Here is a 144,179-nt window from a genome sequence, read left to right on the forward strand (position 1 = left end):
GGAGGCTTTCTGGTCAGTTTTCAGGTTTGGTGCACAGTGGAGTGTTAAACTTTGCAAGTTTCTTGTGAACTGTTTGAAAGGCATGATGAATGACAACTGTCAGCCAGGCCTCTTTTCTGAGAGGATTGGAGGGAGAAGGCAAGTAAAAACTAACAGAAGAGGGATTGGGAGAATGTAGAATGTGTAGCCTTGATTGACTCTGTGTGTGTGTGTGTGTGTGTGTGTGTGTGTGTGTGTGTGTGTGTGTGTGTGTGTGCGCGCGCACTCGTGCATGCATACGAGAGAGACAAACATGACCTAAGGGTCAAATCCGCCTGCTACTGTTTATTTATTTATTTATATTTTAGCACCTTTCTTCTTTTTTATTGATATTTATTTATTTGGTGAACTAATTAGTTTAATTAGGGTTGCTTACAGGAGCACTGGCACCTCACCAGTGGTTATACCATTGAAGAAAGTGTCTGTCCTTTACCTAGCAACCAGTAACTGCGTATAAAGCCCAAGGGAGCTGTTTGGGTTGGAATACTGCTGGGGGGCCATTCTTACGCCAGTCTTGTGTAGGTAATCAGCAAGGAAAGTTCAAGAACCTCATCACACCATGACTGTTTTTTAGCAATAGCATTTTATTGGCATACGGCCACCCTCATCCTTTTAAACACTTGTCCATGGCTGCTTCCGTGCCGAGAGGAGGGTCGAGTAGTTATGTAGAGCTTGCAAAGGACTAAGTGTGCACCATCTGTCTCTTTATATATAAAAAAGCACAAGCCCCTAGTGAACAGAATGGCTCAGTACCCATGTGAATGAATCTCAGTGGCAAATGACCTATAACCCACTGATCGATTGTAGCACCCCCCCTCCCAAGTCTTAGTGACTTGAAACATCAAAACTCCTTTTCTGTTTTGCATGAAGCTGCCATGTGAGCAGAGCTCACTGGGGAAGTCTTGCTGTGTGGTGTCAGCTGAGGCTGCTCAACTTGAGGCTGGGACAGCCCACTTTTGAGATGGCTCACTCAAATGGCTGATGAGTTGGTACTGGCTGCCAGCTGGGAGCTCAGCCATGTCCCGGACCAGGACCTCTGGTTCCTCTTTGTGTGGACTGTTCAATTCTTCATGATCTTGAGTTCTAAGGAGACAGAAAGGAGAAGATGGTCTGTTTCTAAGGGCTTGGAATCCAAAACAGAAACGGAGTTCCAATATATACCACGGATTAAATAGGAGAGAAAAGATTAGAGCTACCCTCTTGGTGGAATGAGGTTAAAAAAATTGGCAGGCACCATGCCTTTATAAAAGATTGTTGTTGTTGTTGTTTTGAGGGTGGTGGTGGTTCATGTAGCTTAGGCTGGCCTTGATCACACTATGTAGACAAAAATGACATTGAATTTATGATCCTCTTGCCTCTACTTCCCAAGTGCTGGCTTATAGGCACGTGCCACTTCATCTGGTTTATTCAGTACTAGAGATGGAACCCAGGCCTTTGTGCATGCTACGCAGGCATTCTACCAGTTAAGCTACATCCCCAACCCTTAATATTATTTTTGAATGATGACCCTAATTGCATAAGTTATACACACACACACACACACACACACACACACACACACACACACACACACACACACACAGACACTATGAAATGATTAAATTGAGCTCACACATCTATAATTTTGCTTATATTTATTTTTTCAAATGTTTTGGTGGGGAGACATTTGAAATATATTTTCAGGTACTTTGAAACATACAATATGTCCCCTTCTGGCTAATGTCTTAAAACATCTTCTACCTATTCATCAAAGCTTTATACTCTATGATCAATGACTCCTCCTTTTCTCTTCCCTCTCCCCCTCCCTCCTCCCTTCCCTTCCCAGTCTCTGGTAGCTATCATTATACTCTCTACTTCTGAGGTCAACCTTATTAGATTCCATGAATAAGTGAGATCATGCAGTATTTATCTTTCTGTGCCTGGCTTGTGTCATTTACTGTAATGTCCTCCAGATTCACCCATCCATCCATTTGTCATCACAAATGACACATTTACCTCCTTTTAAAGGCTGAATAGTATTTCACTCTTTATAAACATTTGTATATATAACATGTAAACACACACACACATCCACCATTCTTTATCCATCCACTCCTAATGGTGGTGGGAGGCCGTTTTGGGATTCCTCCCCCAGACAATCTGAATCCTCATAGCTCAGCTTTAGTTGCATGTCTCATTACCCAGGGCAAGAACCACACAACTGTTGCCAGAGCACAAAGGCACACTAACACACAGCACACAGGAAAGAACAACTCTATTGGATTTCCTCTATGGATGCTCCCCTCCCCCATTCCCCAGCTTCTCAGCCTTAGTTGTATGTCTTGTTACTCGTAGCCAGGATCATGAACTCACTCCTCCACTATTCATCTTTGGTTCTGTAGTGCTTTTTGGCAGGCACCAAGAATATTGTGACAGAACTTTTCATGGGGAGATATAACACAAATGTCTACTACCCCAGATAGGGAGCCCACAACAGGTCAAAGTACAGATATCACCAAAGTCCAACTACATGAACCAGTGAGTTTATTGGGATTACTTACAGGAATATGGGTGAAATGTTATTTATAGGGGCAGAAATTACTCAAAGACAGATGCTATCACCACAGCCCACCTTATGTAATGGTGACCACTCATGAAAGCTGGGAACCTGGAGCACACTGCACAGCCTGCAGGCAGCTCAACTGCTTGAAGAGTGTCCTTTCCATGTGCTTCAGTTGGTCTAAACATCTTCTAGGCAGCTCAGCTGGTTTGTTTTTTCAAGCCACTGGTCTGGTCTCAGAGTCTCCTTTGCAGCTTGGCTTGTCTGAGACCGATTCTCAACAGACTTTATTGCTTACTTTGGCAGGAAGGGGGGCTAGTGAATCTGGTCAGTTTCAGGAACTTCCTGAAGCTATTTTGAGTTGTTTACCTTCCTGTTTAAGAAACTTCCCTGCAGGATGGAATGTTTCAGTCTTGGAGGAAACTGTTAGACAACCGGAAGTTATGTTTTAAAACTGACCTCTAGAATAACTGTCGAGGAGCTTGAATAATCCACACTCTTAATCTTTATGCCAAGAAGTCTGAAGCTAGGTATTTACATGGTTGATCAAGCTGCCTACTAATTTCCATAAAAGGCTAATTTTCATCTGGCTGCTATCTCTACCATATTCTGTCAACACTCAAACATGTCACCTTATGCTAATAAGATGGCAGTTAGGGCATCAATCTTTATGACCTAAGAGGGCAAGAAAAGAATGTGCAGAAAAGAAACCTTAAAATGCCTTTTTTCCTCTTCCACGAGGAGACGCTTCTTTTATAGCCGAAGGAAAAGCTGCAAATAGCCAGCAGACTTCCAGTTATGACTCCGTATTCAGAATTGGGTCACGGGAGCATTCATTTCCTAGTCCCTGGCAAAAAGGATTGAAACTGGAAGTTCCCTGGCTACATTAGAGCAACAGCCCTCTGAGGCTGGGAGAAAAAAAAACCTCTCGTTTTTCTGCCCAGAAGATACCTTCCAGCAAAAGCAGTCTCCTGCTAGCACAGAAGGGGAGGGAGAGGCTGCTATGCAGTCAATCAATCAGCAGTGCCTGCCAGGTTGGACGTCTTCTAAGTCCATCTCACATCACGGAAAGGACTGGGGAGATTAGAAGTCAATAGGTCTCAGAGCTGGGGGCATCCGGGTTGAGGCCAGGGCTTAGGAAATATGGCATGCCTGGTGCTGCATACATAGGATTTTGTTGCCACCATGCACCTTCAGTTCTGGAACTACCTCAAGCTAATGACTAACGAGGTTGGGGTTGGGGAGGTAATTTAGTCTTTACCAACTTGAATCTTTACCTGAGACGGATCGCTAGCACCTACGTTAAAAAGCTGAGTGTACTGGCCAGGCCTTATAATGCAGGTTCTGAAAGACAGAGACAGGGCCTTGTTGGCAAAGCAGCCTAACCCAATCTGAGAGCCTCGGGTTGCAATGAAAAACATCCATCTCAAATTCCACTGTCCAGGGGAAGGGCACTCAATTTTTCAAATTTACGTTGGCAAGACTGCTTCATTAACTGCTCCTCTGAAGGTTTGGAGATCCAGCCACCTCAGCTGGTTGACTAATCCCATGAGCCTTGCAACTGAGAAGTTTGCATAACCAGGTATCAGAACCTCCTGGAGATGCTATTCCCAGGTACCACCCTCAGCTACTGGAGGGAAGAGGTCAGCGGTGGAACACCTCAGTGCAGAGACCATATGACTGCCTTGAGCTTCTTTTGCAAGTGGCCCCAGGTAATTCTGAGGCCCAAGCAGGTTTGGGAAACACTGGGTTGTGATTTTAGATGCACTTAAAGCCATTTGAAGAGGATGAGAAATAGCTGCATTGAACTTCGGGGTAAGGCAGTAACTTCCCGGGAGGGGAGCTGCTCTCCAATGAATTCCAGTGGTGATGCCCTCCTAGGTGGATATAGGGACTAGGAAACTGTCCAGGTTCTAATATTTCCTGGGTACCACTGTTGTCTTTCTCCCACCAAATGGAGGTTCTTTGTAATTTTCTAGGTCTCTCAACCATATCATTTAGACTCTAAATTAACCTCTGAATTTTGGAGGTTATCCTATGGGCAGGAGTACTGGCACATGCCTTTAATCCTAGCACTCAGGGGTTAGAAACAGGTGGATCTCTATGAGTTCCAGGCCAGCCTGATCTGCATAGACAGCCCAAGGCCATAGAACTACATAGTGAGCGCTCGCGCATGCGCGCGCAACCTCCCCACACACCAAGGGGGGGGGCTACCCCTTGTTCATAGCATTCCTATAGACTTTTGCAACCTGTGGGGAGGACAGCATTGTGTCAAAGACTCATTTCGCTGTGGTAACACATCACCACAAATTTAGGGGCTAAAAGCAATGAAACTTACTGCTTTACAATTTTGGAGGATGGAAATCCAAAAGGAAAGGCAGCTATCTCAACTGGTTCAAGCATCCAATGAGCTTTAAAACTGTATCCTTTGCACAGTGGTGTCTAAGTCCTACTCTCCCTAGGTTAAAAATCAGTGAGCCAGAGGACCCATATCTCTTTCTGGGAACTCTATAGAAGATTTGTTTCCACGCCCTTTGCTCTTCAGAAGCTCCCATTCCTTGGTTTGTGGCGCCCCTTTCCCACGTTCAAAATGAGCCATGGCAAGTAGAATTCTTTATCTCACAGCTTCATCCTGACCTCCTCTCTTGCTTGTATACTTCCTTATATGGATCCTTGTGATGCCACTGAGGCTGTCTTGATAATGCAGGGAGGCTATAACCTGCTCCCATCTACAAAGTCCCTTGACCAGGGAAGATAATGTGTTCCAGGCTCCAGGATTAGGACACGGGCATCTCTGGGCACTGTCGTTCTTTCCCACGTTTGGCAATGCAACAGTGCTAGCACTTGTGAAGGAAGTGACTGAAATGTTTATGCTTTGGGAATTATCCCCTAGTTGAATTGGCTTTTCTTCTGTGGGATATATATGTTTCTGGAGAATGTCCTACCAAGGGCTCTGCTGCTTTGCATATCAGACTCAGAGCACATTTGTCCAGGCTTTTTGTTCAAGGCCACTCCTATTTCTTATGGGTTTGTGACCACTGTACATGGCCTGAGAGCAGGGGATCCTCTCGTGGAAAGTCATTTGATTACATGTCACATGCTCTTCTCCTCCTCAAAGGTGGAGATGGTGTTTAAAGCACAGAACTTTTTGTTGCTGTTTTGTTTGTGTACTCAAGAGAATTTGAAAGCATTTTCTACCCTCATGGTCTGAAACATCATTTGTCAGTCTACATTGTTGCTTCTGTCTTGTAGGGACTATCCCTAAATGATCCAAGAACCCCTCAACAATGGAATCCTAGGGTTGGGGTCCTCTTGTTTTAGTTCAATGTAAGAAGTCGTTTATTTGTTTTTATACAGAGTCTCACTACGTAGCCCTGGCTGGGATGTAACTGTCTATGTAGACCAAGCTGGTCTGGAACTCATAGAGCTCAGCCTGCCTCGGCCTCCCAAGTGCTGGGAGCAAAGGTGTGCACCACCTTGCTTAGCAGAGAGGTCCTTTAAGGGAGGAATGGTGCTGAGTCTTTATTGTCCTGAGATTTCTAGCCATTTTCGTGTCTATCTACAGACAGTTAGACTTCTCCTATGTATCACACAGCTCCTATTTCCTTGTCCGTACCATGAGAATAATAATATATGACAGGCATAGTTGGTACCTTGTCCATCTTTCCTACTGCCTTATCCTTTGGTGTCTTTCAACTGCCATCATGTGCAGTTGGCTTCTCTTGGCCTTTCCTGGCACACTTTGCCTGTATGCAACTAGCTAGGGGTCTAGTCCTTAACTAACAGCCTACACAAGTAGTGGATTTATGCCCAGGCCTCCTTGCCCTTTGAACAAGGTGGCAAAAGTGCACACTAGTATCTCCTCAAGGTCTCCAGAGGGATCAGGCTCTAGTTGTCCACCATGAAACTTTCTTGATCAAACTTTCTTTAGTGGCTGTCTTTTCTTTCCTGCCTGGTGTCCCAATCCACTACTGATATCTTCTGGAAGCTTCTCCCAAATAAAATATTTGTGTTCACCTAGGACTTCTGTGTTTTCCTTTTACGGAAACCCAGATAAAGACAGATGCTACTGAATAGAACACAACAAATAGAAGACTGAGTGAGAAGAGGATTTGAAGTTTCCATGGCAACCCATTACCAAACAGCATCATCTTTGTAATGTTGACCCTATTGAGGGTCATGGTTCAGGAGGTAGGCTTGTAGTGTATACTCTGTATCGCCATTTCCTAAGGAGATAGCCAAGGGTTTCTTCTGCAGTCTCTCTGAACTTTTCACAACTGTTAGATGTAGATCACAATGCTTTATAGATGATGTGATGGTTAAAGTGTTTGTGTGTGTGTGTGTGTGTGTGTGTGTGTGTGTGTGTGTGTGTGTGTTAGTCCCCCATGAAGACAGAGAAGCAGCCACCATCCTGGCCTCAGTTTCTTTTTACTGTCTCACCAGTATTCCAGGAGCCATCTTAGATCTAATGCCATGTACAACAGTTTAGGACTCTTCTGAGAGTCACAGGAGCCTGTGTGGTGCCTCGATCCCCATCCTAATTCTTCCTTCACAAGGTTGACCTCCACATCCCTCACATGTACATGTGTACATGCATGTATGTATTTGGAACTCTTCACACATTATAAAGTTCAATAAAAGTTATTTGTGTTGGTTTCTTTATTCCAACTTTTGGCTAACTGAGTTTTCCAGGTTCTTTTGCCAACAAAAAGGACAAAAATAAACCAAAACCAAAATAAACAGGCAGACAAACAAACCAAACAATTTCAAACAACAGCAAAAACTACAAACACCTTCTGCATCCAGCACCACTTAGTCCTGGAGACATAACTAGGAGCAGAGAAGGGATGAAGAAAGGACAGACACATAGACAAAGTGTGCTTGCTTAAAATGGTTTCTCCAGAAGCTGCTTTCAGGGCAAACATCTGAATGTAAGTACCCTCATACATCATGTACTGACCCAAGGCATGGTGAATATAGGGAGGGTGGTGGTCCCTGAAGATTGATCACCTAGTGATCTCTTAGCCATCTGAGTTTGGGTTAGTATGCTTTAAGACAGTCACATGACAATGAAAGCAGCTAATGATGCATTTTCTAGAATATGTCCTTCTCCAGAAGTGGCATGTGACTGTTGTATTTGACCCAGGGAGCTTCAGTAGAGGAAAGTGTGTAGGTGAGACATGGACAGACAGAAGGACAGGCGAACTAAGAGTTTGTTGAGCTCAATACCACTGTGGAATTTTGAAGGAAGTATGAAACATAAGTTTGTATTTCCCAGTCCCCAGAAGGGGCAAGACTATGCCCACTCCGTTGTGGCATCATTAGACACCTTCAAAGAAGGGACTTTAACCCTCTAGTGCTTTCAGCCCAACTAGGGAACAGCAAAGCAGGCTCTGGAAGTCAGGAAATGGTCAGGAGCGCAAGTATATAGAGCAGCAAGGCATGTAAGGTTAAAATGAGATGTAACCAGCCTCTAGACAGAAGCTGTGGGGACAGGCTGTGACAGGTGAGAGTCCAGAGGAAGGCGAATAAACAAGCTTCCTTGAAGAGCAGAGCCCATCTGAGCCCTACAGGTGGAGGGGCAGGAGGGGCCTAGGAAAGCAGGGAAAATTCTCCAGGTAGGAGTGCTTGCATGTGCAAATGTATTAAGGTACAATTGGGCGTTTTGACAAATGTTCTTTTATGTCTTGTTTTTCATAGCCTGCATTCTCTTTTAGCGGGAGAAGCCGTCTTTAGTTCTCGGTGCTGTCCGCTGTGCCCATTACTGGATGTCTAATGCACTCAACAAATCCTATTATTTTATGCTGGATGTATGGGGCTATCTGTTAATACCTGACAGTTATTACCCAGAAAGTAAATGAACCTTGGAGTGAATATTTTCTTTTCCTCAAAAAGAGGTGGTGGTGGTGGGGGGGGTGAAGTGTCAGAGAGAAGAAAAAATATTTTAAGCTAGGAATCTTCACAGATGCATGCATGCTTTAAAAACAAAACAAACCATGAAAAGATGTGAACTTGAGATGGGGCTAGGATGCGTTCTCAAACCAGCGTGGATGTCTCCCAGACGCCTGCAAATGGCTTTATCAAAGGCTCCAGCTTCAGGCTGGACTCATTTGTCAAAGGCCCGACATCTGATGATGTCATAACACCAGAGAGCTTGTGGGCCTGACTTACACAAGGTGTGTCTCTGGAGCTGGATGAGGCTGGGCCCCAGCCCACCCACCAGATTGATTTTTTTTTTTTAAATATCAGCTTCTTTTCTGTGCATGCATGTTTACTGCTGGTTGTCTTTCTGGACTCATTCACTAGATTTTAAAGGGTGCTCACAGCTCACAATCTCAGCTTTCCTTTTCCTTTTTTTTTTTTTTTTTTTTTTTTGCTGCCTAACAAGGTTCACTGTTTGACCAGATAAATTTTTTCCTCCGTGAGACTGGGGAATTACTATTACTGCAACCCAGACAGATTTGCAGAATGTATAAGAAAACCATGGGTGGGGTGCAGTGCTTAATACAAAGTTAGGTAGACCTCTAATAGTGGAAGTTTAGGCCCCACTGGGAGCTGGCTTTTCAGACCGAGTCAGATAGATGACTATCTTGTTCGCCATTTTCCAGGGGTGTTGGCTGCTATAAATTAATCTACAGTGTTAGAAGTCCCCAGTGCTCTAGGGATTTAGGAAGAGATTATACAAGGTGGTAATGAGGGGCACTGGCAACATTCTGACTCTCTGCTTGGCTGCTGGCAATGCAGTTTGCTTTGTGAAAATTCATTGTGATGGTTTGCATATGCTTGGCCCAGGGAGTGGCACTATTAGAAGGTGTGGCCTTGTTGGAGGAAGTGTATCACTGTGGGGGTGGACTTGCAGACCCTCATCCTAGCTGCCTGGGGATGCTCGGTCTGTTCCTGGCTTCCTTCGGGTGAAGATGTAGAACTCAGCTCTTCCTGCACCATGCCTGCCTGGATGCTGCCATGGTCCTGCCTTGATGGTAATGGACTAAAACCTCTGAACCTGTAAGCCAGCCCCAAATTAAGTGTTGTCCGTTATAAAACTTACATTGGTCATGGTGTCTGTTCACAGCAATAAGACCCTAACTAAGACATTCATCGAGATAAAAATTGATGGAGCAGAAAAGGTTTACTTTTGAAAAGCAGTTTGGGGGCTGCAGAGACAGCTCAGCAGTCCAGATCACTTACTGCTCTGGCAGAGAGGACCAGGATCTAATTCCCAGCACCCACAGGGGTGCTCAAAACTGCCTGCAATTACCATTCTAGGGAATGCAGTACCCTCTTCTGACCTCCACAGGTATCAGGCACACACATGAGCACACATTCAGGCAAAACACATACATTGAATAAATCTATTTTTTAAAAAAAGTACATTTGGCATCTGGAACAAGAAGACATGGTTCTTAGAGTATTCGTTCCTTGCCGTGTACTCTAACAGATGTTTGGAGTAGTTACCCCATGAGCTGGATTCAATAGTTATGTCTGTTCTGCTGATGTGGAAATGAGGTCACAGAGGCTTTGGATCTCTTACCCACGATTACATAGCCAGTTACTAGCAGAGTAGGGTTTTTTTTTTCAAGTATTTCAAGAGTGGAGGCTAAACCTTCTTCCACAATACCTTACATGGCTGTAGAGAAATCCTAGTTTGCATGGCAGTCTGAAAAGGTTCCATGTTGGCCAATTGTCAGGGGGGGAAAGTTTATCAGATGGCAGCTGGCATTAGGAGGTCAGGATGTCAATGTTCAGATTGGGTGTCCCGGAGTGGTGAGGATATGCTGACTTGGGATGGACCCAGAGAACAATGAGAAGTTGGCTCAGTATGGCACGGTGGGCAACCATGGGGGCATATCAAGTGGCAGTTTTGACCAGAAAAAGGAAAGAGTCTTGGGGGCTTTGGGCCTTTAAGAACCAAAGAGTTAAGCTGGGTGTGATGGCACATGCCTTCAGTGGCCTTGGGAGACAGAGGCAGGATCTATATGAATTCAAGGCCAGCCTAGTCTACAAATCGAGTCCCAGGACATTTAGGACTACACAGAGAAACCTTGTCTCGAAAAACATCATCATCAACAACAACATCAACAAGAACCAAAGAGTTATAGGATATTGATTGATTGATCAATCGATTGATTGATTGATTGACATTCCTGGGCCTGCAGCTAGAGGCAGGGAAGGTATACTAGAAAGGTATTCATTTTACGAAGATGACCACAGTTATTAAAATCATCCACAGGACTTCTGCAGGAGGACCTGTCACTCATCCACCCAGCCTGTGTCCTCAACCCTTTGAATCTGGCAAGTTGCCTCCCTTGAATGTGATGGACATGAATTTATCCTTGAGCCTGGTGTTGCCCTTAATTAACCTGATGGCTTCCTCTTCCGACTCTTGTTCTTGGTGTCAAAAAGGGACAGGGTTGTCCCTTTTATGGGACCTTAGTGTTGGAGAGAAAAGAATTTCAAAGACTTACAAGTTGAAGACTGTTTTGTTGCAGTTTGAGAGAAGTAAACAAGAGAACAGGCAAGCAGGAGATCTCAGCAGCTGCCCTGAGGAGGGAGATGGGTTTATAAAAATTTGCACTTTTTAAGTTACAGGTCAAGGTGGCAGACAGAAGTCTTTGAAAAGTTACAGAGGAAAGACAGCAAGCTACACTTCTCAGAGTTAGGACCCAGGAGCTAGTGGGTTCAAAGAGCCGGCCTTGAGGGAGGGGCTACTGGGCTGTACTATCTATCTCTTTAGGTGGCTAGTTATGACTTCCTGCTTCTTCTCAGTCTTCAGGTGTAGCAGCTTTCTTTGCACCTTTTGGCTCAAGGCTGTAAAATAAATTGTCTCCTTACCTCAGGAGGTCTTTGTCTTTGTTTAGGCAAGGAAGCTCCCCGATGTCTTCATCAAAGGGTGTTGTCAACCACAGACCTAATCAAATCAAAGTCCTTATTCAAATCTCTCCCCTTCCTCCCACTCCTCTCCCCCACTCTTCCTCCCCTCTTTCTGCCCAGCTCCTCATTCTCCTGCTCCTCCTCTTCTTCTGGTCTCACTTTGTACCCCTGGCTGGCATAGTACTCAGAGATTCCCTGCCTCTGCCTCCCCACTGCTAGCATTAGTAAAGGAAGAGGTTAGCACTTCTGATTGGATAGTCCTGTTTTATAGGAGTCTCCAGACATGGGGTGGGGGCATCCACTCTCTGCATCAGAAAGGATCTTATGGGCCACTTCTACCTGAGGAAACTGGTGTAGATAAACATTTTGTCTCCAACAGTGCTTGGGAAGCAACTGGCTGCAGGTAGTCCTGTTACTATCCTCTCGCTGCCTAGCATCCCCTGTCATTGGGATAGGGACACGCCATCTCAGAATCCAGCTTTAGGCTGTGAAAAGTTCAAGCCACACAGAAGAGCTTCCCTTGAGTCCTAGCTGAGCTTCCTGTCAACAGCCAGCATCAACGACAAGACTCAGATGTGAGTCATCTTGGCTGCCTGGCTCTGTGCAGCCTGCAGATGACTGTTGCTCTCACTCTTCGGAAGAGTACAAGCGAGAACTATCTAGCGGAGGTCGTTCAATTCATTGAACCTAAAAGACAGTAATAATTTCTTAAGTCACTAAGTCCTTTGATGGCTTATTACACAAGATACTGGAAAAACAAGACAAAGACCATCAAAGATTAGAGAATTGGACTACTGGAAGACACCCAGTAGGGTATAGGAGTAAGGAAATTTAGGGGAGCTTCAAGTAGATTCTGGCTTCCCTTCATAAGAATGCCTGCAACATGGGCCATGAAGATGGCTTACTACTATTGCCAAGTCTGATGGTCTGAGTTTGATGCCCGGAATCCACAACATGGAAGGAGAGAACTGATTTCCAAATGTCTTCTGACGTACAGCACAAGCACACACACATTCATGTGCACATGTTCACGTGTACACACACACACACACACACACACACACACACACACACACACTCCATGGGGTATATACTGAGCCCATAAGTTAATAATGTAATTAGAAAGCAAGCAAGCAAGCAAGCAAGCCAGCAAAGAAACATCTGGCCCACAGATCTGAGTTGCAGACTCCTCCATGGTTCATTCTGTAGCCATGGAAGCACCGCCTATCTCATTAAAGGGCTAGTTACTCACATCGTACCTTTGAAATGGGGAGGATGCAGGATGCATTCCAGAAACCCAGAGTAGTGTGTCATCAGGATCCCAACTGGGATAGACATTTCATACTCATTTCAAGATGAAACTAGGCAATGTGAATGTTCTCATGCAAATGCATGTAAGTATATATAAGTTCCACACAAATCCCTTGAACTGTATCTCACATATTCTAAGTGCTCAATATACATCTGCTGTCATTTATATGCAGTGCCTCCGAGTAACATTGGTATCCTGACTGCAGCTTTTCAAAGGCTAACCAGATACAACTATTTGGAAAGCCATTTGGCAACAAGGTTAAATATACCTAACTCGTGGTTCAGCAGTTCTCTTCCTAGGAACATACCCAACAAAAAAATGGGTCCTTGTCATCCACCAAAAGGCAAATCAGACAATGGTCACAGTGATTTATTTAAACTGGTCCCACACTGGAAACCATCCAAATGCCCACCAAGGGTCAAGTAGGTAAGTAAATTATGATATATTTGCACAGTGGAATATCACTCAGTAATTAACAAAGATGAACTCAATTTTATGCAATAGGATGGATAGAAAGAAAGAAGAAAAGCCATGCACCAAAGAAGATGTGCTGCAAGTCCATTTATAAAAGGAGGTAAAACTGATCTGTGGTGATGGAGGTTAGAATTACTGGGGGTGCTGATTAAGAAAGACCAAGAAGGAACCTTCTGGGCTTTTGGCAATGTTCTATTTCTTGATCCGGGTGTTAATGATACAGATGTATTTACATATAAAGAATTGATCAAGAAGTGTGCTTAAGGTGAGCTCATCTCACTGTGTGTAAGCTGTTGGAACTCACTAAAGAGTACCCCGAAGTACTGCACTTTGACAAGCAGAACACTTGAAACTAAAGTGAGAGAGGTAAGGCGAGTGCCTCAGAGAGCTGAGGAGGCATTGTGTACCACAGATGAACATGCTTTTGAGAGTCAAAACACTGTACAAAGCAATGATCACCAGAGCCATCCCAGACCAATGGCTTTGGGGTCATTTGTCTCACAAATTCAAGAAAAGAAATTAATATCACAGACAATAGGGAGGTGAGTTTAGGAAGGTGTTTTATTGTAGGATAGGTTGAAGAGCAGGACAGTCAGTCCTAGAGATGAATGAAGGTCCCCCTCTCTGGGTGAGTAAGGCATTTATGTCTTATTAATTAGGCACTGGAGAAAGGCGGCCTACTTAGCCCAGTTGTCCTACCTATGAGGTGTGAAGGTAGCTTTCTGTTTGGGTCACATCCCTTGTGGAAAGGCAATGGGGGGGGCGTGTCACTTAGGTTGTGTAAAAGGAGAGGAAAGATTATAAGAAGCCAGAGCTCCTTTCTGGCATTTTTGGCCTCTTGCCAGGGCAGAATGTAACCTAGAAGAGAGGGGAGTGCCTCAAGTTCCTGGGCAGTGTTCTTTCATGAAAAAGCTATTGGAAGGGCTTAGAAGCCACTGGAGCAACATCTCTCTGACCTCTAGTCTTCTAATCTCCTGTCCATTTTGTCTCCTGAAGAAGGTTCCAAAACCCAGAATTCTTTTGTAAGGAAGGCCACAGAAACTAGAACCCTTCTCTGCCAATGCAAACTGTTATGCCTGGGAAGGGAACTTTCCCCTTCTTCCCTAAAGCTTCTCATCCCAGAAAAATCCCATCGAACCTGGAGGCAGAGAACGTGAGAAAGGCCGGAAGAATCCCGCCTGGCAGGCAGCCTTGGCTGGCTTCTATCTTAACCAATTATTACAGCCACAGCTTTTGTCCAGTCACATTTCCACAAGACTGTCCATTCTTCATTGAACCCAAATACAAACATTTCTCTGGGAATTTAGGCCTTCAGTCTGAAGGCTCTTGTGCCATGTAAAACGTCAATTAAGTAAATTTGTTATGCCTTTTCTCTTCTCCCTACCCTGTTGTTTGTTCTAGGGATACCACTGTGACCCTCAAGAAGGCTGAAAAGAGTCACCACCACTCACTCCTTTCTGTCCCTACAAAGTGGTAGCTTAATAAAAAAGTCAATAGAAGGTGGACTTCTTCCAACTGGTCACTTTGGAGAGAGTTGCCTTGAAAACCCAAGGGAAGGATTTTAGATAGAGAGTCTTCAGAAGAAACTGCCCACTTCCTTCAGACAAATGACGCTGGAATGCACCAGGGACTGCCCTCAGCTGCTGATAGTTCCCTGAGGTCATGCTGGGGCCAGTATGGGGCTTTCCCGGTAGACCCACAAGTCCCTAAGGCCTTTCTTTTTCCTGCATTCCAAGTCTGAGAAGCCAAGTCTGAAAGCTGGCTTCAAGCCCGCCTGTTCACAGGAAGCTTCCATGACTTGGGAATCTCACATAGGCAAGAGTGGATTGGAACTGGGCTTACTGGAGGCGGTAGAACTGGATGGAGCAGAGTCCACAGGGCCAGTTTGCTGGCATTCCTGACAGTTTGGGGCCTGGGCCACAGGAGGAGTCACTATTCTGGGGCAGTGGGGCCTATGGTCAGTTGTAGCTGCTGGGCAGGCTTCTTGAAATCCGATAACCTAGCTGGAGACCAGCTTCCCTGTGTCCCTCCATCTCCCCCAAACCTTTCCTGAAAGCTCCTCGAACATCTTCCCGGCCTTGGTGAAGGGGTTAACACCAGGAATCCCGTTTTCCACACCTCCCCAGCAAGAAGTCCCCCACCGGAACTCTTCGATACAGACAAGTGTGCCCCACCGGCTGTCGCCCGGGCCCGCCTTGCAAAGAGGATTCTGATACAATGTCATTAATTTCGAAACCCGCGTGGGTTTCATCAGCATTGACGAGGAGCTGGGTTCGCTGCTATCCCTGTCATCTTCCCTCCCCATCAGTGACCATTTTCTAAGGGAAGAGGGGGACAGTTGGGCGACCCGAGTTCCGCAAGCATCGCCATGAAGCCCCCCAAGAGACCCCCTCCCCTCCGCCTGGAGCACTGAGTCCTTGGCATTTCTCCGGGGACAACAGGGCGGCCCGGAGGGCAGCCGGAGGCCCTGGCACGGCCACAGGGTAATTGGAGAACCTCGGAGGCCTGATGGGGGTGGGGATGTACCCCGGGGCTGCGAGTCCTGGCCGTGATCTTGGAGGGGGCTGGCCGGGCACTGCGAGGCCATTCGGGGCTCGGCCGCTCCGCACCCTCCCTGCGGCTCCGCCTGCTCATTAGAGGAGGCCTGGCCGGCCGGTTCGCCTCCTCCGGCCGCCAATTACCCGCCCTGCTGGCTCCGAGCGCGCCGCGGGGCCAGACAAAGGCGCGGGCCGCGGGCGGGCGGGGGAGGAGGGCGGGGGAGGAGCGGGGAGGGGAGGGAGGAGAGGGAGCCCCGGGCGCCCGCGCCTGCAGAGCCACGGCGGCGGCGGCGAGATAAGGGCTGCTGGGGCGTCGCGCTCCAAATGGAAATGAATCCAGCGAGCGAGCGAGGCGGGCGAGCCCGGCGGCCCGGCCCCCTTCGCCCCCGCGGTCTTAGCTCCGTGACCCCAACAAGTCTAGAGACCCATCCACCCTTGGCACCCGGAACGCCAGCCACCCCCCTCCTCCCTGAGCTCTGCTGCTCGTTGGGAAAGTGCTGGAGCTAGGGCACGCCACGTGCCTCCCTCTCCATCGCTCCAGAAACCTCGCTGGGAGGGTTGTGCTTAGCTTGGTGAAGCTAACCAAAAGCCTTCTAGGCTTGCTTACCACACCCCTCCTCCCCAGGGCCAGTCCGGGCTCTGAGCCCTTCCCAGGCACAGCCAAGTTGGGAATTTGTGGAGAGGGGGTATAAGCATCGCAGCGCCTAGCCTTGCTGATGGTCACTTCTCTCCGTTGGATGACCAGAAATCGAGCCCCCCCCCCGTTTTCTTTCCTTTTAATATTTGCAAAATGAGGCTCTGAGAGGCGAAATTATCTCTTCACGATTCCACGCGTTAGTGGCAGCATCTAGGCCGTGTTCGCAGCCTTCTAACATTTTCAATATCCTGCCTTTTCCGGGGGTGGAGGATATAAAACACAACCTATGTAAATCTTCACTATGATATTTTCAGCTGTCCTTTGCAGAACCTTTCTCACTGGAGTGGCTTTTCTTTCGTGTGAAGGAAAACAGGCTAGGACCTCCCAGCTAGCCACAATGACTTCCGCAGAGGACATTTAGTTCCTCGGGTTGCCTTCTGAAAACCATGGATACTTGTTTATTATCTGAATGCAAGGTTATTAGGCTGGATGTGAGCTGTGGTTTGCAGAATCGCTAACCCAGGGGGGCCCAGGTTTGGAGCCTAGGTCTGTACTGTGCCCTGACCTAGTTCTCCTGTCTAGGGGGGTGGAGTGGGATGGGCTGGGGAGGGGTGAAGCTAGGAGCCTCCTGGGGTGCCACAGGGAATTACCCATTGTTCTTTGGTGACATCTGTCTCCCTGGCTGCCAAAGGCTTTAAGAGGCAGCTTCCTTTTCAGTCCAGCGCAGGGACAGTACAATGCTGGAACAGTCCTGGTGAGGGTCAGGGAGACTCGCGCCTCAGGGCACGCCTGTGGGATGAAATGTAGACCGACCGAAATGAAGACAAATGTCCCTCAATAAAGTGCTGTTCCCAAGGGTCCTCCTTGCTGTCTGCTGTCAGCAAGGTTTAGGGCTCCTGAGGTCAAGGTCTTCCTCCTAGCCCCCCCCTCCAGGCTACTTAGCTTCGCACAGAGAATAGCCAGTAGGGGCTCTGGCCGCCTCCCCCTCCTCCTCCTCCCCCTCCTCCCCCTCCCCCTCCTCCCCCTCCCCCTCCTCCTCCTCCCCCTCCTCCTCCTCCCCCTCCTCCTCCTCCCCCTCCCCCCTCCTCCCCCTCCCCCCTCCTCCTCCTCCCCCTCCTCCTCCTCCCCTCCCCCCTCCTCCCCCTCCTCCTCCTCCCCTCCCCCCCTCCTCCTCCTCCCCCCTCCTCCTCCTCCCCCTCCCCCCTCCTCCCCCTCCCCCCCTCCTCCTCCCGCCTCAGAGACCAGGCACTAAGCCAGAGGCAGAGGGAGCAAGCCAGAGAAGCTTGATGCAAATCATTCTGTCCTCCCTTTCTGGGGAAGCACCACCAGGAGCCAGGCCATGCATCTGCTGGAAGAGAGACACCCCCCTTCACATGGTGAAGTTATCGGTTCCTAGCAGTTGTTGCCCTCCCCAAACCGTGAGTCATCTTACCTACCAATAAGGCTCAGCCAACAGCCTCAGTTCAACTCCCCAAGTGCCCCTTAATCAAAAAATTAAGAGCAGGTACAGTCAGAGGGGATTCAGGACCCTAGCTGTGTCTGCTCCCTTCTCATTGGTCAGTGGGGATGACAGCTATCCAAAGGACTAGTTTTGACAAAATAAATTAGGCGGCTGGTTGGTGACCTACTAGTGAATTGGAGACATTTCACCCTTAAATAGCCTTTCCGTGGAGGCTCCAAATATCTCTTCCATGATTTCATTGTTTTGTACTAAGCTCTGGCCTCCCCTGTGGTCCTGTTTTCAAATGCTTCTTGCATCTTAAGTTTTGTAACTCATGGATCCCGGGTTTGGGGGCAGCCAGGGAGGGGTGGCTGCCAATGAGAAAGAGATACGATTCTCCCCTCCTCTCCCCAGCCCACTCAGCTGGGAGACAGATCTGGCATTTGCCTGGAAGAGTCTTTGAGGGAAGCGGCCAGGAGCCTGTTGTTAAATCTCGCAGAAGGGTAGAATGGGCCAACCTGGTCCTCAGCATTCCAGATGAGGTACCTCAGGACATTAGAAGCAGCTTCCACACTTGTCCTTGATGATGAGCAGCTGTGTGTGACAATATTGGGAACAGCAGCTGATGCAGACCCCTTCCTCCACACACACACTGAAACAGGTAAGCAGATACCCCCAAGCAGCACACATCATTGTTTACATTAAGGGTTCCTGAGCCGGAGAACGCAAAGCTGCCCTCTTGCTCTATCTACCTCCAATTTCCCTTGGGAACTAGGGGAAGACATGGAGTCATTTCAGTCTAGGGATGTATCCTTTTCAGAAGTCTGTTGGGATGCCCCTGGCCACCCCAGAGTGTTTCCCTAGAGTCTTCCTGGCTGGATACCCTTGGACAGTTACTCCACTGAAAGCCTCTGTTTTCCCATGTCCACAATGAATCTAAAAATCCCAGCATCCCAGTGCTGTTGTGTGATGAAACAAGGCAATGCAACTCTCTCAACCCCCCTCTTAAGATAAGGTTTTTACTAGGTATCCCTGGTGGGCCTGTAGTTTGCTCTGTAGACCAGGTCTGCCTTGAGTTCCCTGTGGTCCACCTGCCTCTACCTCCTTATTGCTGGGATCAAAGGCATGCATCACCATAACCTTTGTCTGTCTTTTTAATAAAATTCTCATTGTTCTTCTGAACTCAGTGCAGTATATTTGGTTGTAGAGGGGAAGCAGATAGTTTGAGTTCAGCCGTGCAAGGGATGATGGCTATTACAGAAACCACACTAGGTCTTTTAGCTAAGGTGACTCGCTTAATTAGGAAAGTGGCCACAGAAGTCAAGAAAGCTCCAAGAAGCCACACAAGTGTGGCCATCTAGAATTCCCTACTGTCAGAAAGCTGCTACCACTCTACTAGGCTTGGAGAATCCAGAGAAGAGACAATGTTTCTGGAACCCCCAAACCAGCTCTGTCTAGTGTGTAGTACCCTGAAAGAAAAGGCTGTCTTTAGAAGAGAGCTAAAACCACAAAATAGTCAAAATAGCTTTGGAGAAAACAGTGAGGAAGGAAGATGTACCCTGTCGTTTCCTGCCTCCTGCTTTCATCTGCCAGGACCTCCCAATATCCAAACCCCCAAGGGACTGGAGCCATCCTGATGCCCTGCAGTCTGGAGCATGGCAGTGGAGGAAGCTATGATGTGACCTATTGAAGGACCAGGTCTTCATGCAGGACTGCCCAAACTAGGCAACTTAAGGCCTTTGTGAATGATGTCAAACAGAGTTCAGCCTAACAGTAAGGTGACAGGATTTCTGTATTTATCTGAATCCCAAGGAGACTGAAGGAGCGCCCTTGAGCCTGTAGAATGCTGCATTTACATCTCTACTCTCTTTTTTTTAGCTATTCCTGACCAGGAAGTGAAAAAGGCCTACTTTGTTACCAATGTGGCTACAGTTGGGCTGTGTGTCCCAGGTCATGATGCACAGTGTTTTCACTATCATGCTACAGCTTCCAGGGAACCTGGGGAAAAATCAGGAGAGGGCCAGTGGCTTGGCTCAGTTGGTGAGAGAACTTGCAACCAAGCCGGAAAAGCGAAGTTCAATCCCCAGAACCCATATGGTAGAAGGAAAGAACAAAGTGTTGCAAGTCATCTTCTGACCTCTGCCTGTACTCTGTGGCAGATGTGCACACATAGTGAATAAAGAAAAGCAAAAACCATTTTAAACACTCAGTGGAGTAAGCACACATTCATAGGGTGCAGTGTGGAGAAGAAAGACTTAAGGTAACGTCTGAGGACCACCCTGAGACATTCTGGAGAGGGGTACTGAATTCCAAACATACCTCACACAGGGCTCTCCAAACTGTCTTCAGACGTGTTATTTTTACTCACTGGGTTTTGTTTTACCTATACTTTTGGTTTGTGTTATATGAGATCTCACTATGCCTCTCAGGCTGACCTTAAACCCATGGACCCCTTGTCTCAGCCTCTGGGTGCTGGGATTACAGCTATGTATGCTCAAGGCCGTACTTATTGGAAACCTCACTTATCAAAGGTCTCTGAGAATCAGGCTAATTTCTTCAGAGTCTGTTCCAGTTTCATCTGGGTTGCTGTGACAAAACATCCTGACCAAAAGCTGATTAGGGTAGGGTCTGCTTGGCTCACGATTCCAGGCTTACAGGGTCTATCATTTTGGGGAAATCAAGGTAGGAATTCAAGCAGCTAATCAGAGGATACCCACAGCCAACAACACAGAGAGAAGAAAGGCATCCCTACTTGTTCATGCTCGCTGCTCACTCTCAACGAGCTTTTGCTACTCTGACATCAGTTAGGGACCTAGGAAATGGCGTTGGCCACAGTGTACAATCAAGACAGTGGCTGACAGACATGCCTACAGGCCGACCTGAATGAGGTGATTCCTTCACGGAGATTCTCTTCCCGGATGATTCTAGGTCATGGCAAGTTGACATTTAAAATTAACGATCACAGAGCCCAAATAAAAATGAAACCAAAAGATGCCTTTCTCTATGTCTTAAATTCATGCATTTTCTTATTGAACGTCTTTTAGTGCACTACAATTCCTGGCTTATTGCTTTAGCTTGATGTGACCGTACAGAGTGATTGGTGACATTTGAATGTTGATGGTTGTCTTGGGAACGTATGGGATGCCTGGCTTTAAGAAGCTTCTCTTTCTACACCAGGTTGGAAACATGGCAGGGCCAAGTGAGCAGTTATTAGTGGCTTGATTATTTTTGTTTGGTCCCCATTTGAACCATATTTGGAATCTGTGCAGGAGAGAAGGGACAAGAAGACAGAGGAAAAAGAACAAGTGACCAGATTTAGAGCTGCTGGGACAGATCCCAGCCCCCGCACCCAAGACATTTGCTCCTGGGTCCTAGAAAGGAAGAAAAGGCCAGCTAGATTTCGTCCTGTTCCTCAGGGTTGAAGGAACTGGCTGGGGGAGAGAAGTTTGCCACACAAATGACTACATAAACAACTTTCCAGGGGGCCTATTTAAAATGCTCTGGGGAATAGATTGTTTTAAAGCTTTTAAAAAACACCATTTACATACAATTAATATGTTGATTGCACAGCATTCTTATTAATTCATTATAGCAAGGACTTTGAAATACAAAACAGCCTTTCAATACTTAGTTTGTGATATAACATGAGGCAATTACATACATAATCATTGTATATGTTGGTGTGTGTGTGTGTGTGTGTGTGTGTGTGTGTGTGTAATTTAGAGTCTCATCATTCCTGAGGATTCATACTATGCTTCTACTAGTACACTCTTTGCCACACAGGGTAGCACAAAGGACATTGTATCTTATATCCTTTTAACCCTTGACTCCTGGTTCGTTAACACAATAAAGGTTCTTGACTGAGTGGAGTGAGGTGTCTGATAATCCTGATTCATTGCCTGAGACTCTACTGTTTAGCAGACACCTTGCTTTAGCTGAGGAGGGGAGGGGAGAAGCACAGTAGTTAGTAGGGACCTACAGAAGATCAGATCTTCAGACCTTTCATGGGGGACACCAGGAAGGTGTCTTGACCTTTGGTTAAAGCAAACATGACTGTTATTCTTCATGATTCTGTGGCTTGATTGGAGAATGAGCTGGGTTATTTGCTGATCTTACTTCAGGCATCTGCTGTGGCTGAGGTAGATGGAACTCTCTGGTGGGGATGGCTGGGAGGCCTTCTGAATGGAGCAGAGTTAGGGTGTTTGGGGGTGTTTCTTCCTGGGGCTAGCTTGGGCTACTTTGTGCGGTAGTTGGAGTCCAGGAGAGAGTGTTCTAAGAGATCATTGTACACATGCTTATCTAGGCTCTGCCGGTGTTACTCTTGCTAAGGCTCCACTGGGCAAAGGAAGTCTCCAGGCTAGCACCAGCACCAGGCTGACGCTGAACTTGCAATGATTCTCTTGTTTCAGCTTTCAAAGTGAGGCGCTTACAGAAGTGAGCCAGTATGTCCTGCCGTCTGGAAGTTCTAAGTCTCATCCGTATTGTTTTCCTAGTTTCTCAACCTTTCTTTCTCCTCCTCCCCCATGTTCCCATCAGAGGCGGATGTTGGGGCATGAAGATAACCCAGTGTCCAGTGTTCAGTGGTGTTCAGTGGCAATGCTACCTCCCCTGTCTGCATGTGGGACAGGCTGGCCTTACTTCTCACTTCATGAAATGTGAGTTACACAGCAGAGGCGGGATGGGTTTTTTTTTTTTCCTTTTAAGATTCAAAGTCAGATATTTTAATATTTCACTGAACTGTTGCAGAAAGCCCTTCATTATGGGATGGAAATGCCTGGAAAATGGCCTTCTAATTAATGTGAAATGAGAGAGTGCCCCTCAGAGCAAGGGGGACTTGGCAGCTGTGAGGGTGATGTCACTATGCTAGCACTTCCTGGGTGGGGTGATTGGATGGGGCCCGATCCTAGGATATATTTGCCACGTGGAGCCCATTCAGCATAAATCCTGCCACGGAGCTGGGCTGGAGACAGCAAATTGAGAACCTTCCACAGCTCGCTGAGTTACTGCTTCCCAGAAATTGCTGAAGCCATTGATCTTGATCTTTGTAAATCATTAAATGATTCTGGCATTCAGGCACACGGGAGCTCTGTGTATGGTGACCTGCAGGGAGTCAGACCTGTGTCAGTGGCAGATCCTGGGCATGGAGTCTCACTGGGGTTTGACTCAGCCACGTGGGCAACATCACAGTGACCTTTACCCTGGTGTGCAAGACTGCTCCTCAATAAGACGCGGAGTGGCTTGCTTGGCAGCTGCCCCATGTCCTCTAATACTCTCAGTGGAGCAATGTGTTTCCCAGAGACCGTGAAAGCAACTCAGATCCTGCCAGGAGAGCCTGGGAGAGTCACTGGATTGTTTAGATCTGTCTTCTTGGTTGTTTCTCATACTGAGCAAAGTGGTTGGCGGTTGTCTTTGGGTAAAGGGAATTAAAATGCTTGCTTCAGGCTTGGCTCATTGGATATGAGTAACAGTGACACTCCATAGTATTTATTGAGTACGTACTGTTTATCAGCCATGTACGCAACATTAGAATTTTTTGCATATGTATTTGACAGCAAACCTATAAAGTAGATACTATTATCCCCCATTTGCAGACTGCAGACGATAAGTACTAGGTCTTACAACTAGCTGTTTTCAAAAGATTTGCTGTCCTCTTGCCTGTATGGCTCAGTTCAGTGCATCTTATGAGACTTGGTTTAATCAATATTGGTCACGTGCCCAGATAAGTCTAGCATCAGAGGAAGACAGGGCTACAGGACAAAGAAAATGGGGACTTTTGAATTCAGTATTGCTGTGCAGCTTGGGGAAATCCTTTCTCAAGCCTCAGTTTCCTATTCTGTAAAATGTGAGCGACAATGCCTGTTTACTAAGTAGTGCCATGGATTAAGAACTTGTCATAAGGTTGGTTGTGAGTAACATTATTTTCAAGCGTGATGGTTCAGAATGGTGAGAGCTAGCGGGAGTGAGAGAGTCAGAAAGGGATTTGGCAACAGTCATGGGGCAGGGGTGGGGGTGGGGGTGGGGAATGACACTCACTGGATTGGAGACCTGGCAGAGACTGCAGAAGTTGGGGAGGAAGAACCAGGGGAGACAGGGAAATGAGCTGCATGCCTTTTCTGCTGAAGCATAGGAACCTGTGTCTGAAGACAGTGCTCCCGAGGTGCTCCTGAAGGTCCCTGGACAGTCCTGTACTTGTGTCTTCTCCATAGGCAACAAAGCATGTGCCTTTGAATAGCTTTTGAGGAAGTTTGGTAGGAACTTCATTCTCAGACCTGGCAGTTGGCTCGCTGCCATCAATGCAACACCTTGTCCCAGCCGGCCACTCGATGAAGTATAAAATCTATGGGTCCCTCCCAGGGTGTCTTTGGGCCATAGGTACTTAAAGATCCAGGAGTCAGGTTTCCTCTCAGAGCTGCTTGGCTGGGGACATGCCTGCTCTAGAACGGGTAGCAGGGGGTTGGCTCTCTGGAGCATAAACTTGGGGTGGCTATGCTATGACTTCTTCACAGACCCTCAAATGCCTCCTGAAGGACTTTGAAGGAGAGCTATGAGAATCTCTTATGGATAGAAATGATAGAAACACCACTCAGATCAGCTGGAACACAAAGTAGAATTGGTGTCAGGACCTCAAATATCTAGCCAATAGCTTCTGTCATAGGTGGACCCAGGTCCACCAGGGTCTAAAATTAAATAGTAACTTTATAGCCTGTCACTCTTTTTAATCAAGCTTCAGGATAACCATTGGCTGTGAAAAGTCTCAGACTATCGTGGTGGGAACAGAGATCTTACCTCTGGGAAAGAAGTCCCAAGGAGGGCTTTGATTGGCCAAGCTAGAGGTAAAATACCCAATGACTATGCTTGAGTATTGGAGAAAACTGATTGGCCAGCAAGGGCTGGGTCATAATTTTATGGATGGGGATGCTTGTTCTCGAAGGCTCAGATGTTTTAATATGGCTAGCTATAGGAAAAAGATGCTTTCACTAGAAGATGGGGCACTTTAAAGACAAAGGGAACTCTTAGTTGCTACCAGTTATGAGTTAAACTATTAGCCAAAGGGCAGTCCTAAGGCAGCTCTAGAAGCTTCTCTAGCAAGCAGACTTGCTTTCTAGGCTGTCATATAGAGATGCTTAAGGCAGCCAGCCAAGAGGGCCTGGTTCCTCCTCACCCCTATCACCCCCTCTGTGCCCAGCTGCAGCCATTTAGTTGGGCCTTTGGCTCTGGGAACAAGGGCCTTCCTTTCACTGTCTCCAGTGTTCAGGGCAGCCTTGTGCTCAGCCAGAGGGCTATGCCTTGTCCAGATGTCCAGAGTGGCTGGTTTCATGTGTCTGACAAGGCCTTCTTTCTCAGCAGGAGGATCTGAAGGAGGGCGATGTCTGCATCCTGGGCACGGGGTGATAAATGCCCCCTGTGGAATGCAGAGATGAATTCTCAAAAAGGGGGAAAGGCTTTCATCATCATTGCAAAAGCCCCAGACAAGGGAGTTTTCTCATCTCAAATTCAGGGTGGGGGTGGAAGAGGGATGTTGGGAGAACAGTGAGGAGGGGGAGGCTACTGGCAATACAGACACTTGACTGTGAAACCTCTGTGCAAGGCCCAACAGAGCAGAGACCTCTTTTCCTCTTGAGTAGCCCAGGACCCAAGGCCATGGCAGCCTGAACTCAGCCTCCTGCTGTGTGGCTGGGACTGTCTGTTACCAGCTCCGGAGAATGGGGGCTGTGTTGGCCTCATTCTGCTCCCTCCCCCAGCACCACCCCAGAGCTGCCCCCACACAAATGGCATTGTACAGTCAGAGACAAAAACGTCTGTTCATTCCCCATCCGTGCATGGGGACAAAAAGCTGAGTGTGGCTCACTCTGCTCTGCTTTAGGAAGGATGGGGCTGTGGGGACAAAGAAGGCTGAGAACTCAGGGGCAAGGCAGGGATGGCTGGAGGACATAAATTGACTCTGGCCACATGATGAGAATTTGTGACCCAGTTATACCCAGTAAGGAGGGCAGTCCCTTTGGTGGCCCTTGACCTCCTTTCACAAGACAGGTCGCCTGTGGTGAAGACTGATAACTATGCCCTTGCCAGTTTCTCTGATATATCCATCCCCCTGGGCAGGGTCTCATGGCCTTAAGACATCTCCAGACATCTTCGTTTCCTCAAGTGGAGTTTGTGGGGTCATTCCATTATGGTTAGTTAAGTGTGGGCTTGGGAAATCAGACAGACCTGGTTTCAAAAATTGGCCATGGTGCCAGCTATATGGCCATTGGTTTGCCCATTGTCTTTCCTCATTTATGAAGTGCAAGTAACCATACGATCTATAAGGCTGGGAGGAGCAAAGGATACAATCCTTTGTCATGAACAGTGCAGAGCAGTGTATACAGTAAGTATTCTGTCCACATTGTTGATTAGCTGGTACATAGTATTGGTAGCTGTGTTCACCATGTCTGCAGTTTGGAAGAGATGATGAGAATTCAGAGAGTTGTACCTTGTGAATGAGTTGCATTTCATAGTTAACTGGGAAGCCTGTTTTCTGGACCCAAACATATAGTTTCCATAGAAACACTGCTAAGAAAAGTCTTGAGGTTTCCAGTTAACCCACAAAAGCCTATTCAACTGTCAGTTACCAGAAATAACTGAGTGGTGGCTTTAAAACGTAGCAGAAAATTCTTTAATGTCTCTTCCAATGAGAGATGGACTCTGGGTCCCCTCCTTTCGAGTTCATTGGGCTTGTGTTTGCTTCAGTCCGTTTCAGTCCATGGAATATGTCAAAGGGGGCATGATGTAACTTCAGAGAATGGCCACATTCTCTGAATGGTGAGGGTTCTACTTTGCTTGTTGGATACTAATTCTTGAAGTTCAGAAAAGCTATGTAAGATGTGAGGATCCTTGTAGGCCTTCCAGCTGAAGAGGCCATGGGGTTATATACCAGAGACATATAGAGGGGGGGCTTTAAATATCCGTAGTCATTCAAGTCAGTCCTTGCTTTTGGAGTCTTCCCACCCAAGGCCCAGTCCCTGTGAAGCAGGAACAAGGCAGCCACTGTATCCCAAGGGAATTCCCAATCTACAGACCCTATAGGCTTAATACAATGGTTACTGCTATGGTTTGGGTTTATTTGTTACACAGCAGTAACTACATCTAGCACTTGGCCTTTACAACAAGGACTTTGAGCATATCTGATAGTAACTAATGGCAGTGAGCTCTTGCTATGTGCCTGCTGTTGTGAGAAATATATGCTTGTGTTTTTTAAAATCAAACTTATTATCCCTACAAGGGCTCATTTCCTGAACGGTCTCCCTTTGTGCTGGTTAGCCAGTTACTTCAGATGTGAGACTGAACTCGCACTAATCGAATGATTCTCAGTTACCACCTACTTCAGGTGTGGAAGACAGGACTCACATTGCCCCTGGCATGGTGCTATCCCAGTCTGGGTTCTGGTTCATCCTTCTTACAGAAAGAATCACCTTGTTGAGTTCCTTTTACATTCTTTCTGTGTTCCTTTGTGCACCATTGAGATCATTCATTGTTTCCCACAAACCTGTGCTACATGACTTCTGTAGATTGACTCAGTCCATCCTCAAAAGTACCCTAAGAGAGAAACTAATAGAAAGGAGAGTCCTTAGGAACCAGAGACACATGCAATGACTTTGAAGGAAGAAAGTTTCTTATGGTTGAGTCACAGGGCTTGAAGGAATACAGGTTCCATGACTGTATCCAAGGAAGCACTTGGCAACTTGGCTATGACTGTGGATACTACTTCTAGACAAGTTGAAGGGTTGTTACAGATTGATGCCATTGACTATTTTAACCTATTTTCACTTCCAGATCAATAGTCTTTCTTTGATTCACTTGTTTCTGTTACAGAGTTTGGGGCAGCATCAATCCAAATTTTACCTCATTTGTAGAATAATGGAAACAGAGGGTCTCTTCCACTTTGTGATCACCAGGCATGATTTGGTACATTCCCACCCCTTGACTTTGGCCTTGACCACGTGCCTTGCTTGGCCAATGGGATGGGGCAGGAAGAAAAGAGTTCTGGTGTAGAGCTGAGGCTTTAAGAGACTTCATGCGATTCTGCTTGGTATCTTGTGTTTCTGCCTCCCCAAGAGAAGATGCTGTCCAGTTTGCATGGTCCCAGAAGGTAGACTGTAGATGTGTGGATTCAATCTCAGTTGATCCTGAGCCTAATGAGTGGGACATAAATGCTCATTGGTGGATGCTATAGTATGATTTTTATATTGTTCCACAATGATTGTCACCTAATATACTACTAATACAGCTGATTTACTGTCTGGAACAAATGGTGTGATTGGGAAGGGTGAGGTTCCCAATGTGTCACCACAGGCTTTGTTTGTTTGTTTATGTTGTGTTTTTTTTATTACCATGTCTCCAAGTCTGTCTTTGCCTCATGATTGCTGGCCATACTGCTTGGAGAACCCATTCCAGGCCAGGAGAGAGGGCCTTCCCTTGAATACCAAAGTGCCTTTGGTACATGAGCTGGTCTCTAGAATTTCTCCTTTACATCACACAGACTGGTTCAGACCACTGTCCTGTTGATGCTACCAGTTAGGCAGCTGAACACAGAAATATTTGCAGATCTGGTGTTCCCAATCACAAGGGAGCCACATTCCAAAATCAGCTCTTCTTCAGGTAGGCAGAGACTGTTGAGACTCACCTTGGTGCTATATTCTTCTGCTGTTGTTGTTGTTGCTGCTGCTGCTGCTGCTGCTGCTGCTGCTGCTGCTGCTGCTGCTGCTGCTGCTGCTGTTGTCGTCGTCGTCATTGTTTTAGTTGAGTTGAGGTGAGTTGAGTTGAGTTGAGTTTTGCAAGAGAGAGGTTCTCCATGTAGCTCTGGCTGTTGTGGAACTCACTCTGTAGAGAAATCAGACTGGTTTCAAACTCAGAGATCCCCCTGCCTCTGTCTCCTGAGTGCTGGGACTAAAGGTGTGGGCTACCATGGTCCAGCTTGATGCTATATTCAATAGTCCTCAAATGGTACACCCTAGCCTTCATCCTAAAGACTACTCTACAAAGGACAAAGAGGGTGGAACACAGTCACTGCCTGGGAGAAATCTGAGTTGAGCTTAATACCTAACGGCCTTCACAGGTTCCTTTGGACTTCTAGGCAGGGCAGTTAGTTCCAAATTAAAGAGAAGGCCCTGGAGAAGGCCAGAAGAGGAGAGAATTGCTACCACTCACGTGCATGTCGAGCATCCTGTTTTCTTTCCTATGTCATTCTGCCCGTGGACCTCTGTCCAAGGCCCCTGCCTCCCAGCTCAGTTGTGAACCAGACAGTTGTAATCTGCACTGACCTCAGCCCTCCTTGGAGGAGTGGATGTGCGTCTCATGCCTATTTTTGGCAGTGTCAGTGTTCCTGCTGCCTGCCTTTTAAATAGATGCATGTTCAGCGACAGCTAATTTGGAATTTGTTTCTCCAAAAGCATTTAGAATTGTTTTTGCCTAATGCATCAGATTTAAATTCTGGGGCTAATTAATATAGAGGCATGAGGAAGACAAGAGAAAGTTGCTCACCAGGCCTAGTGGAGATGAACTGAGATAACCCTCTGTCTAGCACGGTGGTACTTAAAGCAGTTCTGACTCCTGCCGAGGCTACAGATGGAGAACTGTCTTCTTCAGACATTCCTTGCCAAGGTGGCCAAGGAACTTGGGAACTAAAGGATAAGTGTGTGTGTGTGTGTGTGTGTGTGTGTGTGTGTGCATGCGTGCATGTGTGTTTGATATTTATGGATTGCATGTGTCTTGTGTATAGTATTTGTGGGTTATATTTGCCATATTTGTGGGTCATGTTTGTGCTATCTGCATGGTATTGTCTTGTGTATTGTGCTTTGTTTATTGTATATATGTTTTTATTGCATGTTATCTTTCTCTGATGTGTATACTGTGTGCTTTTTGTGTTTCTATTTTGTTATGTGCATGTTGTGTGCTATATGTATGTAGATCATAGACTTAAAAGGAGCTTTTAAATATGAGACTCACTGGAGTTGGCCGGAAGTTTGATATCTTTGGTAAAACACAAGGATGTTCCCCCTTATGTCAGGTTGAAATAAAAAAAGAAGAAGATAAGGTGAAGATAATGGTAGAGTTCAAAGGTCAGATATTTTGGGACTCTGTAAATGCTATGGTATGAGTATTTGTGTTTGTTTCTATTTGTATTTGTATTTGTAGACATCTAACCCTCAAAGTGATGATATTAGCAGATAGTGCCTTTGGGTGGAGCCATTCTTTGGATGTGGCTTATTCAACAAGGGTTCATATATTGGTCACATGGTCCCCAGTATAAAAATGTAAGAGATGGTGGGCCCTTTAAGAGATGGGGTAAGTGAGAAATAATCAGATTATTCAGGAGCATCATCTTCAGAAGAGATTAATGTGATTCTTGTGATGGTCATATTAGTTTTCATGATAAGGACTTGTTTACAAACAAGACCACTTCACATCCGAATCTCTTCAGCATGTGGTCTTTCTGCTTTTGCTCTGTCACACTGTGGTGCAGTCAGAGAGCCCTCTCCAGAGAGCCAACAGATAGGGACACTAGATATTGGACTTTTATCAGTGGTCTCATATTTGTAGAAACAAATATATTTATTCATAAATTCTCAGCTTCTGGTATTTTGTTATGGCCACACCCAATGGACCAATATGTGTGATACACAGAAGCAGCTACATGAGGCTTCAAGAGGGAAGGATTTATTAAGGATGGTCTCCTGGGGAAGATAGTGAGGGAGGAGAGAAAACCAGGCATAGTGCCATCTCAGCCCAATTTTCAGCCTCATCTGATCCTGCAGAGGAGTGTTATAGTGTGAGTTATACCTCTGACCTTGTCCCAAGTTGAGGCAGGGAAGCTTGGTTTTATACTTTCTTACCAATTCTATGGAAGGTCTCCTTGGGGAACATAAACTCATAGGCAGCTCCTCCCCTACCCAAGCCAGATAGAGTAGCTTCAGTAGGTCCAGGCCAGCTGGCTGAGGAGAATTGCAGGTGCAGGCCGCTTGAACTGAAAGTACATAGCAGATGGGAAGGACACACAGAAGCCATTAAAAGGGAACTGAGTTGGGGGGGATATCTGAGCCAAGCATGGAGCATCTTTGCTACTCTGACAGACTCAGAACACCCCAAGTATAGTTTCTTTTATTGCTGAATAAAAATTGCTACAAATACAAAAGCTTACAATGCTTAAAATTTATTCTACTTGATGGTATTTTGGTCAATGACAGCCTATTTGACAGTAGTCCCATAAGCCTGTATCATCTCATAGTGACACATGCCCATAATGCTTGCACCTTGGAATCTCAGTATGACTGAACGAGAACAACCCCCATATGCTCGTGTGTTTGAATGCATGGTCCCCAGTTAGTGGAATTGGATGGGGACACAGAAGGTGGAATAAGAGGTGTGGTCTTGTTGGAGGAGGTGCTGGGGATGGGCTTTGAGGTTTCAAAGGAATCTAGCTGTTCCCAGTATGCTGTGTGTTTCCTGCTTGCTGTTTGAGATGTGAGATCTTAGCCATTCCTGCTGCCATACCTTTGCTCCACCATCATGGACTCTAACTCTCAGGAACTGTAAACCCAATTAAATGATTTACGTTATAAGTTGCCTTGGTCACGGTGTTTTATCACAGCGATAGACAAATGACTAAGACATGGAGGTAAGAGAATTGTGAATTAGAAACCAGCCCTTGCTCTACGTGGGACCCTACCACACATAAAGAAAGTAAAAGCTTATACAGATGTCACAGCCATCTCAGTGCAATTATAGTATGTGATGTTGGCACAAGGGACACAATCATCAAAGGATATCATTCTCACCATACACATCTGTTGGTTGGGGACACATAACTTTGCTTCACAGTTCTTTTTGAAGTACTAGCATAGCACACCTGGGTTTTCCAATCATGGCATTGCCAGGAGTTGCCTAGAGCGGAGGCTCTCTCACTTGAAGCTTCGGATCCTCTTTCTTGTTACTTGTAGTTAGAAGGGTTTGGGTCATGGGGAGAGTGGCATGGCAAAGTTCTGTTTTTCTACAAACAACTGGCTAGGGATTTCTCTTAGCTTCCAGAAGCTACCAGCAGCCCTTTGTTGTATGACAGTTCACATGGATGTTTGTTTTCTAGACAAGGTGGAACATTTCAATGTGTATTTCTCTCTTATTACTAGTCAGAGAAAGCCTTTAGCATCTTAAGGACCCATTGACATTGGTCAAGTACACCTAGAGGGATTTTTCTTTTGCTGTATCTTCATGGTACTTTGGATGAGCTGTCCCTCATAGTCTGGGCATATGAATACTTGGACCCCAATTGATGGACCAGGGAGTAAAGTATTGATGTGAAATACCTAACATGCTGGGTGTTGAAGAATGTGGAAGGCTTTGGATCTTACAGTTGTATACTTAATGATGCTTAATAGATGGGCCTAGTAGGAGGTTAGAAAATGATATTGAGAGTGAAATGAACTTTGGAGGCCAAGTTCAAGAGGTTTCACATGGGAACAATATTAGCAACTGGGCTAGAGACTGTTCTTGTGACATTTTGGCAAAACTGTGGCTGCTTTCTACCCTTGTCCCAAGAACTTGCCTGAGGCTAAATTGAAAAGTAATGGGTTAATTTCCTTAGCAGGGGAGATTTCAAGACAGCCTAATAATGCAGTTATTAGTAATCATTCTTATGCAAGTTTACAATGAATAAGTTTACAAGGAGGCAGAAATAATTACAAAATGTACAGTTTGGAGTGGAAAAGGGCCCTGGCAAGGTTAATATTACGGCCAAGGCTTGTGCTGGAAGAGAAACTGAAACTACTAAGGGGATTAGAGCCCTTAAGGAGAGGCCAAATCTGCATTGGAATAAAGGGAAGGGTGACCTCTGGGTAAGACCCTACCTAGCCAAGCTTCCAAGGTGTGAAAGGAAAAAGCTTGAGGAATTTTCTGCTCTCAAAAAGCCACAACCAACAAAAGCTGCTGCAAATATGATTCTAAAGGACAGGGTCTACTCCAAACTGGCAACCAAACTTGGCAATGTCCTCTGAGTGGTACTGGCTTTAGGATTATGATGGATACACAATTAAAGGGGGTAGCTGAATCTTTCTCCAAGATTTCACAGAGACACTGAGACCAGGCAATATCTGTCAGAGGTGTTTCTGCATGGGGACCATTTCGTCAAGCTGTGGAATTGAAACCTGGATTGTATCAGAGCCCCCTCCCCACAAATGTTAAAGACACCCAAGCCATGGGATATCTACTAAGGAGAGCTGCATGCCGGGAGTAGAACCAGCCCAAAAGAGAGAGAGGCGGCAAAGCGGAAGGGCAGAGCCAAGCAAGCCATTTGACATCAGATATGGAGGTACAGGATTTGGACTTAGCCCTGCTGGGTTTTGCTCTTGCTTTGGCCAGTATTTCCTCAACATGTCCCCTCTCTTCCCTTCTGGAGTGGTAATGTATATTCTCTGCCATTGTATATTGGAAGTATGTAATTTGGTTTTTGCTTTTATAGGGATTACAATTAAGAGATTGCCTAGCATCTCGGAAGAGACTTTGTTTGAACTTTTACACAGCATTGAGACTAAAAAACCATGGAGACTTTTGAAGTTGGACAGGTCATAGAGAGGAATGTGGTACTTTGAATGAGATGGCCTCCATAGTCCAGACATTTGAATACTTGGTGCCCAGGTGGTGCCTGTCTGGGGAAGATTAGGGGGTGTGGCTTGCTGGAGGAAGTATGTCACTAGGCGTGGATTTTGAGGTTTCAAAAGACCAGCACCACTTTGAGTTCTTTCCGCTTGCTGCTTGTGGTTAGAGTCACCTGTTCTGGCTGCAGCTGCATGCCTGACTGCTGATGCTCTCTTTCCCACTGTGAAGGGGAGAGATGCCTATCCCTCTGGTATCGGAAGCCTAAGCAAACCCTTCCTTCTATAAGTTCATGGTGTCCTATCACATCAATAGAACAAGGAATGAAAACAGCTAGCTACGTGCATAATTACAGGATCTACAGGATAGATATTTAATTGTATGCACAGGTTCAGCCCATACCCAACGGGAAAGGGACTATCTAGAGACACATAGGGAGTTTTAGAGCTCTTCCTGCCAGACTCCACATTCTTATAGATTTTCTAAAGTGAATCTAGCAAGCTGAGTAGCAGGATAGGAGTCACCTCCCACCCAGGTGTTAGTAGATTCATGGGCATTGGAAAATCCCTGGACCTTGTCTTACAATATTGGTTCTCCAAGTAAATAGTCAGCTAATAATTGGCAGTTAGCTCTGGTGTCTGCCATGTTTCCTGTGGAAACCATCTGTGAAAGATTGGCCAGTGAGATGCTGTCATTCAGGACTGCCTGCATCTTTTACTCTTCCTGGGTGCCTCTGAGACCTGCAGGGTCTTTTTGTTTTTACTTTGGTGGTCGTTATGTACTGGGTCTCAGACCACTACCACAGCCAACTGTACATGTGAAAGGACACTTCTGTACACCTCTAAACTGTTAGGAATTTGGTAGTACTCAGCACCCTTCTCCCTGCTTTCTTACTGTTTGACATGTGTTGGTCCCCCTCTCCCGCATTCATGCAGCACTGGGAACCATAAGGTATTAACTCCCATATCTCAGTGGCTTTGCGCATCCATTGTCAAATTCTCGTTCATAGACTAATCTGATGTAGATCTTTTAAAGGGGTAGCTCCTTCTCATGTAGTGACTCAGGGTCTCAAGGTTATTCTAACCTGCTCTGCCATCACCTAGCAACAGTGTTTCTCAACCTCTAGGGAGCATGGCACTGCTATGGAACACTTACTGGATCAGGTTGAGCTCTGCTCCCCCAGATCATTTGGTTTAGTAAGTCTGGGGTAAAGAAGGGTACCCATTTGTCAGCATTTGTTTTGAGAGGGAGCTTGCAGTGTAGTCCAGGCTAGCCTTGAATTCATAATTCCATTTCTTCCACCTCCCAACTGCCAGCATTGTAGGCGTGTACACTGGCATGCTAAACAAGAATGGACATTGTGTTTCTGGGCCCCCATTGACAACCACTGTTCCAGCACTTATTTTTCAAGTGTGAAAATGAAAGAGTAAGCACAGAGAATGCAGACATGTATTCTTCAATGTAGAATTCTCTCCTTTGTTAGATGAAAGAATAGTCATATGGCCATCTAAGAATACAAGAGTAACTAGAAATATATGCACATCTGTGTATCAGTGCCAATGGCGTACTGTGCAAACAGAGGGACATGGATTTTGGTAGAGCACTTAGTTCCCCCTGTTCTATATCCTGAGCTAGAGTTGTGAGTGGATCAAGTCATGTGACCATAAAAGCTCCAGTGTATACTATCAAGGCTCAAGGCTCAAAGGTGGAACAATTCATTTTATGCCAGGAATATCCACAGCACAACTACTTCTATGGGACACAGGCTAACTGTGGACTGTCCCACCTGGCCTGATCCTACGGACTCCCATACTTTGGTTACAAATCTTGAAGGCCAGTTGTTTCTTGACATTTACAGAAAGACCCACTGATTTTCAGAATGTCATCTCAAACCAATGCCCAGACCATGCTGCACAGTCATACCCCCAAAGAACACATCAGAGTGTATTTCCACCCTACACAGCCAAGTCCCAGGCCTGCTGAGCCATTTACTCTTCTGCCAGGCAAGAGTGACACTGTGGCTATAATTGGCCTTGAGCTTATTTACCCTCACCCTCGTGTTCTTCTCTAGACCCTCTGAGCACCTGGCTGAGCTCAGGGGACAAGACTTCTCTGCCTAGATCCATCTCACTCCAAACCCATGCTTGGTAACACACATTTGATTTTTCTGTGGAGGAAACAGGTCCTCCATGAAACAGGAGGAACCACTACCTCGTGCTCCAACCTAGTTTTCTTCTTTACAAATGGTATCCATCCCTCAAGTACATGGTGAATGCATAGCAGAAAGTGTGGAGACTGTCCCTCATCGTGGAAGGGTTGCCAACTTCCTGAGTCTGAGACTGATGGACCACCCAGGAATGAAAGGCAGATGCATTTCCATTTCTCATGTGGGGGAAATATTAAAAGCACATAAGAATTGTAATGCCACGAGAATAATTAGGGCCACTGCTAGCAGGGATCCAGAATGTGAAAGAGTATAATTCAGGCTTAGAATTCATAGCACAGAAGGTCAGGTAATGGCAAGACAGCTCTTCATTACTGTTCTTCATTATTTCATCGAGCGCAGTTTTTCAACTCAGCTATGTACGCTGAGTCATGAGGCTCCCTGGAAAGCTTCAATTGATAGGTTTACGGGGCCATGGAAACAGAGTGGAGGGGGAATGATTAACCATGATGATTTGGCGGTCTTCCAGATACAAACTGATTATACCAGAAGGTTTGTTGCAACTTCTGTCATGTGGTCAGTGAAAATGACTCCTGCCATCAGACAGCCTGGCTGTGGAGCTCAATGTTGTCAGTCAGAGCTAGGGTAGGGTGGTCAGCTTTCCTCTCTGGCCCTTACGTTTCTGAGCGTGTGAATTTCCAAGGTTCCTTATTAGCTCTCAGACAAATTTACAGATGAACTTGCTTTTCCTGTTAGCATCCTCCCAGCTATCAATTAGGTAGCTAAAACCACTGTCCACTTTGTAGCTGAAATAAATAAAACAGTCTTATTGAGTATGGAAGTTTAAAATTAAGGTTATTGTTGTTGTTGTTATTGGTGACGGTGTGGGTGCGAGCGAGTGGAGGTCAGAAAACAGCTTTTAGGAGTCAGCTATCTACTTTCGTGTAGGTTGTGGGGACTGAAATTAGGTTGTCAGCCTTTGCCACCAGCACCTTTACCCACCGAGCAATCTTCCTGACTCCAGTGTGGAGGTTCAAGTTAACATGACTGCTCACCAAATGGCCTGAAGTATGTAACATGGGGAATTTTGTACATGCTAACAAAATGAAGCAGATAATGGTCAACGAAACAACAGTACTCATAATTAAAGGAATAAATATCCTAGCCACTGTGGATGATGGCAACAGAGGCAAACTTACATTAGAGGAAACCATCAGAAATGGACTGATTAATAAGGGCCAGTGAGATGGCTCCATGGGTGAATCACACAGGCACGTGAGTACTCACATGCACGCATGCATGCACACACATGCTAAGTGATTCGCAAGCTCATTTTGTGACAGGTGCTTTATAGGCTTCCTTTCTAATTCTGACCTCGTCCTTTTTTGATAGTTTTGAGGGATTCCTAAGTCACTGGGAAGATATCATTTCTGCATATGTCTGTGAGAGTGTTTCTGCAGGGGACTGGTATGTGGTTGGTGAAAAGTGTAAGTCCTCATTGTTGCACGGGCCTCAACCAATTGGCAGAGGCCCTAGAGAACAAAAAGTCACCAGAGGAAGGCAAATTCACTTTCTTTCTCTCCTGAGGTATCTTCTGAGGTTTCTCTTCTGCTCTTGGATATCAGACTCCAGGTTTTCCCATCTTGGGAGTCTAGGATTTACATCAGCAGCACTCTTGTCAGGTCCCCTGGTCTTAGGATAAGAGTCACATCATTGACTCTTTGGTTCTCAGTCCTTCAGACTTAGACTGAGCCTGATCATCTGCCTCTGCTGCTCTAGCTTCTGGATGGCCTGCTCTGGGACCTCTTAGACATTTAACTATTTTCCTTAATAAGTAGGATCTATGTATATATGTATGTATGTATGTATGTATGTATGTATGTATGTATGTATGTATGCATGTACGTACGTACCTGCCTGCCTGCCTGCCTGCCTGCTGGCCTATCTCATTTATCCTCTTTCTGCTATTGGTTCTGTCTCTCTGGAAAGCTCTGCAATATACCTTTGAAGTAGACAGCATCACCCCAGTTTACAGATGGGAACATTGAGACTCAGATTGAACTAATCGATCAAGGACACCTAATTACAAGATGGTGGGGACACATCTTCCCAATTCCAGGGCCCCTAAATGTTTCTTCTGCTCTTTATTATCTCTGATAAATGATAATATACTACTGGAATGTTAGGGATGAAGCACACTTCCATGCTCATAATTTTGGATATTTGATCATCAGCTAGTGAGTGGTACTGTTTTGGGAAGTTGTGCAGTCTTTGGGACCTGGGGTCTAGCTGGTGGATGTGGATCTCCAGGGTCAGGCCTTGAATATTATACCCTTGTCTGATTCCTGTCTGTAATTTTTGCTTCCTGGTAGGTTACAATGGAGGAGCCTCAGCTAATGGTCTTATTACAGTATCTTTCCTGCCCTGATGGCCTGAGATCCTTTGACATTCTGCATCTAAACAAATGCTGTCCTTTATGTTGCTATGTCAGATGTTTTGTCATGGTGACACAGAAGGTAACTAATATAGAGAGTAAAAGCAGAACAGGCACATGGTTGTGCTTGTTATAGAGCAGTTCTATCCAGAATGTTGCATGGCCTTGTCAGGCATTTTAACACACTATATAATGAAACTTAGGGCAGTGGCTAAGTCTGATGATCACCTCATTATAAAATACACCCCCCCCAAAAAAACAGCAAACAGGGTATTTTTTTGTCAGATACTTAAGGAATGAATCTCAGTATCATGGCCAGGGATCTCAGCAACTGGTAGGTTTCATATTTGCTTATATAAATAAATTTTTCTTTCTCATTCTGATCAAGATAACTCCAAATCCTATTTTCTACAGTTATCTAGAAATAAACAAATATTTATTTGAATGAATGGATGAGCACACAGGAAATTGACAGTGCCTGCTCATGAAAAGAGAACTGAGAAGTAGGCCAGCCTGTGCATGATCTGATGGCTGAAGGCAAGTCTGAAGGGGATGTGAAACTGACTGAACAGTTTAGGGTTGTGGACAATTTAATATCCACTTTGGGGGGGTGGTCAGGAACTGATGTCTTGAGTTCATGGATAGCAAAAGGGCGACATAAGAGCCATTCCATCAAGCTGGAACCTTGTGAGGCTAGATGAGGAGAAATCTGCCCAGTGACCCAGAAGGGTTTATCTGTTTTGTCCTAGCCTGAATGGAAAAAGAAAATCTTTTGAGAAAATTTTGACCTGTATCTTGTGAAGGTTTGCAATTGAATATATATTACTTGTGTAGTTCAGGAAGCCTCAAGCTGAGAAAATTTTATAAGACAGATAAGGAACCCCCAGAGAGCTGGTCAGAAACAAACAAATATCACAGAAGGACATCCCATCAATTAGGCCTTAGAACGTTTTTACACATAAAACTCTACTTAAGATGAGTGCATGATTCAAAAGTATAGAATCAAAGAAGGGACAATCAATTACTAACAAGAAGAGCAGGATTAAATAGCCAAGCGTTTTAGATAACAATGTATTAGAGACCATAAAATGAACATATTTTGAAACGATTCAAAGCATAGATGCAGAAACATGACAAACGGTGCGATAAAGAATCAGTATGTGTAAAAAGATGAAATAAACATAATCATTAAGATACAAACCTTCATATACATGTTAAATAATAGTTACTAAACCAGTGATGTTGGAGAATTACTGAGGATGCAACACAGGGAGATAAAACTAAGAGAAGGAGATGGAAGAAATGGAGGGTGGGTTTGCTTTTCCCATACCCTAATAGGAATACCATGAAAAAGATCAGAAAGAATGTGGGGGACGCAGTGATGACATAAGAGGGATGACAGAACTCATGAGCATGGATTCAGAATTCACTAACCCCCACCAGGACGCACACAGGTAAATGTACTGGCACATACCTCTATTTAATCTTAGTGTTCATGGTTAGGGGGTAGACCTAATGTGGCCCCCTGATCTGTAAAGAGAGCTCTGGGCCAGCCAAGGTTACATAGTGACACCCTTTAAAAAACATTTAAACCTAGCCACATTATAGTAAAATTCCCTACAGAAAGAACATCTTAAAAGCAATCAGAATGGAGAGACAGATTAGTGGGGAATGGAGAGATGGCTCAGTGGTTAAGAGTATGCAATGTTCTTGTGGAAGACTCAGGTTCATCTTGAAGTACTCCTATCAGGAAGACTCAGGTTCATCTTGAAGTACTCCGATCAGGCTCACGACTGCCAGTAACTCCTGTGCTCAGCCACTAAGTGTGGGGTTGTCTGTTGTTATTGTTTGATTGATTGATTGATTGTTCTTTGTTTTTGCTCTTGTAAAGGACTGGGGTTTGTTTCCCAGCACTCACATGCAGCTAACGGCTATCTGTAACTCCAGTTCCAGATAGCTGACGCCCCTTCTGGATGCCACAGGTACTGCATGAATAACATAAGCCTCTAACCAAACCACAACAAAGGATCCCCAAAACCTTAACAAATGAATGCCATGACATTGGCAGATTTCTTTTAACCAGACACAATAAAATCCCGAAAAAGATAGAATGATATCTTCAATTACAGAGTGAAAACAATTTACCTAGAATTGAATAACTTGTTGTATGATTAGTCAAGAGGAAAGGTGAAATTAACACATTTTTCAGGCAGATAAGAACTTTCTGTCATTAACAGATCATTGGTGACAAGACTCTTAAAAGCTGTACTCTACAAAAACCAAACTGATTCCAGAAGGTGTGTGATGTGGGATGCTCTGTTAAATAAACCAATGAGCATAGCTTCGTGAAATAATAGCAGTACCACGTAATCTTAAAGACGAAAACAAGAAAGTATTGAAATGGCACCATAATAACGTGAACTCTGAAGGGAGGTCAGTGGAACTAAAGTGCCCTAAGGTCTTCCTTGAATTGGATAAGATGGGAGAGAACACAACTACCTAAGAACTTAAACTTCATTATGTCAAATATGTATATGGAAAAATAAGGGCCACACTGAAAATGTGGAAATAGAGCATGTAATTTCCAATCCAGCAGAGGAGGTAAAAGAGCCTAAAGAAAGGTTAATGTGATTGTTAACCTTGGTTGTCAACTTGACAAACCTGGAAGAAGGGAACCTCAATGAAGGAAGCACCTCCATTAGATTGGCTTGTGACAATATCTCTGGGACACTGCCTTGACAAATGATTGACGTGAGCATGAGCAGCCCACTGTAGGTGGTACCACTTCTAGGCAGGTGGCCCTGGATGACACTGGAGAGCTCACTCAATATGAGCAGAGGAAAGAAGCCAGTAAGGAGCATTCTTCCATGGCCTCTGCTTCAGTTCCTGTCTTCAAGATCTGTCTTGAGCTCCTGCCCTGACTTCTCTTGATGGTGGATGATAATCTGTAAATTGCTTTTTTTAATAGTGTTTTTGTTTTTTTTTAATCACAGTCAAAGAAAACAACCCAAAACTTCAAGTATTCTATCAGAAGAAATAGAGGATAGAAAAAAAATCATGGTAAATAGGTCAAGATAAGATGCCAAATATGAACATAGTAGCTGACAGGAGAAAAATAAATAGGTTACATACTCTAGTTACAGCTGGTCACAACATATCAAGCAGGCAGATCTCCAAGGCCAATGTCTGGGGCCAGTCTGGATACTTAGTGAGAGTCCCAGGAGAATAACAGCAACAGCGACAGCGACAGCGACAGCGACAGCAACAGCGACAGCGACAGCGACAGCAACAGCGACAGCGACAGCAACAGCGACAGCGACAGCAACAGCGACAGCAACAGCGACAGCGACAGCAACAGCAACAGTAACAGCAACAGCAACAGCAACCACAGTCTCTGCATGTGGTTGCACTCGTAATTTCAGCACACTTACCGAGCACTGGAAGTTGAGCACTCATAATTTCAGCACACTTACCGAGCACTGGAAGTTGAGCACTCATAATTTCAGCACACTTACCGAGCACTGGAAGTTGAGCACTCATAATTTCAGCACACTTACCGAGCACTGGAAGTTGAGCACTCATAATTTCAGCACACTTACCGAGCACTGGAAGTTGAGCACTCATAATTTCAGCACACTTACCGAGCACTGGAAGTTGACGTGGGAGGGTCACTTGAGTCCAGAACTTCTAGACTTGCTAGGCTTATGTATTGGAATCCTGTGTCACAAACAAAGCAAGTGACTCTCCTCCAACCTCCAGTTATGAAATATGTGGAAAGAAAGAATGACTTCCTAACTTAGGAAGTATATCACTCTATAAAAATCTAGGAGACCCCTTTCTTTCAAGTACATTCATGTCACTCTTAAGCAAAGTTCTAAAAGTGGATACAAAGTAGTGGAGTGGTAGGTAGAAGATAGAAGACCTTGTCTTCTTTTCTCTTCTCCTTAAAATTAGTTACTAGAAAGTGGAAAATAAGTTGGCTAAATGAATTCCTCATGCCAATTACAATAAATATAAGTGGATTAAACTTACTGGGCAGAAACCAGCTTCTGACTGTCTACTTTCCTCTCTTTTGTTGTCTTAAGAATACCATAAAATATTGTACTTCCCTTGTTATCCATGTTTCAATTTCTGGAGTTTCAATTGCCTGTGAGCATTCATGTTCTGAAAATATATGGAAGATACCAGGAATAAGCAATTCTGCCATTCTGGGTATCATGATGAAATCTCGGTCTCCCCTCTCCATTTTGCTCAGTGTGAGAATGATTCTTTTGTCTAACATATTCACACCTCCTGCACTACCTACCCATTAATCACTTAGTGGCTGTCTCAGTTATCAGACAGACCCTAACAATACTGTGATACTTGGGTTCAAGTGCCTCTCATACGCCATGTCTCAGTGCTCACATCTTTCACCCTGTTTCATTTTATCCCGAAGGCATTGAATCATCTCATCAAAGAATGGCAGTGTAATGACTACAATATAATAAAATATTCTGAGAGAAAGCTAGAACACATCCATACAAATTTTATTTACTATAGTATATTATTTTAATCATTCCATTTCATTAAGTAGTATTAGTCTCTTTCTGGGGTTTATTTATAAATGGCATACATGTATAGAAAAAATAGAGTAAATATGTGGTGTGGGCATACCTGCAATTATAGGCATCCACTGGGGACATGCCTCTCTCGGATAAGGGGAGACCCTGTACCTAAAAGGAAATGAGTGGGGAAAAAAATCAAATGAAATTGGAATTGAAATTTTAATATCTGACAAAATAGAATATTGAAGGCAATAGCAGCCCAAATGACAAAGGAAGATGAGATATACTAGGGGAAGGAATCCTAGATTTAGAATATATAACAATTATGATTATTTATATAACAAGTTATTAAGTGCTTATGATAATCTTGGGCATTGTCCTTGGTTGAAATAATACAGCACAGACAAAACCAAAGACAATTATGTCTCTTCATTAGCATCTACAGTCTCCGCAGTTATCAACATAGCTGCAAGTATTTCAAGCAATGGTGGGCAGGACTGGAGGATGAAACTGACGTACCAAGAGGAGTAGATGGAGATGTTCAGAGCTGTCTGTCTGAAAACTAGTGAGTAATGAAGAACGAAATCAAGCTGCTGGAGGTTTGGACCACACAGTGAGTGAACTTGAATGGATTTTAGGAAAATCTGATGTATTGTTTTTGTACACACATAATATATTTCTACAACAACACATAAGAACACAACCATGGAGGCTATGTGAGTAAATCCCAGAGACTCACTTCATTCAATGTTCAGGCTCTTTACCTTTGAGCCCAGGCGCTTCTTTGGGGGAGACCTTTTGGAAGGTAAGCCAGGAGAAGATGGGATGACTGTTCTATGCGAACTCTCTGCCTTCCCGGAGCAAAAGTAGAATCAAAATGGTGATAGCCACAGCCTAGAGCTACAAACAGGACTGGCCTTCTACCACAGGGGCATAGCTTACATTGGCCCTTGGTTCTTTTTATCTCTGTTCTTGCCCATGCTATGAGTTTCATCACGCTATAATGAAAGGAAAGGGCACCCAGCCTGGAAGGAGGTGCTTTCTTTCCTTGGTCCTTGAATAGGCCTTCCTCCTGTACCTTGGCTCTCAGAATGGTTGCCTGGGTAACAGGAGTGGTCTTAGTGATGGTAAGTTTTTCTTTGTACCGAGCTGGACTCTCCCAGTTCAGAGCAAGTTTGCCTGACTTGTCAGATGGCCCCTGTCAGAAGCCACCCACTCACTCACCAGCTACCAAAGTTATCTGAATCTCCCCTCCAGAAGTTAGATAACTCCAAGCTAATACATCCCAGGTGTTTATAGGAGAAGACCTGTCTCTAGAAAGGCCTCCGTTAGATACTTCTGCCTCCTTCTCAAAACATTGATATAAAAATTCATCTCAGGGCTATGGTTGTGGCTTGGTGGTAGTGGAGCAACAGTAGGGAGGGTCTAGAGACTCAGCTCCATGCTTCTACTTGTAGAACACTCTATAGAAGTGAAGCCCAGATTCTGGGCTGTGCCGCAGGGGTGGAAAAAGGGATTTCAGGACAAGTCAATATGAAGCAAAGCTGGAGTTTAGTAAGAACAGATTTTAACAACAATGTTAGTTAAGGAAAGAGCACTATATTCCCAATAGGTATGTGGGGTCCCCACAAGTTGCACTTCAGTATCTTAATAGCTATACATACATGATTTTGTATGCTTCTAATGTTACATTTGTCCAAGAGTTTTCTGAAATTTTGTTTTCCCTCCCAGTAAAGAAGATCGGAGGAAGCAAGGTTCTTGAGTTGTGATGGGTAGTATTGTAGCTGATGACAGGGTTGGATAAGAGGCCAAAATATGTTTTTATTGTAAACACAGTGCATAATCTTGTTTGTGACATTCTCCAAAAATTGCAGAAATTTTATCTATGCGTAGGCTAGTCTAACACACTTCTTTTGAAATCTCTCTGTGAAAGGAATCTTGTTGTTGTATCAGCAGCCTTGAGAGCAAGTGTTAATCTCATCTGTCCATCCATCCATCCATCCATCCATCCATCCATCCATCCATCCATCGTTGTATGTGTGCATGCCTGAATGTATGTATATGTACCATGTGTGTGCAGGTCAGAAGAGACATCAGATTCTCTGGGACTGGATTTCCCATGTGGGTGCTGGGAACCAAATTCAGGTTCTCTGAAAGAATAGTAAATGCTCTTAACCACTGAGCTACTTCTCCAATCCCAGTATTCTGGAATTCTTGACTCTCAACTGGTAAGAGGCTTCAACTAGACTCTTGGATAAGAGATTCCTTTCCCTTTTCATGTCCCCTGAATTTTCTCCATCTTTCTATCCTGCCTCAGTACATTTGCACTAACCTCTGGGTTCAATCACCAGTGCTTAAAATAAAATAAAATAAAATTTACCCCAGACATAACTTAGTGTTCCATTTAGGGCAAAATCTTGGACTTAAAAAAATAAGCCCCTCATATATATCCATTTACTTTAATTGGAAGATTCTACTCTATTCCCCAAACCTAGTGTCAATAGATATTTTTAGGGCCACATCTGATTCTCTTCCTTTGATCACTATTTTTGTCTTTAAAAAAATTTCACAAATATGGAACCATTAAAAGAAATCGAAGAGTAACACCCCTCCCCCCACTTTCTTCTTGGGAAACACATCAAATCAAGCCAAAAACAAAACCCACAAAATAAGGCTGCAGCTGAAGCAGACAAACAGAAGTTCAAAATCGACAGGACGAATCCACGCTTATTCCTGGATAACTGCCTTTCAGATGTGACGCTCAACTCTCACCCACATACTTAAAAAATAAATGAATCTTTTGATTGGCATTTGGAGTATTGGAATCTGAACCCAGGCTTTATTTTTAAAGCCTGTTCCCATTTGTATTCACGGGCAAGCTTTGCTCTCTGGCTCCGGCCCTGCCTTTTGACATTTAGATGTTACCCAAGGTAATAAGTGGCCCAGATTTGAGCTCCAAAGCGGAGGTGGGTTACCTCGTCCTGGGTTACCGCTGGAGCTCTTTCACACGGACTGCTCTGTTACTTAATGGTATGGAGTAGTTAATTTAGTCTCACATTTGAAAACACCTAGAAAAAAAAAGGTAGTCAGTTGCTGCGGATGCCTCTTCCCAGTCTCCCTGGCAGAGCAGGGCCTCAGCTAATGCATCCATTTTCACAGCTGTCGAGCACTTACTGAGACCAAGGCGTCTGCATTTGTGATCTTCAGCCTTCCTGGAGGATGTGGGTACAAATTTCGGGGTCATTTCTGTGCCGTTCTCTCCTCTTTCAATTTTTTGTTTTGGAAAGATGTCAAATCTTCAGAAAGACAGGAAGAATAGCACATTGGGCACCTATATACCCAACATCTTGATTTAGAAATTAATATTTTTGCAATAGCTGCTCATCTGTCTGTGTAATTGCTTGTCTTTTTCCTAACCATTAGAGTTTCATTTTTAAACTCTAAGCCAGGTATATAGCAATACTAGGGAGGTTGAGGCAAGAGCTCTCTCTCTCTCTCTCTCTCTCTCTCTCTGTGTGTGTGTGTGTGTTGGGGGGTTGGTGGTGAAAGAAACCTCTAAAAAGGGAAGGATGAGAGGGAAAAGGAAGGAGGGAAGGGAGGAGAGGGAGGGAAGGAGGGGAGAGGCAGAATGGGACACACACAGAGAAAGAGAGAAAACATGAGAATGAATTTACCAGGCATCATGACATTTCTCATCTAAATATTGCAGCCTGAACTTCTGAACCACAAGACCATTTTTACATGCAGGGAATTTATACCAATAAAAAAAATGCCATAGTCCAAACTCCCATTTTGCCAATAGTTCCCTCACAGAATGTTCATTTCCTAATGCAGAATGCAACTCGGGATCAATATTGCATTTAATTGTCATGTCTTTTCAGCCTTCTTCAAGCTGTTTCTTTCCACTTCGTATTCTTTCTGCCCCATCACCTACTAACTCAAGAGGGCACTGTGAATGAGAGGTGTGGTAAATAACCTTGCAGGCAGACAGCCATGGCATCGTCGTCCCCTCCTTGTTCCATATGGTGTCTAGAAACTTAAATAAGCTCGGGAAGCCTGACTTGTCCATCATTAAAGTGGAGGCATTGCCCTAAGCTCCCGGTGGTAAAGACCAAGCAAGGTAGCGGGAAAATTCTCTGCATGTTCACCTTCGGAATCTATTTCTTGAGCATTCCTTCTGCTGTTCCATAAGGTGGAGATAAACTAGTGAACAAACAAAGGTAAGCTTGACAACTCAGCTTGACCGCTTAGCACTGGGTAGGGGACATACACGTACAATGATTATTTGTCCCCGTTAAGATACTTTGCATAGGACTGGAAAGATGGTTCAGCAGTTAAGAGCACTTGTTCTTACAGAGGACCTGGGCTCAATTCCCAGTATCCACATGGGGATGGAAGTGAGGCCCCAAACCACCTGTAACTCCAGTTCCAGGGGATCCACTGCCCTCTTCTGGACTCCACAGGTACTGCATGCACCACAGGGTGTCTGGACTATGTGTGGGCAAACCATACAGACATAAAAATCGAGGTTAAAAAAAAGATACTCTAATCCAGCATGGTGTCTTTAAATCCCAGCACTTGGGAGGCAGAAGCAGGCATATCTCTGGCTTTCAGGCTAGCTAGCCTGGTCTATGGAGTGAGTTCTAGGACAGCTAGGGCTACACAGACAAACCCAGTCTCCAAACCTGCTCCTCCTAACACAAAGTACTCTGTATAGAAAGGCAGAGCCTCTGTCTCATTTATGTCAGTGGCCTCAATGTCTACCGCAGCACCGGAGCACACACTAGCAACCGATGACTAGATTCTTTTAGTACTGACTTTGAGGACTAGTCAACCACAGACACTTCTTAGAAACTCATTCTCCTTGGTTCCCTCTGAGTATTCTGAATGAACTCCGGAATGGATCTCTTTTGAGGAACAGCCTGGCTTGCTGGGATTGAAAAGATATCCACCAGCAATTTTCAAGTAAACCACAAATTAAGGCCCATGTTTTTACTCATTAGTCAATTGGCAAGTATAAGAGATGCTGTAGAATGGGAACAGCAAAGACGTGGAAGGCTTGAAGGGAGCATGGGAACTGGGATCGCGGGTTCCTCAGGTGCGAAGAGCCTGATGGTCGCTAGGGAGGTGAACTCTTCAAGAGTTGAAGGTTTGAGTGGGAACAAGATGATGATCATCTTGCAGGGGGGTTAACTAAGGGGATGCTGTTTGGAGAAGGGTGGGGGTGGGTAGTATAAGGAACAGCCTGGGTAAAGACGGGGAGGTGGGACATATAATGAATTAGGCTCCTAGGTGTGGCTCGTGCATCTGGTCATGTTCAATAAGAGGCACCCACCCGCTAGGAGATCTCTCTTCCTTGACCACGGGCAGTAGGAAGGAGATTGTTATGCCTTCTATTATCATAGATGACCTGCTTGGGAGCGGGGGTGGGGTGGGGGGGGAAGCAGCTCAGTGGTAGAAACCTGGCTTCAAACCCCAGTACTAGAAACAAAAGAACATGCAGTTAGTCTGATGGCTAAAAGTACTTGCCTTTTGGGGGGATCAAACATAGGCCTGGGGTTTGCTGAGCAAGCATTGTACCACTGAGCTCTCTTCTTCCACCTCCTCTCATTGATATAGATACAGGGGTTCACTCTGTGGTCCAGGCAGGTCTCGAACTTGAGCTCTTCCTGCCTCAACCTCCTGAGATTCTAGGCCTTTGCTATCTGGCCCTGGTGAGAGGAAAAGAAATCTCTTGATGGCAGTTTACGAAGACACAGATGAGACGGCTCATGTAAGCTGAAGCAGGTTTAGATTGGCTAAAAGGTGCAGTGGTGTAGACTAGATACTCTAGAGCTGCACACTTTGGCCCTCCACTGTTTTGCTTGGGTGACCCTAGGCAAGCTACTTAACTTCACTGAGACTCAGCTTCTTCCCTCATAAATGGTAGAGGCTATATCTACCTGAGCGGCTAGTGGGTGGCTTTAGTGAGGAGACACACTGAATAATGGGTAGACAGTGTGAGAACTGTGCTGTCCCCAGTGTTCTACTTTAAGGAGACACCGCCACAATATCTTGCCCACATACTGTATTTCCCAAGGAGAAGTCTGAGCTCAGCATTGGTTACCCAGAGACACAGAGGTCTAGAGACCTGGCTTTGAGCTCTTGGGCTCAGCTCCTCCACCCATGGGCTCCCTTCTGCCTTAAAGCAGATGGTGGGGGAGATAGACAAAGCCAGGCAAGAGAAGCAGCAACTTGCTCTTGAACCAGCTGACAACCCCCATCTCTCACACAGCCTCACCCTAGGCCGGGAGCGCGTGCTGGGAAGAGGATTAAATCAATGGCAATTCACATCTCTCCAGAAACCGGCTCCCTGATCCGAACTAATAAGCAAATCATTAGTGAATTAGGGCTGGGGAGGGTTCAGCACAGCGTTCCTTAAACTCCAGCTGAACGTACAACAGGCGTCAAAACCCCAACCACTTTCCTAGGCGAGGTAGAGATGATCACACCACAGAGTCTATTTTTGTGCTAAAACAACAACCATGCTACCCCTTCCCAAAACTCAGATAGATCCCAGAACCCTTGGGAACTACTACAGGCAAGCTGGACCTTTCTTCCTTCCACCATAGCCAATAGCACCAACCCTTTCCTTCCTTACCAGGCTGCAAACCCTGAGTATGTTTGCAACAGTGAAGACAACCAGAAGCCAAACTGCCTCCCCCTCCCCCAGCCCTGGGCACAAACTTGGCCCCCTTGCTTATTTCCTGGTGAAAGCCCATTATCTCTCATTTACATCTAAACTAGCTTTTCATACTATTTTAAAGGCCACTCCTCCCCTTCTGTAATCTCCCTGTGCATGAATTAAAAGTTGATTCTTGAAACGCACAAATCTTGGGGGCAGTTTCTTTTTCCTCCTTATTTGCATACGCTGTTTTGGACTAACCCTTTTATTTCCTCCCAATTATGATTTCTGGTGTGTTTTCCAGAGCTTTACAACATGGCATCTGATTATACACAAAGCTTCAGAATAAAGCCCTGTTTTTCCCTTCATTAACGACACAAAGGATGGCTGTATGATCCGCGCAGCACTTTGTGATTTAATACAGCTTACGCTCTAAATCGCACCCGGCTTGGGCAAAGCAGATTTGGGAGTGAATCAACGCATTTTCTTGCTGCCAGGAGCTCCCTTGCAGATTCCAGCAAATTCTTTCACCACACAGAATTAGCATTTGATTAAGCTCTGCAGACACGTTCAAACTTTTACCACTGAGTCCTGGCAGGGCTCTAGTAATCTGCCAAGAGGGAGAGGCATCTAGAACAGCCACACTACCTGTCCTGTCCCCAACGGACTGAAGGAGAGGGTACCTGAAAGTGAGAGGAAGGAGTGTGTGTGTGTGTGTGTGTGTGTGTGTGTGTGTGTGTGTGTGTGTGTGTGTGTGTGTAACAGTGAGGAACATCGAGTGTCTATTTGAGTTAGGACCTTTCTTTCCTATACTTAACCCTAGACAAGCGTTCTCACTTAGCGCCTGTTCTAAGGGAGCACGCCGATAGATGTGATTCCAGGACTCGGAGAGATAAGACCTTCAGCTAAAAGCTGCTTGGTCTCAGGTCTGGGGAAATGGGAAGACCCTTTCCCAGCATCGCGTCGAGCCCCGAGGTCCTGTCTAGAGGGTTCGATAACGCCACTTAGATGAGCTAGAGTTGCTTCCAGGAGGGCTTCCAGTTAAGTTTCCCAGCAGCCCGAGTTGAAAATATCACCCATTTCCATTATGCAAATATGAGAAGCGGAAGTTTATCAAACTGGGGCTTTGTACCTCGAAAGTGGGTGTGCCAGCATGGGGGGCTATAAAGGCTTTATTGCCACAACTTTGGGGTGATTGCTTCCCTCGAAAATGCCGGGAGCACGATTGAATTATGCAGGTCTTCCAAACAGGTGGCAATAAAAACTTTACAGTCTCCCACACCATCACATATTTTGTTTATGCCTCTTAGGTGTCTTATTTTGTTAGAGGTTTTTTCTTCTTTCCTTTTTTTTTTTTAACTCTTCTGTTACTATGGAAACAGAAATAGGTGGAGGTGGTTCTGGCTACCTGTTTTGGTAGATGGAAGACACGTGAACTATCACAGGGCACTATGATAGATGGAATAAATGACATTTGGGGAGGGCGGGGACTAATTAGTTCTGGAATATCATAGCTATTGAATCCTTTCCTTGGGGAAGAGAGGGAGTGAGGGGGAACATGCCCATTTCACAGATGGTGAAACAGTGACAAAACAGGTCTTTCTTGCAGTCAACAAGCCAGAAGAAAACAGCAAAAGGACCAAGAAACTTTTGTCTCTGGTTTCCTAGGGCTTCAAAGCCAAAATTAGTGGTGCCCTTTTGGTAACCCAAGGTCAGGCTGCAGTGACATCTGCTGGCAGAGACGAAAGTGGCCCTAGCAGGATTTTCTGTTGCCGACAACTGCTAGGACAGGAGCTTGTGGGCCTGTCTGGTCCCCAGTGTTGGCTCCTAAATGCCTTCCTTGGCTGGGAAAGTGAGTTGCACAGCCCTCTTTGTCCTGGCTGAGATAAGAAAAGCAGATTGAGATGGTGAGTCATGGGTGTTGTGAAGGCTTAGGTCCAGATCCCATATGCCCTTTCCTATTCTAGAAAGTTCAAGTCCCAGCAGGTGGGAGGAAATATCTAAGATGGGTCTGTTGGTTCTTGTTGCCAACCATAGTTTTCTCTCACTTGGGGGTCCCATGTCTTTTCTCGGAGAGGTTCTAACTCTTATTTTTTTTCACAGAAAAAATAGGATGAAGAAGGTGACTAAGGGGGTTCAGAGGAATCTGAATGATGCCCATTGACATTGTCAGCAACCGCAGAGAAGAGGAGCTCCTGAAGGGAAGACATGTCCCTTGGGCATACTCATGCCCATAATGGCATCCTCACCAGAATGAGGGAGCTGGTTGGAGAGTTCATTGATATTAAGGGATATCTTAGTTATGAACTTGAAAAATAGCCAGTCCTGCCCCAAGTCTTGGCTTCCCCATCTAAGGAAGCCTAACTATGCTACTGTCCTAGCTCTGTTTCTTGGAGACATGTGATAACCATCAACAGCTGTAGAATATGAAACCCAACAAAGGGCTGTCAGGCACTTCTGTTTTCCTGGGACGTCCAACCTCAGTGACATCCTTGTTTGTTTTGAATAACTGGTTAGGCCTAGGAAGCTCTGTCCAACCTTGTTAGAGTCCCTATGGCAATGGTCCTCCAACAGTGTGCCGACCTGGACTGGTTCAGCAGCAGCTTGTTACTCGTAAGTGACAACCTAACACAGAAATCAAGAACAAATATTATAGAACTTCTATGCGTTAGAGCCATTCGGTGTCTATTGAAACTTAGGGCTGAAAAATATGTAATCCTTCCTCCTATAGTTGCTCATTTTTTGTTGTATTTTTACAAGAGTTTTGTCTGTGAAAGTTGGGGAGAAAAGCCAACCGAACGAGAAATAACAGTTCCTTCACCACAAATCATTTGAGAAGCACTGTTCTGTGGGGTCCTTTGGCCAGTTCACTATAGCCATCTATAGAGAGCCATCCCTGCCTTTGGGACATCACTTGGGCAGCTAGGCACAGCTAGCAACTTTCTCACCAAAGCAAGTTGTGAATGGCCATCTCTGTCAGAAAGGCCTGTTCTATGCTGCTGGCCAGGCTGGCCATAGTTTATGGAGGATATTCATCCAACTGTTGATGTTCTCTTAGCTTTACTGGGCCACACCTGCCTCCGAAGGGGGCTCCTAAGATCTCTGTTCTATCCATCTTCTTAGGCTGAGTAAGAAAACCAAAAGGCCCTCTCCCAGCTCTGTTTTTTCTTCCCTAAGTGGCCCTGAGTCCACTTAGGAGCTATTGAACAAGCAAATGAGCTTCCCCGAGCTCCTTCATTAGGCGGTGAATTCCTGGACCTACCATCCATACAGTCCAACTTAGGCTAGTTTTTCACCTGTGTGCCTTATCTCAGGGGACTGCCCCACCCCTGCCAGGCCCAATCCTATGGACCACCTTGTCCTGGTGCCATGCCCTGTGGTATACTCTTTGTGCTGAACCTGTAGGGTTTGATGGGGGTTGTTTATGAGTGAATGGGTTGTGACTTGGAGCCAGTTATCTCTGTGAGCCTCCCTCCTTTCGATTTGGTATGCCACTTCATACATATTAAGTTGTTTGCAGTACTGGTTATGATCAAAGTGAGGAAGGACCCCCCCCCCCAAAAAACATTCTTAGTAATTGAGATCTGATTTTGTTCTCTAATTTCTCTGGTCTTGGGAAATTAAAGGTACAGCTTCCATGATCTTGTATGTAATCTGGGGATTACAAAAATCTACTTCATATGCTTGCCCTAGATTTAAAAAAAAAAGATGATGCTAGGGGGAGAGGCTTGAGGTGGGGACAGGACAGCTATTCCAGAGTTCCCACCTTTCTACCAGTCTCAGTCACGGTTTCTATTCCTGCACAAACATCATGACCAAGAAGCAAGCTGGGGAGGAAAGGGTTTATTCAGCTTACACTTCCACATTGCTGTTCATCACCAAAGGAAGTCAGGACTGGAACTCAAGCAGGTCAGGAAGCAGGAGCTGATGCAGAGGCCATGGAGGGATGCTGCTTACTGGCTTGCTTCCCATGGCTTGCTCAGCTTGCTTTCTTATAGAACCCAGGGATGGCATCGCCCACAATAGGCTGCCCCTGCCCCCACTGATCACTAATTGAGAAAACGCCTTACAGCTGGATCTTATGGAGGCATTTCCTCAAGGGAGGCTCCTTTGTGATAGCTCCAGCTTGTGTCAAGTTGACACACAAAGCCAGTCAGTACACCACCCCAGAGGCTAATCACTTAAGATTTTCCTACCCTGCCTCTGTGATTTGCCCTTCTGTGGGAAAGACTGATTTGTTATGCTTTTCTGACTCACTTCTACCAGGGGACTCAGCTTAGAAGGCTGACCTAAAGGTGTTTTATGTAGGCAAATGGGTGCCTTCTTCTGGTGCAGGGTTGGGAGTGTTTGTGGATGACTGGGTGGGTAGGCACCTTTTATCTCCCTGTCATGTGACCCAAGCTCTTAAGGCCAAGCTAGTATTCTTTCCATGGCCCATCGGTAGTTTCTGGACTACAAAGGCATGTCCAGTTGAGTGCACGCTCTGATCACTACTCAACTTTTGGGTTCTTTCAAACTGTTACATGTCCTCATTTCCAAGCTTGCCTGGCTCCATCATAATTTTCAAGTATGCAGATAATCTCTTTCCCTGTATGTTGCTAATTTTATAAATTATATTTGCATGTATTTTTTTCTCTATTTCTATCTTTAATGTCATCCCCTCCCTCCCCACTCCTGGTAGAACATCCTCCACAGCCTTTTACCTTAGTCAGCCTGTTTGCATGATTCAAACATTAGACAAAAACCAAATAAATACAATCTAGAGGAGGAGCAGCAATGAATCAAGCCATTGTATTAATTATTGTGATCAGAGTTCTCCAGAGTTGAAAGGTAATGGGGGCTATGCGTATTTTAACACCTATTTAATGTCAAACTTGATACTTTTAAAGTGGTTCTGCATTATTTGACTCTTCCCTCCAAAAAATTCTCTAAGACACTGAGAAGTCTAGAAAAACCTAATGGAGATCTACGAGCAGCTGCTAGGCACTGCTCATAGTGGGAGGTCAGGTGGTATCTCCCCAGCTAGAATTCACTGAGGGGCGGTGCCAAGTGCTTATTGCTCCATGCCTTTGGTTATTAGGGTATTTTTTTTTGTCCTGTTGCTGTGAGAAGATACCTGAATTAAGCAATATAAAGGAAGGAAGGGCTCATTTTCTCTCACAATGTGAGGGTCCAAGTCCGTCATGGTAGGATGTCATGGATGGTGAAAAACCAGATTGGTCCCAGCACTACAGGAAGCAGAGTGTGCTGAGTGCTGGTGTCCAGCTCACTTTTTCTGTTTTGTTCAGTCCAGGACCCCACCTACCTTCAGGATGGGTCTTCCCCCCTTCGAGTTAAACCTCTCTGGAAACACTTTCACAAACACGCCCAGAGGTGTGTTGCCATGGTGATTCTAAATCCGGTCAAGTTGACAAAGAAGATTAACCAACACAGTTCTCAACCTCATGCCCCAGCATGCATTGCAGCTGCGCTCTCTTTCAATAAAGTGCGGATGTTTACGGCCATACTCTAGATGTTCGGGTACTACTGTAAGACAAATTACTTTCCAACTTAGCAGCCTGAAACCATTTATTTAAATCCTTGCAGACTCTGCTCAGTGGCAGCTGAGACAGAACCCAGCAGAAACGGCTTGTCTCTGCTTTAGGGTGCTTGGAGCGTCACTGGGAAGCTCAGAGTCTGAGGGCTGGAGCCATTAGAAAGCCTAGGCATGCCTAGTATCTGGTAGTGTCTGGCTGCCAGCTGAGCTCTTAGCTGACCTGTGCTGTAGGCCAGGCTTCCTCTTGAAAAGGTGATTGGGTTCCAAGGATGAGTGATGACAGACAGAGTCAGGTTACACAGTGTCAGTTTCTTTTTCTTTTATTTTCCTTTTTTTTTTTTTTTTTGAGATAAGGTCTCTTTGTAGCCCAGAATGGCCTAGAACTCAAAATTCTCCTGCATCAGACTCAAGAGCTGTGACTACTTGTGTCAAGGCCAGTTGTGCAGTATCCTTTCCATGAAGCATGGAAGAGGTAGGAGTTGTTACAGAACACAGACTTCATCTCTATATTATTAAATTTTTACATGCGCGTGCATGCATGTGTACAGATAAAGGCAAGTAATGTGAGGCGAATGTGGAAGCCAACAGACAACTTTTTCTTCTTGCAGCATGTGGGTCTTAGGGATCGAGCTCAGGTTGTCAGGCTTAGCTGCAAATGCCTGTCTATTGAACCCCCTCATAGGCCTTTTGATGAGAAGAGGAAGATGCTAGAAGAACACTTGAGACCTTTCCATAGCATTGTTGGTAAAAGAAGCTGGCTACACTGGGCCTGTCCACTGAGGTCTGATTCTCCCTCCAATCAGAGCTGGTCATGCTGGTCTTTTGTTTTGTTTTCTCTTGAAGGAATAGAGACTCGAATAGTCACCCCGACAGTGCTCTCTAAAGGAGAGAGTGGGCTTTGAACAAAAACATCTCAACAAAATTTGCCTTCTTTCTCTATAAAGCATGTTTCATGAGCAACACTCGGCCTTGCTTACACATGTGGTTCTCAGGATTTTCCTCCAAGTATTTTGCTGTCACAGACAGCTGGACCAGGAGAGCAAGGGAAAACCAGCTCCTACAAGTTCCTAGACCCCTTCTACCCAGTAGAAGTGTAAAATGAGCTATAAATATGAGTCATGTAATTTAAAAATTTCTGGTAGTTATCTTAAAAACAAGAAGCAGGACACTTAATTATTATATTTAATTTACATACACACCACATCTATATGTGTACACACACACACACACACACACACACACATATATATACACACATATATATATATATATATATATATATATATATATATATATATATACTCAAACTATTTTTCTTTCTTTTCTTTTTTGTATCTAGTTTGTGAGATTTGGTGTGTGTTTGGATTTGCAGTATTCCCTGTTGGGGCTAGCCTCAGTCCAAGTGCTCAATAGCTGCTTGTGGCTGTAGGCTGTGGGTGTACACACCCAAGATTGCCATCATCATAGAAACTAATATTGAAAGTCTGGTATGGTGGTCAATTGCTTGTAATCACAGCACTTGGAAAGATAAGGCTGGAAGATTGCTATGAATTCAGGACCAACATTGACAGCACAGTGAGTTTCAGGGTATCTTGGCCTATAGTCTAAGACCCTGTCTCAAAAACAAACAAACAACCACCACCATCACCACCACCACCACCAACAACAACAATAAATTAAGGTAGAGGGGGTGGTGGGGCATGGAGTGATGAGAGGGTTTAGTGGGTAAAGGAACTTGCTGCCAAATCTTGCAGCCCAAGTTTAATCCCAGGACCCATGAGATGGAAGAAAAGAACCCCAGCTATTTTTCATCCGTTTTTGCCTGTGAAATTTGGTATGTAATTTGCTCTTAGCATGTTCCTTTTGAGGACTAACCTCATTTCAAGTACAAATTGTTCTCTGACCTCCACATGCATGTTATGGTCTTAAATACCGCTATACTTAGACACACACACACACACACACACAAACACACACACAGACTTAAATAATAGTAATTTTGTTTTTTAGATTTATTTTAGTATTTTATGTGTATGAGGGTGTAATTTGCATGCATTTATTACATACCCTATGTATATGCTCCATACCTGGCCAAGATCAGAAGATATCAGATTCCCTGGGTCTGGAGCTGTAGATGGGGATGGTTGTGGGTGCTGAGAGTTGAACCCAGGACCTCTGTAAGAGCAGCGAGCGTTCTAACCACTTAGCCATCTCTCCAGCCTCTTAGTTTTAAATTTAAATTTTTTTATAAACTCACAAAACTAGAAAACTTGTATTGGTCAGTTCTGTTTCACAATATATTTTCCATATGTGACTTATGTCAGAAACAATCCTGGATGTATTTGAGTGTCATATAGCAGAGTCAGCCCTAAGAACTTGGCTGCAATTTGAATGTTATCACTTTAAATGTTGCTTATACACCCTAGAAGGGCTAACTATATAAAAGAAAATGGAAGGAAATTGAAAATAAAGTTGTATTTGGAAAAAGTTTCAGACTTATAGAGATATTGGAGAGTGATGAGAGTACAAAGGACACAACTATCTTTCAGTCACAGCCACACTTTTGTCCCTTTTGAGACAGTTTTCATCCGATCGCCTAGACTGGTCCAGAACTCACTATGTAACCCAAACTTCAAATTCAAGGTCATTTTCCTGTCTTAGCTTTCTGAATATTGGGATTACAGGTGTGAACTTCCGCATCCAGGTTCACTTTCACTTATTTTTAACATTTTATTTCATTTCATTTGTGCATCTTCTTTCTGTATCTGTCTACACACACACACACACACACACACACACACACACACACACACACACACACCTGGAAATGCATAGTCAACCTTCTGTATCCATGGATTCAAGCAGTTGTAGATCAATGTAGTCCAGAGCCCTGGGTATATAGTTGAGTTGATAAACTGCTTGCCGGGCATGCACAAGACTCTGAGTTCCATCCCCAGCCTGGTATAGCAGTGCACATACATAATTGTAATCCTCCGGAGATGGAGACATAAGGATTAGATGCTCAAGGTCAAGCCTTGGCTTCACAGTGAGTTCAAGGCCATTTTGGGCTACAGAATACTCTGCCTTCAGTAACAACCAGAACCACCACCACCAACACCACGACAAAACTAGAAAATTCAAACAACAATAACAAAACTAAAAAAAAAAAGGCATAGCACTTACGTTGCCTTATAAATAATCTAGAGACGATTTCAAGCACAGAAGAAGATGTGGGTATGCTATGTGAAGTCACTATAGTATTTTCTAAGGAGGATGGGGCATCTGAAGACTTTCCAGATAAAACTCTGTTTTCCAAATTGCTTCAGTTTCCTTTTATGTAGTTAGCCCTCCTGGAGTGTTTAGACATGCAAAGTTCAATTTGTGTCAACTTCTTAAGGCTAACTCTGACATATGACATTTAAATACATGTAGGATTATTTCTTGAATTTTTCAAATATAGCAAATACAGTGTGAATCAAAGCTGACCAGTCTAATTTTTCTAGTTCTGTGTTTTCTTTTTAAAGAACAAGTTAATTAATTTGGTGCGTGCGTGCGTGCGTGCGTGTGTGTGTGTGTGTGTGTGTGCATGCGTGTGTGTGTGTATGTGTGCTCGCGCACTCGCGCACACACACACTCACATGCACTAATGCACAGAAGCCTGGGACCAATCCTCCACAGATCCCAAGGGAGGACTGCACAAAATCTTTTTATATATTGTTCAAGGGTAAGTTCCTGTTTTTATTAACTTGGATGGCTTTTAAACAAAAAGAAATTCATTTTTCCTTTCTTCTGGAGCCTGGAAAACCCAAGGTTAATATGCTAGCTTATTCAGCAGTGAGGGCCTGCTTCTAGTTCCTAGCAGGGTGTGTGCTATATTCTCACGTGTGCCTTGGGTTCTTGTTGGCCCTTTACAAACCACGGAGCTAGAAGATTTGGACCCACTTCTGGTTCATAGACACCTCTACTCTGTCCTATTCTGTCCTCACAGAAGTGACATCCTTGGGGTCTCTCTGTCTGTTTCTCTCTCTGTGTGTGTGTGTCTGTCTGTCTGTCTGTCTGTCTCATATTGGTTTAGTTTGTTTTTTTTTCAGACAGGTTTCTCAGTGTAACAGCGCCCTGGCTGTCCTGGAACTTGCTTTGTAGACCTGAACTCAGAAAACCTCCTGCTTCTTGTGGCCTCTTTTACAAGGATACTCACTTTGTTCATGAATTCCTGAAGGCTCCATTCTCAAGGCCTCGTCTTCTCCCAAAGACCCTGGCTGCTAATACCATCATATGGAGAGGTGGAATTTCACCATGAATTTGCAGTAGGAGACATGGATATTCAGACCACAGAGAGGTTGTCGGCATCACGGCCCTCCATTCTTAAATACGTCAGTCTCTCCGAAGAATAGCCATGGTGCAGTTATCAGCGTCAAGAAATTTGTCATCAATACAAGGTTTCATTTGGGTTTACAATTCATATTGTAATTTTGTCAGTTGCCCCACGAGTGTCTCCAATAACCTTTCTCCCTGTGTGGCATAGGGCACTAGCTAAGATTAAATGTCTCGTTCATTTCTTACACAGAGCATCAACAGGGCAGTTGTTTGAAAGGGAAGAATTATTTATGAATCAAGTTTTGCCTCCCTCCCTCCCTGTCCAGTGCATTTATTTCACAAGTCTGAAGTTTTAATGTGTTGGATTGTCCTAAAGGCAGGCCACTACTGTTTCTAGAAAAGTGCATGTGAGATGCTTCCCCAGCGCCATGAGCTATTTTTTTCCAATTTGGGGTAAAGCCTCAAACTCCAATTCTAATGACAGAAGCCCCCAGAAACTCCGTCCTTCTGAAGCAGGGTTGGGAGGTATTGGGGTGTGGAGCACTGTTTTGCAAGCGCATCAGAAGCTGATCATCTGCTGGAGGGATCAGTTCTGTTGTGCTTTCCCAGCCACAGAGGCCCCTCGTGGGGTCTTGCTGATCACTTTATCTTTCTTTGCTTCTCTGGGGACTTTCATGAATGCAGTCAGCCCACCAGGAAGGCACCCAGCGGCTGCTTGGTATAGGCTGCAAAGCTAGTATTCCTACTCTGTGATTTAAGAGCAGGCTCCTTCACAAGTTCACATAACCTCCCCCAACTGTCTAGCTTGTGAAACCAGGCAAGAGTTCCCTAACAACCCAGGAGATCCAGACCAGTTGTCTCGTTTGTTCAATTACCGCGATAGACAGATTACAGTGGAGGGAAACAGTAAATTAACCGTGACAGTCATTAATACGACCAGCTTGGTGGCAGTCACTGTGTTGGACGATTGCAGATCCAATGGCTGTAACATATTGGGAATAGGACCACCCCCATTGGCTCTTTAGTGGGCCTTGAACTTGCTGGAAAAGTCCAGGCCTACACACAGGGCCCTGTAGCCATGGCAACAGGCTTTCGCTCAGCAAAAACACATAAAGATGATTCATTTTGTTTTCCTTTCCTTTCTTTCCACCCAAATTTTCATGTGGGTTGGAATCTATTTTTAATTTTTTTCTTTGGAGGAGAGGCTATTTTTGATTTTGTTACCTCCTTTCCTGGGGACCTGCCAGGCCTCCATGTGAATGACCAAGGGAGGCTGGCCCTACTGAGCCTGCAGTCTCAGAACTTCTCTGAGTTTGTTTTTTTTCTGGAGTCGAGGGAGGGAGGGATAGGTGAGGTCCACAGGAACAGTGGTGCAGGAGTAGTTTTGGTATTCAGGCAGGGACTGTAAATCTCGTAAATGCCCTCAAGTTTCTCTCCCCAAACTGGGGTTTCCCTATCTAGCTCCACAGGGAAGAAGGGCCCCTACCGTGTCGTCTCCAGAACTCATTAGAATCCTGCCTACGGCACATCAAGCTTTCTTCCAGCATGGTGAAAGTGCATGTGTGAATGTGTGTGCACACGCACGCATATGTGCATTTGAGTGTGTCTCCCTCTGTTATTTTTTCACCTTGTCTTTTGAGGCAGGTCTCTCATTGAATCCAACATAGCTCAGTTTCAGATCAACCAGCTGGCCAGTGAGCCCCTAGGATCTGCCTGTCCTAGACAGTGGACCCCAGCTCTGGGATTACAGACATGTTGCTGTGCCCAGATTCCAAAACAGGTGCTGAGGACCCAAACTCAGGTCCTCATGCTTCCATGGCCAGCACTTTATCCACTGAGCCATCTTCTCAGCCCAAGCATACATTCTCTTTTGACCTTGGATGTAGCTAGGTGTGACAGAGCCAGCTGACCTGTCTGTATCAGGCTACAGGTGAGTCAGGTGAGTCGCCCAGCTAACCAAGCAAGGCCAGAAGTCATATGCACACTGCTACCTCCAGATCGAGTGGCTAGAGCTCTGTTGACCCCATTTCTTTTGTCTTTGTTCACATCCACCAGAAGCATGGAGAGGACCAGTTAGAGTAGTGGTTATCACCCTCCCTAATGCACTGATTGTTTAATATAGTTCCTCGTGTTGTGGTGACCCCAACCATAAAATTATTTTCATTGCAGTCACTCAATTCAAGGTGGCAGCCACTGCTAGCACTTGTGAGACTGTGGGACCACTCCCAGGAGCCTGAGAGACCCACAGAGGCTTTGAGGGGCAGATACAGCAAAGGGGGATGAGCCTGCAGAATGAGCAGTATCTCTGGGAGAATTTTTTTCCATCTTTATTAACTTGAGTATTTCTTATTTACATTTCGATTGTTATTCCCTTTCCCGGTTTCCCCGCCAACATCCCTCTAACCCCTCCCCCTCCCCTTCCTTATGAGTGTTCCCCTCCCAACCCTCCCCCCATTGCCGCCCTCCCCCCATAGACTAGTTCACTGGGGGTTCAGTCTTAGCAGGACCCAGGGCTTCCCCTTCCACTGGTGCTCTTACTAGGATATTCATTGCTACCTATGGGGTCAGAGTCCAGGGTCAGTCCATGTATAGTCTTTAGGTAGTGGCTTAGTCCCTGGAAGCTCTGGTTGCTTGACATTGTTGTACATATGGGGTCTCGAGCACCTTCAAGCTCTTCCAGTTCTTTCTCTGATTCCTTCAACGGGGGACCTATTCTCAGTTCAGTGGTTTGCTGCTGGCATTCGCCTCTGTATTTGCTGTATTCTGGCTGTGTCTCTCAGGAGCGATCTACATCCGGTTCCTATTGGCCTGCCCTTCTTTGCTTCATCCATCTTATCTAATTGGGTGACTGTATATGTATGGGCCACAAAGGCAGATGGGAAGATGCTTTTAAAAATTGGTTTTATGGACTTAGGGAGGTGGGGAAGGGCAGAATAGAACAGCATGTGAGAAGGAGAGAAGCAGAACTAGAGATGCATTAGCATGGCCTTGCCCACTATGGAGCCACCGCTGCTGCTGCTCACATTACCCGCCCTGTGCTGCTCTCCTCCGATTGCAAGAATGGGTATGCTCAGTGTGATAGCTGGGTAGCCTGTTATGAGTGCAGGGCCTTGCATATCAGCCTGAAGCTTTCTCGAGGGGTGCTCCTGAAGGTGCTGCCCAACTGCCAGATCACCCTGACTCTGGGTAAGGTATTTGAGATGAAGAATGGCTCATTTTCTGCATTAAGCCTCCTGGACGGACCTACAGAAACTATGTTGATGCCTGTTGCCCGTGCTGCCATTAGATACCATGTTGTGGTCCATTATCCATGCTGCTTCTGGTTGTTAAGGGCGGGGAAGCTTCTTCTCTAGTGATGTTGATGACTGCAAATTGATGACTGAGAATGAGAGACATTGGGGCTTCAGTGACAACTCTTCTCCCCCCTCAAAAGAAAGGAGAGAAACAGTCCAGACAGGAAAGTATTGAAGCAATTCCTTGTGGACTATGATAGGGATAGTGAAGTGCAGCTCTTTACAGTTGATGACTTCTGGTGGGGTATGGGTGGAGAAGGACTCAGTGATCTTTAAGGGGCTGGCCACTGAGAGTTTGACCATGCTTCCCGTGAGTATATTGGTAACACAAGTTGGACTTGGTGTATTTTTTCTTTTTGGGGGAGGGAGGAATGAGAAACCAGGGTGGACCTGGGAGGAATGGGAACTGAGTGTGACCAGGGTGCATTGTATGAAATTCCCAAATAATTAATAAAAATATTAAGTTGGAGAACATTATTTTTGTTGCTACTTTACAACTGTAATTTTGCTACTGTTATGAATTGCAATGTGAATATTTTGGGGGGAATGTCTAGAGGTTTGTCAAAGAGGTCATGACCCAGAGGTTGAGAATCACTGTGTTAGAGGGACAGAAGGTCATTGGACAACTATAGAGTCACTCCACCAGAACATCCAATCCCATCCCGAGTAAATGTGCATGGTAAATACACCTTCGTCTTTATTTCCACTAACTTCCTAATGAGATTTCCCATTTCCTTCAATTATAAGCATAGACTACAAACCATGGAGGCCTTTGCAAGAATCTGAGCCCAAGTCTCCAGTCAAATTCTCTGGTATTTCATCTCACATTACCGTGGGTTACACAGAACACCAAATATCATTTTCACTTATCATTTCTTTGAAATTACAGCAGTTATTAGGCTTGCCACTCTATCTTATTAATTACTGTGTTAATAAAGAAACATATATATTACAATATCACAGTGCTGGTTTTTTTTATTTTAATAACTACATTTCGATATAATTGGGTTTCTTTGTAATTGTATTTTGTTTGTGCATTTACAAACCTTTATCTGAGATGCAGCCTATGGGTGCTGTGGTTTGAATGTGGTTTGTCCCTTCTAAAACTCATGTTAAATTTGATTACCATTGTGGGAGTGCTGGGAGGTAGGGCCTGTCAAAGGGGATTAGGTTGTTAAGTGGACTGATGTCTTTATCAGGAGGGTGGTTGCTATAAACACTTGGTGCTTTGTCTCTACTCTTTCAGCTTCCATTATGTCTGGACCCCTTTGTCAGACACCATTATGCCCTTGGCCTTCTCAGATTCCAGAACCACAAGCCATGATAAAACACTTTCTTCTATAAATCACTCAGACTCAGGCATTCTGTTATAGTAACAGAAAATAGATTAGGGCAAGAGGCCTCACTAGATTTTAAGAGAAGCCCATGGCACTGAGAGGTAGAAATCCTTGACGCTTGTCCCCAAATACCACATGGTACTGTGATCTGCTCATAAATCGGATAGATTCTATTCTTGTGCACTTAACCTCAGCCAGTGTCTGTTTGTCTGTAGCTTAGCCTCTGGATGGTAAGAAGTCATCTTCTTCAGTCTACAGTGCTATTCTGTGCTGACAAACATTCTAGGTCTGCGCTGCCCTATAGTTAGCCATTGTAGGTGACCACTCGCCACCTGAAATTGCCTAATGTGACCAAAGAACTGCATTTTGGATCCTGTTTTGTTTTAATTCATTGAATTAGCCACCCATTAGTGGCTCCTATATAGGACCATGGAGTTTTCTGCCAGTGTTTCTCACACATGAACATGTTTGATGGACAAGTGGAAGGATTGGACAGAGACTCAAGCAGTGTACACGGGGCCTTCATGAATCTGCACCAGGTCCTCTTTGTGTTATAGTTCCCATTTTAGTATTTTTATGGGATTCCTCAGTGTGTGAATGAGTAGGTCTCTGTTTCTTGTGCCTTTTCTTGGACTCTTCTCCTTTTGTCTAATTCCCATGTTAGTTTTTGTTTTGTATTATATTTTATTTTTTTATTATGCCATAAAAACCAACCAACCAACCAACCAACCAAATACTTAAACAGTACTGGAAAACTGGAAGTGGTGGCACATGTACTTTGGAGATAGAGACAGGAGCATGAGAAATTCCAGGTCATCCTCAATTACTTAGTGAGTTCAGGGCCAGTCTAGGATGTTAAGATCCTGTCCCGCAAACTTTATTGAAGGAGGTATGTCACTAGGTGGTGGACTTGGAGGCCTCAGAAGCTCTTACCTGGCCAGTGTGTCACTGTCACTTTCTGCTGCCTGCACACCTAGATGTAGAACTCTCAGCTACCTGCCCAGAACCATGACTACTTGCAGGCAGGCTGCCCGTGCTTCCCACACATGACTACAATACCACAATGGACTCTGAACCTATAAGCTAGCCTCAATGAAATGTTGTCCTTTATAAGAGTAGCTGTGGTCATGGTGTCTGTTCACAGCAGTAAAACCCTAAGGTACCTGGTCTCAAAAAAAAAAAATCCAAAACTCCAAAAACAATCTGATTGTCTACCTAGCTAGGTTCCAGGTATTGTTGCCACCACCACGCTATCCCTCAATGTACTCTCCTCATTTTGTGCCAGCTAATCCTTTGCTGTGGCATTGTTTCTGTGCATTATAGGTGTTGAACACCATGCCTCCCTCTCACAACTTGAAATGTCTCCAGATATCATGCAATGTCCTCTGGGAAGAAAAATGTTTGCTTAGCTTCCATTTGAGAACTACTGGCTTATTCACACAGCAAAACCTCATTTAGTTTTGTTTTACGGTGGGGTCTAAATGTATTACTTTAGAAAACGCAAACTGTCTTGAATTGAAATATGAACTTAATTTCTTCTTATATTTGGCTTCAAAAATATTAAACAACAAGATATCACAAGGTTGGAGAGCTAAACATTTTTTTGCCTTTCACAAAGAACTAGTCTTATCTGTGTCTGAATATTCCAGTGGTGCTGTTTTAGTCTCTAATAGCTATAACACAACACTGGCCAAGTTATAAAGAATGGAAGTTCTGTGGCTCATGGTTCTGGAGTCTGGGTAGTTCCAGAACATGGCAGCTGGTGAAAATCCTTGTGCTGGACCACGATGTGGTAAAAGGGCAAGAGGGTATGCCAGAGACAGAGGGAATTGTGCCAAACTCCTCCTTACATAACAAGCTCAGTCCCCAGTTAAGTAACCCCATCCTAAGATAACAGCATTGATCCATTTGTGGGGACAGAGCCTTTCCTCGTTTCTTGTCTCACCTTTTGTCTTTTATTTAAAATTTGAGACAGTCTCATGTTGTCCAGGCTAGCTTCTATTTGACATGTAGTCAAAGAATAACCTTGAACTTGGGACTCTACTGCTTCCGTCTTCAGAAGTGTTCACAAGCATGCCCACCTTTCTTGGGTACAAAAACCCAGTGTTGTACTCCTGTGGTGGAACTCTGTGAGTTTGAGGCCTGCCTGCCTAGTCTACAGAATAGGTTCTAGGACAGCCAGGGCTATACAGAGAAACTCTGTCTCAAAAAACCCCAACCAACCAAAAAAAACAAACAAACAAACAAACAAACAACCAAACAAACAACAACAATAACAACAACAAACAACTCCAGGCTGGAGAGATGGCTCAGTGGTTAAGAGCACTGACTGCTCTTCCAGAGTCCTGAGTTCAAATCCCAGCAACCACATGATGGCTCACAACCATCTGTAATGGGATCTGATGCCCTTTTCTGGTCTGTCTGAATACAGCAACAGTGTACTCATATACATAAAGTAAATAAAAAATTCTTTAAAAAACCCAACCAATCAACCAAAAAAATCCCCACTCCCCAAGGAAAAAAAGAAAGAAAGAAGAAATGAAGGAAAAGAAAAGAAAGCCCAGGGCCTCATGCACCAAGGCAGGCTTTTGCTCTATTAACCTGCGTCATCAATTCCAGTTGTGCCTTTTGAAACAGTGCCCTACTTCAGTGGTTAGTTTTCCTCCACTGCCCCCAGCTTCCACTTCCTTTCTTCTCCTCATTTCTCCTATTTTCTTATTTACTCTTCCTTTTGGTCTCTGCTTTTTCCCTTTTTGTCTTCTAAAGTATTCTCATTCCTCCCCTATTCTTTCTGCTCTCATTTTTTCCTACCTGTCTCTTTCCTGTGCCCTCTTCTCTTCCCAGCCCCCCTTCATGTCCCTCCTCCTCCACACCTTTCCATATGGGAGTTTTGCTTTTCCAGTCTTTCTTTCTTTCTTTCTTTCTTTCTTTCTTTCTTTCTTTCTTTCTTTCTTTCTTTCTTTCTTTCTTTCTTTTAAAATAACCTGTTTTCTGCTGTCTGTATGTGCCTCCTCTTCTCTTTTTATCTCTAGTCTGTTTGTCTTGAGCTGGCCAGGTTTGGCTTCTTGCCCCAGAGTTTCAGCTCCCTCTCAAAGCCTCAGTTTTGCTACCTCTAACCCCTCTCTTGTGAACTGGCAGCTCTGAGCACGTCTGAGTGCGGCCTAGAATTGGAAGATTTTATAAGCACAGAGAAGAAATGAACAGGCGAAGCTCCGTTGGCCCCATGCCCAGAGTCATGTGAGGCCACTAATAAGGAAAGGAGAGAAATTTGTCAGGGCTTCTTTTTTAAATTAAGCACTTAGAAATTGTTGTCATTGTAGTTATGGAGGGTAAGGAACAATCCGTGTTGGTGGACAACCGCACATGGCTTGGCATTTGTCCTGTGGAGAAGTCAAACATGTCAGAGGCTGACATTCTCATATGGAGGTGACATTAAACAAACAAGGTGGTGGGAAACTCTTTAAATCACCTGCAATATTGTGAGCAGTCAATCAATAGCCGTGACAAGCCAGGGCCACACACTCTTTGTGACCATTGGGCTTGGCTTCTTACAGGAGCATGCTTGACAGAATCGCTGCTGCTAATTTGGGGCACTATGTCTGTCTCTCCGTCTTGACTTTTCTCCACTATTGGTCAAGATTTTTTTTAAATGACCTTTTAAAAGACCCAGACTGAAGACTATTTCTACCCATGCCTGATTACTTGGAAATATTGGATTGTGGACTAATATTTCTGCTTTCAGCTGCTTGTTTGGGCTGGTGTCAGAGGCATTAAGTCACACACATTCTGTCCCATTCTATTTAAATCCTTATTTATGAGAGCAATGCTGGCTGGAGGAGCCCATGGGATGCTGGGTCCCAAAGGAGATCAGGATTCATTGTGAATTTCCTGCCCAAGGTATAAGGTTGATTTCTTCCAAGGCAGGAAAGAAAACTTAAATATTAGTGTTCCTGGGAGACAGGGTAGAAATCAGGGGCTTTCATTCACACAAAGTTCTAGGTCATTGATATTAGAAAGTCATCCTTAAGGCTGAAGGTAAGCTTAGCAGCAGAATGCTTGCCATTGTGAAAAAGGCTCTCTCTCTACTCACAACATCGGGAGCAAAACCCAAACCTTTTTAGCCAGATTTGTGTTTCAGAGTGGGAACCTACTTGAGAGTTCTGGCTGACCAAGAGTGGGCAGTAGTGTAGGGAGAGAGAGTTCTGCGCACCAAAAGTGGTGAGGACAGCAGCTGACACCAAATAAACTTTCTTTGTATGCCAGAATGCCACAGGAGCTAGTTGTTCTAAAGCATGGAGCCAAGCATACCGACTAGCACACCATTGTTATCACTGAAGTTGAGCAATGGGGCTGACTACTGACAAGCTAAAGCAGCCTAAGAAGGAGCTGTGGAGAGTGTGTCTAGGGTCTGCAGAAGGATGTCATTTAGCAGAGCAATGAAGTCAATGGTCAGCAGGAAGATATAGTATAATGAATACCCTGGGAAAATGTATTTTGGGAGGTGTAGCATATATTTGGGGTTCCTGGGATTGAACTCAGGTCATCAGGCTTGGCAGCAAGCAACTTTACCTGCTGAGCCATATATAAAGCTCTCACATACTGATTTTTTAAAAAAAAGTTTTATTTTTAAGAGACAAAGCCATTAGGTGATGATTAAGCCATAAGGTGGAAACCCCCTAGATAGGCTTAAGGGCCTTATGGGAATGTTTGGGAGAGTGAGTATACTGTCTTCTGCTTCTTTGCTGTGTAATGGCTCAGCAAGAAGGCCCTCACAAAATGTCAAGTGACAATACCTTGAATTTTTGAGAGGTGAAGCATATATTTTGGGAGGCAAGTAGCGGTCTCACAAAGTGTTGCAAGGCCACAAGAGCCTCAGGTGACATTTCTCCACCATTGAGTATCTTCTCTGATAAACCTAGCTGGGGACCACTTGTCTTTGCTTTGAATATGTCCACCAAAGAATTAACTTCTCAATCCTTGCATCAATCTACACCAGCTCTAAAGGTAGAACACAGGTCTTTCATTTCTATGCATACCTCTGAGAGCTTCAAGTGTTGGGAAGCATAACTTGTCTTAGTCCATTTGTGCTGCTGTAACAAAATACTCGACATGGAGAGACTCATCACCAGTAGCAATTTACTGCTCAGAGTTCTTGAAACCAGGAAGGGTAGGATCAAGGTATTGACACTTGGCATCTTGTGAGGGTCTTCTTACTGAGCCATTACACAGCACAGGAGCAGGAGACAGTACATTCCATCCCTCCAACTCTTTCATAAGGCTCATAATCCTATCTGTGGGAGTTCCACCCTGTGACTTAATCATCTTCTAATAATGGCTTTGCCTCTTAATAAACACTTTTGTTTTTTTAAGATCAGTATGTGAGGGCTTTAGGTATGGCTCAGCAGGTAAAGGTGCTTGCTGCTAAGATGGCCAGGAAGCCCATGTGGTAGAAAGTGAACACTGACTCCATGAATTTGTCTGTTCACCTCCGCATGTGTGTCATGGCACCTGTGTAATCTCTCTCTCTCTCTCTCTCTCTCTCTCTCTCTCTCTCTCTCACACACACACACACACACACACACACACACACACACACACACATATTAAGACAGCCCACTAGTATGTCTACCATAAATTTCACTGAGTCAGATCAAAAGAGAGCTAAATTATCTCCTCTCCTATTATGGATGTTAGGTTTCTATTAATTCACATAAAATGTAAGGACCCTTTTCTGTAGCCAAACTGATGGCTTCCAGCAAACTCACTGTGAAGTAGAAACGGGAAGTTTTTATATGTGATTGCCAAACTCTGGAGCTCTGCCATTGACCTCAAAGAGCCAAGTGCAGGTCATTACATTCATTCCCATTCAATTTTATCTCAATGCAACCATGTCCCAAAATATTCAGATATGCTGGAATCTATATCCTTTCTTCTTTCATATCTTACATCACCTGCAATTTTCATTATGATGTCACCGGGGTGCTATGGTGCCAATGATAAATATAAATACAGCCTCATGTCCTGCTGGTGGAGACTGTTCTTTGTGTTATCAGGGGCATATTCTGTTTCCCTGTGTCTTGTACATTAAACACCCCAAATTCTTCTAATTTATATATCATCCATTCTCACGTCCATCATGTCCCCAAGGATGTAAAAGAGAGGTAGGACATAGAGAGGTTGCAGGATACTGACGCAGGGTAGTGATGAGACAGGCAGAATGAAAGGCATCCCTAGATAGGAGTATGTATAGGTTTATTGGGGGTACCCAGTCTTCAGGCTAGCACAAGCAGATGCATGACAGCCATGGGAAATGAAAGGCCTTGAGAGACAGGATCACATAAAATATCTGGGTTCATAGGAAGAGTCTTGGATACCAAGATAAAGATTTGGGAATTTTTCTATTAAACATTACTTTTCAGAAAGTTCTTCATCCTTTTAAGGTGACTGGCTGGAGAGTGTTGATCCTGCAGTGGCAGTGGAAGCCATTCAGAGCAGAATAATATGATAGGAGCACCGTGGTCCCTGACTATGTAGCATGCCCAGCTGTTATGCCATGACTATTGGGGATTGCCCTTGCATTAGCGAGAAATCAAATCCTGTCTGTGTTATGCTGAATTTGTCTTATAGCTGATGCGGTCCTAGCCTTATACAGAGGAACAGGAAACTGAGTGACTAGTTCCTTGGTCTTCTATTTGAGCTATTGAGGCTTGCTAAAAAGCAAGGGGGACAGTTCTGATCCATGAAGATCCACAGGAGTTTTCTGAAGCACAAGGAATTAGTAGCTCCTCCATTGAACACCACCAACAAAATTCATATGTGGGTGGGACCATAGAGGTGGCCTAGCAGTTAAGAGTACTTACTAATCTTGCAGTGGACCCAGGTTCAGTTAGTCTCCAGTCCCCTCATGGTGGATCACAACTGTCTGTAATTATAGTTCTAGGATGTTTTAGTCACTGTTCTATTGCTAGGAATTGACACCACGACCAAGGCATGTCTTATAAAAGAATGAATTTAATGGGCACTTGCTTACAGTTTCAGAGAGTCAGTTCATTTTCATAATGGAAGGAAGTGTGCTGGCAAGCATGGTGATCAAACAGTAGCTCACCATATGTACAACATACACACACACACACACACACACACACACACACACACACACACTCACTCACATACATACACAGAGACAGAGAGAGAGACAGAGACAGAGAGAGAGACAGAGAGACAGAGACAAAGGGTCCTTGAGAGGGAGACAAAGAGACAAGGAGAAACACACAGAGAAACAGAGACAGAGAAACAGAGGGGCTGAGACAGGGATACAGAGAGACAAAGACACACACAGAGACAGACAGAGAGAGACAAAAAGAGAGACACACACAGAGACAGAGAGACAGAGGCAGAGACAAAGAGGCCTTGAAAGGGAGACAAAGCGACAAGGAGATACACAGAGAGAAATAGACAGAGAGACAAAGACACACATGAAGAGACAGAGAGAGACCAAAAGACAGAAAGACACACACAGACAGAGAGGCAGAGGCAGAGACAAAGAGACTTTGAAAGGGAGACAAAGCGACAAGGAGACACACACAGAGAAACAGAGAGACAGGGAGACAAACACACACACACACACACACACACACACACACACACACACACACACACGGAGAAAGAGAGACAGAAAGACAGAAAGACACAGAGAGAAAGAGAACCTTCCTCTTCCTTCTCTGTTCCCAGTCTCTTTGCCCTCAGAGGCCAGAAAAGGAAGTTGGATCCCCTGGTTGTGAGCTGCCATGTGGGTGCTGTGAATCATAAAAAGTTTTGATGTCATCAGCAAGTGACTCAAGAGTACAAATCTGTGAGGATACACACACACACACACACACACAGAGATATATGTATATATATATCTGTATATATATATACATATATATATCTGTATATATATATATACCAGTGCCACATCTCTTCCGACAAGACCACCCCTCCTAATCCCTCTGAAGTAAACTGGGGACCAAGCATTCACATATATGAGCCTATGGGTGGCATTCTCATTCAAACCAGCATAGTGTCCAATTACTTCAGGATTTTCATCAGTGTAGGCACACTGACTTGAAGTTTCTCTATGACCAGCATTTGTTGCATGGCAAACATACTGCCTTTAAAGAAAGAAAATGCTTATTTACTTAGTTTTTGTATTAATTTCCCACCTACTTCCAAGAAATCTTTCAAAGTCCTAAGGTAAGGCATTAATTAGATGCTGCTAAGGCAGAATTTCCAGCCAAGTCAAAGAAGCTGTATTACCACAGAGCTACATTTGTACATTAGGAAACTAAAACACCATCAAAAGTATCTGACTACATCCAGAGTTCCTGGCTCAGATCCACGGAACAGAGTTAATCTAGCTTGGGATTAGGATATCAAATGTGGAGATGAACATCTTTAACTGGAATTTAAAAAAAAATAAAAAAAGACAAGGTCCCAGACAGAGAGAGGATTTGCAGCCGTAGTTCACAGATACCTGGGTGGCTACCAGAGCCTGAGAACACAAACTGAAGTCCCCATATCTGTTACATCACTGCAGATGATAGCCTGCAGTAAACATTGTGACTCTGAGCTCAGTTGGACATCGCTGGTTCTTCTGGAACCTGGCTAATGCTATGATAGTGTCACCTGCCACTGACTTCTGGGCTCGACCTTCTTCATGGGCCACAAGAAACTGCTGGCACAATCCAGATTAACCACAGGCTTCTCCTATAGGGTGCATGATGGAATGAGGACCTTGGCTTGAGACACTGTCATAGCAGTCTAGGAGTATTGAGGCTATGCTTGTCGTGAGTACATTGCAGGCGAGATGTTGGAGCACAGAAGGGCTGAGGCCAGGGGAGAACTACCTTGTAGAATTAATTCGAGGGCAGGCTTGAACAGGGCACCAGGAACAGCTCTACTGCTTTAGAAATCTGTATACTTATATAAAGATTTACAGAACCATATCATTTTGACGTGGTCACCGATTTCAGCAATTGTCTGGATTAAAGCCTTTGGGCGGGAAGGAACATAAACCTACTTACACTGGTTTAGTTAAAGTGGCCTTTATTAGACTCACAGACACAGACTGGGATGAGGAGTAGTCATTGAGAGGTTGGCCTTTCTAAGAAACTGGTTAGGTTCCAGAGCTTCTGACTTCTTTCTCTGTTTCGGGATGACATGGTCTCTTACTTCTCCATGTTCTTGCTTGGAAGGGGTGTGGGTCTTCCTGGCAGATGGACTTATTTCCTATGTTGCTCCATCAGGTTAGATGAGCCTCTCAGTTCAAGCAATCACATCATTCAGCGGGGCTCTCTGTGTCTCTTAGTCCTTTCTATGGTCTGAATATAGGATTCCTATAGTGAAATTTAGTAGGCAGTGTAATCGAATGAAGAGGTGAGTCTTTTTAGGAGGCGTGGACTCTTCGGGGTGGAGGAAGGTCAACAGAGCTCGAGGTGTTGAGAAGGCTCAATGAGTAAAGCATTTGCTGTGAAATCGAAAGAATCAGAGCTCATATCCCTAGCACCCACATAGAAGTCAACATGTGCTGAAACTCCAGCATTGAAGTGGTGGGAACCAGTGGATACCAGGAGCTCCTCGGCTACATAGCCTCACTGAAACAGTGACTTTCAGGCTCAGTGAGAGACCCTCTTTCAGGGGAAAAAAGGGTGGGTAACTGTAGGGGAATATATACTATGCACTGTTCTGCACACATACCCTCACTTCTAGTGCGTGCGTGCACGCGTACACACACACACACACACACACACACACACACACACACACTCATACACATGTACCAACAATAAAAATTACCTTAGAGTGGTTTCATTCTTTTCTATATTGTGAGAATACAGCCCCATGTTGGAAGCAGAGGTTGTGTCAGGGACACTGAATCTGTTGGTACCTTAATCTTGCACTTTTTAGTCCCTAGAACTTTGAGAAAATCAAGTTATATTCTTTATAGATAGAGAATCTATGGAAGCTTTTGTGTGTGTGTGTGTTATAGCAACACAAAGAGCCTGACACATGCTTTAAGGATTTTGAGATTGTGCATATGATGTTGAGTCTTGGTTGTCAATGTGTTTAGACTAAAAATCACCTAGGTGGTTAATAAAGCGAACTTCTGCCTGTGTTTTAGAGGGTGTTTCCAGAGAATCTGACCAATAAACTGAGGGCCCAGAGGAACTAAAAGAAGAAAGTCCACTGCAGGCATTCTAAGCTGTGATGCAGTTTCTCCACAGTGATGAACGGAAATCTCCAAAGCTGGGACTGCAAATACATCCATCTTCCTATAAGTTGTTTAAATGAGATATATTGTCACATCAAGGCAAATTTTCCTATGGAAAATCGGTATTAGGAGTGAAGGTTGCTTGGGCGACTATCCCAGATAATTAAGAAGGCTTCAGAATTAGTTTATGGGAGAAATTTGGAAGAGATTATAGAAGTGGACTAGACAAACCTTAGAATGCTCCAGACAGAATTTAATAGTTGACTCCTGTGGGTGCTCAGAAGACCAGACCTCTATTAAGGATACAGACAGTAGTCTATGTTCACCAGGCTTCATGCGGGAACAAGGACTCTATCATGGACTGACGTGGAGGTTGTTTGTCTGGCTTTGTGGCAAAGAATTTGCTCACCTTTTGTTTGTGTCTGGAGACTTTGGAAGGCTGATTTTAAAAGTGATGCATAGAGGGCTGAAGACACAGCTCAGCAGTCAAGATTGCTCCTTGCACTTGCACAGCACCTGAATTCAGTTCCCAGAATCCAGCCAGTGGTTCACCATAGGTTGTGACCCCAGCTACAGAGGTATCTGCTACCTTCTTCTGTGTTGGGCCCTACCTAGATGTTTCCCTCCCACCTCACTGAGCCTTTTAGCCTGCTATAGCAAGAAATTGTTTACACCCTTGGGAGCTGCTCTTAGCCCCTGATTTGGGGCTGGGATTTTCCATGGCACCCTTCCTCCCCACCGAGCCTTCCTGCTTGTTGTTGTTTAAGAAGTTGTTTATGCCCCTGATTGGGCCCAGGACTTTCCACCACACAGACTTTTCCTGTTTTCCTGGTTGGGGATTTTCACCTGCCTTGTTGTTTTCCATGGCTTTTGCCTCTGGTATATAAGGAGATCTCAGTAAAGCCTTGGTGGCACTCGCTGAAAATGGGTGACCCGTGTACGTGTTTTCTTTCAATCCCGCAGACCTACGCCCGATATTCACACACTGGCGGCGTAGGTGCCAACACTTCTGGCCTCCATGGGCAGGCACATGCATAGATACACACATCAATCCATCCAGCCATCTATCCGTCTGTCCGTCTGTCCGTCCATCTGTTCGTCCATCCATCCATCCATCAATATACACATACATACACAAACTCAATAAATCTTTCTTTAAAAAGCAATGAAACGTTGCATACGGTGGTACATACTTTTGATACCAGCACTCAGAAACAGGAGATCTTTGTGAGTTCGAGGCCAGCCTGGTCTACATGGTAAATTCTAGACCACTCAATGCTACAAGTTGAGTAACTTTCTCAACTGCTCGCTCATTCATTCACACCTGCCCTCCCTCCCTCCCTTCCTCCCTCCCTCACTTCTTCACTCAGTGTGATGAATAGGTTAATCAAGTATAGAAAATTTCAAGGCAGCTCAGCATCCAGGCTATGGAATGATCATTGCTAGCTGATATTTTTCAGGTTATAGGAAGAATTAGAAGGAAAAAGCAGAGTGAAAAGATTAGAAAACTTAAAAGATTAGTGTGGTTTGAGATGCCCATGCAAACGCCCATGCAAGGTTGGAGCTAAAAGAGGCATGGCTTCTGAAGTTATTAGTGGCATTAAAAAGAGGACAAGTACTTTGAGTCAAGACAATGGGAAAGGTCCCATCTCAGCTAAAGGGCCATGATAGTTAATCTTGCTTGTGACTTGGATCTGGGGTCAACTAAGAGATATACTCTGGGAAGGTTTATAGGGTATTTCTTGGAAGGCTTAGGGAGAAGACCCTCCCCCAGTGTAGGATACCCTTTATGGTATGATTTTAAGAGATTGGAGGAGAAGGTATGCCTTCATTTCACCACCTTTACTCCTTGTTGGCCAGTGATTCTACCCTGTTGCCGGGCTGCTGCTATCATACTCCACTGACATGGGAAACCATCTTCTTCAACCTTCCTGTGTGGGCTGAAGATCAGAGGCACTCCAGGAATCCTTCAGTGCTTTTAGGACGAGACTGGGTCTGCTGAGGCACTCAGTCTCATTGAGTAAGTGGCTACTGGGTTCTCAATATCTCCACTGAGCAGCAGGCAGCCACTGCTGCACTTCCCAGCTCATGTCATAGGCTAATCTAATATTCCCTGCCTTGGTTATGGTAGTTAACCCATTTATTGTAGGCTAGGGATATCTCAAATGAAAGTTCTTCTGCCTAGTCTTTCAGCTTCTCCAGTTTGCTGCTAGTGGAGTTGGCTGGAGGTCTAGGCCCCTCCAGCAGCTGCTTCTATGCACAAACCACAGTGTCTGGAGCTTACTGCTATCTCTTCATCCTGGGTCTTATCCCAAAAGGAGCAAGTGAGCTTGTCATGCTGGCTGATTTCAATTTTCTTTACCATTTTCTGGAAGGGGCCACTATATCTGTTCCCATATTTACCAACCTTCTTGGTGCTTTTAACCATGTTGCTGTGACGTTGGCCCAAATCCAGGGGAGCTAAATCTTTTTAGTAATATATTTTATAGGTTCTGTTCCTCTAGAGAACTCCGAATAATACAGTGACTTAAAAGTGTGAACATGGGGCTGGAGAGATCAGTAGTTAAGAGAATTTACCGCTCTTCTAGAGGACTAGAGTTTAGTTGCCAGCACCCATATCCGGCAGCTCATAACTACCTGTAACTACAGCTCTAGGGGAGCCCATGCTTCTGGTCTCTGCACATTTGCATTCACATGAACATAGCCCCACACAGACATACACACACACAATTAAAAATAATGAAAGTAAATTTGTAAAAACAAGTATACACTTGAAAGAACATTGTCAGAGAAGAGGACAGCTGCTCACACAGAGTTCCCTAGGGAGGAGCTTCTCCATGTCAAGCCAAGTACTCAGAGGCTTCTCCACTCTAAGTACAGGGAGAGGGATTTATAACTTGAACTTCTAAGTGGTTCTGGAAATTTTCAGATGGTGGTGACTCTTGGAGATGGACACAAGCCTTGTGGGGTACTTCAGTTTAAGGAGATATGTTTGGTTATTGAATTGAGAAGGGCTGAACTTGTGATATTTGTGTGTGTGTGTGTGTGTGTGTGTGTGTGTGTCTTTATCTGTGTGTGTGTCTTTATCTGTGTGTGTGTGTGTCTTTATCTGTGTGTGTGTGTTTATCTCTCTCTCTGTGTGTGTGTGTGTGTGTGTGTGTGTGTGTGTGTGACAAAGACCAGAGAAAACTTCAGTCATCATTCCCCAGGGGCTGTCTACCTTGGTCTTTTTAGACAAAGTCTCTCATTGGCCTGGAGCTTGCCAAGTGAATTAGGCTTCCTGCCAATCCTCTACCTCATAGCCCTTTAGCCCACCATTTTGATGTATGCTAGTCACATTATTAACCCTTAACTCTGACATTTCTTTGCTTGATAGCTTGTCTGCCTACTGCAGGGCCTGGCGAGTTGTGCCTAGTTGGGTATGAATGATGAGTGACTGCTAACAGTCACTATGCAAACACATCCACAACTGGTCAAAGTGTAGCGAATAAGTGTGTGTGTGTGTGTGTGTGTGTGTGTGTGTGTGTGTGTGTGTGTGGTGAATTCAGCCATAAGTGGGTTACGTCCTATGGCTCCAAGGTTCAGGAACTGTTGTGGAAGAGGGGGAGAAAGATTGTAAGAAACGGAGGCATAGGGAGGACTGGGGCTTTTAAATCAGTGTCTTTTGGACATGACAGGACCTCTATATGCATGAATTCACAGCAGGTGCGTTGCCTGCAGAGGATCACACTGGTCAACATTTTAGCTTGTATGGCGTAGGCCTCTTTCAAAGCCCCACCCCTAATTGAGAAGTTATTGACAGTTGATGGTTACTTAAGGGAAGGATAGTTATTTTTCTTCAGGGGTGTGTTCCTTTGTGGTTGATGATGCTTCAGTATATGGAGCCACACTATGGCATATATAAGTAGCACTAATTGGACTCTTTCTGATCCTTCTTAAACAGAACATGAAGTTGGAAGGGGACATGTGGAGTAGGATTCGTGAGGAGTTGGAGATGAGGAGTGGGGGGTGAATGTAATGCAGAAATGTGTATGTGTGCATGGAATCCTCAAAGGAAAAACTTAGTGTGTGAACAAATGAACAGAGTTTATTTCCCCCTGTGCCCAAGAAGAGGAGCAACACAGCTGGCTAGTCACATAGTCTAGGGTATAAAGGACAAGGGCTGAGTCTTTTCATAGTCTCTCTTTGTCTCATGGTGGGATGAGGTCAAAGCTCATGTTCTATACTCTTGTCCAATGAGATTGAGCTTCAGTTAGCCAGAGTGGTCATGCCTGTGTTCTTGTACTGGCTCTCTTCCTGGTCTCATTTTGGTCTCTCATGACCAGCTTATCTTGGGACACTAACAACCTCCTAAAAACCACTTGTTTGTGATCCAGGCTTCATCTTCTGCTTCTAGGGGAACCCTGACTAAAGTATTAGTTCAATTAGCTTTGACCAAAGTCACTTGAATAGAAGGGGCATCCTCAGAAGGGGATTGTGGGTAGAGTGGACATAGAAAGGTTGATGCTGCTCTTCAAATGCAGTTGCTAAAACAGGAGGTGGACTATCCACATCCAATAAAAAGATTCTTTCCACGTGGAAGTTCATAGACCGGAGGGTGGGGCTCTGTGTTGGAAACTGTGTGGGTGGAGATCAAAGGCGAAGGGAATAGAAATCATATTGTTGTAGCCGTATATTACAGACTGCTGGGCCAGATGGGGGAACTGATGATAGGCTCCTGACCGAGACCACACAACTGGCCCAGAGGCAAGAGAACTACAGATGGGATCGCCCAAACTGTGTGGCCTGCTCAGTTTCTATGAACTTCCAGCAAAGACGACCCAAGCCAGGTCTTGCCTTGCTTTCTTAATGGTTCATGTGGTACACAGTGGTGGTCTAACAAGAGGAATTGCTACCATTGAGTAAAATCAAGCTAAGACAGAACTATTTGGTGGGAAGGTGAGGTGGGTAAATTTGTTATCTTACAACGAGGGTCACAGGTACGATCTGCTTCAGCTTAGAGCATTGGTTTGTAGGCTGGGGCTGTAGTGCACACACTGCCTTAAGGGTCAATACAGATCTCTTGCTTGTTCCCCTCTACTGGGCCCTGCCTCTCAGACTCTGACTGGGTAGGTTACAATCAGAATGTTTAGTGCTTTGACCTCAATGGTACCTCAGAAGACATTTTGAAAAAGAGTACCCCAGAGACTATGGAGGCCAGAGCTCATGGCTTGAGACTTTACTGAGCCCAGCGCAAAGGTTGGAGGACTTAAAAATTAAATTCCCCGCCAACCACCACAAAGGAGCTCAAAGAAGAAAAGAAAAAACCCGATGAAGGGCTACAGTCACCTAGGGAAGTCTATTACTCAGAATTAAAAAAAAGATCGTACAGAAAACAAAAACAGTTCTGTGGAAGTAAAGTGTTTGCTGCGTAATCATGAAATCCTGAGTTTGATCCCTGGAAACCATGTGCAAAACCAGGCTTGGTGGCAAGTGCTTGTGAGCTGGCACTGAAGAAGTGGAGAAGGCAGACCCTTGGGCTTCTTGGCTAGGCAGCCTGGCCTAATTCAATTGATGAGCTGCAGGTCAATGGCAGATCCTGTCTTATAAAAATCAAGGTGGATAGCTCATGAGGCCTTCACATGCATGCCTGTGCACACATGTGCACCTGCACATACCCCCTCCCACGCACAAATCATTCAAAAGAAGCGACAAATGGATAATAATGAACAGGCAACCGTTTCAAAGAACTCTGACTGGACCTTGCATAATGCCAAGGGTTTTTGAGTTAAGGTCTGGCTTGGAGAGTGTCTGCCTCCAGCTTCCGTGAGGTGCTAGCAGGTGACAGAGGAAGTAGCTTCTCTTCCTGTTTCCTGTTGGTCTCTCAAGGATTACAATGGCCATTATTAGAAACCTCCTTCTGCACGAACTGCTTTATTTAAATCTCACAACAGCCCTGTGAGGCAGATACTCCACAGAGTAGTCATCTGTCTTCTGTTTGCCAGTGGAAAGAATCCGGCTCCAGTGAACTTGGAAAAAAAAACAGAATTTATTTCTCCCTGTACCTGAGAAGTGGAGCAATGGAGTTGTTCATGGACATGATCTAAGATGCGAAGGACACGGGCCAGGTTCTTTAACAACCTCTTTCTGTGTCTCTTCTCTATGTGGGCCTCCCAGGCTTCTGGCAGACAGATTTCCTCCATATGCTGGCAAACATGGACAGCTGATGGCTGCCTTATATCTGTCTTGTTTTGTCCTTAGGCTTGGGTCTTCTCTGCCAGTCTCAGCTGGAACAATCCCAGAGACAGCCCCCAGTTGGTCTACTTGGGCTATAATTCTATTCCTGAGGCACAAGTGCATGGGAGCCTTTGGTTGGCAAGGCCCCAGAACTGAACGAAGGATAGGTGGGATGGGCTGGCTGAAAGGGACTTCTATATACAGCATCCTGGTTAATCTAAATCACAGTTACAACTGTCTGGCTGGCATCTCCATTTCACACATGTGGGGACAGAGCACATGGGCAACAAATCAATTGCCCAGCTGATGTGCAAGGCATGTTCTGGACATAGGATTCAATCTGACTTTTGTATCCACCATACAGAAATTTTCCTTCTTCCTGGATACAGATCTGAAGAGGATAGGGATGGAAATTAGTTTCTGTAGCACTGGGGATCAAACCCAGGACCTTGTGCACCTTGTGCATGCTAGACAGGCATTCTACTACTGAACTACAGCTCTAGTCACACTGAAAGGACCAGCTCCTTTTACTCATTGTCTAGTTCTTGAGAGTATTGGATATGGACACCCATACTCTACTTCAAGGTAGGTAGCCATTGGACCCTCACATTCCAGAGTGAGTCCCCTATGGGATGAATATGAAGTGGGCTTTCAACTGGACACCTAGGGTCTTCTCCTTGGGTTCCTCTCCCTTATTGTTGTTAGGGCACATCTTCATTAAACCACTGCAAGAGACTCTCTGTCTCAGCTCCTGTGTCAGGGGCCTCTAACCTAAGACATATGTGCCAAGAGTTTAGGTCACAATCTGGTTGCCAGTTCATTGCAATGCAAGGTCATGGACAAGGGCCTAGTAGAGTCAGGAAATTTGTGGAGTGAGATGATGTCAAAGAAGTTGGATGGGGCAGAAGCATTTCTTCTATTTTTCATATTATTTTTGCATTTTAATCAAAGGTTGCCAAATTGAAAATTTCCAGGAGGGGTAATTGAACCTAGGGCCTTGTGCATGCTAGTCAAACATGCTGTCCACTGAGCCACCCCCACCCTTAAGGTTTAAAAGTTTGTATCCTTTAAGTATTCACTCCTTGCTCCCTTCATTTATTAGCCTCTGCCACCCACAATTCTATCACCTGTCACTATGGATTTGAATACTCTAGCTCTCTCAGAGAAGAGGAATCATCTAGTATCTGTCCTTTAGTGGCTGGCTTCTTTCACTTGACACAGTGTCTTCAGTGTCCATGCTGCAGCTTGCATCAGCACTTCCCTTCTGCTTTAAGGCAGAGAGGAAACCTTTTGCATGGTGCTTTGTACCTCTAAGCAGTTGGAAATAGGCTAATACGAATGTGGGTATACAAATATCTGCTCAAATCCTCACTTTTCTTTTAGGTATTGCAATAGTTTGCATGTGAACCATCCTTAAAATGCCCATGTGTTAAATGCTTGGTTCCTATAGTGCCACTCTTGGGAGGTGATGGAATTAGAAGGTGGGGTCTAGTGGAAGGTACTTAAGGGCAGTGGGGATATGTAGATTCATTCCGGGTCAATTTGACACAAGCTAGAGATAGCTGAGAGGAGGGAGTCTAGCTGGAAAAAATATTTGCATTAGATTGCCCCGTAGTTAAGTGTGGGGGCATTTTCTGACTAATGATTATTGTGAGATGGCCTATCCCACTTGGAGCAGTGACCGCCTTGAGCATGCATTCCAGAGTTGATAAGAAAGCAGGCTGAGCAAGCCATGGGGAGCAAGCCAGAAAGCAGTATTCTTCCATGGCCTCTGCTTCAGTTCCTGCTTCCATGTTCTTACCCTGAGTTCCTGCCCTGACTTCTCTCCATGATGGACTGTAATTGGGAAACATAAGCCAAATAAATTCTTTCCTCCCCAAGTTGCTTTTAGTTATGGTGTTTTCCACAGGAATAGAAAGTAAATTAATATGGGAGCATGCCCTTGAAGGGGACTGTGTAACTACCGTTTCCTCTTCCTATTTTGCTTTTGGCTTCCCCAAAACCCTCAGTTTATAGTCATCAGAATGGTGTAATGGTGTAAGGCTATCATTGAAGGGAGAAAGCTGAGAAGTTATTCTCAAGTGTTTGTGCTTGTGCTGTGAGGGAAGATTGGGCCTGGGTTGACATTAAGAGCACCTTAGTTATGTCCAATACTAGGGACCGTGGGCTCACCTTTACCTTCTTTATGGTCATAGATGCTTCAGGGGTGATTTAAAAGTTTAGATGAGATTTTAAAATGTGCCATTTGAAATGGTATGCGATTTAACCGACTTTTAATATATTCACAGCTATCTGCAACCATTAGCAGCGTTTTTTAAATTTTTATTTTTTTAGTGTATGTATGATGGGTGAGTGGGTATGTCCATGAGTGTGCCTATTTGTGTGTGTGTGTGTGTGTGTGTGTGTGTGTGTGTGTGTGTGTGTATGACAGAGTATAACCTCATGTGTTGGTTTATGCCTTCCACCTTATTTAAGACAGGGTCTCTTTGTTCACTGCCATGTATTGCCAGGCTAGCTGGTCCATGGGTTTTTGGGAATTTTCCTGTCTTTGTCTCCTATCTCTCTGTAGGAGCAGAGAGAACGCAGATTAAAGCTACCATGCCCAGATTAGGTGAGCTCTGGAGATTTAAACTCAGGCCACAACAAGCGCTTTGCCCACCGGGACATCTCCCAGACCTGCACTTTGAATAATTTTACCATCTCAAGAAGAAACCTCCTATTCTTTAGCTATCCTCCCTTACCGTTTTCCGGTCATATAATGCCCTTCCTCTCAGTGTTGAGGAGCCACGTGGTTTAGATTTTCCTTGCTCTTTCCTCAATCTCTTGGCCTGTGGGTATGGCCAGAACTCCATTGGGCTGAGAAGGAGAATTTTGGTGACAGATTGCTGTGTCCTTGAAAGCAGCTCTGCTGTCTGGCACAGGGCCACATGGCTACTTGCCATTCTCTGTCTCCCCAAGCTGCTATCCTGCAGGGAGCACCTGGGCACCTGGTGTTGACTGTCTCTAAGCCTCTGCATGGGCCTGCTCAGGAAGGGGAAACCTGAGTGTGGGCACAGCCAAGCTCTATGCAATTGCCTTCTACCTGTTGATTTCTACCCAAAGGGAGAGCTTGAGATGAAAATGCCAGTGGGTTCACTTGGGAGGGGAGCCCGAGAAGCACAGTGAGAAATGAGACAAGGAGGGAAGGAAGGGAAAAACCCAAGAACACAGAGAGCCTTGGCACTCAGAGACTTTGGGGGAGCATACCTCAAAGTGTTGCTACCATGAAAGAGGTAGCCCTCAGTGTCTGAGCTCTGCTCTGGACTGTGTTAACCCGATGAGGACATGGGACTGACATGCTGTTGTGGCCAGTGAATGCTCACAGGCAGACAGGAAGAGCAGTGGGTATGAAACCTCCATGAACATTGATGGCACCTGTTGCCTTTAGAGATGTTTCAGTAGGTAAAGGCAATTGCAGCTAAGACTAACAACCTCTTTGGTCCCCAGAACCCACATGATGGAAAAAGAGAACAGACTTTCACAGATTATCCCCTGACCTTTATGAACATGTAGTGATGTTGCGGCACATATATACTAGCATGTACACACACACACACACACACACACACACACACACACACACTCACTACTCCGAGGAAGCCATATATATATATATATATATATATATATATATATATATATATATATAAAAGTTGCTGTTTACTGGGTGGTGGAAGGTGGGGTGCCACAGGTATATAGCATACAAACCCAAGATCATTGCTGTACATAAACTCAAAACAATGAGAAGATTTGGTGGCTGCCAGATCCCAGGCTCACAGGAGGTGTGCTTAGTTTGATAGGAGATAGAGTCATTTTGGAAGAGGGAATCTCAACTGAGGAAATCTCCCCAATGGATTGGGTGCATTTTCTTGATTGGGGATTGATATGGGAAAGTTCAGCTCACCAGGAGTGTTGTGATTCAGGGAGTAGTAGTCCTGGGTTCTTTAAGAAAGCAGGCTGAGCAAGCCAGGAGGAGCAAGCCAGTAAGCAGCATCCCTCCGTGGTCTTCTGCTCTGAGTTCCTGTCCTGACTTCCTTTGATGATGGACTATGATGTAGAACTGTAAGTGAAACAGCCTCCCCTACCCCTCAACACCTGTACATTTTGATCATCTCAGCAATAAAACTCTAAGACATGGACAGGTGTTTAGAGCAGAAGCATTTGGAGTCAAGTGAAGCCTGCTGAAGGTACCTGGCAGAGAGGGAACTCTACTCCCTCTTTGTGCCTCTGATCACTTTCTCGGACTCTTACTGGCTAGCTCTACCCAAACCATATATTCAAGGGAGACAGTTGACGGAGACTGATAGGTCAGCTGCTATGGTCTGAACCAGAGGAAGTCCAGAGAGTGATTTTGGAATGGACAGCTGAGAAGCATCACGCTCAGATCCTATGTCAAGTAGACATAGATCTCTTTATGTAGGTCAGGCTGGTCTTCTACTAAGGATCCTCCTGCCTCTGCCTTCTGAGTGCTAAGATGACAAGGAATTGATACCATACTTGGCTTGGCTCTGATACACATGCATTTGAATGTTCTAACACTGGAAGCCAGCCTGCTGCCCAGGCTTACTGGACCAGGCATTCTGTCTCTTTAAGGAGTGTTTCACAGTGGTGATGGCTTCCATGACCACAAAGGGTACATTTATTTCCTTCTTTTCCAATGCTGAAGTGAGGACTCACTTTCTCTTCTGTGTGTCCATGTGTCATGATGGAGAGAGGCAGTTCAACCGAGTCTGGAATGGTCTCAACAAGAAAGGACAAAGTGGAACATTTCAATGCATGATTATAACTTGAGGCAGAACTTTGCTTTCTCACGCCTCCTCCCCCTCTCTGTGTTCACACTTCTCACTGTCTTTACATTTTCGTTTTCGCCCAGGACTTTGCTAAGCCTCATCGCTCACATCCTCTACCTGGGCTCGTGCCTTCTAGTTGCAGGGCAGAACTCAATACCGTTTCCCTGTTAAACGTTACCATTCCTTCCTTCTGTAGGAAACTGCAAGAGGTATACAAACGTTCTTCACGGCTGTCTTTCATTTCTACTAGAACTGAACATGACTTTTACATTTTTTAAATCCGCACGTCTTAGTCTAGTAGATTTTGACTTCGGCAAGCCACCTCCATACTTTTTTGGAAGACGATATAGAAGCATAGAAATACATACAGGCATAGCATTTTGACAGACTCACTCTGTTAGAGCAGTCTAGGGAGGCAGCACACTGGACTTCGAATGAATTACCTTCCCAGACTGGGGCAAGCTGGCATTTGATCAGTGTGTGTCTTCCATGGGTTCATCTGCCCCATGCAGAAGCCTGCTGAATAGGGCTGGAAAAAACCCACAGAGGGGAGTTTGGAAATACACCATTTCCTTTGATGTCAGGGGATTTGATTCTACCCTCTTCTCTACCACTAACTCCAGCAGAGCAGGCAGACAGGGTCAGAGGGTGTCTAGAAAAGCACTTCCAACAAACCCGGAACCATCACTTTTTAAAGCACTCTGTTCCTCTGCTCCCCTCCACTGGTGCAGAAAACAGCAGGCAGGCTGGCGTCTGGGCACAATCCCAGTCCCTGTGGTGGCTGGACGCTAGTGGACAGTGTGTCCTCTTGCTTCCCGTGCAGGTTACCAGGGTACTCTTTTTACGATCACATGCTTCCTCTTTCTTCCTGCATTAAAATTTTATTCGCCACATGTCAGCTTGCTTATTAAGAACCTCCCAAGTGTTTCTTCCCTCCCAGCCGTGGAATCTCAGCCTAGGTCTTCCCAGCTCCTCTTTGTCCTGATGCTAAAATGCCCCAGCTGGTTCTCAGAAACACAGCAGCGGGGCAGGGGCGGGTCTGGGGGAGGCAAAAGGTCACAACATACAACATCCCCACCTTCTCTGGGAGTGTTCGTCTCACCCACTTTGCCCAGCTTTTTTCTCTTTGTACCCTCCTCCCAGACAAATTGAGCTCTGTTTACTCCCAGCTTCAAAACCCTTCCCACTAATTCATTCCACATGTTAATTTCTTGGTCCTCCACCCAAGATGCAAACCTCAGGATTAACCCTCCACTTGCCATTCCAAATCCAGGCCAGGACTTTATCTCTTCTCTCCTCCCACCCTTACCTGAGACTAGAGCTCTTTGTGTGTGTGTGTGTGTGTGTGTGTGTGTGTGTGTGTGTACATCAGAGGACAACCTTGGGTGTCATTTTCATGAATACCACCCACTTCCTTTAAGACAAGATTTCTCCTTGCTTTGGAGTTCAATGAACTGGACTGTCTGGTCAGTAACCTCTTGCGGACTTGCTTTGGTTTCTGCTTTCCCAGTGCTGATACTACAGTGAATACCAAGGTGGCCTTTTTATGTGAGTGCTATGGATGGAACTCCAGTTTTCATGCTTCTAAGGCAAACACTTTACACTGAGCTAGTTTCTTGCCAGAAAGCCAAGCTTTTAACTGTTTCCCTGCCGCAGCCAGACCAGAATGCACTGTCATTTTTTAACAAACTCTTAGGTGATGGTGATGCTACTTTAAAGATTACACTGGGCACAACAAGCTCCTGCAGGCTTTCAATACCTCCCCTGCCCTGTGCCACCCCCCCATCCTCTCCAAGTGCAGGGCACATTTGTGGTCACTTTTGATGCGTAAACACAATCTAGTAGGCACAGAGCATGCCAGGTGTGTATCCGGCCTGCCATGCCCTGCCGCAGCTCATCAGCTCGTAACAAATGCTTCTTCATAATTAAGAAATAGGAGCTGCCTATCCCCAAGCTAGGAGATACTGCCCTTGCTCGCCTACCTTTCCAGGCTCTTGCACAAGAGAAAGAGGTGGGGGTGGATAGGAGGAAGAGGAAAGAAGAGAAAAAAAAGAAGAGAGGGAGGGGAAGAGAAGGGGAAAGAAAAGGGAAGAGAGGGGAAGGGAGAGGTGAAGGGAGGGGAGAGGAGTAGAGGTGAGAGGAGAGGAGGGATTGCTCTGAGGAATCTGCTTTCGGAGGCAATGGAGTCTGGCAGGTTTCTAGACAGTGAGATCAGCCAAAGGGCGCAGCACCCCTTCCCCCACCCACATGACAGGTAGGCACTGGGTTCTAAGTGTGCCCTTTGCCCATTACCTCTGAAGTAAATGAAGAATAACTTGGAAATTTACAGAGTATTAAGTCTCAGCTACTCTCTAGGTAGTGTGGAAAGACAGTCCTGACTTCCAGAGAGGTTCGAGAAGAACCTGCCTTTCCAATCAAGCATCAGTTCTTTCTTCCCCTCTCCCTTTCTGTGCAGACCTTGGCTTTTTCTTAAATATTTTGCTTGTTCAGCCCAGAACTTGATCCTGGACAGATATTTACAAAGTTAAACAATCCAAAGTCCTCAAGTCTCAATTTCTAACTTCACCCAGACCATAACTAACCATAGCACTAGATTTTAAAATTATTTTCGAAAGAAAGAAAGAGCATTTTTGGAGGTATGTCCTTTGGTCATGGTCTCCGGACCTGCAACCTGGGAAGGAGTTAAAGGTGGAGCTTTCTGGTCCTTCTAGACTCAGGCAGGAGGCTCAGAGCCTCAGCAGGAGGGTTTCAGGGCATGCTCTGGGCAGCTGTTGAGGAAGCACGCCTGCAGGGCAATGCAGAGCCCACACAGGAGGGCTGTGTAATGTTCAGGGCTGGGAGCTGGAGACATGAAGAATTAGCAGTGGCAGACACCTGTGTAGAATTGCGCTACAATTCTGACTGCACAGCCTCAGAATGGGTCCAGGCTACTGTAAGTTGGAAAAGGGTCCATCCATCCTATAGACCTCTCCATGGGAGAGGTCCTTCTAGCTCCCACACTCTCTGTTAGGAGACAGGATGGTCGACTAGGTACAAATAAGCTGTCTTGGTTCTTGTAACATGTTCAACATGATAAGAGCATGGGGGGATGAAATATCTGGAGTAGTTAAGTAATCAAGGCAGGAATAATTAGGTAGACTAAATCCCAACAGAAACAATCCATCTTTTGGAAAGAAATGACATTTTGAAAAATTTAGAAATCTTCATCAAGCTATTATTACTGCTGACATATAGAAGCACTTTACGTTTTCTTTCCCTGCAGCACGTGACATGTCCAAGGGTAATTAAGGGATTTCAGTCTGTCCTGAGCATTTCATCTCAATGATGGTTTGCACTGGACACTCGGGACTAATATAAATACCTCATCAATTACCTTTCCTAAATAAATTGTCCACTGGTTTAAAGACAGTACTGGTTTGAGCCTAGGTATTTAAAAGCTTTGTGTTAAATGTCACAAGCCCTTTGGATTTTTTTTTTTTAATCATTGGATGAGCAGGGTGTCCCATTTCAAAAGTTTCCAAGGGCTCTGGGATCCTGCCCTCCCTCTCCTGTCTTCCTGTTTCATCAGTTAACATTTGTGATGAACCTGCTGCATGAAATATGGGTGCTCTTACCCTGGGATGCAGGAGACGATTTCCCCCGATTATATCCTCTGTGAAAAATGGCCTTTGTCATCAGTGACTTGGAGGGGACACTGGTGTGCTCAGATGTATGGATTATCTAGGGGCAACCTGGTGAGAGATAAGACGGAGTATTGGGCTAGGCTCCAGAAATCCACAGAGTGACCTTGAACAAATGCATGGAATCTCAATGCCCTTGGTTTGCTTATCCATGCAGCAAGTAGTGGAGCGGCATGGATGTCATCGACTCCTAGATGTCTCTGTGCAGTCTCCCCATTCTACAAGGATGGAGACTAGATACTCGGGTTAGCTACAAAACGATCCCCGAAGAACAGTTGTTAAAACATAGTGTGTACTTCTGGCCTGCATGTGTAAGAAGCAGGCAGTTGGGGCTCTTGGTGGTGCTCCTCCCTCACCTCTTTGAAGAGTTGCTCTCAGGTTTTTCTTGGCTCAGACCCTCTCTTCCTGCCAGGAGTGTGGAATCTTTGCACTATGATCCACCTGGCTTTAGAAAGCTGCCATCCGGGCAGTGGACTGACTTCCAGTTAACGCTTGGAGCGACTGGAGTGCGGAGTCGAAATGATTTCCCTTAAGCCGCTGTGGGAATGTGGAGCAGAATAAACAAGGGGACTGTAGTCTTGGATTCTCCACTTACAGAGGCCAATTGCTCACTCCAGGTCCCTGACCGGAAGTTCAGAGGATGTCACCCAAGGTCAGAGATTCTCCTCCCCAGGGTGCCTCTTTATGGCAGCCTCTCTCCCTGGTGACAGAGGCAGAAGCATCTTGGTAAATCCCACATCAGCCATCCCCAAGGCTGGTAATTTTCACAGGAGACCTAGCAGCCTCTGCCCACTTTCAGCAAATAGCATGAGATGGCTGTGAGGCCCCAAACTACCCGGAAGAAAAGTGTTTGCAAATCTGGGGGTTTAGAGAATGATACGCTCAAAACGACAACTCAGATCTCAATTTACAGCTTGCAGATTGGCAGGGAAGAGGATTTCTGGTAAGATGGTAATTAATGGGGCTTTATCCCAAAGCGTAGTTCATTTCCTGCCCTTTAACTCCTTTGCTGCTGTTTCTTCAGCCATTGCCTGTATTAGTAGAACTGATGCATAAATGAATGTGATTATGCATTTATCCATTCATTTATTCCACAAACACCTAGTAAACAAACCCCACAATCAAGTAGTGTTTGTAGTCTTGAGAGTGATAGATGAGTAAGACTTTGTCCTTGATGGGACACAGGGAGCCCATAGAATCGAAGTATATTATTCACTCTCAAAATCTTCCTGTAAAATTGTAGTTTAAGGATCAAGTCTGGTACCCAAGACTGGCTTTCCTTGGTTTCCATAACATTAAAAACCGTGTTGGCCAGCAAGATGACAAAATGGGTAGAGGCTTTTGCCACCAAGCCTGGTAGCCTGAGTTCAATTCCCAGGGCCTTCATGGAAAGAGAGAACTGACAAGGGCCATGGCTCTTGTGTACAGTCATATGCACAGAGGTACACAAACAAACACAAGTAAAATAAGGTTAAACAAACACCCAACATTTACACATTAAAGCAGCTCACAAAAGAGGGAGTATAGATGTAGCTTTGTTGGCAGAGTGCTTGTCTGATATCTTAAAGGCTTGGATTCAACCCCGAGCGAGTACATATACCTAGAGTGGTGAGACACTCCTGTATCATAGTGCTTGAAAGGTGGAGGCATCAGGACCAGAAATTCAACCATCCCTCAGATACATATCAAATGCAAGGCTAGCCTGGGCTACTTGAGATCCTGTCTCAAACCAAACCAAACCAAAATAAAACAAAACAAAAATCTGTAGTGTTGATATCTGGAACTGAGGCTTTGTTCAGTCAGCAGAGGCCTTGCCTAGCATGACCAATCTTAGGCACTGAATAAACTGGTTATGATGGCAGACACTCATAACATCTCAACATTTGGGATGTGGAAGCAAAAAGATCAGAAGTTCAAAGTCATCCTCATCCACATAGTAAGCTTGGGGTCAACCTGGGCTACACAATTCTTTGTCTGAAAACAAGACAAAAGCATCTCATGGGAGAAGTCATGATTTTTTTTTTTTTTTTTTTTTTTGCGGTAGGTCTCTTGAATCCTTGGAAGATCAGGCCATTCTAGGTTTGATCTGGAGGCAGCAGAGGACTAGTTGATGTTCAGCATATTCAAATTGTGCATGAGCATAGGCACCCATGCTCACTAGCCCAGCCCAAGGCAGGTGAGTTTGCAGCTTGAAGACTTGAGGAGCATGAAGAACGGACTCATGACCATTACCTCACTGGGCTGGCTAGCTGGGTATCTTTGTGTGCCTGTCAGACCACGTGACCTGCCTTCTTTCTTGCTGACTTTGTCTAGCAATAGCTTCGTGTCACTTGAGCTTCTGTCTCACAGGGCTCCCGCTCTTCTATGCCTCTGCTCTCCGTTGCACCAGTAGCTGCTAGCTACATGGGCAGATTTCAGTTTAAAGCAAAGTCAATGAAAATGGAAGGCAAGTTAAAATTCCATTTCTTGTAGCCCCAGCCACCTGTCTAGTGCTGAACCTACATAGCAGGTCCATGCTGGATGGTACGGATCTAGAACACTGTGTCTGTTCATCTGGAGAAGTTTTACTCAGCAGCAATGCTGCGGGATTTTGCTGAATGGCTGTTCTCTCTCTTTTGGATGAACTCTAACACCTGGCCTTCTCTTCATATTTACTGGTTTTGTGAAACAAGGTCTTGCTATATAGCCAAGGCTAGCCTAGAATTTACTGTGGCCTTCCTGCCTCAGCCTCCTGAGAGCTGGGATTCCTGGCCTTCGCCAGCACAGTTTGGCACAACTATTATCTAATCTATTATTTTAACCACTTAATTGATTGTGTGAGCACCCTCTCCACCTCGAGCCCTCTCTTTTCCATATCCACCTTCTTAGCACCATACCATAAAGACCTTTTTTTTTTTTTTTGAACAACAGGGAGATTCCTGTTGGTGGGGACTGTCTTGTTTATGGTACGTTTATATTAGAACTTAGCTTAGAGTTAGTTCTGTTAGCATATGCTAGATGCTAAATAGATGTTTGGGTCATAAATGAACAGGAGAGCAACTAACATTTCAAGTAGAAGGAAAGGTTAGGGCTTATGCCCTGGGACATAAATGACAGAAAGAGGAGATGGGGAACACACACAGACACACACAGACACACAGACACACAGACACACAGACACACACACACACACACACACACACACACACACGGATGATTGGTCCAGTGGCCAAGAGCCACAAGCCAGGGTTGCTGGGCACACAATGTTCCAGACCTGTCAGTACGGTTAGAATGCCGGAGAACTCTTTTTTACAAGCTCAGCCTTGGGTAGCACATGCATTCACAGCAATTTCCAGCTCAAGCGAGCTGTTACTGCAAACCTCTAAGAAGTCAGTGTCTCGCAACATTGAGCAATGAGCAGCCAGCCTTGTGGGGATGAACTCAGAGGAGTCCTTGTTTATCAACTTGCCTTCCCCTCCTCCTTTCCTTTCTCTGATTCCTAGTCAGCCTCATGGGCTCCGGTCTGCCAACCCATTGCTGTTCACTTCCTTCCAGTCACAGGTAATTTATACCACCCCTGTCTACACTCAAGGTGTCTGGACTTTTCAGGGCAAAGAATTATGACAGATAACACTGAACAGAAACATCTATTAGAAAGAGGACTCATAATTAAAAATGATGAGGAACGGTAGGACATGCCGACCTAACTCGGCTAAGGGCCGGCAGCCACTGAGCGATTTCCTTTGTGGGAATGGAGTGTAAGTAGTGGGTCTTAGGCTTAGTGTCAGAGAAAGGGGACATCAATGCTGGCTGTGACTTAAAGAGAGACAGCCCGAAAGGTGGAGGGCAGCTCTTTGTGCTCAGCACACTCAGGGCTTTTCCTCTTGAAAGTGCAATTTTCTCAAATTTGGCTAGAGATAAAAAGTAATTGGCATTTCTATTCAAATGCAATATATGTTGTCTTCAATTGGGTTCCCTAGAAATAGACTTTGGGATGGAGATGTGTAGGCAGAAGGCTTTTTATTAAAACACCGTTATTGAAATATGATTTGCATGCTTGAAAATCCATCTGTTTTAAAGCATACAGTTCAAAGACTTTTAGTAAATTTACTGAGTTATGCAAGCATCGCCACCATCGGTCCAACTTTAGAGCATTGCCATTTCTTCAAGAGGGTCCCTGGTACTCTCAGCAGCAGTAGCCATGGGCCCTTTCTACCCCACTTCTCAACAACTCTCAATCTGCCCTTAACAACTATCAACCCGATTTCTACTTCCCTAGAGCTTTGCCTTCTCTGGATGTTTCAGAAAAATGTGGTCTCTTGACTGGTTTCTCTTACCAAACAATATTTTAAAGCTCACCTCAGCACAGTCTACAACTTCATGACTTTTTACTGGTGAATAATATTCCATATGTGTGTGTAGGCTTTATTCAGCTTGCTTGCCCATTTGTTGGGTGTTCGTTGTTTCCAAGCACAGTCACGACCAAGTCTCTTCAGTATAAACTGAGGAGTGGAATTTCTAGGTGGTTTCATACATTTAGGGTTAGCTTAAAACTTGCCAAATGATTTTTCAAAGTAACCCTATCATTTTATATTCTCCACTTATCCATACATACCCTTGCAACCCTGTTCGTGCCATGAGTTAGAAAGTTTCAACATGATTTATTAGTCTGTATTTGATGTATGTTAGTGTTTGTCCTATATGTCTGTCTGGGTGGGGGTGTCAGATTTCCTGGAACTGGAGTTACAGATTGGTAGACTGCCATGCAAGTGCTGACAATTGAACCAACATCCTCTGGAAAATCAACCAGTGTTTCTAATTGCTCAGCCATTTCTCTAACTGCTCTTGTCAAGCTTTTTGATTCTAGCTGTCCTAGGTGAGTGTGAAGTGCTGTTTCTGTGTTTGTGTGTGTTTGTGTGGAGGTCAGAGGGCAAGCTCAGGGGTCGGAAGTCACTGCTGTCCATTTTTTAAGTTTTTGAGACAGTGTATCTCCCTGTTTCTGTCTCTCTTCCTCTCTGCCCTACTTGTTTGCCCTGGAGCTCACCTAGAAGGCTAAGCTGGATGGCCAAAGCTCCCTAGGAATCCATTTCTCTCCTCTCTGTTTTCTTTGGGATCACCAATGTGTGTCAGAACACCTGGCTTTTCTACATGGATCCAGAAATCCAACAGGACTCCTCATGCTGGCATAGCAAGTGCAATTGTCCAATAGAGCTGTCTCCCTAGTCTCAGCTTGTGGCTTTTATCTGTATTTCTCTGATACTAAACTATGTCAAGTATCTTTTCTCATGTTTACTGGCCCAATTGAGAGTCTCTTTGATGCAATGCTTATTCAATTTTTTTTGTCCACTTAAAAATTAACTGGCTTTGTTATTCTTGAATTTGAAGTTGCCCATATATGCACACACACATACAGCAAACAAAAGACCTTTATAGGCTCTCTATTTTGCAAATATTCCATTAGCCCATGGCTTGTCTTTTTCATTTTCCTCTGGAATATCTTTGAAGCACAAAAGATTAAAGTGAGGCATACTTCCGTTTATTTGTTTTTATTTACTGGTTTGTACGTTGGATTTCATAATTAAGAACTCTCTACTTAATCCAAAGTCGCAAGAATATTTTTCTCCATCTTTATTAAATTGAATATTTCTTATTTATATTTCAATTGTTATTCCCTTTCCTGGTTTCCAGGTCAACATTCCCCTAACCCTCCCTCTCCCCTTCAGTATGGGTGTTCCCCTCCCATCCTCCCCCCATTACTGCCCTCCTCCCCCAACAATCCCGTTCACTGGGGGTTCAGTCTTGGCAGGACCAAGGGCTTCCCTTTCCACTGCTGCCTTTACTAGGCTATTCATTGCTACCTATGAGGTTGGAGCCCAGGGTCAGTCCATGTATAGTCTTTGGGTAGTGGCTTAGTCCCTGGAAGCTCTGGTTGGTTGGCATTGTTGTTCATATGGGGTCTTGAGCCCCTTCAAGCTCTTTCAGTCCTTTCTTTGATTCCTTCAACGGGGGTCCTGTTCTCAGTTCAGTGGTTTGCTGTTGGCATTCGCCTATGTATTTGCCATATTCTGGCTATGTCTCTCAGGAGAGATCTACGTCCGGTTCCTGTCAGCCTGCACTTCTTTGCTTCATCCATCTTATCTAGTTTGGTGGCTGTATATGTATGGGCCACATGTGGGGCAGACTCTGAATGGGCATTCCTTCAGTCTCTCTGTTCTAAACTTTGCTTCCCTCTTCCCTCCCAAAGGTATTCTTGTTCCCCTTTTAAAGAAGGAGTGAAGCATTCGCATTTTGGTCATCCTTCTTGAGTTTCATGTGTTCTGTGCATCTAGGGTTATTCGAGGATTTGGGCTAATAGCCACTTATCAATGAGTGCATACCATGTGTGTTTTTCTGTGATTGGGTTACCTCACTCAGGATGATATTTTCCAGTTCCATACATTTGCCTACGAATTTCATAAAGTCATTGTTTTTGATAGCTGAGTAATATTCCATTGTGTAGATGTACCACATTTTCTGTATCCATTCCTCTGTTGAAGGGCATTTGTGTTCTTTCCAGCTTCTGGTTATTATAAATAAGGCTGCTATGAACATAGTGGAGCATGTGTCTTTGTTGTATGTTGGAGCATCTTTTGGGTATATGCCCAAGAGAGGTATAGCTGGGTCCTCAGGTAGTTCAATGTCCAATTTTCTGAGTAACCTCCAGATTGATTTCCAGAATGGTTGTACCAGTCTGCAATCCCACCAACAATGGAGGAGTGTTCCTCTTTCTCTCTGAAGAACTGGATTGGAATTTTGACGGGGATTGCATTGAATCTGTAGATCGCTTTTGGTAAAATGGCCATTTTTACTATATTAATACTGCCAGCCCATGAGCACGGTAGTTCTTTCCATCTTCTGAGATCTTCTTCAATTTCTTACTTCAGAGGCTTGAAGTTCTTATCATACAGATCTTTCACTTGTTTGGTTAAAGTCACACCGAGGGATTTTATATTACTTGGGACTATTATGAAGGGTATTGTTTCCCTAATTTCTTTCTCGGCTTGTTTCTCTTTTGTGTAGAGGAAGGCTACTGTTTTATTTGAGTGAATTTTATACCCAGCCACTTTGCTCAATGTGTTTATTAGGTTTAGTAGATCTCTGGTGGAACTTTTGGGATCACTCAAATATACTATCATATCATCTACAAATAGTGATATTTTGACTTCTTCCTTTCCAATCTGTATTCCTTTGATCTTCTTTTGTTGTCTGATTGTTCTGGTTAGGACTTCGAGAACTATGAGGGCAGCAACCAGAAGGGCCTGCCAGGCCTTCTCTTGGGTCCTTGTGCACAGGGGGCCCAGATGGTGCTAGGCATTTTCCTCTAGAGTCAGAAATGTGGGCAGAGAGTCATCTCCTCTGGCTTCCCAAGTGTGTCTGCCCCTCTGAAGGTCTAGCTCTCCCTCCCATGGGATTTAGGTGCAGGGAGTTGTTTGACCAGGTCCCTTCAGATCCAGGCACAGTCTGGACCGTAGAGCTCCTGCAGCTTGAGTGCCCCTATCTTCCTGTTTCCAGAGGCCCTATATAATTTCCTCTTGGGCCAGGGATGTGGGCAAGGGTAGCAATACTGGAGGTCTCTCCTGCCCTGCAGTCTCAGGAGTGCCCACCTCTCTGGGCGATGAGCTCTCTCTCCCACGGGGTTTGGGAGCAGGGAGCTGTGGGCCAGGATCAGTGAGCTTCGGGCTCCAGCTAGAAACCGAAGAATTTTCTTTACGCTTGCTCTTAAAGGTTTTATAATCTTAGATCTTAAATTTTGGTCTATGATCCACTGTGGGTTAATTTTTACTTTGTGAGTAAAAACTACATTCATACTTTTACTTATGTTCCACCAGAAGTTCCACTACTTTGGATAGCTTTGCTGCCTTAGTTGGACAAGTAGTTCATCATAAATATTATGATTATTTCTGTACCCCAGAATCCATTTCACGGTTTTCTATGTCTACACTTAGAGTAATATGGCACTATCTTGATGATTACAGCTTTGTAGCATGTATTTGTAAATATGATTTATTTATTTTACTTCATGTGTATGACTGTTTTGCTTGTATGTATGTATGTATGTATGTATGCATGCATGCATGTATGTATGCTCTATATATGCCTGGTGCCTGAAGAGGCCAGGCAAGGGTATTGAATCTCTTGGAGTTGGAGTTATCTACAGTTTTTGAGCCACTATGTGGGTGCCATGCAAAGGTAGCAAGTGGTCTTAACTTCTGAACCATCTCTCTGACTCTAGAGTATTGTTTTGTTTTGCAATTTATTTTATTTTTAAAAAGAACAATTTACTTGAGTGTGCATGCATGCACAGGTATGCACCTGTAAGTGTGAGTGTCCATAGAGATTAGCAGAGGGTATGGACCATCTGCCACAAGACATACAGGTGGTTCTGAGCTGATAGATGAGGCTTCTTGGAGCTGAACTCTGGTCCTTTACAAGAGTGTTATGCACTCTTAACTGCCATGTTATATCTACAGTCTCTTGTCAAATATTTTAAATAAGGAAGTTTTTCTTCTTTTCAAGTTGTGTTGGATATTCTGGACAGGGCAGTTGGCTGCCAACAAAGGCAATGCCAGGCAAAGAGGTAGCTCGGAGTAGCCAATGATGTTCGAATTGCTGTGATGGGTGTGTTGGCTGTTCCAGAGCGCTCCCCCCCCCTCTCTCTGCTTGTGTTGCTCAAATCCATCTGATTCTTAGGAAACCTGGGTTCCATTTGGGAAGACTTTCTACAGGATTTTGAATGGCCTTATTTCCTGCGAGACACACAACAAAAGGGTGGAGAGATGGTGTAGACATTATTGATTCTTACCACTCCCTGTCCAGCTTATCTATTTCGGGTAATCCAGACTCACTTGTTTTGCTAAGTTAGCCAGATTTTGTCTGTCTGTTTGTCTGTTTGTCTGTCTGTCTATCTATCTATCTATCTATCTATCTATCTATCTATCTATCTATCTATCTATCTATCTGGAGAGGGAGCGGGAAACCCATCATTTCCTGTAAGTTGGAACCCCTAGTGGCTATGGTGGCCATTTTTGTTGATTTGTCATAAAATCATGCTTGAGGATGCCAAGGAGATTGCAGCAGAGAAGGCTCTGACTGAGAGCTTAGCTCTCTCACCCTCCTCAGCATGCTGGGATGGGATGCTGCTGTGCCTTCTGCATTCCAAGTCATTCCTCACTTGCATTCCAAGTCATTCCTCACTTGCATTCCCCTGCTGCTGGCTACAATGTGCTGACCTCTCTGCTTCACTTCTCTTCTCACTCATGAGACAGACTTGGGAATGCTATAGTCAGTTGTCTCCAATAGGAGCACACAAAGAGATAACCCAGAATCAAGAACCACCTCTCCCACCTCCAGAAAGTCAGTGTGGCTGCAGTTGCTCAAGCTAAAAATCAACTTAAGCAACAACTATGGCCCAAATTTGACTTTTAGTTTTCAAATGGATCACTGTTTGTAACAAATTGTCTCATACAGGTGAAGTTCTGTTATAGGTCATAGATGAAAAAGAGAGAACTCAAAACCAGGGCTTTTTGTTTTGGTACCATGTGCGTGTAATCCCAGCACAGACACAGGAGGATACCTTGGGGCTTGATGGCCAGCCAGTCTAGCCTACTCAGTGACATCCAGCCTGGTAAAGGACCCTCTCTCAAATAAACAAAGTGGATTGTGCTTGAGAAATGACATCTGAGGTTGCCCTCTGGCTTGCCACACATGGGCCCAGAAAGCCAGAGAGAGACAGAGAGAGAGAGAGAGACAGAGACAAAGAAAACTTCAAGACATGGTCTCTTCTTTTGAAGGTTGCCGTTTACATTGGCAAATTACAAGCCACAAGACAAATTCAGCTAAGGGTGGTGAGAGAGACAATAAGACCCTCAAAGCTGAAGTGTTACAATGTAGTCAGGAGAACTTTTATGTAAAACACAATTGATTTTGTTACTAAGTGTCCATGTACATGGTACAGCATATGTGTGGAGGCTGGAGGACAATTTATGGGAGCCAGTTCCTGTCCTTCATCATGTGGGTCCTGGGCACTGGATATAGAACCCAGGTCATCATCATTAGGCTCGGCGGCAGGTGGCCCTACCTGCTGAGTCACCCCACCAGGGATAGCTTCCAGTTTATGAGATTTGTTAGTACTTGCTGCTGTAACAAGCAAGTCCTGGGTCTAGTGCCTGCACACAAAGATTCTTTGCTGTTAATGAGACCGATAAGCTCAGGCAGAGGCTGTTACATTATTTCATAGTTTCAGTTCTCCTTGAGACTGGTAGGTCTAACATACAGTTGACTGTCCAGATATTTTCCCTAGATGGATAGACAGCCACTCTGTTCACAAATGCCTGAGAGGATCTGCTTCCTAAGGGCAGTCTACAGACAGTGGATTGGTATGGGCTACAAAGACCTGTGACTTCAACTTGGCCTAGTTCCAAGGGCTTATTCCCTGGAGTTGGAACCAGTCTCCAAGCAGCATCAGAGGCTAAACTTCAACTCAAGCTACATCGTCGCTTAGATTCTCCCCTTTTTTCTATGGCTGCTCCTATACCTTCGCACCGTCACCTGTTTATGTTAGTGTATTCTGTCGATAAAAATCCTTGCAGGTAACTTGAATCTCAAGCTCTGCTGAGTGTTATAAGGACCTAGCATCTCCAGCTCCTATTGTCTTATTGCTCTAGCATCTTCAAAATATGGCTTGAAGGTCACCCTGGGGCACCATCCAGATAACAGAAAAGAAAGAAGATAGGAGAGGATAGACCAGATAGAAACAGCTTAAGGGAGGAATTGTCCCACGCTACGTCTCGCCAGCAAGAATGACGCAGGACACAAAGGATCTTTCTGCAGAAACAGCTTTAATGCATCTTGAGAGCGAGAGCACAAGCTTACAATACGGAGACCCCGAGTGAGGGAAAGACCATCCCTTATATAGGAAACTATCCTCGCCTAGGACGTGTCACTCTCTGGCTGGTCGCTGCCAAATGTGCCAGATGACGTACCACAGCATATGTGTCCCCCTGAGTGAGGAATTTACCAGGCGCTTGCGTATTGCCCTTTTATTAGGTGCATCCTGCCGGATATCGGCGCCATCTTACAATGGAGAATTTGAGGACGGCCCTCCACAAGGAATGAAGGATTTATTGGGGCTCATGGTTTCAGTTCACTATAGCAAGAAAGACATGGAGGAGTTTACGTGGTGAAGGCTCTGTATATCTAGGTAGATCAGGAAACAGAGGGTGGGACTGGAAGCAGAAATGGGATCTAATTCTAAAGCCCCACACCCACTATCCCATGTCAACCAGCTACATCCTGTGTCTTGAGGTTCCACAGCCTTCTGAAATGGTCCTCAGCAGCCAAGGACCAGGAGTGTTCAAACAACACTGTCACTTTCTTTCATCAACTTTATTCTATGTGATTGATGAAGGCAAATGTATCATCAAGACAAAAAGAGGCTTTGATACTAGCTTTAACCATACACAAACATAGAAGAATTTAAGACAGGATCACAAGGCTGGCTTAAAACCGGAAACAACTCCCCTGCCTCTCTCTCTGCCTCTGCCTCTGCCTCTGCCTCTGCCTCTGCCTCTGCCTCTGCCTCTGTCTCTCTGCCTCTCTGCCTCTCTGCCTCTCTGCCTCTCTGCCTCTCTGCCTCTCTGCCTCTCTGCCTCTCTGCCTCTCTGCCTCTCTGCCTCTCTGCCTCTCTACCTCTCTGCCTCTCTACCTCTCTGCCTCTCTCTCTGCCTCTGCCTCTCTGCCTCTCTGCCTCTCTCTCTGCCTCTGCCTCTGCCTCTCTCTGTCTCTCTGCCTCTCTGCCTCTCTGCCTCTCTGCCTCTCTGCCTTTCTGCCTCTCTGCCTCTCTGCCTTTCTGCCTCTCTGCCTCTGCCTCTGCCTCTGTGATGGTGGGATTATAGGTATTCATCACCAAATCTGGCTTTAAAAGAGCCATTTCTGGTGCGCGTCTGCTCATTTTTGCCGGGGACTGAAACAGTCCCCAAGTAAAACTTCAGAACAAGGCCATGTTGTTTTTGTTTTTGTTTTGTTTTGTTTTGTTTTTTCAGATTTTCTTTCAGGGTTACGGAAGGCCATTTCAGGTTATGTCCCAGGGACCTATCCAGTGCATGGGATGCGAAGGAGGGGAGGGGTCAATGTCTGGTGAGTAAAACCACTATTAATCGAAAATGGAATTCACTTGAGTCTGAGAATGGTCCTGAAGATTTGCAGAGGTATAGAAAGCTGAATACTATCAACCCAAGATTGGGGATAAAAATGGGGAGAAGATCTAGTTTTCAAACCCAGGTTCCTTAAGGAAGGAAAGTCTCCAGGTCCAAAGATACTCTCTCATGCTCTGTCCATCCTTTTTCTGATGGATCAAAGCCAGGTCTACCAAAGTCCAAATGAACCTTCACCTCTGTTCCCGTCCAACACAGCAGCCTGGTGTGTTAGCAGCCATAAATGTAATGAGAGGGGTTGAGACAGGGTATTGCTGTGTTTTGCAGGCTGGCCTCCAACCACAGAGTGATCCCCCTGCCTCAGCCTCAGCCTGGCTTGAAAATGTTCTGATGGCATGCAAGTTCCTCTCGGCTTTTTACCTTCTTTCTACCTCAGGTTGCCAAGGTGGCATCTCTCCTTGGTCTTTTGGTCTCCCTGCCAGCTCATTAGTTTCTGAGACTGGTTGTTTCCTGGCTTGACAATCAGCAGCCCCCTTGGCTGGGGGCCTGCCTGGCTCTCATTAGTTGTAACAGTCCTTGTGTGGATCACAGGGAACTCCCAAAGAAGTCATATTTGGATGTGTCTGCTGGAAGCGTTACGATGGGACCATATAGAAGTGAACAGAGCACACTAATTAAAAACACTGCCTGGTCACCAATGCTGGCTTGCTCTTAATGAATCACATCAAGACAAGTTTCAAAGGAGGGTTTGTCTTGCGAGCTGGGAGAATAGCAAGGGACTGTATGGACTCTTAACGAAAACCAGGTGCAGGGGGCTTAAATCCGCTGCTATCTTCTTCAGCATCTTGTAGTTAATTTTATGAAAGCCTTTACAAACGTCACCTTATTTGTCAGGGGCAACTTGCTATCATTTGTGATGTCAGGCACTCTGATTTGCATGTCAGGGACTGGCCCACAATTATCTAGCTATTGGCAAAATGTTTTGAATGCCAGTTTTGAAATTCCTATGGAAAGAGTGTTTGCTGCCCTGGAGAAGCCAATTCTTTGGTCTTAGAAACAGAGAAGTAAACAAGGGCACTTGGGGTGGGGGGAGTGGCGCAGCTTTCCCTCATTGCCAAGTGAAATACAACTTTGCTGTGGAACTCTCCCTCTCTGCCTTCAGAAAAGCTCGGACTACCTATTCTTTTTTTTCCAGTGGATTAAAAAAAAAGTAAGACATTGGCTATGAATTCACCTTCAGAACTGTGAACTAAAATGAGCTTTCTTTCTAGAACATTAGATAAAAAACAAAACAAACTAACAAACACCAATGCAGAAGGGTGTCAGAGGCCAGAGCAGGAGAAACCAGAGGGTGTGTGCTCATCGTACACAGGATGTGTGGAATCGTGACCCATGGAAAGCGTCTAAGGGTCTGGCTTTCCCCACCAGTATCCATCCAACCCACCAAAGTTGACTTCGTCCCAAAAGGCTTCGTGGGCCTATCCTGGTACAGAGCAGTAAGGGTCCTGCTTGGAGCTCTGGAGAACCTGGTCCAATATTCTTGCTTGGCTTCACCAACCTGCTGATTTCTGAGCTTCATGGCATGAGATCAAGCTGAACCCAGCTTTCTGGAATTCTGAGTAAACTCAGCTGCCAGAAAAGAATTTGAGGAGAGAATGGAAGGAGAAGGAGGAAGAGGAGGAGGAGGAGGAGGAGGAGGAGGAGGAGGAGGAAGAGGAGGAGGAGGAGGTTCTGCAAAGTTGGTCCTGGATAAAAGCATTTCTTGTTTTAAGAGCAAGTTCAAAGCTGGAGGTACACGGCTGGTTCAGGGCCATTTTAATCTAAGAGTCCCATAGAGTACTCTATGTACATGCTTACCTGAAAGAAGTCTCTGGGCAATCACCATCCATGTGCTTTATCCCATTCCTACAAAAGAAAAAATCTGTAGGTGAATAATAGTCCTTTGTTCAAGATCGTGGACTCTGGGGTTAGGCATAGAGATTTCTGGTGCCCGCTTTCCAGTGGTCACTGCCAACTCTTAGCTGGCCTTGTTCAATGCCTTGTGAATTACTTGCCAGCCTTCTTTTTTCTCCCTGGTGATGTCTGTGCATATCACTCTCTACTAAGGGAGGAGCTATGTGTAAGGACAAAAGTCTCAGGGGAATCGGGAAGCCTGAGAGAATAGAAGTGTGCCAGCCAGCTGCACTGGGATGGCGACTTTGAATTCCAAGCTTTCGTCTTTTTACTTCCAACTCCCTTCCTCCTGCCCAGTGCCAAGGTAGGAACATTCTTAATGGTGAGTTTTAAAAAGGTGCCAGGCTTCTACTCATTTGCAAACCATCATGTCTAATTTGCATAACAGATCCAGGAGACCCTAACTCTGCATATGGAAAGTGGAATACAGTATAAATATGATAAATGGATTAGGTCAGCTGACGGCAAGTGTAGCCTCAGCTGACCCCACGGGCCCTGTGCACATGAACTACAGAGGTGGTTTGTCAATCAATTTATTTCAATCCTGGGAGCAGAGAAGCAGGATGTGCGCTTGCATGCTCGCACATGGACTGGTTGGCAATCCCTACAAGAAATAGGCAATCAAACAGTTCCTGCACTGGGCCAGTGTGACCTCAAAAATCCCAGAGGAGGAGAAGGGAAGTTTCTGTAGACCACCTGTGTTCAACAATCTTCTGTCAGAGAGGTTTTGCCTGTGGATTCTGAGTGGTCAATGGAAAACCTTGAATTTGTTGACTACGTAGCCAGCAGCTCAATTGTTGAGAACAAGTTGCTTAAAGGAGGGGATCTGGGTGGCTTTAGGCTTTCCCACTTGTCCTAGTCCTTAGAGGCCCTGCCATTCTAGGCTAGTCAGTCACCTAGGGTAGATGGCCAGGCCTTGGAAGCTATATCTGGGGACACAGGAAGTCTGGGCTACTGCTCAGCAGGCGAAACAATTACCTTGGCAGCTGGCCACTTGTTTTTCTGTCTGCTTCTCAACTCTCTCTTTGGCCTGACACGTGAGGCCCCCTAGCTGACCCCCACCCCCTCAGGACACAGATCATCCATCATGGCAGTGCCATCTAGAGCAGTAGCAGGTGGCTTGTCATTTTTATCAGCAGAACTCAGGAAGTGAGACATAGGCTATGAGCCCGCTTCAGTGGATTAATATGATACGATGCAAGCACCTTTTGCAATTAGTTAATGGCTTGGCTATGTGGGGTAGGCTTCTTTGGCCTTCTGTCTCGGGATTAATGACCTAAGATGACAGATGGGAACCTAAAATCGTTTAGGCAAAGAAAACATGTCTGTGTGCAGTAGGAGGATGGGTGAAAATGGTGGTCAAACTTTTCTGGGCTGGGGTCATCATGGGGAGGGCAAAGTAGCAATTGGTTATTGAGCTGGGAGGGGGTTGGGCCAAGGAAGTGGCTCATTATGGCTGTAGAAACTGGGGCTTTACCAGGAGCTATATTTAGATCAGATGTGTATGTATGTGTGTGTGTGTGTGTGTGTGTGTGTGCTCTCGAGTGTGCATGCACGTACACATGTGTACACGCACATATATCTGCATGTACAAGTTACAATTATATGTGTTGGTGACCATGTATTTATTTATGCACATAGAAGTGAGCATGGTACTTATATGTGATACATGTTTTAGTTGTGTACTGTGTACTGTTCATGACCATGCATGTGTGTTTGCAGCTTATGTGGAGCATGCATTATGTGGAAGGAGGCGTGCTCAGTTCTGGGTGTGGACATGCAGAGGTTAGGCTGGTTTCAGTCTGTGGTTGAGCTTACCAGACAGGACATTGTGTTGGCTGCTGAATGGTTTGGAATTCAGGCTGCCACAGTTGGTTCTAGGGCCACACACCACACTCACCATTCTTTCTCTTTCAGTCTTTTTTTTTTTCATTCTTTTTCTTGCTGAACTGCTTTCCTTCTGCTGTACACAGGTCTACCCTTAGAGCATGGAGAGTCTGTTGTCTTCACAGCCTCCCAGTTTAGCAACTTGAAAACAGAGCATCTGTTTCCATGGCTTACAGCATTGGCCAGTTTCTCCATGGTCCAGATCTTCTTACCATGCTCAATTTCAAACCACTTAAGAACAGCACACACGTATTGGGCTTTTCCAAGCTAGTGGAGGGAGGCCTCCCACAGGCTTCCGTCCCTTGTCTGCACAGCTGAGCTCACTTCCTTTTCTTACCCCTCAGAGTTAGCCCTTGTACTGGTTAATTTTTTGGCAGCTTGACACATGTTAGAGTCATCTGGAAAGGGGCACCCTCAATTGAGAAAGTGCCCCCATCTTATTAGCCTATAGGCAGGCATGAGGGAGCAGTTTTTGATTGATGATCACTGTGGGAGGGCCCAGCTCACTGTGGCTGGGATGGTGGTCCTGGATGGTACAAGAGAGCAGGCCGAGGAAGCCATGAGGAGCAAGCCAGTAAGCAGCTCTTTTCTATGGCCTTCAGGCTCCTTCCTTGAATTCCTGCCTGACTTTCCCAAAGGATGGACTACAAGCTGTAAGATAAAATAAGTCCTTCCCTCCCTAAGTTCTTTTGGCCATGCTGTTTATCACGACAATAGTATTCTTTAACCGTGAGAGAAAGACTGCACCAGAGTGAAGCTGAACAGGGATAAGAAAGGTCAGCTGCAAGCTGCTCTCTCCAAGACCTTGGCCCATTATAACACTAGGGAGAGGGCTTGGCTGGTCTGAGTTTTCTAAGGACCCAGCAGTGTTTTATTTTCCCTAAAACAAAGATAACAGGGGAATCTTGTGAGTGTCACTGCCGACTGCACAGAGTCAATGTCACATGACCAGGAATTGTGACCTAACCTCTTAGCCTGAGCATAGACTAAGGAGGTCCAGGAGGAGTGGGTGTTTCACTTTTCTCTAGGAAACAGGTCAGGCATCCAGGTCTGGCTAATTGGGGAGTGTGCATGTGTGCGTGCATGCGTGCATGTGTGTGTGTGTGTGTGTGTGTGTGTGTGTGTGTGTGTGTGTTTGCATGTGTCTGGCTGTGCAGGTAGCATCTACAGGAGCATCCAGGCAGCCTGCCTGGAGCCTTTTTAAGGTCAGACAGAGGAGAAAGTGTGGGGTGGCAAAAATGAGATGTGAAGACAAGAAGTGGCCAAGGTGCCTGGCAGGTGGTTTATGACCCCATGGCTGCCAGAGAATGGGAACTGCCCTGTGGAGTCTGAGGACTATTGGTGACACAGCTGTGTTATGGATAGAGCAGACCTGCTTAAATGTCCAGTGAAGAGGAGAGACGGAGTTGCTGTATAGGAAGCTGGTGTGAAACTGATTCCCAGTACACGCACAGACCAGCCACAACAACACTACTTGGGAGCTAGTTAGTAGTGAGCTCTCAGACCTAGACCCATACAATGAGCCCCTTTGGACAAGTAGCCTGACAATCTACATGAATCAAGCACTTCAGCAAGTTCTGGGATTCAATCAAGGATGAGAGCCAATGCTGTCAAGGAGTAGCTGGCTGGACATGGGCATGCATGACTGCAGACCCAGTTATGGAGAAACTGAAGGATTGCTTGAGCCCACAAATTTGAGGCCAGCAGGAAGTAAATAAAACTGTGGAGGTCTAGAAGTGTCTACAAAGGCAGTGTCATGGCATATCTGTGTGCTGTTATCTTGCTTGTCCTCCAAGATCCACTTATAGCCATTGTAGCCATTGTCTGGTTCCCAGAGACCAAGTTCTATGGGCTCCGATGCTGGACTCCTTGACAGTTACTTTTCATTGGGCCTTAGTCAGTGTCAGGGCTGACTTTCTGTTGGCTTTAGCCAATAGGAGGGATGGCATTTGATTTGACTCTTGCCAATGGGAAGGTGCATTTTCAGTTGGCTTCAGGTAAATAGGATCTCGGACTTTCCGTCAGTTTTAGTCATTGGGTGGGCTTTCATTACAATTGGTTAAGTATGAGTAACAGATGAGAGACAAAGGTAGAGACAGGTCAAGATGTTTTTTTAATTTACCTCTTCCTGGTTACCCACTTGCTAAGAAACTATGCTCCCTTATAACGCATCCTACTGGAGGACTCCTAAGAGGCCCTATCATTCAATGGAGTCTCATTATCGTCTCACCTTATTCCTGAAGGTGGCAATGATTCTCCACCATTCTCAATTTCTGGGTGCCCTAGCAACATTTCCTCAGTTTTTCACCTGCTGGGACCTCTGTACATGCCTCCATTTTAAAAATCAGATTATATAGTACCTAATAGGTATCAGTCGGGACATAAATGGGTATCACATTCTGATGCATGTGCTGATGTGGTCACTGACTGACTTTGGAGAAAATACAGCTTATTTATTTCTTTGTTCCTTTTTGTGCTTTGAAAGTGAAATGTCCCCCATTGGCTCCTGTAAGTTTGAGCACTTGGACTCCCACTAGCGGTGGCATTTTTGAAGGTTGTTGAATCTTTAGGAGATGGAGCCTTGCCAGAGGAAGTGGGCTGCTGGGGTCAGACCTTGAACTTTCAAAGCCCAAGCCTATTTCCTGTTTTTTCTCTGTCTCCTGTCTGTAATGTGATCAGCTGCCTCATGCTGCCATGCCTCCCTGGCCATGATGGACTGCATCACTTGGAACTGTGAGCCAAAATAAAGCCTTGATCCCTTAAGTTGTCCCTTGTCAGGTATTTGGTCACAAAAGCAAGGAAAATAACTAGTACAGTGCCTGCAGGAAAAGAGAAGGACCATACTTGGTCCAGTACCCACTGCATCCCAGGGCATCTTAGGGTTGTTCCATATGGGACTTAAGTCACCATCTCCCCAGGCCTCTATTGTAGACTTTGTCATTTCCAGTTTAACAGTGGTAGGGCCAATGCTCAAGGTCTATCAACTAGTAGGGGCAGAGTCTTGTTTTGACCTTCTGTTCATGTAGTTCACCTGTCTTTGCATTGCCTGCATCTGAGGGTGCTTTCAAATAGATTATAACAAATGTTTAGATCCTTCCAATGTCCAGAGTATGTCCCAATTGTAATCACAGACCAGAAGACCCAAGATATTCTGAAATATAATGAAGAAGAGGTTTCTTTGAAATACTGACCGTGTATCTTTTGCTGGCATTAGCCGGTGAAGTAAGAAGGGTGTGTACACTCTACTCTAATGTGTTGAAGAGAATGAATCATTACACAGATAGGGAAGTTAAGACTTCTAAAAGTTAAGTCATGTGTCTAAAAGCGGCTCTCCCCTTCACCCCATCTTTCAAGTCTGCTTTATTTTTCTTAATGCCATTATCAGCTTTTATTTGTTTAGTGCCTGTCTCTCCTAATAGAATACTGCTTGCTGAGTGGTACCTGGCACATAGTAGATGCTCACTTAATGATTATTGTTCATGCCAATGAAAATGCACTGCAGATCTGGGAATTTGCAAATCTGGGATCCAGGTGCTCCAGGTTTGTACTTCAGTGCAATCTTACCTTTCCTCAAATAGATCCTAGAAATGGATGCTCACTGAGATCCTGTCATGACGCGAAGCTCTGCCATGTGTTTGCTTGAAGACCTGGGACAAGCATTCTTTGTGTTCATCTGTAATTTCATTTTTTCCCCCAAAACATTTTAAGGTTTGATTTCCCCCAGTTTTGCTTCATTAATTTTAATCTGAGTATGCTTGTTGGCACGTGATTCCACTTTTGTGCCCCCACAAAAGGTTTGGGCTTCTCCAGTCATCTATATGAATCCAACATTTCTTTCTAAAGCTATGCTACGCTGGTTGCCCAGTTGTATCCAGCAGGGTGGGTAGATATACAAAGAGTGATAGGAAATATCCCTCTGAACTCAAATCTGTGACCACATGGGTCAGGGTTCTTGAGAATCCTTGCTGGCCCTCATATTACAGAAGTGGCTATTGACCTTAACAAGCTGCCTGAGGTACTCAGCAACGGTCAGTTTAGTTTGCTCAAATGTCTGAGAGGAGAGGAGCCTTAGATGGGTGTTACTGCATTACAAAGTGGAGGGGGTGCTTGATAAATGCTGACTGAAACAAGATTCGCCATTGTTGAATAATGACAGCAACATTCAATTTCTGTCCCATATTGACTTGCTAGGAGACAACTGAGTCTCACAGTGGGAAAACTGGAGAGCTGCCCATCTCCTTGATGCTGTCTGTCTTCAGCTATTTTCAAGGTATACACACCTCTGTTGTGGTTATGGTGTTGGGAGTCCCTTCAAATGTCACTAGGACTAGAGGAGAACTTCTGATATATGAGGCTTTCATCTGGAGACAAGACACCACTTTGGCAAGTCCTGTTTAGATATACCTTCTGCCACTCCTGCCCTGGCCAAATGAAGGGACAGGCTTGTGAGTTGCTGCTTTGGACTTAATGAATTTTGGGGGGACACCACACAGGATAGCCAACCTGTCACATGGCAACATCAACTACAAAAAGTGTAGTCTGTCTGTTAGATTTTTATGGAGAAGATTTGGTCCAGTCTTCTGGAAACATCTGGACAGTATTCTGTGAGCCAGTAATCAGAAAGCTCAGAGGAGGTCTGAATCCTGGTGTCTATTGCAACAATGTATGCCTCCATGTTGCCTTAGTCTTTTGAGGAGCAAAGGAATGCCAAGCCACCAAAGCTCCCTGCTGAAAACACTAGGAGATCCAATGCATTGAAGTCAGAGTCTATGAGATGATAGAATTACAGTCTAATTTCCAAGCCTCCATTCTAGAGAGAGCCAAACATCAGACTCCTTTAAATGGCAAAGACCCCTTCCATCCCTCACAGGGCATGTACAATACTACCAATCATTCATCCATCCAACATTTTCTGAGCTCTTTCCAGGTGACAAATGTAGGACTAGATGACAAAATGTAGTTTGTGCCAATTAAACAAGATACCTGTGATTGTTAATTTTGTGTCAATCCGACTGGGCCCTAGGGTGTTGAAATACTTGGTCAAACACTATTTTGAATGTTTTCTGTGAGGTGCTTTTGGATGAAATTAACATTTACATTAGAAGACTGGGTAAAGCATTTGACCCTCTCTCATCCAAGGAATTGAAGGCCCGAGGCCTCTGCTAGTGAGAGAGGATTCTACAGATGACATGACTATAGAAAGTGCTATCTCCTAAGCCTGACCTAGGAACCACTGCAGGGCAGCCATCTTGCATAACACTACTTCACCCCTAACACACCCAACTGGCCCCAGGCTCAGACATCTCCCTCAATCAGAGCTGGTGTATGTATATATGTGTATACACATGTGTGTGATGTTCATGTTAATGTATGCAGGTGTGTGTGTGTGTTCAGACCCAAGGCTGATATCAGGAGTCTTCCTTGATCTTGGTTCATCTAATTCACTGTAGCAGGGCCTCTCCCTAGTCAGCTTGCTGCCAGGATATCCCCCTCTCCTGCCTTTGAATGCTGGGATTACAGGTGAGTGTGGCATCCACTCAGCATTTTTTTTTTTTTTTTGGTTCTGGGCATCTGAACGTCAGTGCTCTTGCTTTAACCGCTGAACCATTTCCACAGTCCTGTTACAAAGTTTAAACTGGAGAAAGAAGTAAGCACTAAGTCTGCTGCCAGAGACTTTAATAGGTTCAGGAGCTCCGTTGACCATCTTTTCTTCCCTGTAGAGAAAGTGGGGCTATAGTAAGAGAGAGCAGTCAGGAAAACATGAGAGTGCAACCAAAGTGAGGGGAGAGGGTCAATGGAAATACACACACATACACACACACATGTACACACATATAAGTACATACATACACACACAAAAGTACACACACATGAACACACATATAAGTACATACACACATATGTGTACACACACATAAGTACACACACACATACACACACATGTACACACATATAAGTACATACATACACACACAAAAGTACACACACATGAACACACATATAAGTACACACACACATATATGTACACACACATAAGTACACACACACACACACACACACACACACACACACACACACACACACATATACTTGTTGAGACTGCAGACATTTACTACCAGACTTGGCTTTATGTAGGTTCTGGCCATTCAAACTCAATATGGAAGATAAAAATAGGAAAACGAAACTACAGTTAAGGTTGGTAGATAAATGGGAGGTTCTGTGGTCACGGAGAAATGATAGGACCAGGCCATATAATTATCTTTGAGCTCTCCAGCAACTAACCCCAAAAGACAGACGATTCCCAGAGGCCTCATTCATCAGGCGGCCATGCTGAAAGCAGATGGAACTATGTCTGTGGGCAGCCTTTAGAAAGGGCGCTGGGCGATTTGGGAGCCACTCATTTTGAACACACCCTTTGTATATATGTGGATATGATATCGGTGTGGGTTTGAGTGTAAGTGTGTGTATGCCATAGCATACATTTGGAGGTTAGTGAGCAGTCTCAGGTGTAGGTTCTTGCTTTATACCTTGTATTAGACAGGGTCTCTTGGTCATGGCTCTTTATGCCATGTGAGCTTCCAAGGATTCTTGTCTATAACTTGCATGTCTTCATAAAACATCTGGAATTGCAGACATGTTCTACCACACTGGACTTTATGTAGAGTCTGGAGATTAAACTCTCAGGTCCTTATGGTTTTATGAAAAACACCTTTACCCACTCGCTAACTCCCTAACCTAGAACCAGTTCTTAAAATGTCACTTGAGTCAGCAGGCTTTTACTCCTAGTACTTAGGCAGAGGCAGAGGCAGAGGCAGAGGCAGAGGCAGAGGCAGAGGCAGAGGCAGAGGCAGAGGCAGAGGCAGAGGCAGAGGCAGAGGCAGAGGCAGAGGCAGAGGCAGAGGCAGAGGCAGAGGCAGAGGCAGAGGCAGAGGCAGAGGCAGAGGCAGAGGCAGAGGCAGGTGGACCTCTGAGTTCAAAGCCAGTTTGATCTATACAGTGAGTTTCAGTGTAGCCAAGGCTATATAGTGAGACCCTGTCCAAACAAACAAAAAGTGCTACTTGGATCATCATCATCATCACATGGGGACTTGATAAATACTATTATATTTATATTATGCGTGTATGACCTAGGAATCTATTTAAAGAAGCCCTCTCCATGATTCTGAAGCAATGCTAAAGTTCTAGGAACAGTACAGTATGAGAAGCAGTGCCCTATATCCTTCCACCTGGGCAGTCAGCACAGCAATAAACATACAAAAGCTTTCGGTAGTGGCTGTGGCTGGCTGGTATCCCCATCTGCTTTACAAATTCAGAAGCCTCTGTGGTCTGGGGAGGTGGCCACGTGGTGCACACCTGGCCAATTGAAGCTCAGGAACTTTCTGACATATCAAACCTCTGTGTGCATGGCTAATTGCTAACACATGGCTCCATGTCAGTCCATGAACCCTGTTGTTTGCCTAGGAGTCTAACCTTGAATGTGCCTCGATCCTAACCTGTTGCTTTAAAGGGGACACAAGCCCTTGGAGAACAATAGAGAGTTCTTTTCTGACAGCAAGTGTAAAGGTCTGTCTGTGACACTGGAAGATAGAGCCAGCAAGGAATCAGAAATAGGGACTAGAGTGCCAGAGGGAGAGAATGGAAAAAGAGCTGATGGTGGGGAAGGGAAGAGGAAGAGGAAGAGGAAGAGGAAGAGGAAGATTTATGTGGTAGTATTTATGTGCCTGGCTCAAGCTTCCTGGCTTTTAACTCTAACTAATCTAAAGCCCCTTGTTACAGAGAAGCTGTATAGTCTTTCCAGCTAGACTCAGGCCAGAAATGTAGTTTTCTGCATCTCTGACTTCCTGAGGAAACTGATATCACCATAGCTGGTGTCCTCTTGCTGGCTGTGGATGAGAATGGTGGGAGTTGCAGACTTCTGGGTACATGTGTATGGTAGGTTTGCAAAGAACCATAGCAGGGAGACAAACACTTTTTCAAGGAGGATCACCCTATTGACTTAGCCTTTAGCCAGGGGTATCTCTTGTTCCAAGTTGTCCTCGAAAGTCCTGTGGTTCAAGGTTTAATAATGTATAACACTTCTCTCTCTCTCTCTCTCTCTCTCTCTCTCTCTGTGTGTGTGTGTGTGTGCGCGCACACACATGCTTGCATGCACACATCTGTTGATGTGTTTGTATGTAAGCAGGTGCATGTGTATATGTCTGGATGTACATGTGGAAGCCAGATGGCAACCTCAGATATGATTCCTTAGTGTCATCCACCTTATTTTGTTTTTTAAGTACATGTGCGTGATGTGTTGTGCTTGTACACATGCATGTGTAGAGGGCAGAGGTTGAGGCCAGCTGTATTTCTTGATTGCTCTCTTATTTTTCTAAAACAGCTTTTACTTTTGTTCTCTGTCTCTGTCTCTATGTCTCTGTCTCTGTCTCTTTCTCTCTGAGCGTGTGTTGTGTGTGTCACAGTGTGTGAGTGTATGAGTGGAGATCAGAGACAACTATCAGAAATTGTTCTTTTCCTTGGGGCTTGTCCGTTAGTGTAGTCCTGCTGATCAGTGAGCCCCAGGAATCCATCTGCTTCTCTCTGCTACCTCAGTACTAGGATTGCAAGTTCATGTCACCATGCCTGCCTTTTTCTGTTGGGTTCTCGAGTTTGCAGAGCAAGTTCTTTACCCCTGAGCTACCACCTCAGATCACTATGAGCTCTTTACTGAAGTTTGCAGGGCTACAATGGGCGTCTGCTTTAGAGCCTGAGAGCTTAAACTGACAACAGGTCAAACCTATCATAGATGGATTCAGTCCGGCAAGTGTTTGTTAAAACCTTTGTTATATGGGGGAATTCTGGGCAATATAATATATACATTGTCCTGAAGAAATGACCTTTAATTTTCATCAGTTCTCAGAGAACCTATGGCCTGATGAAAGCTTTAGATAGGGCTGGTGAAATGACTCAGAAAGTTAAGGTGCTTGAGGTGAAGCCTGAGTTCAATCCCCAGAACCCATGTTAAAGTGGAAGGAGAGAACTGACCCCATAAAAGCTGTCTCTGACCCCCACATTCTTGCCATGACACTTGTACACCCCTACACATATATCATTTACACACACACAAACACACACACACACACACGCACGCACACACATGCACAAGCACATATATATGGTTGGGGGTATTGGATAAAATTTAGCAACAATGAAAGCTATGGTATAATGTACTGCTCTGTGGTAGGAACTCAGGGATTCTTTTTTGCCCCTGCATCCAAAAGGACCAAAGAGTTTCCTGAGTAAAACTTGAACTTAGTTGCTGATGCAGCCACAATGAAAGGAAAGAGCCCTACCGATCCAGCCTTGTCCTCACTAGGCTCCTGAGCTTCCCAAATGTGGAACCCCATGTGCATGGCTAATTGTTAAAGCATGCGGCTCCATGTCCAAATGGTAACACTTACTCTGTGAAGTCTGCTGTCTGGCTAGGAGTCTAACCTTGAATGCACTATGGCTTAATGCCTGCCAAGGGCTTTGGAAGAAAAGCAATATTTATGGAGGATTTCCTGAGGTGACAGTCCATATATCCCACCCTCTGAGATTTATCTTTGGATTAAGGCGGAGTTAAGAAGTGAACTGCCAAGGAAGACTGGGCAAGAACAGATGGCCCAGGGTCAAGTTGTGGATCCATCCCTACCAGCTGCAGTAGCTGGGCACGTGCCTTCAGCTACCCGTACCAACTACTCTTAGCTATAAAATGAACTTGACGGTAAGACTTCTGTGTCATAGATTTCCTTCCAGTTCATCAGCCCTCATCCCACCCTACTGAATTGGTGCTCTTTACCTTATAACTTGGGAAAGCCTTCCCACTTTGAGCCAGATGCTTTTCTCACTCCTTTGATTCAGGTCTTGGGTCTGTGACTCACTCTGGTCACTGGGATATCAGTAGGTGGGACCCATGTTGAAATAAGCTTGTGTTGTGGGCCTCACTGTCTGGTGCCTTAGAGATACATGGGAGCAAGATCCAGGGGACAGGCTGTGACCAGTTCACACCCTGATGCAGGAGCAAGTCCAGGCAAGACCCAGCAAGTGCTGCCTGCCCCAGCTAGCTCAGACAGCAGAGTCCATCAAAACTTTTGAAAGAAATGCCAATTGTTATATGTCGTGAAGGTTTGAGATGCTTGGTCCTGGAGCAAAATCTCACCGATATGGTTTGGATAGTCAGATGAGTATCAAATGGTCTCTAGTTCATAAATTCCAGAACGGTGACTGGCCTATACGCTTACAAAGACCTGAGCATGATGCATTTGTCTGCTTTGCATAAATGGAGAGTTTTCTTTGTGTCTTTTGTATACCATGTTGGAACTTCCCCTAGATCTTGGAGCTGTGAGATTCTAAGATGGCCAGACTGCACATGCCTAATCCATAGCTGAGGACTGTGAACATCCCACTACCTCCCTTGTAGAGTTGCCTCCCTTTCTTTGGCACCCATCTCTTTGGGGATGACATGAATAGAATGAGCACTTCATGAATGAAGAGACTTTGCCTATCTTTCTTACTGCTCTTTTTCTACCGACTAAAACTGTTGCTGATGCATAATGGTTGTCAATGAACATTGTTTGGAGGAGAGTCCAGGTTCGCTTTGATCTTGTCCATTTTCCCATCCCAGTGAACTCTGGCTAACTCCTTGCTCCTTTGTGCCAAGAGAGCTTAAACCTATTGGGTGCTGAATCCAGAACCTTAGGGGTAACTGACAAAGACCTGTCAAATGAAGTAGGCAATGGTAGCTATGGCCTTTGCCCAGGAGCCATAGACATTGGCAGCCACTCTTGCAAGTGACGTTGAACATTGGCTGAGTGTGATTGGCAGTAAATGGGCATGGGGGAATCTTATTTAAAATGGCCATCCATCAATGAAGATTAGAACTCTACCCAAAGCCCCTACTTGTGTTAGCCAGACCCCTTTCCAGGCATTAGCTTAGAAATGCAAATGCCCCTGTGAGACTTGCCATTTCGATACTATAAGTCATTTGGGCATGTTTCTAGAATTTTCTTTTTCATTAAAACTATAGAATTATGTAATTCATTCTGGAAGCAATTTTATACCCCTTCTGCCTGGATGCATACAAAAGCTGCAGAGCTATCCCGCCCTCAGGGAGCATTAGACTGGCAAGAAAGGTGTTTCATGTTGACAGTTAAGACTGGATAAGTAGTGCCTTCCAAGAAATGGGGTCTGTGATGATAATAATAGCTAGAGCGTGTAGTTGCAAAAGTAGCCACAGATTCTCTCCTCCTTTAGTCTATATTCTCCAAGTGTGGGTTCATGAAGCAGGAGGTGAAATTCTCTCTACTCCCTGGGAGCCCTGATGGTCCTTGTTAGCTAATGTGACCGAAATCAACACCCGAATGATGAATAAATGTCTTCCAAGGCTTACTTTCCTTTCGTACAGTAGCTGTCATAATGTCAGCAAGTTTCTGGGGCTCTGAGAGATGCATGGCCCTGTTACTGTCATTGCCAGTGGCCAAATAGCATCTAAGAGACACTCAAGACTCACCTAATGCAAAGGTGGGTGTGCCTGGCCACAGATCCCTGGCCCAGGAATACTGAGTAGGCTTCCCATTGCTTTCTGCTAGTAAAGTTTAGAGTGTCAGTTGTCTGCATAACAATTTGTAACTAAGGTCTGACCTTTCATTGGCTAGTTTCTGATGATGTCTGGGGCTTGGCATGTACATTAATATAATATTCATTCATTTACTAATTGTAACAGCTCAATGAGGAAGGTACAGATTCATCACTATTCCGCAAAGGGAGACTCGGTGCAGTTACATTACTTGCCCAAGGCCACACCGCTCGTTATTGGAAGACCCCAGATGCAGCTCTAAGTTGTGAGCATGCGCATGTGTGTTCACATGTATGAGGAAGCCAAGAGCCATCCTTGGCTTTTGTTCCTTAAGAGCTGTTCATCTTGGCTGGTTTTGTTTTTATTTTTGAGGCAGAGTCCCCCACTGGTCTGGAACTCACAGAGGAGGCTATGAGTCTGACCAACCAGTGAGGGTGCCGAGATTCTAAGTGTGCATCAATATACGTGGCTTTTTAATGGTTCTGGGATTTGAACTCTGGTTCTCATGCTTACAAAGCAAGTGCTTTACTGGCTGAGCAATCCCCTTAGCCTCAATGGCTCCAAGTTTCTGAAATTTCACAGTGGTGTTTAGACCGTGGCACCAAGCTACTCATTGCTGGCTTTTGAAGACATATGTTTGGAGTGCAGACTCAAGCTCTTTCCTTCAGAGTGCGGAGGAGGCAGGGGTTGCTTATCAGGACAGACCCTCACTGCTGAGACACCCTCTGAGAGTTTCCTTCATTCTAAGGAAAGTCAAAACCATCCATCTCATTTCTTCCTCCCAGTGATAAATGTCTTTGCCTCCCTTCTCTTGCTGTGCATAATTAGCCCCTCCCCAGAAGGTCACCTAAGTATTCTCCAGTCCCTGGCCAGTTCTCTGGGTCCAGCACCTTTTAGCTGTCAATCCTTTGACAAGCTCCCTTCTCCAACCCACAATGGCTGTTAGGGTGATTTGTCAATAATAAATTCTGCAGCAAATTGAAATATTTTGAGACAGCATAAAAACAAATGGGAGAAAACGGTTCCCATCCCAAAATGCTGATTGAATCAAATATTGCAATATCGATTGTATGATACATTTTCATATTTAATTCAATGAAAACCGTGGCGTTCGAATACTTTCCATTGCCCTACAGAATTTTTTAGTTTGCTGGAGAATTTATTATTGGTTTGCCACCCAAATCGGATTACTATTGAATCAAAACCCTGCTATGTTATTCAATCAAAGACCGTGATTCTAACCCCAAGAGTCGATCATTACCACTTTCCCAAAGTGTATTTCCTTTTCCTGTTTCACAGAAGAATGGCTATCACCAGTGTATCACCCACCTTTCTTGTCATCCTGCTTCAGTTCAGTTCTACCACTGGCAAGTGCGCATGCGTGCACGCGCGTGCACACAGACACACAGACACAGACACAGACACAGACACAGACACAGACACAGACACAGACACAGACACAGACACAGACACACACACACACACACACACACACACAAACACCAGGCATCTCAATATCAATATCACTCTAGGCTTTTCTGGGAGTCTGAGTGTTCACCCTCTTCATTTATCATCTCCCCTCTGGGCTCTGGAATCTGCATGTGTCAGTCACTTGTGATGGGTAACTTACCAGAGGCAATTAGTCCTCTTCGGGTGCAAACAGGCCTTGGTGCTTTCCACACACCCCTTCAAAAGCCTTGCTCCTTCTGCTTTCATTCAGTCAGCACCTTTTGTCACCTGTGTTTGGAGACAGCTGGGAGTGCCTGAGAATTGAAGGGTGGCCTCTATTCACTAACACTTCAGCTTCCTTGTTTCTTGGTTGGGACATTCTTGAAGATGATCCCTCTCCTCTGACTCTAGAAATTTCCTGTAGGATTGAACTCAAGGTCCCCTTTGTTGTACTTGATTTGACATTGTATTCTTGGTTGCTGTCCCCTCCTTTCTCTTGTATCAATCCCTGTTTTTCTGTTCAGGGGTTGATTGCATATGTCCTAAGTTCATATAATGAGATTCTTATCCCTAGTGCCACAGAATGGGACTCTATTTGGCATTAAGGTTTTTAAAGACATAATCAGTTAAGATGATGCTATTTGGGTGGGCTGTAATTCAATAGGACTGGTGGTCTTGTAAAAGGAGGAATTTGGACACATTCAGGAAGAGGGTGACACAAAAGACCATCGAAGGTGGCCATAAAGCTACCAGGAGCTAGGGACAATGAGTGTTCCCCCCGCTCTGGGCCCGCAGAAGGAACCAAGTTTGCTGATCCTCTTGATCTTGAACTTCTGGCCCTGCTTTGAGACAACACATTTGTGCTGTTGGAGTCTCTCACTTGTCAACAGGCAGCCCTGGAAAACGAATACCATGCCCTCTTGCTGTTTCATGGCAGAACTTAATAAAACAACCTTCGTGTGAATCCAGTCTCAGGTCATGCCATGGGAAACCCAGCAAAGCTCCATGACGTCCTGCAGCCCAGTGCCCAGAACTGTAGTAGCACGCTTACATGCCTGCTTGGGATCAGATTTCCAAAATGCAATTTACAAACTTCCGCTGAGACAAAAATCCCCTTGCAGGCCAGCATCTGTGATGGTAGATGACATTTAGGCATTTAGTAGGGGACATCCTGGTCACATAGGGCTCTCTGGCCTCCTCCTCACACACATCTTTCTTCTGTGCCCCTCACAGCTGTGGCCCTGGCTGCTTCACTGAAAGTTGAATTGAGTGTCCCTGAAAAATATAGCGTAGCATCCTTTCCCTGCCTCGAGACACTAAACCAATAAATTATAAATCAGCCAGCAGCCCCGTGACATGAGGATGTAATGAGAAATGCAAAATAAGAAAAGACATAGGGAGGAGGACACGCTCCTCCCTCTCCCCGTGCTCAGCTTCCTTTGGGTTCTGAGATAACAATAGCGCTCGTGTACACACACACACACACACACACACACACACACACACACACACACACACACACACATTGCCACTCACTATCGACCTCAGAGACTGCCATTATCAAAAACCTGGGGACAAACCCTGCACAAAATAATTACTCGGTTTCTGGGACTTTTACAACTGCTGGGCCAAAGGACCAAATGGTTGTCCTGAGCCAATTGCCTTTGCTGAATGGTTAGCTCAGCTCCACCCTCTTCTACCCCACCTTGACCAGTGGCTTCTGCTGAGGCAGCCCCAAGAGTCTTCCCACACATCTTCTGAAGCACTCCGTGGAAAGGGGCAACTCTCCCTCTCTCTGTTCGGGTGCAGAACCCAGCTGCTCCCCACTCCCTGCTCTGTTTGTTTATTTATTCATCGCCTTGCTTCCGTTTATTCAGCTGTTCGGTGACGGATGGGGGGTCTGGGAATGAATATTTTCTAGGTCTCTGGGGAGTAAAATGATGCTGCTAGAAATGCAGGAACAGTCTGCCTCCTTGCTCACCAGCCTCTGCCTAGTGGCCAGGTTTTCATTCTCCTCCATCCCGAGGCCTTCTGAGCACTGTCCCCGGCCCCTTCCCTTTCCCCTTCTGAGCACTGTCCCCGGCCCCTTCCCTTTCCCCTTCTGCCCCTCACAGTCAAGAGGCCACAGCCTCCTAATAAAGCTACTTGCCTGCTAGGAGCATGATATCCCCCAAACCCCCAAACCAGAGATTGCTATTAAACTCCATTGAAGGCTAAATCTAGCTCGAACCGATGGGAGGCTATTTAAGGCTGTATTCAGCTCCAGTTAATGAGACTGTCTGAGCCTTTCGCTGCAGAAATGTGAATGTGTTTGATCATGAGATGCTGTCCCAGGCGCTGCTGGGATTTCCTGCATTGTGTAGTAAATGCACAGTACTGTCTTCCTAAAATATGAAAAATGCAGAATTCTGAAGCCCAGTCATTCCCATGATCTGGTTAAGAGACTGTGATCCCACACTGGCTTCTATTTCGTAAGTTAATGTCAAGTGTCAGGGCTGACTTCTTCAAAAGACTGAGATGTTAACAACGAACCTGCTTACAGCATTCCTATCCCCACTTTCCAGATGAAAAGACAGAGGTCCAAAGAATTAAGTAATTGTCCTAGGTATCCAGCTACTAAATGAGAGAGACAGATACTGAACTCACCTGCAGTTGACCCATATCCTTGACTTTTTGCATTTAAACAAACACACACACACACACACACACACACACACACACACACACACACACCACAGTTATGTGTGTGGTATTATGTGTATCAGTCTCTGTTTCTCTCTTTTTGTCTCTCTGTCTCTTTGTCCCTATCTTTCTGTCTCTCTATCTCTGTCTCTCTGTCTCTCTGTCTCTGTGTGTGTGTGTGTCTGTGTGTGTGTGTCTCTCTCTCTCTCTCTCTGTGTGTGTGTGTGTGTGTGTGTGTGTGTGTGTGTATGTTCGGGAGGCTGAAGATGCCACGGGCATCAGGCCCTTCAGAGATGAAGTTAGAAAGTGGCTGTGAACTACCTGATGTGGGTGCTGGCATTTGTACTCAGATCCTCTGCAGTATGTGCCCTTAACAACACTGAGTCACCTCTCCAGACCGAACTTCAGCAGTTTTAATCACTGTTTTGGTGACCTCTGGGGTGTCACTAGCATGTACTTGAACTGGAAATCACTGGAAATGAGGATGGATGGAAGGGGGGGCATTCCAATCTAGACCATGAGGGTGGGGTGGACAGTGAGTGAGTAGAGAAACAGCCAGGCTCCCTCCCTCCATCTTACCCCAGAAGGAAGATTTTGTTCCTATGGGAACTCACTGCTGCTTCACCCTCACAAGAGTCTGTGTGTGGAAGAGGATGAGCATATTTGGGGTTCTCCCCCATTTCAGACCTTTTCTTACTTTTCCTTCCCTATTTATACCCTCCCTTTTAACCCCTGTGCTGTCTTCCTCTTTCTTATAGAAAAATGGTTTTGGGAAATCTCCCTTCTAAGTACTTTTCACTGGTCAAAACCATATTACCAAAGGAAAATAAAATTGGGTGTGTTCTTGAGCCCCTAAACCATTACCAGCAAAGACAAAGACATCACCAAATCTTATTTAAATAGATGACCTTAGTAGTTCTTATTAACTATGCCAACTACCTAACTCTTAATTAATTACCTTCCACTGTGCCTCGTTACTTGAACTGCGTCATAGGCAATATGTATTGTGTTCTTGACACTGAACCCAAGGACAAAACATGCATCAACACATGATGTTCAATTAGTTCAAACTTAGTGACAGAAGAGGAAAGGCAAGTTACTAGAAGTGGAGTCAGGATTTTGTGAGGCTCCTGCCCTCACATCAACACGGTGGGTCTAAATTTTCAGGATCTCTCAAGAATACATTTCCCTACCTGTTGACTTTTGGCTTGTATCTGTGGCTTGTTTTTTCCAGTGGAATGTAGCAGCAATGAGAGGGTGCAACTTCTGAGCCCAGGTCTCAAGAGCCATTGTATTGCCACTCAGAGAGTGACTTTGTCTCTGGCTATCTGCTCTGGATGTCACTAGTCTAAAGAGAATGAGAGGCTGTGTAGACCCCAGATCCACTCTCGAACTGGAAACATAGCTGTCTTTCATGATTCATATGACTTATGATGGGGTTAGTGTGCTAGGCTTATGAGAAGTTGAAAATGTCACGAGCTGAAAATGAATTTATACTTTAGCTACTCTCCATTGCTTCCTGGTATTGTGTGGTGACCGGGAGCTGCCACTTCTTACCATCTTGAGAGCCTAGGAAAGATCAAAAATATCCTTTCTACTGAATATGTGTTGTGTTTGCACCATTGCTATAGAAAAAGATCATGATGTCAGGGATCACAGGTCTAGGGAGATGGTGAAGTGGGCAAGGACAATTTTTGCATAAGCACAAGTCCCCCCTACTCCCCAAATTCAAATCTCCAACACTTATGTAAAGGGTTGGGCATAGCCACAGGCACCGGTAAAGTCAGCTCTGTTAGAGGATTGCTGGAGCTTGCTGACTGCTAGCCTAGATCCAGATTCAGTGAGAGACCCTGCTTCAAGGTAGTAAAGATTGGTGCATGTACCTACAAACAAGCATGCAAATACAACACACACACACACACACACACACACACACACACACACACACACACAGAGAGAGAGAGAGAGAGAGAGAGAGAGAGAGACAGATAGACAGACAGACAGAGACAGACAGAGAGACAGACAGAGAGACAGACAGACAGAGAGGCAAAGAGACAGAGACAGAGAGATAGAGAGAGGTACTACTGAGTTTTGAGGTCTTTTGTTACTCGGCACTATTACAGAATCAACTAACGAATAACACCCAGTAAAGTGGAATTGAACCTGAATGTGCGTCCATCTAGTGCATCTGACAAGTCCTTGTAATAGAGCTGGGTAAAGACTGCTAGTGCTGTTTGAGTCACTTAGCCTGCTGAAGCTTAGCTCCTCTGGAGAGTCAGAGCCAATCTTTTCTTAAGTCAGTGGTTTGGTTTGAGCCCCTCTGAGTAGGTCTGTTTTGGTCTGATTTACTGCCCACTTCCTAATGCCTTCTGAGTCACTGGAATGCTGCACCTCAGTATTTGAACAGCATCTTTCATTTTTCAAATCCCTTTGATATAAATTGTTTACACTACTAGCAAGGCCAAAGCTTGTAAGTCTTTCCGTGTCCATAGCTCTTTGCTGGGAAATTCCTTCTGAAATGTCTTCCAGTCAGTGCCACAGGATGCTGCCACCCTTACATGTGTCGACTGGACCAAAGATGGATGCATACTTGTCCAAGGGCAGTTGGTTCACAGACTAGCCAGTGGCCTATGGGGTGGCCTTCTTCTAAAGCTTCACCAAATATGGACCATCGGTGACAGTTTGCTTTCTGTACAGTGGAGAGGATGTCACCATCAGTCTGTGGTTTATTAGGATCGATATATACAGGGTGAACACAGGCCTTTGTAGTCATTTCTCCTTTCTGCCCTTTAAAGTGGTGGCTATAGCAGCATCAGGCATGTTAGAAAAGCATGCGATCACATCCAGCCTCAACCTACACAATCGAGATCTGCACTTGAACCTGATTTCCCAGGGGAATTCGGCTATACCATAGCTTGAGAGATATTGCTCATTGCTCAAAGACATAGGTCAAGTTCTCTCTCTTGATAACTTTTTAAACGATTCCCTTTATGGATTGAATTGTGTCCTTCCCCAGAAGACACGTTGAAGTCAGAATGTGACCTTATTTGGACATAGGTCACCATCAATGTAATCAGTCGAGATGAGGTCATAGTAGTTTAACTCATACAACCGGTGGCTGGATGGGAGAGAGGACTAGATGTGGCATGGGCATGTACAGGGAAAGAAAGTCATGTGATGCTGGAGGCAGAGCTTTGGGTAATGCCTAGAACAAGTAGAATCTGAGAGCAGCCAGGAAGCATCCTCATTAGAGCCTCTGCAGGCATCATGACCCTGCCTACACTTGGGTTTGGGAAGTCCACTCCTCAGAGTTAGGAGAGAACCAGTTTGATAGTTAGAAGTCACCTAGCTTTATGATTCTTTGTGAGCATAGCCCTGGGAAGCCAACACATCCCCTGTCAAATAGTGGGGAGGGGTGGGGTGCTTGACTTAGGGTCCCCTCTTAAAAGAAGGAAGGTGTTAAAGAAGACTCAGGCTGTGGAATACACTAATGAGGAACTGCAGAGATAAAACGGAAGACAAAAATGGTGGTTTACCAGTAGGTGGTGGCTGCAGGCAGGCAGCTGGGCTTATCCTGCAGACATTCTTTGGGCACTATATGTAGAGACTGCCTCAGAATCATTCCACTTGATGTGTATCTACAACCCCATTCTCTGTTAGTTATACCTGAGGTCATTTATTGTCTCACCATTTAGGGTTGAAACCTGTACATGACTAAATAAGCATCCCTGGTTAGGGTTGTGACCTGCGCAGAAGCAAAGTGAGGTGACTCACTTACTTCAGCCATAAGACCTACAGCTGCCATTTTGCTTTGTTCTCTCTTCCTCCCTCCCTCTCCCTCTCCCTCTCCCTCTCTCTCTCTCCCTCCCTCTCTTTTTGTCTCTCTCTCTTTGTCTCTCTGTCTCCCTCTTTGTCTGTCTCTCTGTCTCTGTCTCTCTCTCTCTCTCTCTCTCTCTGTGTGTGTGTGTGTGTGTGTGTGTGTGTGTGTGTGTGTTGTGCGTTCTAGGAATTGAACTCAGACCTTCAACTTTGTCAGCAAGAGCCTTTACTCACTGAGCTATCTTGTAAGTACCTCACCTTGGTTTTTTGTTTTGTTTTGTTTTGTTTTGTTTTGTTTTGTTTTGAGACAGGGTCTCCCACTGCCCTAGAACTCACTAAGTCGGCTAGACTGGCTGGCTGCGGAGCCAGTCTGACTTTGCTTTCCTGGTGCTGGGCTTACAAACATGAACCCCCATGAATCCTGAAGCCTGAAGTCCGGCCCTAGTGTAGCCAGGCTAGCACTCCTCTGACTGAGCTACCTTCCCAGCCACCTTGCCATTCTTCATAATTTTATCTTTGAAATTGTGTTTCATAAGTGGAAACTAATGGGATATTGAAGTGTACTCTGGGAGGATAAACCCTCCCATATTCCCCAGGACAGGTTCTTGGCCACTTGCCCCACTATTCCCACCCTGTCGCTGCTGCTGATCACCCCTGGCAGGGGCCTGGCAGCAGAAATGGGAAGACTGGGCAGGTGCCAAGTTGTGGGCAGAGCTTGAAGGAGAGGCTGAGCCTGTCCTGAGATGAACATCCTGCCAGAGGGAGTTCAGCTTCAAATAGTAAAGGGAAATCAGCAGGGCAGGCCAAGTGAGAGATCCCCTCGCTGAGAGGGAAAAGACTTTGTCCTGTTTTTTGAGTCATGGGTCTGTACTTTTCATTTTGCACCATGCTCCACAAATTATGTAGCCTGGCTTGTCCTGGATTCTGGAGAATGCTTGCAGATGAAGGCAGGCAGTACACAGGGAGAGTTATTAGTCTGCAGGTGAACTCAAGTGATCCAAGAGGACACAGGGGTAGGGTGTCAGTGGGTGGCTTCAGGGTCTTCCCCTTCTTGAAACAGTTGCTTATACAACCTTACATTGCCTGTGGTTGTTTTACGAGTATTGGTGTCTCCCAGTGTGATGCTGAGTTCTGCCAGCACGTTTGATCAGGATTTGAATTACCTGTGACTTCCCTTGGTACCTGGCCTCATCACCTGCTCTGGATCCGTGAAAGAAACTCAATGCCTACAAGAAAGATCACTGGGACGCCCTGGAGACAATGAGCCCCAGTACACAAATAACTGATAGAATGTTGTTTCTTCCTTTCACTGTGCGCCAAGGCAAGAGCTTCCTAAGGTGTGGATCAGGTGGGCATCTGTCTGACTGCCAGATTGTTAGAGCAATGGTTGGCATTGGGGTGACAAAGCCAGCCAGTTCTCAGCCAGGGGAGGGAAGGGTAAGTTGCACAGTATTTAGGCTGCTGGGGGAGGAGCTCAGTACATCCTCCAGGAGGGACTGCTAGTGTGAGTAGAGGACATGCTAATGCAGTGGGAAGGATGTGTGCTGTCAATGGTGGTGGGGAGAGGCAAATAGAGCGGAAAGGAATGTGAGTGTGGGAAGGGTCTACTGGGAAGATGTGAGCAAGGGCAAGGTGGCTTGACTTGGGGCAGTGAAGAAGCCATTGGTAGTCCTGAGGCCTTTGGTTAGATTCCTGTGCCCTGGTGGAATCAGGGTTGGCTAGACTTAGCCTGGACTTACGTCCTAGCCCTGCCATTGACTGAGGTCCAACTGCTGGTGGAAAAGGATGCAATGCTAATATCTACATTATGGAAGTGTGGCGAATGGGTCATGCTTGGCCCTTCTTTCACTCTGAGTGGGTGCTTCACATAGTCGCTGACATTAGACCCTCTGCTCAGCAGGAGGAGCACAAAGCCACCAGGCCAAGAAAGTGGAGATTGGGTCCATGACCCAATTCTCTCAGCTCTGTCCTTGATGTCATCTTTTTCTTTTCCTAGGCTCCTACCTGTCATGTTTCTCAGCAGATAGGTGTCACGGGCAAATGGCCAGCAGGAGGCACTGGAGGGTGAATGGAGACAAAAGGCTTGGCTTGCCAGAGGCCACTGTTGCCTGTACCGGCTTTGTCCCCAGCTGGTCCTGCTTGGGCAGAGTCCCTTCCTTTAGTCAGCCTTCAGTGTAGTGACTACACAAGTAGGAAGGCCAAGGTGAATTAGATTGACTGAGCAAAGCATTTACTAGCTATGTGACATTGGGAAAGTTAATCACTTTCTCTTTGTTTATGTTTCCTTGGCTTTAAAGGTAAGAATCATCCTATCTTAGCGAAATGGTGTAGAGCCTCTATTACTTAACAGGGATGGTTTAGAGCAATGGGTTCCATTGGATGAGAGGTTTGTTTACTGCATGGCTTCACAGCTAGGCTGCTGAGAGCCTAACCAAGGATAGCCTTAGAGGTGGCCCTGAGGAAAGAATTCTGCTTATTTTCTTTTGCCTGGAGACCTGGGATAAAGGTCCTGTATTTCACTGGGCAGAAGGCAAATGTAATAGGAAGTCTCAGAGTGAGTCGATGCTTCCTACCACAAAGTAGCCAGGGCCCCAGCTAATGCTGAATAAGCTTGAGTGGGACCAAGCCTTTGTTCAGATTCTGAGCTATTGCTGGAGAGAGTTCAGATAGGCCAGGTCTTTTTGTGCATTATATGAAGGACTTTGTACATTATCCTCAAAGCCATAAGGGAGCATTGAAGTGATGGCCCTAAAATGGTGTTTATCAGGCTTCATTCATTCACTTATTCACCAAGGACTCAGTGAACTACAGTTTCATGCCTGGCACAGTTCTAGACCTAGAATGGTAAACAAGTATGCACTATTGGCCTTAAAAGAGCTGACAGGCAGGGTGTTTGGGGACAGGCAGGGTTAGGAAGCCATTGAGACACAGGAAGCCATAGCCCTCAGAGCTGAGCTTCATTTCTGCATCAGGAATTGGTGGACAAGTACCAGCCCTCTGGATTCTTTGCACCTTTTCAAGTTGCCAGAGGTATAAAGCCTATACTTGTCATTCCAGAGACTGGCCTTACATGTAGCTTTCTCCATACGGCACGCTGGCTTTCACCTCCACTCACTCTGAACAGCTGCCTGGCTTTTTCTCTCATTCACAGCCCCAACCCCAAGTGTTCCTAGTAGCCAGCAACGTACTCAAAGCACTGTCACAAAATGGTCACCAGAGGCCATTGGAGGTGGAAATCTAAAAGCTCTCTTACAGAAGAAATGCCAGTGTTTGGGTGGGTTCTCCAGGATGCAGATGCTGAGATGGAGTTACTGGTTGGGAGAGATGATTTAGTCCCTCAGTGGTCCCCAGGAAGGACTGAATGACATGGGTATAGCATAATAACCCAAAGGTAGCTCCTGAGTGGTGAGGAAGGAATGGGATTGCGTAGGGTGATTTCAGGTTCAATGCGAATATAAAAAGTTGCCTCTGGCTCAGCAGGAGCTGGGAGCAAAGGGTGAGCATCAGAAGAGCCCCTCGTTGTGGAGAAATGGCCAGCCCTGAGTACTATGGCCCTGTTCAGCCATTGGTGGGGGACCACCCTGAGAGAAATGGGACCTCAGCTTGAAAGCCAAATCCTATCCTGTTGAAGCCAGCAGCTGCAGGCTGTCAGGCAGCCGCACGTGGAGCAGCTGGCACAAAGTGCTTTCCTGAAAGGGCTCTGACTGATGCCTCTCCCAATCTGTCACAGAAGCCAAAAGGTGCTCCTGGCACCCTGTGCATAATTAAGGCAAGGTGTCTCTACCTTCAAGGCTCTCTGCCTTGCCACTTGTAAGTGTTCGCAGTCCTCCTGGAAGGGAAATCCAGTCGAGAAAACCCCAGATCCTAGTTTCTAAGAGGCTGAGCTTCTGTGTAGGAGGTTGTTCAGTTTGCCTGGTACCCTGGGAATTTCCCCAAACAGACCAATGAGAGTGATCCTTTACCAGCGACGAAGAAAACCGTTTCTGTTTTCCTTTTTCCTAATTTGGCGGAGAAGATGCAAATGGATATGGATCCCATCAAAATGCTCGCACCAATGATAGATAGCCCCTATTTTGTTTCACTCCCTTTTGGGTTGTTAGCATGGCAGCAATTAAACTTGACAAAATAGTGATTAAAAAACAATGAGAGGCAAATGTACCAGCGCACCAGCGCGCATCTAGACCATTCCGAAAATGATCTCTTAAGTGTTAGAAATCTGCTTTATTTTCCTACCGCAGGAATGAGTTTTCAAAAAACAGCACTTAGGAAGGGCAATTTGCCACAAGCATTCCACGGCCCCAACAAACAGTATTTCTTTCTAATGGACTCTCCCCCTCCAAATTTTAGCTATAGTTCCCAAATCAGATTCATTATACAGAAGAAGGAACAAACGCCACGAAATGCCCAGAAACAGAGCCTTTTCCTGCCGTTTTTAATAATGCAAAAAGTAAATGAAACTTCTCAATGGAATGAAGCTTGCCGGCTTTCCAGGGCACCAGCTGTTGAGCTGCCTTGGTCCGGGAGGTCACTGTCTAGCTGGTATCAACCCCCAAAGTCAACTGTTGCTGCTTTCTGAGCAGGTCATTATAACACCTGGCTGTTCCTTCTATGACTGAAGTGTGTGACTCACACGGGACCTTTTAGAGAGAGGAATTAACAGCACAGGGCATTTTGCACTGTGGGCGTTTTGTTTGTTTGTTTTTGAAATCTTGATGCATATCTGACTTGAGTGCAGCAGCCTCGGTCATGTCTTTCTGTTTCTGATGTGCAAGCAGCTTTCTAAGTCTAATTATAGATGTAGTCTGAGCATCCGTGATCAATAGTTCTGAGTGTCCTCCCGCCTTAAGAGCTGTTTAGTTCTCGCTGATGGCCTGGCATTTCAACCTCGTGCGCCGCCGAGCAGGGTTTTCATTCTCTCGAGCCCCATCAGCAAAGCCCAAGGCGCCCTTTGAACTTTGCAGAGCTTGGATCAAGCCCCACCTCAGGAGGCCACATCTGTAAAGAGGCTGCAACAAGCCTCAAAATGTCCAGAAGATCTATAGCGGGAGACTAGGATTCAGAGTCAGGCGACAGGCAGAACCTGGACTGGCGTCAAAGAACATCTCCCTAGAGGCACCCTCTCCGAGAAGGGGCTCAGGAGATGGCTGACAGCAGAAATCAGCCTTGAGAGCAAGTCTGTGAGCTCTTTCTCAATCCTCTCGGGTAGAGTTGGAAGGCGCTCACTTTGGAGCCCCAGAAAGCCTCTGTTTAAGGCTTCTGTTTAATGAGAGATGCACAGCACAGGGGTGGCAGAGCAATGAAGAGACAGGGCACAATTTGACCTCCAGGGCACAGGAAACCTTGAAGCCAAGAGGTACTTAATCATAGGGTTTTAGTGGATAAGAATGAGTGGTTGCCCCTGGTGGCTCAGTGTCTCCCTGAGCACGACCCCACCTGGGCCCTCTGGGTGGGCTCTTAGTCCTCTGCCAGGCTGGTGAGCACTATGGGAAAGCTAAACTGGGCACGTTGAGTACCCAGAGAAGAAACAAGGGGACACTAGAGGTTAATAACTGCTCCAAGCAAGGTGCTATCTCAGATGCTCTGTTGCCAGGAATTCAGTGTTGGGAGAAGCCCTCATCTCCCTTCCGCAGACATGGCAGGGTGGGGTAGGGGCAGAATACCCAGGGAGCACTTGAACAGCTTCCATGGCCACAGATCTGGCCCGCCTGTTTCCATGGAAACAGGCGCCAAGCTAGGAGCCTGCTGCTGGGAGCCAGGTCCCTGGCGGCTGTCAGGCTCAGCTGCTGGCTGCCCGCTGGGACCTGGAAGTGCCCCTTTTCCAAAACCTATTCCTTGCTGGCTCTGAGTCAGAGGGGTCTCCTGGCATTCACTGTGCTTGGAGTCTGGATGGATGACGAGAGGGAGAAGAGAGGAAGGAATAAAAATATTTATGCTTAACAAACACTTTGATGTTTGAAGACTGTGTGTGCAAATGAGAACTGGGAACATCTTTGGTGAGGGGTTGTTTCTAAGCAAATCTTTGCAAGCACACATGTGCTCATAAAGTACCCCACAACCCCCAAAAGCTCCCTTTCTGTCAGGATGAGTTTACCTTATTATTAGCACAGCAGAATGTGTTGGTCAGTCTTGGGGCAAGTGTGGCTAGTAGTGGGTGACTATCTAGGAACCACCTCTGAATGCCTTGAGGATACCGGGCTGGCTGAATAGAGGTAGCTGCACATGTTGGGCAAACATTCTGCTGTAGCTGTTGTGTGACTAGGGCCTGAGCAGACCCACATACTTTATGAGACAACCCTTAAGCTTGGTGTTTTACTGTTTGTGTGAGCAGAAAGCCTCTCTAGAAAAAAAAAAGGCTCAAACTCTTGACCAGGTTGACTTGTAGCTTTAGGTTCCTGAACATTGGAAGGAATGTGTGCTAACAACTTATATGGAGCTCAGAGACAGGCAATGGTGATGAGGAATGTGGGCTTTGAAGCCAGATAGCACTGGTTGGGAAGCCTTGGGAAAATGACGTGACTTATATTCAATTTCTTAAGTTAGAGGCAGAATTCTTCATGATGTTCCAGTATAGACCAAAATATAGAGATACAAAATTTACACAGTGTTTTTAATATAGATACCAGCCAGTAATGTTGGTGATGACGGAGCCTGTACAACATGCAGGAAGCCGTGTTAAGTCTGTGCAAGATACACAGTTACTCAGGGATATTATTTGCCCTAGGGACTTTACAGTCACGTCAAGAAGTCAAGAAACATTGATAGTTGAAAATATAGGCACAAGATAAAGAGGGGAGAGGTTAACGGGGTTCTTCCTGCCCTCCCTCATCCAGTTCTCTGGAAATGAAAATAAGATAGGTATGTATTACTCAGGGAAGGCAAGCTGCTATAACAAATAGTCCTCAAATATCAGTGGCTATAGAGTTGGCATATTGGTTTTTTTTATGAAGCGATTCACAAGTGTGTTATCCTTCCATCTTCTAGAACCTAGGAACCCTTTGCGGTCCTTTTGTTTTCTGAGCCAAAGTTTCACTTTGTTGTTTTGGCCAGCCTAGGATCAGCTATGTAAAGCAGACTGGCCCCGTAGAAAGCTTTGAAGATCAGATCTCAGTTTGACCATGTTATATTGTCCAGAATTCAGTGACTTGGACCACCTGATTCTAATGCTGCTGGGAAATGTCTTCCTGTGAGCATAGAGGGGAAGCGAAGTAGAGATCAGAGAGTACAGGGTCATCTCTGCCACAGTTGGAACTGGCTTTGAGAATTCAACAATACAATTTTCAGGGGGCAGGAATGGTTGTTCTTGTTGCTTATTACCATCTTATAAACCACACAAAATCAGTAGCTGAAAAAAACCTTCACTTTTCATATATATATATATATATATATATATACATATATATATATATAATTTGGGCAGAGCTCCATGGGGGTAGATTTTTGTTTCCCTCAGACTCAGCAGGATTGGCTCAAAAGCTGAAGACTGAATTATCTGGAGGCCAGTTTGCTCACATTTTTTGATGATTGATTCTGGCTACTGGTTATATATCTCAGTCTGGAAAAACTGAGACTCCTTTGGGATATTTTTACTTTTGTCTGTTTTAATTTAAATTTTATTTTTAATTACTAAGTGGAAACTGGGCATATTTATGATATCCAATATACTGCCAATATATGTACATGTTACTGTCTTCATCTGTCTGGTGTTACTGTAATAGAATGCCTGAGACTGGGCTTTTTATAAAGGACAGGGATTTATTTCTTTTAGTTCTGGAGACTGGGAAGCTGAAGGTTGAAGAATTTCAATCTGGCAAAGATCTCCTTGCTGTGTTACTTTGTGATGAAGAGCAAAAGCACAAAACACACACTCTCTCTCTCTCTCTCTCTCTCTCTCTCTCTCTCTCTCTCTGTGTGTGTGTGTGTGTGTGTGTGTGTGTGTGTGTGTGTGTGTGTGTGTGTGTAACTTGCTCTTATGGTAATAAGCCCATTCTATAAATAACATTAATTCAGTCTTGACATCTGATTTCTCAATACCATTTGATTGGTGATTACGTTTTGAATAGGTGAACTTTGTGCGACATAGTCCAGCCATAGCAGTTGAAGATTGATTAAGTCTAGGCATTTAAAATGTATATATTACCTCACATATTTATCACTTATTTTTGAGGTGTGAACAATTAAGAGCTACTTTCCTGGAGAATTTCAAATGTATGGCACATTGTTGTTAGCTATAGTCACCACAACGTCCAACAGATTTCTTGAACTTACTGTCGAACTGAAGTTTTGTGTTTTTTGATCTACATGCTCCCACCCCTACCTGTATTTTTGTCATGGTCTTTCCTTATGGTGTGCAAAGCATGGGTACCTCATTGGGTAGCAATCCTTCTACATGCAGCCTTGGGACTCCCGATGCAAATGTGAAAATAGCCCAAGTTTCATGGTCTTTTCTAGCTCATTCTTAGATGTCAATCTCACAAACTGAACCAAAAGTTAGGGAAGTTTGTGCAAGTGTTTGGTTTTCATGTCCCTGGAGGGTAAAAAGAAAGTCACATAAAACTTTATTAGGTTGGCTTGGAGGCCCCACTTGCCAAAGTCGAGGATCTCTGGAAGATAGCCTTCTTTCTCCGTGAGCCTTATGGTGTGTCCCTGGGGTGTGTGTGTGTGTGTGTGTGTGTGTGTGCGCGCGCGCGTGTAGTGTAGGTCAGAGGTCAATGTCAAGTGTCTCTTTCAATCATTTTTCTGCCTTCTTTTTTGAGACAATGTCTCTTACTGACCTGGCTAGATTGGCTGACCAGCCTAGCCCTCTGGGTCTGCCTGTCTCTTCCTGATTCCTCAGCACTACGGTTACTAGTCCATCTTGACTTTTATGTGGATGCTGGGAATCCAAACTCAGGTCTTCATGCTTCCAAATCATGCATTTTGTTCACTGAGCCATCTATCAAGCCCACTTTTTGGGGCTTTTAAAGAATGGAAACTAGAGGGAAGAGACATGGAGATGACTAGTGGGTGGTGTATGATCTCTCTCAAGATGTATGGGGACTCGCAAGATCTTCATTGAAGATCCTGGGGCCATGGACTCTGGAGTCCAGACTCTAGGAAACAAGCAGTATTCCAAGGAAAAATTCTAATGTTTCAGGGCTTCTGTGGAAGCTTGAGACTTGTCACTTGTCAAACCCAATGCCATTGTGTCAGTCTCAAACTCTCCCTCTCTTCCACATCCTTTCCTAGTTCCTTCTAACTGGACTCTCACATGTTCTCCACCCAGTACCTGTGAAAATGCAGCTTCTTGATGGAGATGCCTGCCTTTGGCCAGTTAAAAATGCTCTCTGAAGAGGGGGCAGTCTGCACTGAAGGAACTCTGAAGCATGGTTCATTCAGATTTGACATATCAATTTGAGGTTAATTTCTTTCCATCCTGCTACCCTTCATCTATTCTAAAAAGTTTATCCTGAGTCTTCCAGAGTTCAGTTGACGTACTCTAGAGACTCAGGGGAGGAGGAATTTTAGGTGTGGAAAGAAGTGATGTGTCCAAGACTGGCTGTTCCTGAAGAGGGGCTGTGCATTGGATTGATGGGTAAGTGTGCTATTTGAGAGGAGACTCCTGCAACACAGTGGTGAATTAGAGAACTAGGAGAAAGGTGAGGAAGAAGTCAGGACAAGGTCTGCTAAGGGCAGCTGGGGGGTTAGGGGCAACTAGAAGGGGGTGAGAAACACCCTCAGAGTTTGCACACTCCAGAGGAAGGAAGACAGAGTGTTCATCCACGTACTCCATACATCCAGGTGAAGAGTGGCTGTAGGAAATGTTAGTTACCTGGGTTCTCACTCTGTACCAGAGCAGAGCAGAGCAGAGCAGAGCAGAGCAGAGCAGACAGGAGGTGTGTATTGCAGAAACAAGGCCAAAGAAGGCTAGAGAGAGGGATTCGTGAGTGGAGTGCTTGTTGCACAAGTATGGGGATCTGAGTTCAGATCCTTGACACCCCATGGGACAAGCCAGGCATGCTAGTTCATGCCAGTAACCTCAGTGGTATACACCTCTTACCCTAACACCGAGTTTGTGGAAGACAGGAGACTCTCTGGGGCTTTCTGGCTAGCCAGTCTAGCCAATTAGTGAGCTCGAGCCAGTATGAGAGACAGAGCCTGGGTCAATAAATAAGATGGAGAGCAATAGCGCACGCGCGTGCGCGCGCGCGCGCGCACACACACACACACACACACACACACACACACACACACACACACACACAGTGGACAGAGGTAAAGAGTTAGGAACAGAACTGTTTCTTAGCTTTGTGCTATGTGGAACATACCAGATGTCTACCAAGTAAGCAGAATGGAATAATGAGTCCCCCCAGGTCCATCCTTGTCATCAACATCAAACATCAGTCAACACTGATCCACACTCTTCCCTTTAGTTTCATTCATACCTCTAAAGCAATTTTTAGAGGAAAGCAAGGTTAAAAAGAGGAGGGTGGGGCTACAGGTCAGAGAGACACTAAAACCATGTTGACAGGAAGCCAGAAAGAATGCCAGCAGAGCTCCTTGATTTCTGTCACATGTGCGATCTAGAAATGAAGTTCTCATGGCAGTGTGGGATGGATGCAGCCTTGGAGAGCCTTGACTCTCAGGCTGAGTGTGTGGGGAGGCATTCTCTGCCAGTTGCTGTGGAGATGAGTAACTTGTAGCCTGAGGTCTCCTGAAGCAAACCTAAGAGATGGACTCAGGCTCCAGAGTTTCCTTGGACACTGGCAATAGGAGCTGGCAGGGGGACAGGGAAGTGAGACAGAGAAGAGAGGGCAAATGCAAAGGGCGTTCCAGAGCCAGCTGCTACAGTGAGTGGGCCACGGGAACTCAATCCTACAGAAAGTTCTGGAAGACAATGTCTAGTGTGCAGTTCAGTCATCGCAAGTAAGTAACAAGGAGCTAGGGGACACTGATACCCTCTCTCATCCTTTTGGGGGCTGTTTTCTGAGGGCACCATTTCCTTGACACTTCCGAATTCTGGTTCCAAAAAAAGCAGCCCTTCAGGAGTAGAGATGTGAATACTGACAACTGAAACTCTGCCAGAGCAGAACAAACTGGAAAGGTGTGGAGGAATATGGATGGGCATCTAAAAACCTATCCCATACCAGTCTCAGCTGGAGTTCATTAGGAAGCAGGATGCCCAATGCATGAGGTGACTCTCAGGACATAGAGGCACCACAAACCGGGAGTTGAGGGAACTAAGAGATAGGATAAAAGGGAAAAGAGTCGACAGATGGGGGAGTGAGAGATTGGGGAGGAATGATCAACAGGATTTGGCAACAGACCTCACATGTACACACGTAGGAGGCAAATTACCAGAGATAGATTATAAACAATGCTCAGCCACAGTAGCTACATTTTTAAACTTCTGGGAAAGCAATCGAATTTATCAACAGTCCTGCTGGGCCCTTCTCCCATTCCAGCAGCTCAGCCAGACACGCCAAGGCGCAGAGGTAGACGATTACATGACCGGGAGACTGGCATCTTCTCAGGTGTGGCCAAGGGCCTGGCTCATTCCAGACTGTTCCAAGCTGTGCCGTAGCTGCGGGGTGGGGGGAGTAGGGGGTGGCAGCCCTGGGTAATACATTAGTGAGGAGATTCAAGAGCTAGTCTTCACTCCTCCACAGTGTGGCCCAGGGCAGCTCACTACCCTCAGTTTCCTTGGCTATACTGTGGAAACGACTGTATCCCTACCATGCACTAGTGTCCCCTCAAGGATGCAGCCTATTTAACAAATGGATTCCTCTTCCACATCCTTACTCTGAGACTTCTGAGGCCTTTGTGGGCCATGTGCTCTATCTCAGCCACGTCACATGTGCCATGTGCTTTCACTTTTCTGACCTGTCACCAATGGCTCTGCTTAGCCTCAGTCCCCTGCTCACACCCAGCCACGTTGTCCATGTATTGGAGTCCAGATTGGAGTGCTTTCCTGCCTGGAAGGCACACTCCTTATGTGGAACAGACCTGAAAGATCTGGTGTGGCAAACCAAATAATAGTTCCCAAGAGCATCCATGTCCTGGTCTTTAGACCTATGCTTTTGGTACTTGACGACAGAAGGGACTTGCAGATATGACTAAATAAGGCTCTTGAGATGGGGAGCTTACATCAGATTATCCATGTGGGGCTTTATTTAAAAGGCACTTTCAAAGAGGATCTTATGTAGTTCAGGCTGTTCTTGAACTCACTAGTAACCAAGGATGACTTTGAATTTTGGATCCCTCCTGCCTGCTCCTCCTAAGTGCTCTGATTACAGGCATGTGCCAGCATGTCTGATTTTATGAAGTTCTGGGTCTCAAACCCAGGGCTTCATGCATGTCACATAGGCACTCTACTCACAGCTACTTCCTCAGCTAAGGGTGGGCCTTTATAAGAGAGAGGCAGAGTGACAAGGGAAGCAGAAAAGGACCTGTGACAATACTACATAGATCAGACTACTACGTGGGACCCATTGTGGATTGGATGTTTCATCTGCCCAAAGGTTACCATGGTAAAAGTTTGGTCCCCAGTTAAGCACTATTGGAATGTGAAACAAAACCTTCAAGAGGTGAGAACTAGTAGGAAATCCTTAGGGGTTACATGGCTCTGTTTTGTCTTTTTTCCCTTTTTCCTCTCTTCCATTCTCCTTCTGCTTCCTGGTCATGAGGTGAACAATTTATTCTGCCACATAGTCCTCGACATTACCATCTGGGACACCCACCGGAGGCTCAAAGCAATGGGTCATCTGATCTTGGATAGGAACATCTTAAATTGCAAGCCAAGATAAATCTTTTCTCTTTATAAGTGAATCATCTCGGATATTTTGTCATAGTGATCAAAAGCTGACTAACACATGGGCCAAAAGCCAAAGTATATGCTTGACCTCTGGAAGCTGCAAAAGGCAGAGAAACGGCTTCTCCTCTGGAGTCTCCAGAAGGAACACAGCCCTGGTGATCCATTTTGCTCTGCTGACATCTAGGAACTAATGTGTTTGTGTCACTTTAAGGCTCAAAGTCCAGGAGAACATATTACGACAGCAAGAAAGATTCAATACTGTTTCAAGAGCAGCTTTCAGCCGAAGCCTGTTGGGTACTGGTGGGTAATTATCTGCACCCTATAGGCAGAGTAACTCAGGCTCTAGTCCGTACCCTTTCTCAGCTTCTTTATGGGTTTACATTCTTGTCATTGTTGCTATAAGGGGCTTAATAATGTGCCCCTTTAGCCCTTTCTTACCTTGTATCACTTTTATTTTTATTTGTGGTATGTGTATGTATGCACATGCGCATGTGTGCATGTGACGTGGGTAGATGCACATGTATGAGTGTGAACGACACAGGTTGATGTCAGGTGTCTTCCTCAACCACTCTACTTTTCCTGCTTTTTTTCCCCTTTGAGAAGTGGTCTCTCACTAGATCTGGAGATAATTGATTTCACTAGACTGTGGCTGATGAGCTCTGACAATCCTACTGTCTCTGCTTCTCTAGCACTGGGGTTATTAAGTGCCTGGCTTTTCCTGTGGGTGCTGCGGGTATGAACTCAGGTCTTCAGGCTCGCATGCCAAGCACTTTACTGACTGAGCCATCCCCATCCCTTGAGTCATTTAAATACTTCCCTGTTGAACACTTAAGAGTCCTTTCCCAAGGAAATCACTTGCACTCTGATCCTTAATTCAGGATATGAATCTGGGAGAATCCATCCCAAAATAGTCCACAGAGGGCACGTCCTGTGGCCTAGGCCTGGGTCAGTTGCTTCTTATCTTGTCAAGTTTGTGAAACGTGTTGTATTTCTGTTTTTCATGGGAGGAAGCTAAGAATCTGGGCTGAAGTCTACAGCTGCCAAGTTGAACAGCCCAGATGTGAAACCAGGTAATGCCAGAATCTCAAGCTGTTCCCTCTCTGCTGAGGGAATTTGCAAAACACCTGATGCTCACGAGAGCTCATTTCAGGGGCCCCTGGTTTCTGTCTCAATTTCTTTGCTTTTCGATGCTCACCAAGGACCAGAGTCTCCCTTAGTCTCATTGTCATAACCAACAATCACAGTGTATTTATCTGCTGGAGCTGCTGTAACAAAAAGTACCGCAGTTTGGCTATAAATGTATTTCACAGTTCTGGAGGCCAGAAGTACAAAATCAGGAGTTTGGTAGGGTTGGTTCAGTTTTGGCTATGAGAATCTGTTGTAGGACTTTCTCATTGGCTTGTAGATAGATCATTGTATTTTCTTATCATCTTTCCTTCATGTACGTACCTGAGTACCAATTTTCCCATTGTAAAAGAGCAATAGCTACACACTGGATAAGGACCTACTTTGTCATCACTTGATCATTGTCTTAGTGTTCTATTGCTATGCTGAAGCACCATGACCAAAAACAACTTGGTGAGGTAAGGGTTTATTTTTCTCATAGTTCTGTATAACAGTCCGTCATCAAAAGCAGCGAGGGCAGGAACTCACACAGGGCAGGAATCTGGAGGCAGGAGTTGATGCAGAGACCATGGAAGGGTGCTCCTTACTGGTTTGCTCAACCTTCTTTCTTATAGAGCACAAGTTCAGCAGATGAGAGATGACTCCACCTACAGTGGGCTGTGTCTTCCCCCATGGATCACTAAGTTATAAAGTGCCCTACAGTCAAATCTTATAGAGGCGTTTTTTCAATTGAGGTTCCATACTTTCAGATGATTCTAGCTCGTGTTAAGTTGATAAAAAAACTAGCCAGAAGAGTCATCAACAATACTGTTTCCACATGTTCTCACATCCTGAGGTTCTGGGAGTCGGCACTAACAGAGGATTGGAGAAGGGTACAATGTACCCAAACAGCCTTTTAGAATATCCTTTTGAAATGCCAGGCCCTTTATAGAATCTTGATTTTATTTCTTGGGGGGTCTATAATTGTTAATTACTTAAAAAGTTTCTTTAGTTTATGTTTAGTTTATGTATATGAGTGTCTTCTCTACATGCACCACACACATACCTGTTGTCCCCAGAGATCAGAAGAGGGTGCTGGATCCCCTAGAATTAGAGTTACAGACGGTTGTGAGCTGCCATGTGGATGCTGAGAACTGAATATGGACTCTCTGAAAGGGCAGTAAGTGCTTTCAACCACTGAACTATTGATCTAGCCCCCAACTATCCTTTTTGATAAAACAAAGGAAAGAGTCAGATTATACAGCCTAGGTTGGCCTTTAACTCCCTGTATAACTCAGGATGTCCTCAAGTTTGTACCAATCCTGTCTCAGCCTCTGCATGGTAGAATTAAAGGCATGAGTAGCCACACCAAGGTTCACCTTTAGATTTTGTGGAGTTAAAATGCTGAGTCTATTCACCTGATGGGTGATAAGGCCATGATATGGTCATGAACTGGTTGGCTTCCTGAGCAGGAGAAAGAGGTCAGATTGTCAGCCTCAGGCTGTGTCCCCCTAGGGTCTGAAGTAAAAGACCAATTCATTGAGATCTGCCTAAGGCCAGGCAACTGTCTTTCCTGTTTATTATTAATGGCCCAGAGCTGGCACAGTGGCCAGCACCTAATAGAACTCCAATGAGTCTGTTGGTTCCTTTAAAGGACACTAGACTTCTGGCCATTTGGTACAGTCACGTGTACCTTGGGTATGTGAGCTTGACCATGAAGTTGGAGTCAGGAGAAACCACACATGAGAAAAGAACATTGGGGGTTGGGGCAGGATTGAAGAAGCTGAGGAAAAGAATCTATGTGTAGTCATAGTCACCAAGCACACATGTCAAAGGCTGGAACATATCACTGAAGTTGGTAGGGCAGCTAACCGGTTTAGGTCTTCCTGGCAATGTGAAAAACAGAGGTTGATGTAGAGAAAGAAGGCCCCTGCACAAGAGGGAGAGGGGAAAGCCCAGCCAAAGGGGAACACCCGTGGCAGTCACTCTCTGATTAGTTTCCTGGGCTGCTAGATCAAATTACCACAAACTGAGTGGTTGAGAACAATGGAAATTGATCATCTCCCAGGTCTGGAGGCCAGCAATCTGAGATCAAGGTGAAGGTAGGGTTGCTCCCTCCTGAAAGACTTGAGAGAGTCTCTTTTCTAAACCTCTTTCCTGGCTTCTGGGGGCCATTGGAAAACTGTCACCTTGTTTCTGGCCTTATTTCACTCTTTTCTTTTTCTGAAGACAAACACTTGAATTTAGAATTTGCCTTAATCCTGGATAATCTTACCTTAGACCCTTACATGTGCAAAGACCCCTTTTCCAAGTAAGTCTACAATCATATCTTCTAGGTGAACATAGCTTTTGAGTCGGGGAGAGGGTCATTATTCCACCCAGTATAGTTTTAGGCTGTCCCCAGGCCAGGATTCCTTCAACTTGGACTGAGGCCTATGGAGAGGTCCCAAGAGAGTTCATTGTGCCACAGAGGGCACCAGTGGGCCTCTCTGGTGCCCTGTCAAAAATGGGTCTTAGGGGAGGACATGTTGCAGAGTCCAGGAGGGATGGAAGTGGGAAGCCAGCAGTACCACGAGAACTGAGCCTCCAAGCTAGGGCCCCAAACTGTGTGCTTTTCGTGGGGTCACCAAAGGCAATAGCTCATAAGTTCCAACAGATGAGCAAACTGCAGAAACTTTTCCCAAAGGAAATATCAAAAAAGTAGTCAAAGGGGTCTGAATCCAGAGAAGCATGTAAAGGATTGAAGAGAAGAGACACTGCAGTTTTCTCTAAGCAGGCTTCTTTGGTGAGAACCAATTTCTTGCTGATGTTCGAGGGCCCACTTATAAAAGTGTGTTAATGTGGGTGTGGATGTGTGGTGGTGGGGACATGATGTTTCCTGGGGGTATATGACAAATTAGATCAGAACTCCATTTGGGAGGTTTAGTGGGATTTGGTTCAGGAAGTTATCTGGGCATTCACACACATGTGCAAACACACACACACACACACACACACATACACACAGACATGCAGACACATGGACAGACACACACAGATACACACGCAGATACACACAGACATGCAGACACATGGACAGACAGACACACAGACACACACAGATACACACACAGATACACATAGACATGCAGACACATGGACAGACACACAGGCACACAGAGACACACAAACAGATACACACAGACAGGCAGACACATGGGCAGACAGACAGGGATACTCACACAAACAGGCAAACATGGAGAGAAAGAGAGAGGGACAGGGAGAGGGAGAGGGAGAGAGAGAGAGAGAGAGAGAGAGAGAGAGAGAGAGAGAGAGAGAGAGAGAGAGAGAGAGATTGAGCTATGAAGTAAATGCCTGCCCTCCTATATGTTAACAGGACAATGGTGGATATTTGGATCTCCTCCCAGGGAGGTGACTCACATTGAATCCTTGTCCCAGGATCTGTAGGAACTAGTAAAGAGACTTCTTTGAAATGCCCCTGGCAGGCTTTGGCTTTGTAGTTCGATGATAGTGCATCTGATTACAAATGTCTATCCAAGTAGGCCACACTAAAATCTAAGAAGGAGCAGCCTGGACTGTCATGGGAAGTTGAGGTTGGAGATCCCAAAGAGCCCACGGAAGCCCCTCTGAAAGAGACAAGGTCTTCAAGTCCTGGGAAGGACCAAGATGCCATCTAATGGGGGAGTTGCTGTACCCTTCTCCCTCTTCTACATCCCATTTGTGGACACCAGGAAAGTAGAACAAAGTGACAGATTTTACCCTGATCCCACCCCAAGTCGTCAAAGCTGGTAATCACTCACAGCTATGCTGATGGTGCCAGTGGATTACAGATATGATGCCAAATGTTGGGTTATGTGCCTGAATTTGGTAAACTAGTTACAAATGCTCTCCCCTCCCCCTCCCTCCCTCCCTCCCTCCCTCCGTGTGTGTGTGTGTGTGTGTGTGTGTGTGTGTGTGTGTGTGTAGCTGTGTCCTTATAGAATCACAGTTAGAGGTATCATGGGGCCTGGGAGCAAAGGGGCTCTTCCTGTTCTGAAATCATTGCAAGGTACATGGAGAATGTATGAGTCTCCTGAAACTGTTATAACTAATGATACAAAACTGGCTTCTTGTCCAGTTCTGGAAAGCAGAATTTGGGTATGAAGGTGTTGGGGACATCCTGCAGAGATGCTACAGGAAACCCGTTCTGGGCCTTTGTTCTAGGTTCTCGGTGTCAGCAGTCCTGGTGCCTCATCTCCAACTTGTGTTCACACAACCTTCCTCTGCATGACTGTGTCTACATTTCGGTCTTCACCTAAAGAATCTAGTCATTAACTAGATTTGAGTTCACTCTAAGTCCTTCTGAACTCATCTTATTTTGATTACATCTGCAAAGAGCCTATCAATGTATCTTTTGAAGGGTCATACTTCAACTCAGAGAGTCAAATTAAAGTTTCTTTTGCCGGTAGCTCATAAGAACTTTTGTAGACTGTCATTCCATGACCTTCCATTCCACAGTCCGTACAAAACTGACCATTTCAGGTTCTTCCTCCTGATGATGCTCAGTAGTTGCAGTGGTTGTCTGTCGCCATCTGTCCTGTACCAGTGTTACATCTGCAGAACACTTCTGTACCAGCCTCTATAGGAGTTAGTCGTGTGATCAGAGCCTAACCATTTCTGGGGTACTTTTCTATAGTAACTAGACTCCAACAAGATTGATGCAAGGGAACCATGTGGTTGACCAGACTCCTAGGGTCCACTGAGACTTTAGGTAAAGTGAAAGAGCCTGAGAAGTCAATGGGAAGTCCAAATGGATCCAATGATGTCTGCCTCCAGAGTCTACCTGACACTGTGTTCTTTGGGGATTGTGCCCCACAAAAGTTATGTGAAAGTCTTAGTAGGAAAATTTGGGGGTATTTTTAGTTTGCTGGAAGATTTTCCTCCTGTTTCAAATGGACTTAGCTTAGGAGCAAGGGTCCCATAAAACTTGCTGGCTAACAAAGATGTTCTAAACTGGTGGTTTGGGGGTTCTTGTTTTAAGAATTTAAAGAATAAAATTCACAGAGCACAAAGAGTAACTTTTAGAGAGAAATTTATTACAGGAGAGAGAGAGAGAGAGAGAGAGAGAGAGAGAGAGAGAGAGAGAGAGAGAGAGAGAGAGAGAGAAGAGCGCAGAGCATTCCTTGGGAATGAGGCACCATCAAGGTGCTAACTATTCTGGAGGCTTTATAAAGGACTTAAGCAGAAGCTGGGGTGATATACTAAGGGCGATGTGCTGGTCAGTCTAGTTGGCATGAGCACAAAGGATGGTGGTGCCTTCTCTCACATTCAGTCGAGTGCTTGAATGTAGATTCCAGGCAGAGGTTAAGAGATACGAAGGAAGCAGGAGCCACACTTTGTTCTGGCATTCCTCACTTCCCTAAAGGATGTTCTTAGAGCTTTGGGATCCCTGCCCAATCTGACTACTTCCGTGCTTTGCTCCCCATCGTTACCCTCTGGCCCATGGGGCTGACGTCTGTTTTATACATAGGTATTTGCAGATCATACCGTGATGCAGCGATGGCGTCCTTATGAGGAGAGAAACTTGGAAACTTACAGAGGGGAGAAAGTCACGTGAAGATGGCAGTGGAGACCACAGTGACGTGTCTAAAGGTCAAAGGCTGCAGGGATCGCTGGATGAGGTGAGCGAGGTTTCTTTTTCAGAGCCTTCCCAGGGAGCAGAGACATACTGACAGACACTTACCTTAGACTTCTAGCCTCTTGCATTGGAGAGAATCAATTCACATTGCTGGAAGCCGCCCAGGTTGTGCTTGCTTGTTATGGTGGCCCCCAGAAGCAAAAGCAATGTTTGTGCCTGTCTCGTGTCTGTGCCTAAGACTTTGCCACATTTCTTTTGTTTGGCCTTGCCATTTTCCTCTCATTGGGGAAGTTCCCCACACTGGCCAGGACCACTCAGAAGAAGTTCCTTCCTCAGCTATTCGGGCTGTGTTTAGAGACCACACGACCATGTATT

This window comes from Rattus norvegicus, chromosome X, assembly GCF_021556685.1.
Source record: "Rattus norvegicus strain SHRSP/BbbUtx chromosome X, alternate assembly SHRSP_T2T, whole genome shotgun sequence".
NCBI lineage: Eukaryota > Metazoa > Chordata > Mammalia > Rodentia > Muridae > Rattus > Rattus norvegicus.